At 45.0% G+C, this 144,179-nt stretch overlaps 1 protein-coding gene and 1 long non-coding RNA gene across 5 annotated transcripts; both read right to left on the bottom strand.

Annotated features, from left to right (window-relative positions):
* Positions 1-62,682: 62,682 nt before the first annotated feature.
* On the bottom strand, positions 62,683-123,847 carry LOC133414920 (all-trans-retinol 13,14-reductase-like). Of its 3 annotated transcripts, none has more exons than XM_061700636.1 (12): positions 123,672-123,847; positions 99,114-99,296; positions 95,416-95,554; positions 95,223-95,325; positions 80,510-80,705; positions 80,211-80,408; positions 75,471-75,590; positions 75,230-75,371; positions 70,529-70,638; positions 65,468-65,634; positions 63,272-63,431; positions 62,683-63,189 (listed from the first exon to the last, which is right to left on the bottom strand). In XM_061700636.1, the coding sequence occupies exons 1-12, from the start codon at positions 123,835-123,837 to the stop codon at positions 63,041-63,043; spliced, it is 1,833 nt and encodes a 610-aa protein (XP_061556620.1). In that variant the 5' UTR covers positions 123,838-123,847; the 3' UTR covers positions 62,683-63,040. The 3 variants fall into 3 exon arrangements, with proteins under 3 accessions (XP_061556620.1, XP_061556621.1, XP_061556622.1); XM_061700637.1 differs by having other exon boundaries at positions 75,230-75,368; XM_061700638.1 differs by lacking the exon at positions 123,672-123,847 and adding an exon at positions 119,857-119,956.
* Positions 105,352-106,168, bottom strand: LOC133415339 (uncharacterized). Of its 2 annotated transcripts, none has more exons than XR_009770114.1 (3): positions 105,988-106,168; positions 105,742-105,865; positions 105,352-105,597 (listed from the first exon to the last, which is right to left on the bottom strand). It is a non-coding gene; the product is annotated as an uncharacterized LOC133415339 (long non-coding RNA). The 2 variants fall into 2 exon arrangements; XR_009770113.1 differs by having other exon boundaries at positions 105,755-105,865.
* Positions 123,848-144,179: the final 20,332 nt, after the last annotated feature.

The following is a 144,179-nucleotide window of genomic DNA, read 5'->3' as shown; positions in this document are numbered from 1 at the left end:
AATCGAGCTAGAAACCAGCTTACTAAAGAAATTGACATTGCAAAGAGGATCTATGCAGCAAAGTTGGAAAAACAGTTTAGCGCGAACGACTCAAAATCAGTCTGGCATGCTTTCCAATCGCTGACTAATTACGAGCGACGATCCCCCCAAGCTGAGAACAATAGCACACTAGCCAACGACTTGAATACCTTCTATTGCAGATTTGAAAAGGACAGTTTCACTCCACACACCCACCCGGCCGCACCCGCGACCACAACCACACCTCTGACTTCTGCGTTAACCATCCATGAACAGGATGTGAGACGCATCTTCAAACAACAGAAGATTAACAAAGCGACAGGACCGGACCATGTGTCCCCATCCTGCCTCAAAGTCTGCGCGGACCAGCTCGCTCCAGTCTTCACTCAGATCTTTAACAGATCTTTGGAAATGTGCGAAGTTCCATCCTGTTTCAAACGCTCCACCATCATTCCAGTCCCCAAGAAACCTGCAATCTCTGGTCTGAATGACTACAGGCCTGTCGCTTTGACATCTGTGGTCATGAAGTCCTTTGAACGTCTCGTGCTGGACCACCTCAAGAGTGTCACAGGTCCCCTGCTGGACCCCCTGCAGTTTGCCTACCAAGCGAACAGGTCTGCGGATGATGCAGTCAACATGGGACTGCACTTCATCCTAGAACACCTCGACAGTGCAGGGACCTACGCGAGGATCCTGTTCGTGGACTTCAGCTCAGCGTTCAACACCATCATCCCTGAACTCCTTTCAACCAAGCTTCTCCAGCTCAGCGTCTCACCTGCCATCTGCCAGTGGATTTACAGCTTTCTGACGGGCAGGACACAGCAGGTCAGGCTGGGGGAGGCCACCTCATCCACACGCAGCATCAGCACTGGGGCGCCCCAAGGTTGTGTCCTCTCTCCGCTGCTCTTCTCTCTCTACACGAACGACTGCACCTCAGCGAACCCGACTGTCAAGCTCCTGAAGTTTGCAGATGACACCACTGTCATCGGCCTCATCAAGGATGGTGACGAGTCTGCATATCGACAGGAAGCGGAGCGGCTGGAGCTGTGGTGCGGCCGACACAACCTGGAGCTGAACACGCTCAAGACGGTAGAGATGATCGTGGACTTCAGGAGGCATCCTTCGCCACAGCTGCCCCTCACGTTGTCCAGCTGCCTTGTGTCAACCGTCGAGACCTTCAAGTTCCTGGGAATTACAATCTCTCAGGACCTGAAGTGGGCGAACAACATCAACTCCGTCCTCAAAAAGGCCCAGCAGAGGATGTACTTCCTGCGGCTTCTGAGAAAGCACGGCCTGCCATCGGAGCTGCTGAGACAGTTCTACACAGCGGTCATCGAATCAGTCCTGTGTTCTTCCATCACAGTCTGGTTTGGTGCTGCTACAAAAAAGGACAAACTCCGACTGCAACGGACAATCAAAACTGCTGAAAGGATTGTCGGTACCCCCCTACCCACCATTGAGGACTTGCACGCTGCCAGAACTAAGACAAGGGCGTGCAAAATCCTCTCGGACCGTCTGCACCCCGGTCACCAGCTCTTCCAGCTCCTTCCCTCAGGTAGGCGCTACCGATCAACGCAAACTAGAACTAGTAGACATTCCAACTGCTTCTTCCCTCTTGCGATCAACTTCTTAAACACCTAACCTATAATTCCATTACAACAAGCTGGCAATTTTTTGACTTGAGTTCAACAATAGCAAATAACTCATCACAACAACAAATAACTAATTACAACAACAAATGACTAAACACAATAGCAAATAAAAAAACAGCAACAAAAAACTAATCATGGTAACACATAACTAAACACAACAGCAAACCAAAAAGACAACAGCAAATAACTATTTACAACAACAAATAATTAAACACAGCAGCAAATGAAAAAACACAACAGCAAAAAACTCATCAAAACAACAAATAACTGAACACAACAGCAAATGAAAAAACAGCAAAAACTAATCACAACAAAACACAACAGCAAATCAAAAAACAGCAAAAAACTTATAACAAAAAAAGAACTAAACACAACAGCAAATGAAAAATCACAACAGCAAATGAAAAACCACAACAGCAAAAAAACTAATCTTCTTTTCCTTTCAGCTTGTCCCGTTAGGGGTCGCCACAGCGCAACATCCTTTTCCATGTAAGCCTATCTCCTGCATCCTCCTCTCGAACACCAACTGCCATCATGTCTTCCCTCACGACATCCATCGACCTTCTCTTTGGTCTTCCTCTAGCTCTCTTGCCTGGCAGCTCCATCCTCATCATCCTTCTACCAATATACTCACTATTTCTCCTCTGGACATGTCCAACCCCTCGAAGTCTGCTCTCTCTTAACTTTGTCTCCGAAACATCGGACCTCGGCTGTCCCTCTGATGAGCTCCTTTCTAATTTTATCCAACCTGGTCACTCCGAGAGCGAACCTCAACATCCTCATTTCTGCAAGCTCCAGCTCTGCTTCCTGTTGTCTCTTCAGTGCCACTGTCTCTAATACGTACATCGTGGCTGGCTTCACCACTGTTTTCTAAACTTTGCCCTTCATCCTAGCAGAGACTCTTCTGTCACATAACATACCTGACATCTTCCTCCACCCGTTCCAACCTGCTTGGACCCGTTTCTTCACTTCCTGACCTCACTCCCCATTGCTCTGGACGGTTGACCCCAAGTATTTAAAGTCCTCCACCCTTGCTATCTCTTCTCCCTGTAGCCTCACTCTTCCCCCACCACCCCTCTCAATCATGCACATATATTCTGTCTTACTTCAGCTAATCTTCATTCTTCTTCTTTCCAGTGCATGCCTCCATCTTTCTAACTGTTCCTCCAGCTGCTCCGTGCTTTCACTGCAGATCACAATGTCATCTGCAAACATCATGGTCCACGGGGATTCCAGTCTAACCTCATCTGTCAGCCTATCCATCACCACTGAAAAAAGGAAGGGGCTCAGGGCTGATCCCTGATGCAGTCCCACCTCCACCTTAAATTCGTCTGTCACACCTACAGCACACCTCACCGTTGTTCTGCTGCCCTCGTACATGTCCTGTATTATACTTCTCTGCCACGTCAGACTTCCGCATGCAGTACCACAGTTCCTCTCTGGGTACTCTGTCATAGGCTTTGTCTAGATCTACAAAGACACAATGTAGCTCCTTCTGACCTTCTCTGCACTTTTCCATCAACATCCTCAAGGCAAATAGTGCATCTGTGGTATTCTTTCTAGGCATGAAACCATACTGTTACTTGCAAATACTCACTTCTGTCCTGAGTCTAGCCTCCACTACTCTTTCCCATAACTTCATTGTGTGGCTCATCAACTTTATTCCTCTATAGTTCCCACAATTCTGCACATAACCTTTGTTCTTAAAAATGGGCACCAGTAAACTGTTCCTCCATTCCTCAGGCATCTTCTCATGCACTAGAATTCTATTGAACAAGCTGGTCAAAAACTCCACAGCCACCTCTCCTAGATGCTTCCACACCTCCACAGGAATGTCATCAGGACCAACTGCCTTTCCATTTTTCATCCTCTTTAATGCCTTTCTAACTTCCCCCTTACTAATCATTGCCACTTCCTGGTCCACCACACTTGCCTCTTCTACTCTCCCTTCTCTCTCATTTTCCTCTTCCATCAACTCCTCGAAGTATTCTTTCCATCTATCTAGCACACTGCTGGCACCAGTCAACATATTTCTATCTCTATCCTTAATCACCCTAACCTGCTGAACATCCTTCCCATCTCTATCCCTCTGTCTGGCCAGCCTGTATAGATCCTTTTCTCCTTCTTTAGTGTCCAACCTGCCATACATGTCATCATATGCCTCTTGTTTGGCCTTTTCCACCTCTACCTTTGCCCTGTGTCGCATCTCAATGTATTCCTTTCGCTTCTCCTCGTTCCTCTCAGTGTCCCACTTCTTCTTAGCTAACCTTTTTCCTTGTATGATTTCCTGTACTGTGTGGTTCCACCACCAAGTCTCCTTCTCTCCTTTCCTGCCAGAAGATACACCAAGTACTCTCTTGCATGCCTCTCTGATCACCTTGGCTGCAGTGGTCCAGTCTTCTGGAAGCTCCTCCCGTCCACCGAGAGTCTGTCTCACCTCTTCCCGAAAAGCTGCACAACACTCATCCTGTCTCAGCTTCCACCACATGGTTCTCTTCTCTGCCTTTGTCTTCCTCATCTTCCTCCCCACCACCAGAGTCATCTTACACACCACCATCCTATGCTGTCTAGCCACACTCTTCCCTACCACTACCTTACAGTTGGTAACCTCCTTCAGATTACATCGTCTGCACAAGATGTAATACACCTGCATGCTTCTTCCTCCGCTCTTGTAGGTCACCCTATGTTCGTGCCTCTTCTGGAAAAAAGTGTTCACTCCAGCCATTTGTCTACCGACATCTGTCCCTCCAAGTTCCTTTCCTGGTTGCCGTACTTACCCATCACTTCTTCATCACCCCTATTACCTTCACCAACATGTCCATTACAATCTGCACCAATTACGACTTTCTCTCTCTGTCTGGGATTCTCAGAACTACTTTGTCTAGCTCCTTTCAGAAATTCTCTTTCACCTCTAGGTCACATCCTACCTGTGGGGCATAGCCACTAATCACATTACACATGACACCCTCAATTTCAAGTTTCAGCCTCATCACTCGATTTGATACTCTTTTCACCTCCAACACATTCTTAGTCAACTCTTCTTTTAAATAACCCAGACTACATTTCTCTTTCCATCGACACCATGGTAAAATAATTTAAACCTTGCCCCTAAACTTCTAGCCTTACTGCCTTTCCACCTGGTCTCCTGGACACACAATATATCAACCTTTTTCCTCATCATCATATCAACCAACTCCCGAGATTTTCCTGTCATAGTCCCAACATTCAAAGTCCCCACATTCAGTTCTAGGCTCTGTGCTTTCCTCTTCTCTTTCTGCCGAAGAACCCGCTTTCCACCTCTTCTTCTTCTTTGACCCACAGTAGCTGAATTTTCAATGGCGCCCTGTTGCATGTTCTCCCTGAGCCTGGGTGGGTTTTCTCCGGGCACTCCGGTTTCCTTCCACATCCCAAAAAACATGCATGGTAGGTTAATTGAAGACTCTAACTTGCCCGTAGGTGTGAATGTGAGTGCAAATGGTTGTTTGTTTCTATGTGCCCTGCGTTTGGCTGGCGACCGGTTCAGGGTGCACCCCGCCTCCCGCCCGAAGATAGCTGGGATAGGCTCCAGTAGCCCACGACCCTAGTGAGGATAACCGGTAAAGAAAATGGATGGATGGATGGATGGATGTTCTGTTTAATTATTTGTTGTTGTGATTAGTTATTTGCTGTTGTGTTTTTTATTAGTTATTTGCTCTTGTGATTAGTTATTTGTTTTTGTTTTTTGATTTGCTTTGATTTCATTATTTGTCATTGTTCCTACAATCCTTTGTAAGCATTCCTACACATAAAAAAAAAAAAAAAAAATCATACCAAAAGCATCCACTCTAAGTTATTATGTACTGTATTCAGCATTTTCTGCTTTTTTTATTTTTTATTTTTTTACTTAAAGTTAAGGTGAACTTTTGCATTAACCTTTTGCGCACATTCACTTAAACGTAAGGTGAGGTATCCAATAAACACTATGCTTTAAATTATATATTAGTATTGCATTTCAAATATGATATCACGACAAAATAATGAAATAAAGCAAGACATAGCGTATTTCTGACAACATTATTGGCAGAACTTCAACTTTAAAACAATTACATTCTCTTATTGAACATTCACAGTGTAGTTATATTTGAGCTTTTAATGGAATGGGATAGAACATTTAAATTGAATGTAACTTAAGATAATTATTTAAAAAAATGACTTCACGCTCATTTATTTACTGTAACTCAGCTTGTTACGCATTACTCCATTACCAGTTTAACTAAATTGTATACTTTTAATTACCAAACTACTTTAGTTCCTAAAACCCTCCAAAATTATTATATTATTTTTTCTGAGTCTAGCCTCCACTACTCTTTCCCATAACTTCATTGTGTGGCTCATCAACTTTATTCCTCTATAGTTCCCACAATTCTGCACAAAACCTTTGTTCTTAAAAATGGGCACCAGTACACTTTTCCTCCATTCCTCAGGCATCTTCTCACGCACTAGAATTCTATTGAACAAGCTGGTCAAAAACTCCACAGCCACCTCTCCTAGATGCTTCCACACCTCCACAGGAATGTCATCAGGACCAACCCTAAGGAGAGAGGCGCCACTTGTGGTAGAAGCTTCCTTTCTAACACTTGAAATATCTGTCACTGAGACATTCACTTTTCCACTAATTCTCCCCATATTTATATGATGGAAGAAAATGTTGACAAACATTGTCAATTGGTAGAAAAACCGGAATTGGAATTGGGAGATTCAGATCACGAAGGGGGAAAAGGTGGCAATTCACAAAGTTACTGTTACACTATACGGGACTAAGGTATGTAGGGGAGAAGAAACAGAAAAAGGAAAGAGAGAAAATAAGTAAGTGGTTAGATGTGGAAAAACTGGACACGTTGCAAGTGTCTGTCGAGGCCATGCTGGAGCACAGAGTAACTACAGTTGTTACGCATGTGGACAAGAGGGACACACTGCCAACTGTTGTCCCAACCTGCTGCTCAGAGGACGTGGTGAAACAACTGGTCGAGGCAAGGGAAATGTGCCAAAGAGACATTTTACAAAAATGTAATGCTGCCACTGTCTGTGCAGTACACGGACTTGACATTGTGTTTCCAGATAGAACCATGCTGCGGCCAAAGGAGACCTGCGTACACGTGCTGGCATGTGTCCAACAAAAAACTGTGACTCCTGTTGCTGACATCTATTGGGGACTGCTCGACACGTGTCAAATAAATAACAGCGTGCTGCAGGCATTTGCGGAGTGGAAGCTGTGGATTGTGTCCTTGGGGCCATTCCTGCCACCCCCTGACCCTAGACATTGTACCTTGTTCTATGATAGAGAACACTATCTGATAGAATAGTGGTGGGACGAGAGGGTGTTGCGGCAGTGGTTCACCTGACATCGGATTTATTGCCTTGGTTCAAAATGACATTTTCTGCGCCTCACATTTACTTGGCACTTAAACAAGAAGGATTAAGAAATCTGTCGGATAAACTCAATTGGACACATGATGAGAAAGATATGCAGCAGCTGCGGCTCTTATCGAAAAATGCGCACATGAAGTGCTCTGCGCACACACCACGCACTCCACAACCGCTTTCATCAACTCAGGACTATTTACCTTTTCAAACAAGCAAAAAAATTAAATATTATCATTGTTAGAACAACCGCATATTCAGTTTACATCTGTCAATACTAACATGGCTGACGGTGTAACTGAAGGAATGCATTGGTGTGAGGAGAAGGCTAGAAAAGACAAAGCATGTGGTTCAGATTTATTGTCGGAACCGTTGAAGGGAGGGAGAAAGTTGTTTACGGATGGTTGTTGTTATAGGAAAAACAATGGGGAACTAGTGGCTGGATGCGTTGTAATTGAAGTAGTAGTGAACGAAAGGAGTCGTTGAAGGAATGAATGCAACTTTAAAACAAAAATTGGCTAAATGCTGTGCAAAGTCAAATATGTCATGGTTGAGTGCTCATGTCCATCAGAGCATCTGTAAATAGTAAACACAAACTCAACCCTTTCAAAATATACCATGCTTTTTGTTTTTCTTTTCCTGGTCCAGGTTCTGGCTCATCTTTTGAGTCACCTTCTTCCTCGCGCCTGTCTTACTTTAATCAATTAAGAGGTGTTCTGTCCAGCTTTGCAGGCATCCAGACGGACGGCGATAATCCACCTGCATCTGTTTGGCTTCGAGTGATAAAGAGGAAGTGGTCTGAACCCAAGGTGGACGGGACCATTCACCGTCACTGCGAGGACTTCACACGCCTACCAACTTGAAGGAAAAGGGACTACCTGGTTCCACAGGTCACAATGTCGTGTTGCCAAACCACTTTGATTGTTTCATTAGTGTTGCATTTATTGCCTCAAGTTGCATTCGGCAAACAGGGGGAATTTAGTCGACCAACAATTCATGTAGCAGGAGAAAGGGTACCAAGCAAATGTGGAATACCATTCCAAATTACAATTAATCACAAGAAAGGAACAAACAATGCTTATGTTTGTCAACTTATGCGAAGTGATTCACTATGAAGGCTATAACAGCTCATATAGAGGAACAGACATATACTTATGTTTCGACCAGACGGTACAGACCCGATGCGTGCAGAATTTGCCATATAGTCACACATGGTGTCAGACATGGGGACAAACCACCCATTTTACCGGCAGTTGGACCCCAGAAGAAATGGTGGACAAAGGCATTAAGGGCCAGAAAAACCATCCATCCATCCATTGTCAACACCGCTTATCCTGGTTAGGGTCGCGGGGCGCTGGAGCCTATCCCAGCTGACTTCGGGCGAAAGGCGGACTACACCCTGAACTGGTCGCCAGTCAGTCGCAGGGCACATATAGACACGGACAACCATTCGCACTCACATTCACACCGTCAATGAGTGGGAACTGATCCCACGCTGCCCGCACCAAAGTCAGACGAGTGCACCACTACACCATCAGTGACTTGGCAGAAAAAACATAATGCAATAATGGATAGAATAAAATTCCAAAGACATTATGATTCAACATAAAACCCTATTATGCTAAGCATCAATGGTCAGGTAATTGGACAAACACAACATTAATATTTAGTGATAGGAGCGGATGTTTCTGGAAGAGATCCACATGGTCTTATCCACATCAATGTATTTGAGGAAGAACAAACCGCTAACAACCAATCAAGTTCCAAGGCTGTCGCAAACCCTCCTGTAATACAAATACTTAACAACCCACCAAGCATTGTGGGAATTTTCAACACAGACAAAATTACATCAAGTCAAATTTTAGCTTTAGCCACAGGATACACACAACAAAACCTACTTGCAAGAAACGGCCTGACTTGGCAATTTTGGGGATTGTATAATGTGTGCAGCCACATGACCCACTGTATATTCAGCTCCAGGACCAATTATGGATATTGGTTCACTAAATTGCATGATTGAAATATACAAAATAAACCATAATGTTATCTCTCGATGCGCCAAGTATGAGAATATGTGGCCAAAATTACCTAAAAGTACAGTCCACTCATGGGCCATTATGCAGAAGGAAATTACACTTGTTTAAAGCATGACTGAATTAACCAGAACAAAACGGAATATCTGGGGGTATTTCCATTTTGTCATAATATAATAGATGTCACTACATGGGGAAATATTACGGTATTGAGCAAAAGGTCTTTAGGTGATTTGGCATTTCCGTGTGAAATTAATGTAGTAAGAGCTGTGTTACCTGACAAATGGAAAGGGACATGTACAATGATTTCATATGTGGCGTCAACCACTGTAATTTTTGCCAAGGATCGAATAACGAGACCAAAAACAGAAACTAATGTTAGGTCAAAGAGATCAATCAGCGATAATTGGTCAGAGGACAGAACCACATACATAGATGGCATTGGAGTGCCCAGAGGAGTTCCAAATGAATACAAACTGATTGATCAAATTGCAGCAGGATTTGAAAATATGCCCATCATCTCTGCCTTGTTCCCAGTAACTCCAAACAAGAATGTGGATAGGATCAACTTTGTTAATTACAATTTGCAAAGAGCAGTAAACTTAACCAGTGATGCCATTGAAGGCTTAGCTGAACAATTGGCCCCCACTTCCCTTATAGCAATTCAAAACCGCATGGCCCTTGACATGATCCTTGCCGAAAAGAATGGTGCTTGTGCAATGTTTAGTCCATAATGTTGTACTTTTATTCCCAACAACACAGCCCCGGATGGAAAAGTAACGAGAGCCCTACATGGGTTAAAAACTTTGGCTGCTGAAATGACAGATTCAACAAGCGTTTCCAACGCCCTGGAAGATTGGGCTACTGCATGGTTTGGAAAATGGAAACACCTTGTAATTACATTTATAATTGCTATGGTTACTGCTGTTACTTTGTTCTTGCTTTTCAGATGCTGTATTATTCCATGTACGAGGACACTGTGTGTCAAGATGGTCTCAGGAGTGGTGGAAAATAATATGAACCAGCCGGAATCACAGATGTTGATGACCTCCGAAAAAGGTCCTGCTCCTGAAGTTCTGCTCACACAAGACGACGTCGTATCCAAATGGATGAATTATTGATAAAGAATATATATAAGAATTTTGAATTTACATCTTGGCCAGGGGACTACAGATGAAAACTAGGCTTCTGGCTAATTCTGGTTTTTTTAACCATGTGTACTTCATGTGTTTTATGAAACTGCATTGTCCCCTTTCAAAAATAAACTGAAACTGAATATACAGTGTCTTTTCTCTTAGCATGTTACGGGACTTGTCTTTTTCCCTCCTCATATCAATATATGGGGAGGTTTTTGGCCTGTCTCAGGAGTAGTACTGCCTTATGAAGAATGCTTAGCTCATGACTACGTTGTTTATATATCCTCTGATAGCCTTTCACATAGAGTAGTACTGCTTAGGGTCTCTTACATAGTTCCACTATGTAAACAGGGGAATTGTTGGATTGTTCTATTTTGTACTCATGAAGCTATGTTCCATTATCTAACAATTAACTTCCGTTTCCAAAACACGAGGGTAATACATGATTAAATTTTGTTATCCATGAGAATATGTAGGAGTGGCGGCACGGTTGCCGACTGGTTAGAGCGTCAGCCTCACAGTTCTGAGGACCCGGGTTCAATCCCCGGCCCCGCCTGTGTGGAGTGTTTGCATGTTCTCCCCGTGCCTGCATGGGTTTTCTCCGGGCACTCCGGTTTCCTCCCACATCCCAAAAACATGCATTAATTGGAGACTCTAAATTGCCTCTAGGCATGACTGTGAGTGCGATTGGTTGTTTGTTTCTATGTGCCCTGCGATTGGCTGGCAACCAGTTCAGGGTGTACCCCGCCTCCTGCCCGATGACAGCTGGGATAGGCTCCAGCACGCCCGCGAGGAGAAGCGGTTCAGAAAATGGATGGATGAATATGTAGGAGTTTAGATTACTGAGGAATGATGGTTTTAGTATGACTCCCCCATTTCTGATAAACACCCAAGGCCAGAGATACCTTCTGCCAAAAATATATATCAAAACCTTCTGCTGAACAGTCACTAACGAAACCTTCTGATGTATATAAAAGGAGTTAGCTCAAATAAACGAGGTGTGTCATTCAGTCAACATGCACTCTGGTGTACAGTTGATTGTATGCACCCTGAGACTCAGCACTCTGGTGTCTTATTTTTTCCTCTCTTTTTGGACAAAGAAAACGAACACGCAAGGACGATTGAACGTTCCATGATCTATTGAACATTGACATTATATTACGTCCTTAACACACACCAGTGTTTACCAGACTGTACAATATTAGTGCCTAATAATTTCGTGGAAATTACTAGCTTCAGACAAAATCTCTCTCTGAGATGCATTAAACGCTCACGTTTTCAACTTTAGTTCAACACACAATGTTCTATTCCCTTTTTCGTGCACCTATTTTCTTTCTTTCACCATTATTAGTGTTATTTTCTTTCTTTAGTTAGACCCCTTTGTGTGTTTACCTCTACATCCCTTGTAGATGTCATTAAATATTCTATCAAATTCCACTCTTGGTTGTGTTTTGTGTGTGTTCTGAGTTTAAGTAAGCCTCTGTCATCTAGAACTCGTATTTCATAAAATGGAGCAACCTTTAGTTAAGAGACTGATGAAAAGGTTTCTCGTCACTTTCCCTAAATTTTATCCATATGAAAAGTGACGTGGTGCACTCTACGAGACAAATTAGTTTTACTTTAACGATTAAAGCGTAAATCGGACTAACCCGGAAGTGAACGCAGGCGTTTACCGTCCTTTGTATCTTTTTCCAAATTAATGACATTTTCATTTCAACCAATATACGCTCCATATTGGTGCCCCCGAGTGAGGAGATTACAAGTTCGTTAAACTCAAAACACACAAAAATACAAGATATTTTCAATAAACTCTAGCGAGCGTCCGCCATCTTAGGTGGGGCATGTTCCGACATGTTTAGGCACGTCCAGACGTAATCTATGTGTAAACCGCATTCCGTTACCGTAGACACAGCGTTGTGAGTGCTTGTAAACTTGAGAAAACTAAAATTAGCCTCTCAGTAAAACAAGAGTGAATTTGTGGCATTGTAAATGTTATTTGGAATATCCGTTGTTTGTGTATTGCATGCATTTGTCGTGTGGTAGAGGGGAAGTTACTACTCGCGACTAAATGCGAGAATTCTCCATTGTGGCAAAGTCAAGCTCCGGATTAGACACTAGAGTGTTAACTCTTTTGTGTGGGGAAAACAGGTGGCATCTGTGGTGGCCGCCATTTTCTCTTTCTGCTTTGTGTATTGGAGCCGCGAGGTCGCCCTTTGGTCGTTTGCTAAAGACCTAATGGTTTCCATACCTCGCCATTTTTGTTGGGAAAATTCCACGTGACATCATTGCGAGGTTGCATTCTGGCTCTTTTTCGGGTGGTGTGCCAAGGCTGCCCTTTGTCACCGATTCTGTTCATAACTTTTATGGACAGAATTTCTAGGCGCAGCCGAGGCGTAGAGGGGGTCGGTTTGGTGGCCTCAGTATTGCCTCTCTGCTTTTTGCTGATGATGTGGTTCTGTTGGCTTCATCAAGCCGTGACCTCCAACTCTCACTGGAGCAGTTCGCAGCCGAGTGTGAAGCGGCTGGGATGAGAATCAGTACCTCCAAATCTCAGACAATGGTCCTCAGTCAGAAAAGGGTGGCGTGCCCTCTCCAGGTCGGGGATGAGATCCTGCCCCAAGTGGAGGAGTTCAAGTATCTTGGGGTCTTGTTCCCGAGTGAGGGAATAATGGAACGGGAGATTGACAGGCGGATCGGTGCAGCGTCTGCAGTGATGCGGACTTTGTATCGATCCGTTGTGGTAAAGAAGGAGCTAAGCTGAAAGGTGAAGCTCTCGATTTATCGGTCGATCTCCGTTCCTATATGGGTCGTGACCGAAAGAACAAGATCCAGGATACAAGCGGCCGAAATGAGTTTCTTCCGCAGGGTGTCCGGGCTCTCCCTTAGAGATAGGGTGAGAAGCTCGGTCATCCGGGAGGATCTCAGAGTAGAGCCGCCTCTCCTTCACATCAAGACGAGCTAGATGAGGTGCCTGGGGCATCTGATTCGGTGGCATCTGATCCTCCCTGGTGAGGTGTTCCAGGCACGTCCCACCGGGAGGAGACCCCGGGGACGACCCAGGACACGCTGGAGAGACTACGTCCTTCGACTGGCCTGGGAACGCCTCGGGATCCCCCCGGAAGAACTGGATGAAGTGGCTGGGGAGAGGGAAGTCTGGGCGTCCCTGCTAAAGCTACTGCCCCCGCGACCCGGCCTCGGATACGAGGTAGAAAATGGATGGATGGATGGATGGAATTACTTCACGGGTTCTTTTACAAAGTGAAGTTTATTAATTCTTTTTCTCTTTGTAATCACTTTGGGCTTTTCTTTTAAGTTGATTTGATTTGTTTTCATTAACTTTTTCAAGGAATTTTTTTTTTTTTTTTTTAATATTTGGTTTTGCCCTTCTCTGCCAAAGCCAACATCATTGAAAACCATATAAGCATCCATCCATCCATTTTCTGAGCCGCTTCTCCTCACTCGGGTCGCGGGCGGGCTGGAGCCTATCCCAGCTATCATCGGGCAGGAGGCGGGCTACACCCTGAACTGGTTGGCCATACAAGCAATTAATTAATTCACAACCCTAATTATAAGTACATTTAACTTCTACCTAAGTTAAATAAGACTTATTTGAATTAGCTAAAGGCCTAAATTGCGTTCACAAATTGAATTGACTCGCAGCGATAGGCACACACAGTCAAGGCAATTTAACGAAATGTAATTTATTTTTCAAAGCTTAATAAATGTATTAAATTAGTTTCAAATTTAGTTGACAAGCTGATTTGTCTCACTCTACCTAAATGCCTTCGCAGTTATTTAAAATCAAAGATTAAAAAGACCGTGGTTCAAATCCTGTGTGGAGTTTGCATGTTTTCCCCGTGCATGGGTGGGTTTTCGCCGGGCACTCCGGTTTCCTCCCACATCCCAAAAACATGCGTGGTAGGTTGATTGAAGACTCTAAATTGCCCGTAGGTGAGAATGTGAGTGTGAATGTTGTTTGTTTCTAGGTGCCCTGCGATTGGCTGGCGACCGATTCAGGGTGTACCCCACCTCCCGGCCGAAGATAGCTGGGATAGGCTCCAGCAGCCCTCGACCCTGGTGAGGATAAGTGGTAAAGAAAATGGATGGATGGATTAAATTGCTAACAGTCATGCAGCAGTTTTAATATATTCGAATTAATTTGTACACAGAATTTGACAATTTTGTTCTATTCGATAACTGCTTCTACGCACGTTCTCACATACTTTTAACGTTACGTGATGAACCTTGACACCATAGTTTGCGAATGCTATTTAATTGTTTAACAATTAATTGCACCGCTTACATTGTGCATCTATTCCAAATTCGACGCACCACTCAAATGAGTTTAAAGTAGTAGCTATCTAGTTGCACAGTGTCCAGCTACTGCACAAGCAACGCACTTATGGCAGAACTTGTAAAAAGTCCCAGCCATTATGACAGTCTCGACACATTAACACAGCTTGTAAGTAACCTTACTAAAAACCTTGTTCCGGATTATGCAGAATCTGTCGAAGATGTTAGCCTTGAAACACCCAATATCAACATGGCACAATTTATGAGTGACGCTGACCATAAAACCTTAACAGATAAAAATCTCGCTCGAACACTCAGTTGCATAGTTGTAAACCTAGTGTCACAGCTAAAATGGAGCGATGTGGAATAAAACAATGAAACTCAAACTAGAAGCTGAACAGCAACAAAGAATCAACTTAACGGCACAGCTAGCAGAGTCCAATACTTGTTTAAACCTTGCACAAGCCCGCCTCGTTGATGTTGAAACTCAGTTTGAGGATGCAAAGGCACACTCTGTGGGGCTCACCCCCAGCCTGTGAAAATGAGCTCTTGCTTCGTGTACACAAACTAACCGTACACAGACAACACTGTTGCAAGCTGCCGCATCCGAAATTGTTGGAGTTGACTGATCACCCCTCAGTAACCGAATTACGCCAAGCCAAAGCGGCTAACAAGCATGCAGAGTGGCCCCTGCGTAATGCGACTGAGGACATCAGACAGCTTAAACAGACCGTTGAGATGTTCAAAGAGGAACGCGCTAAAAGCATTGAGTACTCATTTGAACTCATGTAAAAAGTCAGTATGAGAATCTAACATGTGCCATCTTCAAAAGCTAAGGCAAGAACAGGAAGCCAAAATAACACTTGTTTGACGGGAATTACAGGCAGCCCGTGAATCAATTATCAACCGGCAAAAAGTTTTCCTACAGCAAACACTGTCTGATGAAATCAATGAGCGCACAGCTGTCAGTAAGCCTCCTAGCAGAGCTTGGTTCCGACCTCCCTGTGATATGGTCAACGGCCCCTGCCACTTTGCAACGCCCCTCTGCGACTCTGGCACCGCCGAGTTTGGAGCACGCCGCGCGAACTGCAGCCCACCTCCATAACTTCCCTGTGTTTGTCTCGTATCCTGGCGTCACTATAGGTATGAGCTTAAAAGACTTAGACAGAATTGCGCGCAACATTTCAAGATTTGAACCTAAATCTGACGGCTCACACGACACAGCCACGTACCTTAAAGTAATTGAATTTTACCTTAAACGATTTCCTCACGCTACTACGGACGACAGATTGTACCTTATTAAAGTTACGTCAAGTAGAGAGGTGTGTAGTGTAATCGAATGACAACTGGCTCATTTACTGGCCAATTATCCGGGTCTCTGTCAGGCTTTGTCCTGTGAATTTGACGATCAAGGAGGCCGCAACCGGCTTTTCTGCAGCTCTTACTGTTAAACAGGAGAGCCTCGAAATGCTACAAGTTTACTACTTTTGGTTGCGTAAAGCGTACTTCGGAAATTCAAACGAACCGAACATGGAAGAAGACATACATTTTAAATTGCTTTTGTTGAAAACATGCACGCACAGGTAAAACACCATTTGGGCGTGGCAGCACGGCGTCACACACTGTCCAGCTCACAACTGCGCGATTTGGCTGCTAAAGGCTTCGGTAAGCATAAATAGACCAACACAAAGCTGTCGATTCACAGTATTTTTGGCTTGAGCTACCAAAATAATGCTGCGTGCCAAAATGTTGAACATTTGCCGGAAAAAACTGACTCCCGTCATTGGTCCACCTATTCAGCTGTCACACTAACCTTGATTATGTCTTTCTTGATTAGCTCGCCGTCACTTTCAGTGGCCACTAAGTCATTGTGCTTCTTTCGTGATTTTCACACATGCATTGCTTCAACAGCAAAAAACATGTGGGCGTCGTTTATTATCAGAGACCTCGGACTTCCCATGCACTTCTTTGCTAGACCTTGCAAAGTGCACCTCTGTGCCATTGTACCCACCCTGTCCACCCTTTGCTCCCTCAGGCAACACCTTGGACCCGGCTATCTATTGCATCTGCAGTAACCACTGGTGATGAACGCCTCCTTCTGTGCTGGTTCCCAGCCTTCCTCTTCTGTTCTACGTTGTTCGTGATGTCTAAGTTGCCTGCTTTTCATTTGATCTTTCTGTGGCTTGCCTTGGCGGACACTCTTTCAATTTGTCCTTCCTGCGCACTGCGCAAGTTTAACTCTGGTTTCTCGGCTTTGCACCTGCTCATTTTCATTGTGGACTTTTGTTATTGCGCCTCCATGGAGCTCACTTCTCAGCCACTCGTGGCCCCAGGTAGCGAAAAGGGGTCACACCAGACTCCGCCCATGATGCACCATGCACGAAACGAAGGATGGTCAACACTTTGAGACCGGACCAGGTAAGCATGTCCAAACTCTGTGACATCATCCTCGCTACACCAAGTCCACCAACGCAGATGCTAACCAAGACACGGGTGAAACCGAATGGGCTGCTCCGCCCCAAACCGCTAACATCCATCCATCCATTTTCTGAGCCACTTCCCCTCACTAGGGTCGCCTATCCCAGCTATCATCGGGCAGGAGGCGGGGTGCACCCTGAACTGGTTGCCAGCCAATCGCAAGGCACATACAAACAAACAACCATTCACACTCACATTCACACCTACGGGCAATTTAGGGTTGTCAATTAACCCACCATGCATGTTTTTGGGAGGAAATCGGAGTGCCCGGAGAAAACCCACGCAGGCACGGGGAGAACATGCAAATTCCACACAGGCGGGGCCGGGGATCGAAACCCGGTCCTCGGAACTGTGAGGCAGACGCTCTAACCAGTGGAACACCGTGCCGCTAACATAACGACCGAAATAAAAGACATCCACAGCGCCCCCACCTGTGACGTTTGTAGCCTTACTACTATCGAGACACAACTTTGGGAATTGCAGTCCAAAATCCCCACCACACGACAACGCATGGCTAACAAATTAACCAATTCCTGGTCACTAAGCAACATGCTAAATGTAGCCATTTTAGTTCTCGACATTTGCTGTGCAGCTTTAAACCAAAATAGGCAGACCATATTGCAGCCCTATGGGGGGCACAAGTCAGTGCAAACTGTAGGCCGGTCCCAAGCCCGGATAAATGCAGAGGGTTGCGTCAGGAAGGGCATCCGGCTTAAAACTTTGCCAAATAAATATGACCGTTCATCCAAAGAATTCCATACCGGATCGGTCGTGGCCCAGGTTAACAACATCCGCCACCGGTGCCATCAATCTGCAGGGCGCTGGTGGAAATTCAGCTGCTGTGGGTTGAAGAAGAAGAAGAGGTGGAAAGCGAGTTGTTCGGCAGAAAGAGAAGAGGAAAGCACAGATCCTAGAACTGAATTTGGGGACTTTGAATGTTGGGACTATGACAGGAAATTTTCGGGAGTTAGTTGACATGATAATTAGGAGAAAGGTTGATATATTGTGTGTCCAGGAGACAAGGTGGAAAGGCTGTAAGGCTTGAACTTTAGGGGCAGGGTTTAAATTATTTTACCAGGGTCTAGATGGGAAGAGAAATGGAGTCTGGGTTATTTTAAAAGAAGAGTTGGCTAAGAATGTCTTGGAGGTGAAAAGCGTATCAGATCGAGTGATGAGGCTGAAACTTGAAATTTAGGGTGTTATGTATAATGTGATTAGTGGCTATGCCCCACAGGTAGGATGTGACCGAGAGGTGAAAGAGAAATTCTGGAAGGAGCTAGACGAAGTGGTTCTGAGCATCCCAGACAGAGAGAGAGTCGTGATTGGTGCAGATTGTAATGGACATGTTGGTGAAGTTAATAGGGGTGATGAAGAAGTGATGGGTAAGTACGGTGGTAGGGGAGAGTGTGGCTAGACAGCATAGGATGGTGGTGTGTAAGATGACTCTGGTGGTGGGGAGGAAGATTAGGAAGACAAAGGCAGAGCAAAGAACCATGTGGTGGAAGCTGAGACAGGACGAGTGTAATTGTACTTAAAAAAATTATCTTTGTTTTAAATGTTTATAAGCAATTTTTTCTTTGTTTTTAAATGCTTTTAATCATGTAAAACACATTGAGTTAACTTATGTATGAAATGCGCTAAATAAATAAATTTGCTTTGCTTACCTTTCAAAAGACTATGAGGTCAGCTAACTCAAGAATCGGTTAAAGTCATGGATGAATGTAAGAAAAGTGCTATATGAATAAATCTGATGTTGATGTAATTTAGAATATTTTTTATCTTTTTTGTTGTTGTTGCAAATTTACCCTTCTCTGTAGGCACCTATTATGAGACATCACATTATAGTGATCCCCTCCTTGAGCCGTTACCTTGTCGTGGTGGAGGGGTTTGTGTGTCCCAGTGATCCTAGGAGCTAAGTTGTCTGGGGCTTTATGCCCCTGGCAGGGTCACCCATGACAAACAGGTCCTAGGTGAGGGACCAGACAAAGCACGGCTCAAAGACCCCTAATGATGACGACAAACAATGGACTTCGTTTTCCCTTGCCCGGACGCGGGTCACTGGGGTCCCCCACTGGAGCCAGGCCTGGTGGTGGGGCTCGAAGGCGAGCGCCTGGTGGCTGGCCCTGCACCCATGGGGCCCGGCCGGGCACAGCCAGAAAGGGTAACGTGGGTCCCCCTTCCCATGGGCTCACCACCTGTGGGAGGGCCATAGGGGTCGGGTGCAGTGTGAGATGGGCGATGGCCGAAGGCGGGGACCTTGGCGATCCGATCCCCGGCTACAGAAGCTGACTCTTGGGACGTGGAATGTCACCTCTCTGGCAGGGAAGGAGCCCGAGCTGGTGTGTGAGGTTGAGAAGTTCCGACAAGATATCGTCGGACTCGCCTCCACACACAGCTTGGGCTCTGGTACCAGTCCTCTCGAGAGGGTTGGACTCTCTTCCACTCTGGAGTTACCCACGGTGAGAGCAGGTGTGGGTATACTTATTGCCCCCCCGGGTCGGCGCTTGTACGTTGGGGTTCACCCCGGTGGACGAGAGGGTAGCCTCCCTCCGCCTTCAGGTGGGGGGACGGGTCCTGACTGTTGTTTGTGCCTATGCACTAAATCAAAGTTCATAGTACCCACCCTTTTTGGATGCCGTCAAGCTGAAGTAGGAGTCCTATCGGGCCTTTTTGGCCTGTGGGACTCCTGAGGCAGCTGATGGGTACTGGCTGGCCAAGTGGAATGCAGCTCTGGTGGTTGGTGAAGCAAAAACTCGGGTATGGGAGGAGTTCGGTGAGGCCATGGAGAAAGACTTCCGGACGGCTTCGAAGAAATTCTGGTCCACCATCCGGCGTCTCAGGAGAGGAAAGCAGGTCAGGGTTGGACTCCGCCAAGGCTTCCGATTCTGTTCATAACTTTTATGGATAGGAATTCTAGGCGCAGCCGAGCCATAGAGGTTCGATGGCCTCAGTATTGCATCTCTGCTTTTTGCTGGTGATGTGGTTCTGTTAGCTTCATCAAGCCGTGACCTCCAACTCTCACTGGAGCAGTTCGCAGCCGAGTGTGAAGTAGCTGGGATGAGAATCAGCACCTCCAAATCTGAGACCATGGTCGTCTGTCTGAAAAGGGTGGCATGCCCTCTCCAGGTCGGGGATGAAATCCTGCCCCAAGTGGAGGAGTTCAAGTATCTTGGGGTCTTGTTCACAAGTGAGGGAATAATGGAACGGGAGATCGACAGGCGGATCGGTGCAGCGTCTGCAGTGATGCGGACTTTGTATCGGTCCGTTGTGGTAAAGAAGGAGCTAAGCCGAAAGGCGAAGCTCTCAATTTACCGGTGGATCTACGTTCCTACCCTCACCTGGTCACGAGCTGTGGGTCGTGACCGAAAGAACAAGATCCCGGATGCAAGCGGCCGAAATGAGTTTCCTCCGCAGGGTGTCTGGGCTCTCCCTTAGCGATAGGGTGAGAAGCTTGGTCATCCGGGAGGATCTCAGAGTAGAGCCATTGCTCCTCCACATCGAGATGAGCCAGATGAGGTGGCTGGGGCATCTGATTCGAATCCCTCCCGGACGCCTCCCCGGTGAGGTGTTCCGGGCATGTCCCACCGGGAGGAGACCCCGGGGACGACCCAGGACACGCTGGAGAGACTGCGTCCTTCGGCTGGCCTGGGAGCGCCTCGGGGTCCCCCCGGAAGAGCTGGATGAAGTGGCTGGGGAGAGGGAAGTCTGGGTGTCCCTGCTGTGGCTGCTGCCCCCGCGACGCAACCCGGATAAGCGGTAGAAAATGGATGGATGGATGGATGGACATTATAGTAATAGTCACATTGGAAAATGTATCTACTGAAGATCACAATAAAATGGATAAGACAACTAGGCCTTTATTGAACACGTAAACAGTGAGATACATGATAGCCATGAAAGAAGCTTTCAGAGATCTATTGAAGATCTGTGTGAAGCCTGGAGCGAGTGGGTCCGCATAGACTTTTTGGCAGGATGGGGACACAGGGACTCGGCCTGCTGTTTTGTTCATCTTTTGTTGAGACATCCTGTTCGTGGATAGTCAACGCAGAAGTCAGAGGTGTGATGGTGTTTGGTGTTGTGGCTGGGTGGGTGGATGTATTGCATGCCAGACTGATTTAAAAGTCGTTAGCGGTAAACATTTTTTCTAACTTTACTGCATAGTTTCTCTTCCATCCATCCATCCATCCATCTTCGGAGCCGCTTCTCCTCACTAGGGTCACGGGCGTGCTGGAGCCCATCCCAGCTATCATTGGGCAGGAGGCGGGGTACACCCCGAACCCAACCAATCGCAGGGCACATAGAAACAAAATACCATTCGCACTCACATTCACACCTACGGGCAATTTAGAGTCTTCAACTAATCTGCATGCATGTTTTTGGGATGTGGGAGGAAACTGGAGTGCTCGGAGAAAACCCACGCAGGCACGGGGAGAACATACAAACTCCACACAGGCGGGGCCGGGGATTCAACGCCGGTCCTCGGAACTGTGAGGCAGACGCTCTAACCAGTCGACCACCGTGCCGCCTAGTTTCTCTTTGCAATGTTAATTTATTTCGTCAGCTGGTTTCTAGCGCAATTATACAGGGCCCTATCTCCGCTTTAATATGCGTATTCCTGAGCCTGGCGAAGTTGCTTAAGTTTGGGAGTGAACCACGGCTTGTTGTTTTGAGAGCATTTCCACTTTTCAATGATATTTCTTGCACTGCATTGCACACCTTCAATAACATCAAGCCATGGTTCACTGCCAAAGTGAACCACGGCTTGATGTTATTGAAGGTGCGAAATGACTTTGTTGATACACACACCTCTTCACAGAAACTCATATTGGATGTGACAGTGTCCGTATATTCATCCAGGCTGCCAGCTGAATTTCCAAAGACACCCCAGTCAGTGCAGTCGAGACAGCTTTAAAGTTCTATCTTTGCTTCATTGGTCCACTTTTTCACAGTTTTCACCGTAGTCTTCGCATATTTAAGTTCTTGCCTGTATGTTGGTATTAAGTGAATTAAGCAGTGATCAAACAAGCCCAGAACTGCACGAGTTATTTAGCGAAGCATAGCAGTGGTCTAAAATGTTATTGTCCCCGGTAGGACAGTTGATGTGCTGCTTGTAGTTAGGGAGTTCGTGGTTGAGTTTAGCTTTCTTAAACTCCCCAAGAATAATGAGAGGTGAGTCTGGGTGTTCTTTTTCAATTTCGTTTACTTATTCAGTGAGTGTTAGCAGTGCGGCATTCGTATTAGCTTCAGGAGGAATGTAAACACCGGCAAGAATGAAAGATGCGAACTCACAAGGCGAGTAGAATGGCTTACAGTTAAAAAACAGTTACTCTAAATCCGGGCTGCAGTGTGTGCTGAGCTCGTGACATCAGTACGCCATTTTTCTTTGATATTGAAGCATATCCCGCCGCCTTTTGTTTTCCCCGATAACTCCATGACGCGGTCTGCCCGGTGAAGATGGAAGCCTGGAAGCATTACGGTGCCATTAGGGATGCGTTCACAAAGCCAGGTCTCCGTAAAGCACAGGGTGGCGGAACGTCCGAAGTCTTTACTGATCTTTGTCAGAAGATGAAGCTTGTCCATTTTGTTGGCTAGGGAGCGGAGATTCGCGACAGGGATCGACGGGAACGCCAATCTTTATCCTCTCTTGCGGAGGTGAACTTGGATGATGCTTCCCCCCGGAACTGAATGCAGGCGCTCACCGCCAAATTTATTTCTTCAATATAATAAGTTTTATCCAACGCCAATATATGCTACAGTACAGGCATGGTACACACACAAATATTTTTCCACTCTTAAAAGATTTTTTTTTAATCTGTTACAGACCCCAAACATGAAGATAAAAAATCAGGCATTCAACAGTTTTGGTCGTCATGCGTGTGGTGTGCTTTGAGAATCTTAACACAGCACAGCACACACATAAAGATTCTGTTTCACCACCGAAGTCTGATGTGATCACACATGATCTCAAAAAAACAGTAGAAGAAGAAACACTTTCTGCTTTGCGCCGATGTTTTCCGAAAGTTCCCTAAGGTTGTCGGAGCCGAGAGCCTTGTAAAATGGCGATGTTCTCAAAAAAACTACTTGCTTTGGAAAATACTTCTTGCTGTCTGAGGAACCCACTTTTATACATAAAACGACATCGGGTAAGACATGTTTGTTTTTGTTTACGGGAGTTTCCGTATTCCCCAGTCTTGGGTGCTACTTTGTTTGTCTACATTTTGTCACCATTCTCAGCGTCATGTCTCGGGAGAAGTTGGCATTCTTTGAGCATCTATCGTCTTTCCTGAAAACCTTGCGCTCAACCTCGGAAACTCGAGACATATTTCGGCCTTTGCAATGTGCATTTAATTTACTGTATTCTGGGGAAGGTAAAGGTAAAATATAGAAGTGTTTTTCCTTTTAGATCAGATTTCTTAGGAGTCTGTGAAGTGCACCAATGCCACATATTTTCTACAAACACAAGGGATATTGGATTCAGAATTTAGTTCAATCTATTAGCCTTTTACAGCTCTGAAAAGTACTTTTTTTTTTTTACATTTGTCCATTTGCAGCTTTAAGCCTTGGTTTGGTCTCCTTTTGTGTTGTTATTAATGTTGCTATACTTTACACTTTTTCTTAACCAACTGGAAACTTGATTGGTTGTATATTGCCTCTTAAGGCAATAATGTGTGTTATCTGTTAATCTGTGCCAAATGTTTATTCCAGTGCAATTTTTGTGAACAGAGCCTAAGTGTTTTTACCTAAAATTTACCTAAAATATTTTATTTATTGCTCTACATTGCAATACCAATGTTCAATATATTCTTCCTTTATTAAAAAGGATGTACTTGAATTATTATTCTTTAATATCACTTTATCAGTAGCATAAAAAAAACAATACTATTGTTTGTTGTGATGCTTTTTGGGAAAATATACCATCCTAAAAGAATTTAAATAAAAAAACTAAAAACATCATATATTGAGAAAGCGAGAGCAATTGGTAATACAAAATATTGTATAAACAGCAATACAAAATAGAATAAAACTGTAATATATAGCTTAGCTTGACCGCAAAGCAAGAACCGTGATATAGCGTAGGATTACTGTATCTGTATTCCGTGATGATAAATTGCAGGGACTCATTGTTCCAGGGCTGATACTCATTGTTTCCAGACATGCATCCTGCGACTCACATCTTTTGAAGTGTAAAATGATCTATGTGAAATATAAAACGTTATTTTAAAGACCTCCAAACCTAACCGCCAGCTCCATCATTTCGGATAGCATTACCCTCCCCTGATCCCCCACCTCTCCTTTACTTCCAGAGACATGTGCGCATGGAATCTGAGCCTTCATTAATACAAATGAATACTGTTGAATGTTGAAAACCCTGGGGGAGAGGGGGTGAATCGGGGGTGGGGGGGGGGGGGGGGCAAAGCCATCAGTGCTGATGCGTACAATGAACAGTACCTTTCAGAGCTTTGTACAGTACTACTCCCAAGATGCCTCAAGCAGTCTCAGACACAATACACTCAGCTGTGATTTTGCATATTTGTGAATTTGCATATTTGCATGTACACCAGATTTTTTTTCTACTTTTTTATATTTCGATATTTCAATATATATAGTTTTCATTGTATTATACTGTTTGTTATAAACACTTTGGTTTTACTTCAAGCTATCCATGCTATTAATTTAAAAAGAAAATAAATTGTTGAATACTAACATCTCGAATTAAAGAACAGGTTGGCATGAGACATAATCATTATTATAATCAATCAGCTTTATTTAGACTTGAGGTCCAAGCATTGACAAAAAGATATAAATAACAAAAGTTGAGAAAGTTAATTTTCTACGTGAACTAGTTCAAAGTTCAGTTCACCATTCCAAGAATGAAGTAATTTTGTTCATAGTTCATATTTCAAAATTTTGAACAAAGTTCACCATTCTAAAAATGAACTAGTTTATAGTTGTTGTTTTTTGTCTCTCAGTATGTTGCTGACCAGCTAATCCCCTGAAAATACTGGCATTTCATTTTCCCATTGCTGCCACCCATTCAGTCCACACTAGTAGCCAGCTGCAGCTTTCACCCTATAATCTCAAAAACATGAGGAAAATCGTATGTATATCAAATGAGGAATTAAAACAAAAACAGGACTTTTGTTCTTAATGTGCAAACAAAAACACGCGACACAGTATGACAGGAACGATGGTGAAAGGACATTGATAACTTTGCATTCCTTGCAGCTCTGGCGGACTATATTAACAAAATATTTTATTGGATCTATTCTAATATTACAATACAAAATAAATTCCGTATCATGACAGGTGTGATCGTACAGAGTTTGAACTTAAAGAATTCTGATACAAACAATAATTTCCTATGGGTCTAATAAATTTTTACATGAATGGCAGCCAGGCCTAACTGAATCATTTGCCAAATACAGCGTTTATCTGCCCACATATGAAGGCAAGTACAGACCCTTTCCAAAAAATTTGAATATCATGGCGTTGGATATATTGGAGAAGTTATCATTTATTTGCTTAGCTTGCATGAGTATTATGGACATTTTTTAGAAAGAAAGATGTCTCGCCTTCAAGAAGATGACTTAGCAGGAATCATCAGAGAGAAGGACGTGGCCGGGACGTGGCAGGTGTTGGTGCCATGTTTTCACCTTGAAACCCTCCCCTTAGTGTGTTGTGTCTTGTAAACTTAGAAACCTCCCTATTTTCAAATAAATGCAGGAGCGACGGGAGAGATTGTTTAGAGCGTGTTGAGAGTGTGTAATCTGAACAATCTCCCATGCGCCCTCCTCATGAGAAAAAGAAACCAGCGTCTTCATTCCGTTTGTGTCTATTTATTATAATGTTGGGTAAGATAAATCCAACACATGGAAAAGTTTATTTATTTCCATAATTCCATTCAAAAAGTTAAAGTTTCATAGATTATAGATTCAGGGCCCACAAGTTAAACAATTTTTGTTTACAACAAAAATTGTTTAAATTGAATTTGTTTTCTGATGAAGTCTGGGAATTGTGTTAAACATAAATAAAAACAGAATACAATGATTTGCAAATCATGTTCAACCTATATTTAATTGAATACACTACCAGCCATCCATCCATCCATCCATCCATTTTCTACCGCTTATCCGAGGTCGGGTCGCGGGGGCAGCAGCTTTAGCGGGGACGCCTAGACTTCCCTCTCCCCAGCTACTTCATCCAGCTCTTCCGGGGGGATCCCGAGGCGTTCCCAGGCCAGCCAAAGGATGTAGTCTCTCCAGCGTGTCCTGGGTCGTCCCCGTGGCCTCCTCCCGGTGGGACGTGCCCGGAACACCCCACCAGGGAGGCGTCCGGGAGGCATCCGAATCAGATGCCCCAGCCACCTCATCTGGCTCCTCTCGATGTGAAGGAGCAGCGGCTCTATTCTGAGATCCTCTCGAATGACCGAGCTTCTCACCCTATCTCTAAGGGAGAGCCCGGACACCCTGCGGAGGAAACTCATTTCGGCCGCTTGTATCCTGGATCTTGTTCTTTCGGTCACGACCCACAGCTCGTGACCATAGGGTAGGAACGTAGATCGACCGGTAAATTGAGAGCTTCGCCTTAGCTCCTTCTTCACTACAACGGATCGATACAAAGTCCGCATCACTGCAGACGCTGCACCGATCCGCCTGTCGATCTCCCGTTCCATTATTCCCTCACTCTTGATCCAAGATACTTGAACTCCTCCACTTGGGGCAGGATCTCATCCCCGACCTGAAGAGGGCACGCCACCCTTTTCCGACTGAGGAACACGGTCTCAGATTTGTTGGTGCTGATTCTCATCCCAGCCGCTTCACACTCGGCAGCGAACTGCTCCAGTGAGAGTTGGAGGTCACGGCTTGATGAAGCCAACAGAACCACATCATCTGCAAAAAGCAGCGATACAATACTGAGGCCACCAAACCGGACCCCCACTACGCCTCGGCTGCGTCCAGATATTCTGTCCATAAAAGTTATGAACAGAATCGGTGACAAAGGGCAGCCTTGGCGGAGTCCAACCCTCACCGGAAACGAGTCCGACTTACTGCCGGATATGCGGACCAAACTCTGACTCCGATCGTACATCCCGTATCAGGGGGTTCGGTACCCCATACTTCCGAAGCACACCCACAGGACCCCCCGAGGGACATGGTCGAACGCCTTCTCCACATCCACAAAACTAGACTGGTTGGTCGAACTCCCATGCACCCTCGAGGACCCTACCAAGGGTGTAGAGCTGGTCCACTGTTCCATGGCCAGGACGAAAACCACACTGCTCCTCCTGAATCTGAGATTCGACTTCCCGACGGACCCTCCGCTCCAGCACCCCTGAATAGATCTTATCAGGTAGGCTGAGGAGTGTGATCCCCCTGTAGTTGGAACACACCCTCTGGTCCACTTTCTTAAAAAGGGGGACCACCACCCCAGTCTGCCAATCCAGAGGCACTGTCCCCGTTGTCCACGCGATGTTGCCCGAGTTTTTGCTTCAGTGACCACCAAAGCTGCATTCCGATTGGGCAGCCGGTACCCATCAGCTGCCTCAGGAGTCACACAGGCCAAAAAGGCCCGATAGGACTCCTTCTTCAGCTTGACGGAATCACTCACCGATGGTGTCCACCAATGGGTTCGGGGATTGCCGCCACGACAGGCACCAACCACCTTACGGCCACAGCTCCGGTCGGCCGCCTCAGCAATGGAGGCGCGGAACATGGTCCACTCGGACTCGATGTTCCCCGCCTCCCTTGGAACATGAGCAAAGTTCTGTCGGAGGTGGAAGTTGAAACTCCTTCTGACAGGGGATTCCGCTAGACGTTCCCAGCAGACCCTCACAATACGTTTGGGCCTGCCACGTCGGACCGGCATCTTACCCCACCATCTGTTTAAACAACGGAAGTCTATAAGGTCTTCCAAACAATGTTTCGTAAGGTGTTAAACCTGTGGTGCTTGTAATGTTGATGTACATTTTAACGAGGTCAAGACACTGTGTCCATCACCTTCCTGTTTCTTCCATACATTTTTCAGTCTATTTTTTATTGTTCCATTCATTCTTTCCACTAGACCTGCACTCTGAGGGTGGTAAGCACAATAATTTTTCAAATAGATGTGGAACATCGTTCCTATTTCATTGATTATTTGGTTTACGAAATGAGTCCCATTATCACTGTAAATGGTTTCAGGTATGCCATATCTCGGAATGATGTCTTTACATAGTGCTTTTGCACCGTCAGAGCATCAGGTGATTTTGTTGGGAATAATTCGATCCATTTAGAAAACGCATCTATGACAACCAAACAGTACTTCTTTCCCTCACTTTGACTTAATTCTATGTAATCCATGTGAATGTGTTGGAAGGGGTATGTAGGCACTGGGAATTTACCTCTAGTAGGTCACAATTGCCCTTGCGGATTATGGCGTGCACAGATCATGCATGTTCTTCAGAAATTCTTTGAATATAAATTGAAAACATCGGTTGTAAAGTGTCGATGTATCTGTGCCACCATCCCTCCGGTTGAGACATGGGACACACCATTGCTCAATATAGCAGCCCATTTGAATAGTTTTTTTGGAAGTATTTGTTTCCCTTCTGTGCTAATGTAAATTTCATTTTGTAGTTTTGCACCTTGTTTTTCCCAATAATTGCGTTCTTGTTGTGGACTTTGATGTTGCATGTCTTTTAGTGTTTGGTCATCTAAGGTTTGTTCTTCAATCTGTTCTTTTAAACCTAAAAATGGTTTATAGGCTGCTTCTTTCGCGGTTTTGTCAGCAAATGCGTTTTCTTTAGAAACCTTGTCAGTGCCAGATGTATGCGCAACACATTTGCAAATTGCCACTTTTCGTAGATGTTGCACTGCATGTAATAATTGTTTAAGTAATTCAGCATGTGTTACTCGCTTTCCTGTTGACGTAATCATTCCTCTGTTATCCCAATATTGAGCAAACACGTGAACTGTGGAATACGCATATTGGCTATCAGTATAGATTGTAACATCTTTATTTACCATTAGTTTGCATGCCTCGGTTAATGCTACTAATTCAGGACAGAGTAATGTGACGGTAGTGACTCAGCTTTTAGCACAGTGGTATCAGTTACCACCGCGTATCCTGTTCTTATCTTCCTGAGTTCATCTTTTTTCAAAGAACCATCTACATATAGAACCTGTCCGTCACTTAACAGTTGATCTTTCAAATCACCTCTACATTTAGCAGTTTGTTCAGCCAATTCCTGACAATCATGTTGTGTGCCTTCATCAGGTAAGGGTATTAGTGTGGCTGGATTTAAGGTTGTGCATCGCTCAACAGTCAAATGTGGTTGTGACAGCAAGATGGCCATGCAAGATATATGTCTTGCAGGTGATAAAAATGCCATATTCGTTTGCAATAGGAGAGCAGACACTGTATGTGGGAATGGATGAAATAACTCAATTGTGGAACTCCTCTCCACTCCCATTGAGGCTGCCACAACTGCTCTGACACAATGCGGTAATGCAAATGTCACGCTGTCCAATTTAGTCGAAAAATAAGCTATTGGTCTTAGCTTATCACCGTATTGTTGCGTATGTACGGAGGTCATGCAATACATTTTACAATCCACCATTTGAACAAATGGTTCACCACAATTTGGAAGGCGCAGCGCAGCACTGAACACCAAATGTTGTTTAATGTCACAGAAGGCCTTTTCTGCCTCTGTATTCCATTGAACAAGTGATGTCATTTTAAGGTTGTCTTCATACATTAAGTTTGACAATGGTGCAACAATTTCTGCATAGTTTGGAATCCATGCTCGACAATAATTTGTCAGACCTAAAAATGGCATCATATGTTTCTTTGTCTGTGGTTTAGGGGCTTTTAAGACTATAGCTTTTCTGTCTTCTAATATAGTCCTTCCTCCTACACTTAAATTATGGCCTAGATATTTGACTTGCTTTTTACACCATTGCAATTTATTTTTGTTAACTTTATGTCCCTCTTCTGCGAGATGATGCAGTAAGCCAATGAATCTTTGATGCATGTCTCTCCATCTGGAGATGCCAGGAGCACATCATCTACATATAGTAAAATTTGGCTCCCTCCTGGGGGAGTGAATTTTAACATGCATTGTTCTCATTACTTGTGAATAAATGGTTGGACTTTCACAGTAACCTTGTGGTAATCTAGTAAATATATATTTTTTCCCATGTTTCCCATGTTTAACGGTGGTTTGTCTGGGATATCGATTGTGTAATAGAATGTACTTTCTCTGCTTTCCAGTGTCATATAGAGATCCTCTCTTTTTAATTCATGTTTTCGTTTCACTACAATATTTCCATTTGATGATGGAATGAGTATAAATCCTAGTTGGAATAAGCCATCTCTTCCCAACAAATTCACAGGGCACTCCGGGACTTCGAAAATGGGCATTCTACAAGTTCTCCCCTGTGGGTCTCTAATCCACACAGGCTCAAGTTCCATGGCAAAAGTAATTTGCCCATTTGCAGATCTAACTATTGCCTTATGTCCCGATAGTTTGGAACCTGGAATCTTTTCCCCACATGCAGTCCTACATGCTCCTGTATTGCAAAGAAATTTCATTTCTTTCCCATTTACTGACAAGGTTATTTCAGGTTTTTCAGTGTCCAAACTCAGAATGTCCTGAAAATTGAAATCCACTTCCTCATTCTCTTTCATGTTTACACAAGAGGATTTGTTGAGTTGGGAAGCAGGCTGGCTTAGTCATGCGGTTGTTTGTCCGTATTCTCTTTTATTTTTTTTAGGGCAGTCACGTGCAATGTGGCCTTTGTCTCCACAGCACCAACAGACTGTGTATTATCATAACTGACTTCGTCCTCTGCCATAATCTTACTCTCCCACGGCCTCTGCCGCGTCCTCTAAAATTATCTCTCTCTCTGCCTTGATAGTATATTTCTGCTCCTTCGTTGAGGAAGACATCTACTTTTCTTTTTTTTGTCCTAACACTCTTTCTGCGTGGAGGGCATGATTAACATATTCCTCCAGAGGGCCAGTTGCTAGGTTTATCCAATTTTTATCTACCCATCTGTTAATGTGTTCTTTCGAATTCGCATGGAAAGCATTTTTTAACTGCTGTTGATAAGGGCCCTGAGGATTGGCATCCTCATTCAAGCCGCTGTTTGCTTAAAAACAAGCGGTCATTCTAACCCTATATTCTTCAAAAAGTTCGTCGTCTTTTTATTTCACCCTACTAATTTCCGTGTAATTTGCTCTTTTGCGGAACCTGGCTGTGGTTCTCTCTATCAAAGCCCTAACTCGATGTTGTAATTCTCTGTCATTATGTGGCATTACAACACCATGGTGTTTTGGGTCCCAATCTCCTCGGCAAAGATGCCAATCAGGCCCCATTGCAGTCATCCAAATTTGTTGAGTTTCTGCTCCATTTAAATGATAGGACTGTCTAAGATTTTCCATTTCCTCAACAAACTGGACAATGTCTACTTTGTAGGGTGTGCGGCCGGCTACGGCCTTTTTCACATCCTCATTAGTCCAGGTCCTAACGACCAAAATAGTTTCTTTGTGGTCCTTTTGTACATTTGGATTTGCCACCTCAATCATTGGATATAAATCCATGTCTCCCTCGTCTGAAGTTATATTTGTTATTTTGGGAATGGGAGAAAATGTTTCTCCCATAGTTATAGACCAATTCAATTGTACCCCTCCTGATCGTAAAACTCATTGAGTTTCTGACTCATGAGTTGGAGGAAGTTCATGAGGTGGCAAAACCGGGTACAAGGGTGCTGATGCTTTTGTTCCCTCATTTTATTCACACCTTTCTTCAACCATCTTTTTCTTGCTAATTCTTACCATTGGTCCTGTCTCGTCATCTTCCTGTCTTTGAAACAACATATTTTTATCCCTACCTGCCTGCTCTTTTTGTTCATTTGTTAAGTCCTTCTTTTTCTCCCTTCCTTTTTCTCTTTTAGACGCCATGTTTAGCCAGAAGAGTAAGTCGTCAAATCCATCTTTTTCTGTTTGTGATATATCATTTTTGTGTCGACACTTCATTTCGTTTCGAAGTTGAACTAATTTTTGCGAATTTAGCTGGCCAGCGAAACCGTATGTGGTTATCCACGTTTTTAAATGTTTTATTTTGGAAGGGTTTTGGAGTTGAACATATTTCCAATCTTTACACGTTAGGTCTTCTATTGGATCCGTTTTACTGTTATTTTTTCCCATTTTTGTGAATTTGGAAGTCAGTTTATTTGCACCTAGAGTGACCTAAATACTGACTTCATTAAAAAAAATGACAGGGTGACAATGAATGTCTGAGTTTTGGTAATCCTCAAGCTTCTACCCACACCGGGCGGAGGATTCTTGCCTCTGCTTCCAAACCCAGTTGTCACTTACAATCCAGTCTTATACATTCATACTTTTACACATTCACACGATATTAGTAACGTTTTTACAAATACACGAAAACACGGAAACACGGAATTTAAGTACGTACAGGACTCCGCCGTCCCCGCGGAATTTGTCGGACTCCGCCGTCCCTCTTTTACTTTATTAAACACGGACTTTAAGTACGTACAGGACTCCGCCGTCCTCGCTTACTTGCCAGTGACTAGTATTACACACGGTTTATTCTGCCGCAGACTTCTTCATCGCGCAATTCACTCACTCTTTAATCCTTTTTCCTTCAATTTAAAAAAAAATGCAACTCACCAAAGTCGTCTTCAATCCTGTGGATTGTCGTCAACCTTCAGATCCCACTTGAGAAGAACGTAGACCAGTCCCGGAAAGGGTCTCAATTGCCGTGGCCACGGTCTCTTAACTGGATGTCGGCTCCACAACTGGAATCCTCGGGTGTATTGACATTCGTCTCGAAGGACCAATTTTAATGTTGGCTTTATCTTACCCAACATTATAAAAAATAGACACAAAAGGAATGAAGACGCTGGTTTCTTTTTCTCATGAGGAGGGCATATGGCAGATTGTTCAGTTTACAGCCTCTCAACACGCTCTGAACAATCTCTTCCGTTGCTCCTGTATTTATTTAATTTAGGGAGGTATCTAAGTTACAAAACATGTCATACTAAGGGGAGGGAGTCAAGGTGAAGATATGAGATTAACACCTGGCTATGTGTCCTTGGTTAAGGTGTCCTTTCCTGTTGATTCCTGCTGAGTCATTTTCTTGAGGGCGAGACATCTTCCTCCCCCCCACGATCAGCAAGCAACCATCAAAATCGTCCACATTACCAATGCAAGCCAGCAAATAAAAAATAACTTTGTACAATTTATTTAACAGCATCAAACCAGGGTTTTGTGCTTCTGGCGGTATCGGACACATCAACATCAGAAGGAATCATGAAGTCCTCTAAAACATTCTGGTAGACTCTTGCGATGACCTTGGATTTAAGAAAGCAGAGTTTACCAACAGCTGCACTGGACATTGCACTCCAAATCATGACTGACTGTGGATATTTCACACTGGACCTCAAGCAGTTTGTGTTCTCTCTGTCTTCCTCCAAACCCTTGGACCTTGATTCCCGAATGAAAGGCACACTTTACTTTCATCGGAAAAGAGGACCTTGGACCAGTGGCCAACAGTCCAGTCCTTCTTCTCCTTGGCCCAGTTGAGACGCTCCCTACATTGGTTCAGGCTCAGAAGTGGCTTGACCCGAGGAACCCGACAGTTGTTGCCCATCTACCAGATGCATCTGAATGTGGTGTTTTTTTAACCTGTGACTCCCCCCTCATTCCACTCTTTCTGTATCTCTGCTAGACTCTTGAATCTTCTCTGTTCGATAATCCGCTGAAGCCCACGGTCATCACTTTTATTTTCCTTCTCCTGCTACATTTTATCCTTCCCCAGACTAAGCAGTCTGTTGTTTTAAACACTTTGGGTATGTAAAAAAAAAAAATATTTAAAACGTATCCCTTTTGTGCACTCCTTTTGTTTTTGGAAAAAAACAAAACAGGTGGCCTTTTCCCCTCCTGGAAGCCGTCACCTTATCATGGCAGAAGGGTTTGTTTGTCCCAATGATCCGAGGAGCTAACTTGTCTGGGGCTTCACGCCCCTGCTCAGGTCACCCATGACAAACAGGTCCTAGGTGAGGGACCAGACAAAGCACGTTTCTAAGACCCCAATGATGAAAAATACTAATGGATTGATGTTTCCCTTGCCCAGACGCGGGTCACTGGGGGCCCCCTCTGGAGCCAGGCCTGGAGGTGGGGACGAAAGGGTAGCCTCCCTCTGCCTTCCGGTGGGGGCACGGGTCCTGACTGTTGTTTATGCCTATGCACCAAACAGCAGTTCAGAGTACCCACCCTTTTTGGAGTCCTTAGAGGGGGTGCTGGAGAACGCTCCACTGAGGACTTCATCGTTCTGCTGGGGGACTTCAATGCTCACGTGGGCAATGACAGTGAGACCTGGAAGGGTAAGATTGGGAGGAACGCCACCCCCCCCCCCGATCAAAACCCGAGCGGTGTTGTTATTTTACTACTGTGCCCATCACGGAATGTTCATAACGAACACCATGTTCCAGCATAAGGGTGTCCACAAATGCACTTGGGAACGGGACACCCTAGGTCGCAATTCCATGATCAACTTTGTTGTCATGTCATCGGACATGCGGCCGCATGTCTTGGACACTGGGGTAAAGAGAGGGGCGGAGCTGTCAACTGATCACCACCTGGTGATTAGTTGGCTCCGATGGTGGGGGAAGATGCCGGTCCGACGTGGCAGGCCCAAACGTATTGTGAGGGTCTGCTGGGAACGTCTGGCAGAATCCCCTGTCAGAATGAGTTTCAACTCCCACCTCCGACAGAACTTTGCTCATGTTCCGGGGGAGGCAGGGGACATTGAGTCCGAGTGGACAATGTTCCGCGCCTCCATTGCTGAGGTGGCCGACCGGAGCTGTGACCGTAACGTGGTACCGCCTGTCGTGGCGGCAATCCCTGAACCCGTTGGTGGACACCAACGGTGAGGGATGCCGTCAAGCTGAAGAAGGAGTCCTATAATGCCTTTTTAGCATGTGGGACTCCTGAGGCAGCTGATGGGTACCGGCTGGCCAAGCGAAATGCAGCTTTGGTGGTCGCTGAAGCAAAAACCCGGGCATGCGAGGAGTTCGGTGAGGCCATGGAAAGACTTCCGGACGGCTTCGACGAAATTTTGGTCCACCATCCGACATCTCAGGAGGGGTAAGCAGCGCTGCTGACTTCGACTCGGGACGATGTGAGTCGGTGGGGAGAATACTTCAAAGACCTCCTCAATTCCACTGACACGCCTTCCCATGAGGAAGCAGAGTCTGGATTCCCTGAGGCGGGCTCTCCTATTTCTGGGGTTGAGGTCACCGAGGTGGTTAAAAAGCTCCTCGTGGCAAGGCCCTGGGGGTGGATGAGATTCGCCCAGAGTTCTTAAAGGCTCTGGATGTTGTGGGGCTGTCCTGGTTGACACACCTCTGCAACATCGCGTGGACATCGGGGACAGTGCCTCTGGATTGGCAGACTGGGGTGGTGGTCCCCCTTTTTAAGAAGGCCGGCCAGAGGGTATGTTCCAACTACAGGGGGATCACACTCCTCAGACTCCCTGGTAAGGTCTATTTAGGGGTGCTGGAGTGGAGGGTCTGTCGGGAAGTCGAATCTCAGACACCCTTGCAGGGTCCTTGAGGGTGCTTGGGCATTCGCCGGGTACCGAGTCCCATGATTCGGGCTGTTCGGTCCCTGTACGACCGGTGTCAGAGTTTGCTCCGCATTGCCGGCAGTAAGTCGGATTCCTTTTCGGTGAGGGTTGGACTCCGCCAAGGGTACCCTTTGTCACTGATTCTGTTCATAACCTTTATGGACAGAATTTCTAGGCGCAGCCAAGGCGTTGAGGGGGTCTGGTTTGGTGGCCTCAGTATTGCATCTGTGCTTTTTGCAGATGATGTGGTTCTGTTGGCTTCATCAAGCCGTGCTCTCCAACTCAGCACCTCCAAATCTGAGACCATGGTCCTCAGTCGGAAAAGGGTGGCGTGCCCTCTCCGGGTGGGGGATGAGATCCTGCCCTAAGTGGAGTCGTTCAAGTATCTTGGGGTCTTGTTCATGAGTGAGGGAAGAATGGAACGGGAGATCGACAGGCGGATCGGTGCAGCGTCTGCAGTGATGTGTCCTTGGTGAAGGTGTCCTCCCACCGGGAGGAGACCCCAGGGACGAACCAGGACACGCTGGAGAGACTATGTCTCCCAGATGGCCTCGGAGCGCCTCTGGATCCCCCTGGAAGAGCTGGACTAGGTGACTGGGGACAGGGAAGTCTAGGCGTCCCTGCTATAGCTACTGCCTCCACGACCCGACCTTGGATACGCGGTAGAAAATGGATGGATGGATGGATGGATGGATGGCGGTGGCCTTTTGCCGGAAAATAAGCAACCCTGTGCAGAAAAAATGTTTTGTTTACAAGTTTTTGTTTAAGAACAGTATTGTTTTGATTATTATTATTCTTTTTTTTTTTTAATGCAGCCCTATGGGGGGCACAAGTCAGTGCAAACTGTAGGCTGGTCCCAAGCCCGGATAAATGCAGAGGGTTTAGTCAGGAAGGGCATCCGGGAAGGGCATGTAGGATGTGACCGAGAGGTGAAAGAGAAATTCTGGAAGGAGCTAGACGTAGTAGTTCTGAGCATCCCAGACAGAGAGAGAGAGTTGTAATTGGTGCAGATTGTAATGGACATGTTGGTGAAGTTAATAGGGGTGATGAAGAAGTGATGGGTAAGTACAGCATCCAGGAAAGGAACTTGGAGGGACAGATGGTGGTAGACTTTGCAACAAGGATGCAAATGGCTGTAGTGAACACTTTTTTACAGAAGAGGCACGAGCATATGGTGACCTACAAGAGCGGAGGTAGAAGCATGCAGGTGGATTGTATCTTGTGCAGACGTGTAATCTGAAGGAGGTTACCAACTGTAAGGTAGTGGTAGGGGAGAGTGTGGCTAGACAGCATAGGATGGTGGTGTGTAAAATGACTGGTGGTGGGGAGGAAGATTAGGAAGACGAAGGCAGAGAAGAGAACCATGTGGTGGAAGCTGAAACAGGAAGAGTGTTGTGCGGCTTTTCCGGAAGAGGTGAGACAGGGTCTCGGTGGACGGGAGGAGCTTCCAGAAGACTGGACCACTGCAGCCAAGGTGATCAGAGAGGCAGGCAAGAGAGTACTTGGTGTATCTTCTGGCAGGAAAGGAGAGAAGGAGACTTGGTGGTGGAGCCTCACAGTACAGTAAATCATACAAGGAAAAAGGTTAACTAAGAAGAAGTGGGACACTGAGAGGAACGAGGAGAGGCGAAAGGAATACATTGAGATGCGACACAGGGCAAAGGTAGAGGTGGCAAAGGCCAAACAAGAGGCATATGATGACATGTATGGCGGGTCGGACACTAAAGAAGGAGAAAATAATCTATACAGGCTGGCCAGACAGAGGGATAGGGATGGGAAGGATGTGCAGCAGGTTAGGGAGATTAAAGATAGAGAAATAGGAAATATGTTAACTGGTGCCAGCAGTGTGCTAGCTAGATGGAAAGAATACTTCGAGGAGTTGATGAATGAGGAAAATGAGAGAGAAGGGAGAGTAGAAGAGGAAAGTGTGGTGGACCAGGAAGTGGCAATGATTCGTAAGGGGGAAGTTAGAACGGCATTAAAGAGGATGAAAAATGGAAAGGCAGTTTGTCCTGATGACATTCCTGTGGAGGTATGACTAGACTCAGGACAGAAGTGAGTATTTGGGAGAAACAGTATGGTTTCATGCCTAGAAAAAGTACCACAGATGCATTATTTGCCTTGAGGATGTTGATGGAAAGTACAGAGAAGGTCAGAAGGAGCTACATTGTGTCTTTGTAGATCTAGAGAAAGCCTATGACAGAGTACCCAGAGAGGAACTGTGGTACTGCATGCGGTAGTCTGGCGTGGCAGAGAAGTATGTTAGAATAATACAGGACATGAACGAGGGCAGCAGAACAGCGGTGAGGGGTGCTGTAGTCAGTCTGGCGTGCATTCCAATCGCTGACTAATTACAAGCGACGATCCCCCCAAGCTGAGAACAATAGCACACTAGCCAACGACTTGAATACCTTCTATTGCAGATTTGAAAAGGACAGTTTCACTCCACACACCCACCCGGCCGCACCCGCGACCACAACCACACCTCTGACTTCTGCGTTAACCATCCATGAACAGGATGTGAGACGCATCTTCAAACAACAGAAGATTAACAAAGCAACAGGACCGGACCATGTGCCCCCATCCTGCCTCAAAGTCTGCGCGGACCAGCTCGCTCCAGTCTTCACTCAGATCTTTAACAGATCTTTGGAAATGTGCGAAGTTCCATCCTGCTTCAAACGCTCCACCATCATTCCAGTCCCCAAGAAACCTGCAATCTCTAGTCTGAATGACTACAGGCCTGTCGCTTTGACATCTGTGGTCATGAAGTCCTTTGAACGTCTCGTGCTGGACCACCTCAAGAGTGTCACAGGTCCCCTGCTGGACCCCCTGCAGTTTGCCTACCAAGCGAACAGGTCTGCGGATGATGCAGTCAACATGGGACTGCACTTCATCCTAGAACACCTCGACAGTGCAGGGACCTACGCGAGGATCCTGTTCGTGGAGTTGAACGCTGTTCGCTCAGCGTTCAACACCATCATCCCTGAACTCCTTTCAAACAAGCTTCTCCAGCTCAGCGTCTCACCTGCCATCTGCCAGTGGATTTACAGCTTTCTGACGGGCAGGACACAGCAGGTCAGGCTGGGGAGGACAAAAAACAATTGTGCAAAAAGATGCAGAGTCCTCTAGCACTTAGAGCAGTTCGAATGACTAATATTGCAATAGTCCGCTGCAATGACCATTGTGCAAAGGGCGCTGAGACTTCAAGGAGTGTATGCGGTTTAAAGTGACGAGTAATGCGATAATCTGGGACAATATTGGTTGTGCAAATGTTACAGATACTCCTCAATCAGTGTGCAAATGGAGCAGATGCTACTCTGGCATGAGTGGCCAGTGTATGCAAATAGTGCAGCATGGCGAGACAACTACAGTGAGTGCACGAGTAATACATAATTGGCCCAACAGAAATGTGACAACGAACTCACGTCAAAAAATTGCCAGTTTATTGTAATGGAATTATAGGTTAGGTGTTTAAGAAGTTGATCGCAAGAGGGAAGAAGCTGTTGGAATGTCTACTAGTTCTAGTTTGCATTGATCGGTAGCGCCTACCTGAGGGAAGGAGCTGGAAGAGCTGGTGACCGAGGTGTGGAGGGTCCGAGAGGATTTTGCACGCCCTTGTCTTAGTTCTGGCAGCGTGCAAGTCCTCAATGGTGGGTAGGGGGGTACCGACAATCCTTTCAGCAGTTTTGATTGTCCGTTGCAGTCGGAGTTTGTCCTTTTTTGTAGCAGCACCAAACCAGACTGTGATGGAAGAACACAGGACTGATTCGATGACCGCTGTGTAGAACTGTCTCAGCAGCTCCGGTGGCAGGCCGTGCTTTCTCAGAAGCCGCAGGAAGTACATCCTCTGCTGGGCCTTTTTGAGGACGGAGTTGATGTTGGTCGCCCACTTCAGGTCCTGAGAGATTGTAATTCCCAGGAACTTGAAGGTCTCGACGGTTGACACAAGGCAGCTGGACAACGTGAGGGGCAGCTGTGGCGAAGGATGCCTTCTGAAGTCTATGATCATCTTTACAGTCTTGAGCGTGTTCAGCTCCAGGTAGTGTCGGCCGCACCACAGCTCCAGCCGCTCCGCTTCCTGTCGATATGCAGATTCGTCACCGTCCTTGATGAGGCCGATGACAGTGGTGTCATCTGCAAACTTCAGGAGTTTGACAGTCGGGTTCACTGAGGTGCAGTCGTTCGTGTAGAGATAGAAGAGCAGCGGAGAGAGGACACAACCTTGGGGAGTGAGTCGTGTAAGGTCTCCAAAGACGGACGAAAAACACAAAAACAAAGACAATACTAGAGTGCGCGCTACAGAGGCGACCACACTGGTAGGCGCCATCACTCGCTGCATGGATTAAACAGGGTGTGCATGACAATGCAAAGCTGGGAACTCGTTTCGTTATCTTAGACCCAATAATTAATATTTTACCCCACTGGTTTTAAACCACAAAATAATCCAAGGATGGAAAAGTAACATTAAGAAGCGGTCTATCTCCCCTTTTGGGCACCCGGGGAGGGGAGCCTGGGGGCGACCACTCCCCTTTGTGGCTGGCTCTCGCTCACTCGACCACCTTGCTGAAGACTGACTCATCCAGGAAGCCCCACCTCTCACCATGAGGTGTTGAGGACACATCAGACTAGTCCAAGATGGCGCCTACCAGTGTAGTCGCCTCGGTAACGCGCTCTCTAGTATTGTCTTTGTTTTTGTGTTTTTCGTCCGTCTTTGGAGACCTTACATGACTCACTTACACAAGGGGAGACCTGCTAACCATCAAGGAGGCTACTCCGGACTTTCTGTCACCAACTTTCGAATATCCGCTCAGTTTTTCCCCCCGAGTTACTCACCAGAGCGGCGTCCGCGGTTTTTGGTGCATGGAGACGGAAGCGGCGCCACAGAGGGAAACGAGACGACATTCAGGTGAAACTCCGCAAGAGAGGACACAGATTGGCATTCCCGTCGATCCACCTCGCGAATGTACGCTCCCTACCCAACAAAATGGACGAGCTTCATCTTCTGTTAAAGACCAGTAAAGACTTCCCACGTTCCGCGGACCATGTGCTTCACGGAGACCTGGCTTTGCAACGCTGTACCCGATGGCGCCGTCATGCTTCCCGGCTTCAACATTCATTGAGCGGACCGTGACATGGAATCATCGGGGAAAACAAAGGGCGGCGGGATATGCCTCCATATCAATGAAAAATGGTGTACGGACGTAATGGTGCTCAGCACACACATTTGGAGTCGCTATTCTTAAACTGTAAACCATTCTACTCGCCACGTGCGTTTGCATCGTTCTGGCTGGATCTGTTGGAGTCTATATTACGCCTCAAGCTAACACGAACGCCGCATTGCTAACGCTCGCCGAAAAAAGTCAACGAAATTGCAAAAAAACACCCGGACTCACCCCTCATTATTCTCGGGGACTTTAACAAAGCTAAACTCAACCACGAACTCCCTAAATACAAGCAGCACATCGACTGTCCTACCAGGGAAAATAATACTTTAGACCACTGCTACACTACGGTAAAAAAGCATACCGTGCTATACCTCGTGCAGCCCTGGGCTCGTCTGATCACTGCTTAATTCACTTAATACCGACATACAGGCAAGAACTTAAATGTGCGAAGCCTACAGTGAAAACAGGCAAAAAGTGGACCAATGAAGCCAAGATGGAACTTCAAAGCTGTTTAGACTGCACAGACTGGAGTGTCTTTGAAAATTCAGCTGGCAGCCTGGATGAATATACGGACACTGTCACATCCTATATCAGTTTCTGTGAAGAGGTTTGTGTACCAACAAAATAATTTTGCACATTCAACAACAACAAGCCGTGGTTCACTACTAAACTTAAGCAGCTTCGCCAAGCTAAGGAGGACGGATATCAGAGCGGGGACAGGGCCCTGTATAATCGAGCTAGAAACCAGCTTACTAAAGAAATTAACATTGCAAAGAGGATTTATGCAGCAAAGTTGGAAAAACAGTTTTGCGCAAACGACTCTAAATCAGTCTGGCATGCATTCCAATCGCTGACTAATTACAAGCGACGATCCCCCCACGCTGAGAACAATAGCACACTAGCCAACGACTTGAATACCTTCTACTGCAGATTTAAAAAGGACAGTTTCACACCACACACCCACCCGGCCGCACCCGCGACCACAACCACACCTCTGACTTCTGTGTCAACCATCCATGAACAGGATGTGAGACTCATCTTCAAACAACAGAAGATTAACAAAGCGGCAGGCCCGGACCATGTGTCCCCATCCTGCCTCAAAGTCTGCGCGGACCAGCTCGCTCCAGTCTTCACTCAGATCTTCAACACATCTTTGGAAATGTGCGAAGTTCCATCCTGTTTCAAACGCTCCACCATCATTCCAGTCCCCAAGAAACCTGCAATCTCTGGTCTGAATGACTACAGGCCTGTCGCTTTGACATCTGTGGTCATGAAGTCCTTTGAACGTCTCGTGCTGGACCACCTCAAGAGTGTCACAGGTCCCCTGCTGGACCCCCTACAGTTTGCCTACCAAGCGAACAGGTCTGCGGATGATGCAGTCAACATGGGACTGCACTTCATCCTAGAACACCTCGACAGTGCAGGGACCTACGCGAGGATCCTGTTCGTGGACTTCAGCTCAGCATTCAACACCATCATCCCTGAACTCCTTTCAACCAAGCTTCTCCAGCTCAGCGTCTCACCTGCCATCTGCCAGTGGATTTACAGCTTTCTGACAGGCAGGACACAGCAGGTCAGGCTGGGGGAGGCCACCTCATCCACACGCAGCATCAGCACTGTGGCGCTCCAAGGTTGTGTCCTCTCTCCGCTGCTCTTCTCTCTCTATACGAACGACTGCACCTCAGCGAACCCGACTGTCAAACTCCTGAAGTTTGCAGATGACACCACTGTCATCGGCCTCATCAAGGACGGTGACGAGTCTGCATATCGACAGGAAGCGGAGTGGCTGGAGCTGTGGTGCGGCCGACACAACCTGGAGCTGAACACGCTCAAGACTGTAGAGATGATCGTGGACTTCAGGAGGCATCCTTCGCCACAGCTGCCCCTCACGTAGTCCAGCTGCCTTGTGTCAACCGTCGAGACCTTCAAGTTCCTGGGAATTACAATCTCTCAGGACCTGAAGTGGGCGACCAACATCAACTCCGTCCTCAAAAAGGCCCAGCAGAGGATGTACTTCCTGCGGCTTCTGAGAAAGCACGGCCTGCCATCGGAGCTGCTGAGACAGTTCTACACAGCGGTCATCGAATCAGTCCTGTGTTCTTCCATCACAGTCTGGTTTGGTGCTGCTACAAAAAAGGACAAACTCCGACTGCAACGGACAATCAAAACTGCTGAAAGGATTGTCGGTACCCCCCTACCCACCATTGAGGACTTGCACGCTGCCAGAACTAAGACAAGGGCGTGCAAAATCCTCTCGGACCCTCCGCACCCCGGTCACCAGCTCTTCCAGCTCCTTCCCTCAGGTAGGCGCTACCGATCAATGCAAACTAGAACTAGTAGACATTCCAACAGCTTCTTACCTCTTGCGATCAACTTCTTAAACACCTAACCTATAATTCCATGACAATAAGCTGGCAGTTTTTTGACTTGAGTTCGTTGTCACATTTCTGTTGGGCCAATTATGTATTACTTGTGCACTCACTGTAGTTGTCTCGCCATGCTAGTGCAGCATGGCGAGACTGGAGGTCAATGCTTTTCCGAGCACTGGAAGTGAAGCCCACCTTTGCACCTCAGGTCATCGACTCCTGTGCATTTTTTTCACAATGTGCGCATTGACAATGGGGATGTACTGGAGCCTGATGAGGATATGAAGAGGACATGACCTGGACTCGCAGCCTCCATGTGAACTAGCGGCACACAATGCCGGAACCTTCCACCACCCGTTCCAACCTACTTGGACTAATTTCTTCACTTCCTGACCACACTCACCATTGCTCTGGACTGTTGACCCCAAGCATTTAAAGTCCTCCCCCCTCACTATCTCTTCTCCCTGTAGCCTCACTCTTCCCCCTCCACTCCTCTCATTTATGCACATATATTCTGTTTTTGGCTAATCTTCATTCCTCTCCTTTCCAGTGGATGCCTCCACCTTTCTAACTGTTCCTCCACCTCCTCCCTACTTTCACTGCAGATCACAATGTCATCTGCGAACATCATGGTCCACAGGGACTCCAGTCTAACCCCTATCCATCACCACTGCAAACAGGAAGGGGCTTAGGGCTGATCCCTGATGCAGTCCCACCTCCACCTTAAACTCCTGTGTCACACCTACAGCACATCTCACCACTGTTCTGCTGCCCTCATACATGTCCCTATTCTAACATACTTCTCTTCCCACTCCAGACTTCTGCATGCAGTACCACAGTTCCTCTCTGGGTACTCTGTCATAGGCTTTCTCTAGATCTACAAAGACACAATGTAGCTCCTTCGGAACCTTCTTTGTACTTCTCTATCAACACCCTCAAGGCAAATAATGTATCTGTGGTACTCTTTCTCGGCAGGAAACCATACTGTTGCTTAAAGATACTCACTTCTGTACTGAGTCTAGCCTCCACTACTCTATCCCATAACTTCATTGTGTGGCTCATCAACTTTATTCCTCTATAGTTCCCCAGCTCTGCACATCACCTTTGTTCTTAAAAATGGGCACCAACACACTTTTCCTCCATTCCTCAGGCATCTTCTCACTAGAATTCTGTTGAACAAGCTGGTAAAAAACTCCGCAGCCACCTCTCCTAGATGCTTCCATACCTCCACAAGTAGGTCATCAGGACCAACTGCCTTTCCATTTTTCATCCTCTTAGTGCCTTTCTAACTTCCCCTTAACTAATCATTGCTACTTTCTGGTCCAAGACACTTGCCTCTTCCATTCTTCTTTCTCTCTGATTTTCCTCATTCATCAACCCCTCAAAGTATTCTTTCCATCTATCCAGCACACTGCTGGCACCAGTCAACACATTTCCATCTCTATAGTTAATCACCCTAATCTGCTGCACATCCTTCCCATCTCTATCCCTCTGTCTGGCAAACCTGTATAGATCTATTTCTCCTTCTTAAGTGTCCAACCTGGCATACATGTCATCATATGCCTCTTGTTTGGCCTTTGCCACCTCTACCTTTGCCCTACGTCACATCTCCATGTATTCCTTTCTCCTCTCCTCAGTCCTCTCAGTGTCCCACATCTTTTTAGCTAACCTCTTTCCTTGTATGATTTCCTGTACTTTGAGGTTCTTCCACCAAGTCTCCTTCTCCATTTCCTACCAGAAGATACACCAAGTACTCTCCTGCCTGTTTCTCTGATCACCCTGGCTGAAGTGGTCCAGTCTTCTGGAAGCTCCTCCTGTCCACCAATAGTCTGTCTCACCTCTTCCCAAAAAGCCACACAACAGGGTTCCACCACATGGTTCGCTGCTCTGCTTTTGTCTTCTTATTCTCCCTCCCCAACACCAGTTATTTTACACACCATCATCCAATGCTGACGAGCCAGACTCTCCCCTACCACTACCTTAGAGTCAGTAACCCCCTTCAGATTACATCATCTGCACAAGATGTAATCCACCTGCGTGCTTCTACCTCCGCAGTGAGTGTTACTCCACCAGAGCTAGGCAATGGGGAGAGGTCTAGTGGGAGGTGACCATTTATGGGGACCGTGAGATTGAAGTTGTAGAAGATGGAGCAGATCAAGAGGCCAAGCCTAGTAGACCTGGGAATGTGGATGGTTCATGTGTGGTTGTGAATTAGCAGCGTGGTGAAGTGTCTAGGAGGGGTGTGGCATGCAACGACAAACCAAGGTCGTTAAACTCTGGCGAAGGCTGAAAGAACAAATAGGGACCGGTTACTGTTTGGTAACGCGACCAGTCTATTAGGGAAGTTAACAGTCGACACTTTTACTATAAAGTCGTCTTTGCTCAAAACTTTGTAAGCGTCGGGGATGGTTTGTCCCGATTTGAGGTTTATTGGTTGAAAAACACAGGTAGCGAAATTGGTATTAGCGCACGACCACAAAACATTGTTAATGGTGTCAAATTGAACAGCCAGGCGGACAAGTACATCCGAGCCTAAGTAAGTTTTATGCGGCAAATTGGGGACTATGAGGAAACAGTGAGTTAACGAGCGATGGTTCGATTGCAGGTTCAGGGCGCACACGCCCACTCCAATGACGGCAGACGGTGGCACGCTATTAACGGGAAAGCGAAAAGTTTTCAGCGTTAATTGAAGGTCAGAATACTTAAGTCGTGAGGTGTCAAACAGTGCCTGAGAAATTGCCTATTTGTCCGCCCACAAGGCCAGGATGACGTTGTCTGTTGGGCAGTCGTGCAGATTAAAACCACCAGCAACATTGGGGCAGTAGCGCTCTTCATGCGGTGGTTGGAAAAGATGGCAGAGAAACGTGTCGAGGTCTCTATGTCGGTTCAGTGGGGGTGAGGTGGCTACAGGGGACTCGGCGGTGTCGTCAATGGGGGTGTCGCCGCTTGAAGGAGTGCGGCCTGACAGGTCGCAGTCCTCATGGTGAGGACATTTGCCGAGTTGGTGGCGGTGACGCCTGTTCCACCTGCACCCACAGCTAAAGATTTTATAATCAATTTGTGGCTCGAAGCGGCAGAGCAGGTCTTGGCCTATAAGCAAGGGGACATATTCAATTGGAGACACATGGACTAACGTCCTGGGGCCAATTGTCCAGTGGAGCATAGTTAAGGTGTGTAGTTCGGTGTTAGTCACTGAAAATGCGCGGAAAAGTTAGTTTGCAGAGTTGCAGTTTTAGGTAACGGCCACTGGGTTGTAGCAATGTCTGAAGCTGATTGAACACAGCGTGGGACATAACAGTGATGTCTGCCACGGGGTCAATCAGAGCTTCGCGGACAAGTTCATGCTCGAGTGTAACGGTTAAATAGAACTTCCGAGAAGTACCTTTAGCGGTTAGTTCGCTCAAAAGCTGACGGAATGACAGAACGTTATTCAGTAGCATAATGTCACTCGACTCAGGGGCCTCGCCTGGGTCTTGTTGGACGGTTAGGACGGCACGAGAGGGGTCTGGGGATTGATTGTTGCAAAGTGATCCGCTAAGGTTATGGCGAGGTGAGGTCGTTGTGGAGTCGACTGGGGTCACAGAGGCACTTGGCAGGTCATTAGGGGAACAACGGAGGTTACCTGGTTGACCTATCGTGTCCTCTGTGGCTCTGTTCGACTCAGTCAGGCCTCGTCATCATGATGCTTTTTTTCTTTGGACAGGCTGCAGAGCACCTCAAGTAATTCTTCTGCCTTTGGAAACTGTTAGTTTGGGAGCCCTTTTACTGGTGGTCACTAGTCGTTTTAGGGTCTCAATTAGACGAGTCACGTGTACCCTGTTTCGACATATAAGTTTGGCGCGAATTTGAGTTACGGTTATTCCATGATTTTGATTTATCATTGGATTGGCGTTCTTGGCTATGAGGTTACGATTGAAACTTGTTTCAATCACCTAAACATCCCTTATGTCTCAGCGTAATAACCTAAAAACTATTGTCTTGTCAGTAGACGCAGAAATAGCTGTTGAGAAAGTTAACTGGTGTTTCCATTTTGATGTACTTCACAAATTTGGCTATTCACTGGATAGCAATGTTATACAACTCACCCAAAACAACTGTCACCACAAATGGGGTCACATCACAAAGTTTCACTTTACAAAAAGGAACTAGAAAGGACTAGGATGCCCTCTCTCACCCCTGCTATTCGCACTATTTATCGAACCACTGGCAATAGCTATACGGCAAAACACTAATATTAAAGGTATCTGTACTCCTATGTCAGAACACAAAATTAATCTTTACTCAGATGATATTTTTTATTTACAAGAACCCAAGGCATCACTTCAGTTTTTAAATATTTCAGTTAACCAAGTATTTCAGCTAACATTGTTTGCAATAAGTAGGTGCAGCTTCAAATGATTTAGGGCATTATTATGAACCGCAATGTGCTGGCAGTGTGGTTTTATCTTGTTTGTCACAGGAGGGTCAAAAGTACATGACGTCTCAGATGTTGCAAGAGATGGCCTCAGATGACAGCTGAGGAACTGAAATAAGTCCCGCGACTGACGTCATCAACAGAACCAGAACCAGAGAGGGCATGAACAGAGGAGCAACATCTACAAAACATCCTCATAACAAGCTATAAAATGTAAAGGGCAGGAGGCGGAGGCGCTCTTTTCTTACTCCATCTACCCAGTGGACGCGAGGTTTGGCAGGGAAAGAAAACAGCCCGGAATTCCGTGGTTGTGTATTCCTCTACTACTGAACTCTGGAGATAAATACGGATCAAATTGCAACCAGTGTGAGTTTCATTCTTTGATTATCTTTTATTGAAAAACAACGAGCACGCAGTGGTGAGTGTTGCGATAGTTTATCAATCAACGGTGAGGAAGTGACGCCAACTCACAACAAATTGGTGACCAGGATGTGATTTTCCAGTGAAAGGGTGTTTCCTGGGATCCGTGGCTACTCCTTTTCTTCCACCAATATTCAGGCCAGGCAGCAATAAGATAAGGGGGAAGCCTGTTTTTGTTCAAATTCTCCTGATTTGCTGCTCATCTAAATTTCGATTTTGTGGAGAGAGTAGTGGAGCAAAATATTTTGAGTATTCTGGAGTTCAGTAAGAGGGTGTATTTACTATGTGATAAAAATCACGATTGAATCGCATAAGGACCCTGGATGCGTCGAGTCAGGGACTCTGTGTCTGGGACACAATATTTATAACCGTTTAAGAATAGAGGTTTATGCTGTCACACTGATGAAATGGCTGAATATCAGATTCGATTTGACCAACTGGCGGCAAACTCCAAATTACAAAAAAAAGATGAAGGATTTAAAAACCTCTTACGAGGCTTGCTGCAAGCCCTCAGCCCCTCCACCTCACACATTTCCTCCGCAGCCTGAGCCTGTTGTTCAAGCGCCGATAGCAGAGATAACCATTGGGTCGGTAAGGTTTGATATTATAGGAGATCAAAACTTTGGGTGGCGGGCAAGCTCGGGGCCAGACCAATGTGCTTTCCAGTTTGAATCCTTTCTCAGACTCAGGTCTCGAGAGCCAGATTGACAAAGCAGGAAGCCAGTCTGGTGGCTTACTGGGACGAAAGAAGAACACGCATTTTGCCGAAGGGGTCAACCTCAGCATATGGTTCGGTGAGACAGGAAGTGGACAGAGTTAATGCCTGTACTGATATGTCAGATTTGGATGATTACGAATGCAATTGAGTGCAACCCATTTAGGAATTGATCAGGCGAAAAGAGTGAGGCTGAAGTGAAGCGGGAAGTGTATCGGTTGCTGGATAAGGCACTGCACTTAGGGGAAGCTGTGAGCAACCAAATGGGGTAACAGTTGTGTTAAATAAATTGTAGAAGATATCATTTATTTGCTTAGCTTGCATTAGTATGATAGCCGATTTTGATGGTTGCTTGCTGACCGTGAGAGAAAGGAAGATGTCTCGCCTTCAAGAAGATGACTCAGCAGGAATCATCAGAGAGAAGGACGCCTTGATCAAGGACGTGGCCGGTGTTGGTCTCATGTCTTCACCTTGAAACCCTCCCCTTAATGTGTTGTGTCTTTTAGCTTAGTATGTTATGTCTTGTAACTTAGAAACCTCCCTATTTCAAATAAATACAGGAGCAACGGGAGAGATTGTTAAGAGCATGATGGGAGGCTGTAATCTGAACAATCTCCCATACGTCCTCCTCATGAGCAAAAGAAACCAGCGTCTTCATTCCTTTTGTGTCTATTTTTATAGGTGTTGGGCGAGATAGATCCAACATTAAATTGGTCCTTCGAGCCGGATGTCAACACACCTGAGGATTCCAGTTGTGGAGCCGACTTCCAGTTAAGAGACCGTGGCCACGGCAAGTAAGACCCTTTACGGGACTGGTCTTCGTTCTCCTCAACTGGGATCTGAAGGTTGACGACAATCCACAGGATTGAAGACGACTTTGGTGAGTTAAAATAAAAAAATAAAAAAAGGGATTAAAGAGTGAGTGAATTGCGCGACAAAGAAGTCTGCGGCAGAATATATTGAGCCATGGTGTGTCACATGTCTCAACGGGAGGGATGGTGGCACAGATACATCGACACTTTACAGCCCTACAAAATAGCAGCAAGAAACACGTGGGTTAATTTAACACACTGTAAAAGAGTCATTTCAGCTGAGTACTCAAATAGGGAAGGTGAGCAAAAGTCTGATAACGGAGCGGGAGCAGATGTGTAGATTCTGAAAACGCTTGCTGGTCAGTGAAGAAAAAAGACACCAACCCGTTTAGTGAGAACTCAGCAGAAAGGCACACCCGTGTTGGTTATGAGATTCGATAGGTTGTTACGTAGCAACTTTAGCTACTATGGTGTTGGTTTTGTTTATGTGATATATGGGACGTCCCACCCTGAATGATACCAACTGAGAGGTGTAAATCATGGGATCCTATATATCCCGTAACAAAAGCAGACAAACACAAACCAATGTTTTCTACTTTAGTAGCACCAATAATTTTACTTGTATAAACATGATTAGTAAAGGCAACAAATTAGGACCACTGTATACCCTATGCCTGTTCAAGATTTAATGGAAAAAACACCAATGTTGTTGTCAAATCTAGAACATAGACAAAAAAGAGATTTATCCTGGCAGGGGCAAAATTATCCAACATAAAACATACATCGACGCCATAGGTGTTCCTCGTGGGGTTCCTAATTAATACAAATTAGCTGACCAAGTTGCAGGAGGATTTGAGTACCTCATTTGCTGGTGGTGTACGATTAATAGAAATGTTGATAGGATAAAGTATATCCACTTCAATGTACAGAGATTAGGAAATTGGACTCAGAGTGGGTTGGAAGCTGTGCATGAGCAGCTCAAGGCTACCTCTTTAATGACGTTCCAAAACCGCATAGCTGTCGACATGCTCCTCGCAAGAGAGGGAGGTGTTTGCGGTATGTTTGGAGAACAATGTTGTACATACATTCCAAACAATACTGCTTCAGATGGCAGCTTGACCAGAGCCATCGATGGTCTACGGACCCTCAATCACAAGATGAAGAACCACTCTGTTGTAGACACCTCCTTGTGGGACAGGTGGATGGACGTTTTTGGTAAATACAAAACCCTAATTTCACCAATATTTACATCAATTGCTGTTTTTGCAGCCATTCTGACATTGTGTGGATGTTGTTGTATCCCATGCATTTCGGGCTTTAATCAGTAGATTAATCACCACAGCAATTACCCCCATGGAGAACCGTATGGAGCAGATGTATCCTTTACTGGTTGTTGATAATGACGATGATGATGATGATGTTGCTTTACCTGATTCGTTTCCTGATCCAGGTGATTACGATGTTTAAACTACAACATTCATGTATGACAAGTTTACTCTGAGTGTAAATGTATTTGTTTCATAAAAATGATTCTACAGTTAAAAATCGAAATGAAGTGACTGTAAAATGATATGAGAATTTGTGCAAATACATGATAAACAGGAGGGAAATGTTAAATAAATTGTAGAAGTTAACATTTATTTGCTTAGCTTGCATTAGTATTATAGACGATTTTGATGGTTGCTTGCTGACCGTGAGAGGAAGGAAGATGTCTCGCCTTCAAGAAGATGACTCAGCAGGAATCATCAGAGAGAAGGACGCCTTGACCAAGGACGTGGCCGGTGTTGGTCTCATGTCTTCACCTTGAAACCCTCCCCTTAATGTGTTGTGTCTTGTAGCTTAGTATGTTATGTCTTGTAACTTAGAAACCTCCCTATTTCAAATAAATACAGGAGCGACAGGAGAGATTGTTTAGAGCGTGATGGGAGGCTGTAACCTGAACAATCTCCCATACGTCCTCCTCATGAGCAAAAGAAACCAGCGTCTTCATTCCTTTTGTGTCTATTTTAATAGGTGTTGGGCGAGATAGATCCAACAAGTTGATAAGGAGGAAGTGAGGTGCACAGAGGGGAACCGCGAGCAGTGGAAACAGGGGCTTGATGGCGAGAAAGAGGAAGATGACTGGGGGTCTGGTAAGGCTAAGAATAAGAGCAGAAACAGGAGGTTGCAAGGGCCTCTTCTGATGCTACGCAGGTAATAGCATTAGCCATGGGCGACTTGAGAGCAATCATGGGAACAAAACTCACCTATCTGGAGATGTAAATGCTGGAAGGAATCGCTCGCACTGCAGCCTATTCGGACGATCTTCCCTTGGATGGCGATATTCTGGGTGAGATTGGCATTGCCATGCGTGAAATGTTCCCGGCTCCATTAGGGCCCCTCGTTAAGTGTTTCTAAGCTGGGTGAAGGAGAGACAGGCCTTGCTTATTTGTCACGCACGCGCCACGACTGGTCCGAAGCCTCAAATGGGGATCAGTCAGTTAGTTCAGTTATACCTCAACTTTACCGAGAGGCGGTACTCAGGGGAGCACCACAGCTGTGGCCGAAGCCATGAGTGACATCCCAGCAATGACAACCACGACACCGGCTGAGTGGAAATCACACTTTTTACATTACTTAGGCAGACATATTGTAAAAGAAAAAGTTGACACAAATAAGGATGATAAATTTTATTGTTTTTATCAAATAATCATTAACTTATAATTTTATGGCTGCAACATGCTCCAAAAAAGCTGGGACAGGTGGCTAAAAAGACTGCGAAAGCGGCAAGGCCGAAAACCAACATTCGAATGTGTAAAGGATATCACCACATGGGCTCAGGAACACTTCAGAAAACCAATATCAGTAAATACAGTTCGGCGCTACATCCGTAATTGCAACTTGAAACGCCGCCGGCTTTTCTGGGCCAGAGCTCATCTAAGATGGACTGATGCAAAGTGGAAAAGTGTTCTGTGGTCCGACGAGTCTAGATTTCAAATTGTTTTGGGCAATTGTGGACTCGTGGCAAAAGAGGAAATGAACCCCCCAGACTGTTATGGACGCAAAGTTCAAAAGCCAGCATCTGTGATAGTATGGGGCTGTCTTAGTGCCAATGGCATGGGTAACTTACACATCTGTGAAGGCACCATTAATGCTGCAAGGTACATACAGGTTTTGGAGAAACATGCTGCCATCCAAGCAACGTCTTTTTCATGGATGCACCTGCTTATTTCAGCAAGACAATGTCAAACCACATTCTGCATGCGTTACAACAGCGTGGCTTTGTAGTAAAAGAGTGCAGGTACTAGACTGGCCTGCCTGCAGTCCAGGCCTGTCTCCCATTGAAAACGTGTGGTGCATTATGAAGCATAAAATGCGACAACGGAGACCCCTGACTGTTGAACAGCTGAAGCTGTACATCAAGCAAGAATGGGAACGAATTTCACCTACAAAGCTTCAACAATTAGTGTCCTCAGTTCCCAAACATTTATGGAATGTTGTTAAATGGTGATGTAACACAATTGTAAACATGACCCTCTCCCAGCTTTTTTGGAACGTGTTGCAGCCATAAAATTCTAAGTTAATGATTATTTGCTAAAAACAATAAAGTTAATCAGTGTGAACATTAAATAGCTTTTCTTTGGAGTGTATTCAATTAAATATAGGTTGAACATGATTTGCAAATCATTGTGCTCTGTTTTTATTTGTGTTTAACACAATGTCCCAACTTCATTGGAATTGGGGTTGTAAAAGTGTGAATTTCATTTTAAAGAACACCTTGGTTTTGTCATATGTGTCCAGAAAAGACCCCTCTGATAGCCACTTCTGTTTGACCCAGTTTTGTATCCGCTTTTTCCATATTTGGCTAAGACCGCCTCCTTTCCTCTGATTGATTGCCTCCGTGTAGAAGACTTACTTATGAGAGCATACTGGCCCAGGAGCGGAAAGGGAAGGCGGAGATCTTCGCAAGTGACGTAGATAAGCTGGAGAAATTCGAATGACCTGATTTCGGCCTCTCGGCAGAAAAACGTCTGTAACTCAGGAATGCATGGAAGATTTTAATTCATATTTCACATGTTTACTGAGGCACCATAGAGACTGTAGTATATTTCAATAGTACCACAATCAGAGTTCCTTTGCAAGGGCCGAATGTTTGGAGATCTGTATTCAAGCCAACCATCTTTTCTTTGAAGTTCTACATCAAAGGACTTCCTTCAACCATTTGTACGTTTATTAGGGTTGGTCATGAGGAACGGCCATCTGCCGGGTGCACCCAGGGAGGGGCTAATTCCACGCCCAGAGAATTAAACCTTGATAAAGTGAGATCCTTTTTCGTTGTTCTGGCATTATAAGCAGCTGTTATGACACTAAGGCTTTTTCAATAAATTGAATTAGCCCAAACGCCAAGTGTCTCGAAGTCTTCATTCCTCCCTGCCCAACGGAAAGCTGCAGGTCTCCCGGGTGACTTCCAACTCGGAGCTACAGGTGAAAAAAATCCACCACAAAGTGGCGTCACGAACAGGATTCTCTGCTGCACTTCCAGGTGATGGCGCCGCGGGGCCGCTTCAGATTTCATGCCGGCTAGAAGGTGAGCGTTTCCTCACTGTTTGAATCTGACGGCCCCGCGACGCTCGCTTGAGTGGCTTGTGTGTGGCATTGAAACGACTGATGTGGGTGTGCCTGTGTGTCTGTGTTGGCGGGGGTGTTTGAAGGCTTCGTCTAAATTTTTTGTTCTTTTCTGGTTTCAGAAAACGTGAGGGGATGGCCCTCGAGGATGAATGTGATGGTTCTTTTTTGTTTTAAGAAAACATGGAAGGATTGCCCTCTAGGATGAATGAGACACGCGATTATGTCAAATGAGAGGTTCAAAGTGTTAAAAGTAGAATGCTCGATTTGGGACGTGCGCTTGGCTTCTGAACGGACGCATTCACGCTAATGTCTGAGCTTGCATACCCGCGTGATGTCAGTCAGGCCGTATATTAGCAAGGCACGTCACCAGGTGAGTACGATAGCCCATAGTCTTTAGTTACCGATTGAACACAACCTGGCCAGGTTACCATTTAGCAGAATGAGTGTGAAAGCGTGGTCTAAGAGAAGTAACGTTGGCGGTCCATGTGAGGCCACCAAAGCTAGCAGACGCGGCTATTGGGTGAAGTAATCACACACGGTGCTCGGTGGGAGGATGAGGGAACATATCCATATTTAAGGCGGGGCCGACGTGGATTTATTCCTGTGTGGTGAATCCGAGGGTTCGACTCCTTGTCGGTATTCAGTTACACTAATCTGAGGCCGGACGTCATCAAGTGTGAGCAAATTAAGTAACAGACCAGGTGACCTCTAATCAGGAACAGATGAGACTCGCATGAGATCTGGAAAAAGACCCGTGGACTAAGTGTGTATGATACGAATATTCTGTGTGATACGACCTATTAATTGTGTACACAATATAAAGAAAACCCTAGAACTATAATAAATATAATTATATTAATATATATGTAAATATCGGCGGCATGGTGGACGACTGGTTAGAGCGTCAGCCTCACAGTTCTGAGGACCGGGGTTCAATCCCTGGCCCCGCCTGTGTGGAGTTTGCATGTTCTCCCCGTGCCCTTTCTCCGGGCACTCCGGTTTCCTCCTACATCCCAAAAACATGCATCAATTGGAGACTCTAAATTGCCCGTAGGCATGACTGTGAGTGCGAATGGTTGTTTGTTTCTATGTGCCCTGTGATTGGCTGGCAACCAGTTCAGGGTGTACCCCGCCTCCTGCCCAATGATAGCTGGGATAGGCTCCAGCAAGCCCGCGACCCTAGTGAGGAGAAGCGGCTCAGAAAATGGATGGATGGATGGAAATATCTATTAAGCGCTCTAGAGGGTACCCATTATCTTTATTACATATATAAATAAGGTTTACGTATTGTGTGTATACATAGGTAGGCACGCAATATTCCGGAAGATAAATTAAACTAATAGACAACGCGTGTGCCGGGCGGACGTGATCAAGTCAGGGTTGCGTCGTGACGTTCTACTTCCGGGTTAACGGAGCGGGCCAGTGTGCCCGGAGAAGCAGCCCAGAAACTGTACTGGATGTTTTTGTTGGCGTAAAACGCTTCACTGTATGAATAAAGGCGGCTGTTGAATTGGTGGAGTCCCGGGTGTGTTATGGCGTCGTTAAAACCGGAGCGAAGAGGACCGCTGCAAATCGAGGCGGTTCTGGCCCGCTTCGGGCTGCATGTGGAGTTTGAATGAATGGGGTAAAAAGTGTTGTCTGGGATGGGTATGCACATGATGTGACAAGTAAGAAGTGGATGAGAATGTATTTTAGTGTGTTACGAGTGAATCACGGGGTGTGTATATGCGGGATTTTATTGAGTATGTGCAGAGGGACGGCATTGGCAGCTATAGATGTGTTCAACTAGTGGGATGGATGTGACTAACAGTGCATGTAAAGGGAGGAAGATGCTTGGTGTAAAGGAGTTTTTGAAGGTCCGAAAGGGGAAATACATAAGACAATAGTCAAGGGTTACAGAATTACATTAATGTAGTACCGAAGGGATTGAGATTAAAATGCACAGTAGTTTAATATGTTTAATATATGATGACAATGACGTCAGGAAGTGGGTATAGGGCTTTGCAGTGAGCTCAGCTAGTAGTGAGAACTTGAGAAATGATTTGTTAATGCATGTTGGATAGGGGAGTTGAAATTTATTGCTTAGAGAGCACTTGAGATGATAGAGGATCGTGAGAAGTAAACTAACTTTTACGGTGGGGCTGTTCTTGCTTGTTCCTAGAAGAGGAGCTTTGACATATGTTGCAAAATAAAGAAAGATGTCTTAACTTGCCCGTCAGAGGGAGACATTTTTCGTGTTATGGAGTGACACACAAGTAAGCGGCTGGGAGACTGTAATGAAGGATAATAAAGCAGGTAATGAGGGAAAAGCATGTATGGAAATATAAAAGCTTCTTTGGGATTATAGTAGGCTGTCTACCAGTCTATGCTACATGAAAATTTGGGAATATAAAGAAAGTCGGTAATCATCGTCAGTAGATATAAATAGAAGTTCCTGTTTGTGGCAAACCGGATGAAGAAATTTACGCAAGGGACACCAGTCGGCTAAAGACCCCCTTACAATATTACATTGATACAGTGTAATGAATATTAATACAGTATAGGGAATGCAATCCTTTCCATTCACAGAAGTGGGCGGATGTGTCAAGTTGAGTTGCTATTTACTTAATAGAGGGAGTTAGGGTGTTTATAATGACCAGCTACATACGACATGAGACCGTGCCCAATTTGCATCCTGTACAAGGGAAATTATGTGGCGTACATGTCTTTGAGAATGACTATATTATTCGGTATGAGGGTTAATCTGTTTGATTGTCTCCCCAGATTCAGCATTAAAGCAGGGAGGACAATGAGGATTTTCCATCTGTCTGGGAAGTAAATTTTACGGAGGTTTATTTATTTGCATTCTATCTCCTAAGTCAGGCCGATACCATAATTTGGGGACAAGCGGAGAGCTATCCATCCATCCATCCATTTTCTGCCACTTATCCGGGTCAGGTTGCGGGGGCAGTAGCTTTTAGCAGGGACGCCCAGACTTCCCTCTCCCCAGCCACTTCATCCAGCTCTTCCGGGGGGATCCCGAGGCGTTCCCAGGCCAGCCAAGGACGTAGTCTCTCCAGTGTGTCCTTGGTCGTCCCCGGGTGGGACGTCTCCCGGTGGGACGTGCCCGGAACACCTCACCAGGGAGGCGTCCGGGAAGCATCTGAATCAGATGCCCCAGCCACCTTATCTGGCTCCTCTCGATGTGGAGGAGCAGCGACTCTACTCTGAGATCCTCCCAGATGACCGAGCTTCTCACCCTATCTCTAAGGGAGAGCCCGGACACCCTGCGGAGGAAATTCATTTCGGGCGCTTGCATCCGGGATCTTGTTCTTTCGACCCACGGCTCGTGACCATAGGTGAGGGTAGGAACGTAGATCGGCCGGTAAATTGAGAGCTTCGCCTTTCATCTTAGCTCCTTCTTTACCACAACGGACCGATACAAAGTCCGCATCACTGCAGACGCTGAACCGATCTGCCTGTCGATCTCCCGTTCCATTCTTCCCCCACTCATGAACAAGAGTTCATGAGCCACCCTTTCTTCCCCCACTCATGAACAAAAGAGTTCATGAGTGGCGGTAGAAAGGGTGGATTGCCCTCTCCCCGACCTGGAGAGGGCATGCCACCCATTTCCGACTGAGGACCATGGGCTCAGATTTGGAGGTGCTTATTCTCATCCCAGCCGCTTCACACTCGGCTGTGAACTGTTCCAGTGAGAGTTGGAGGTCACGGCTTGATGAAGCTAAGAGAACCACATCATCTGCAAAAAGCAGAGATGCAATACTGAGCCCACCAAACCGGAACCCCCTCTACGCCTTGGCTGCGCCTTGAAATTCTGTCCATAAAAGTTATGAACAGAATCAGTGACAAAGGGCATCCTTGGCGGAGTCCAACCCTCACCGGGAACGAGTCTGACTTACTGCCGGATATGCGGACCAAACTCTGACTCCGGTCGTACAGGGACCGAACAGCCCGTATCAGGGGGTTCAGTACCCCATACTCCCGAAGCACCCTCCACAGGACTCCCCGAGGGACACGGTCGAACGCCTTCTCCAATCTACAAAACACATGTAGACTGGTTGGGCGAACCCCCATGCACCCTCGAGGACCCTGCCGAGGGTGTAGAGCTGGTCCACTGTTCCACAGCCAGGACGAAAACCACACTGCTCCTCCTGAGTCTGAGATTCGACTCCCCGACGGAGCCTCCTCTTCACCACCCCTTAATAGACCTTACCAGGGAGGCTAAGGAGTGTGATCCCCCTGTAGTTGGAACACACCCTCCGGTCCCCCTTCTTAAAAAGGGGGACCACTACCCCCGTCTGCCAATCCATAGGCACTGTCCCCGATGTCCACGCGATGTTGCAGAGGAGTGTCAACCAGGACAGCCCCACAACATTCAGAGCCTTTAGGAACTCCGGGCGAATCTCATCCACCCCCGGGGCCCTGCCACCAAGGAGCTTTTTAACTACCTTGGTGACCTCAAACCCAGAGATAGGAGAGCCCGCCTCAGAGAACCCACACTCTGCTTCTTCATGGGAAGGCGTGTTGGTGGAATTGAGGAGGTCTTCGAAGTATTCTCCCCACCGACTCACAACATCCCGAGTCGAGGTCAGCAGCGTCCCATCCCCACTATACACATTGTTGGTGGTGCACTGCTTTCCTCTCCTGAGACGCCGGATGGTGGACCAGAATTTCCTCAAAGCAGTCTGGAAGTCTTTCTCCATGACCTCACCGAACTCCTCCCATACCTGGGTTTTTGCTTCAGCGACCACCAAAGCTGCATTCCGCTTGGCCAGCCGGTACCCATCAGCTGCTTCAGGAGTCCCACAGGCCAAAAAGGCCCGATAGGACTCCTTCTTCAGCTTGACGGCATCCCTCATTGTTGGTGTCCACCAACGGATTCAGGGATTGCAGACCTCCTTACGGCCACAGCTTTGGTCGGCCGCCTCAGCAATGGAGGCGCGGAACATGGTCCACTCGGACTCGATGTCCCCCGCCTCCCCCGGAACATGAGCAAAGTTCTGTCGGAGATGGGAGTTGAAACTCATTCTGACTGGGGATTTTCCCAGACGTTCCCAACAGACCCTCACAATACGTTTGGGCCTGCCACGACGGAGCGGCATCTTCCCTGACCATCGGAACCAACTCACCACCAGGTGGTGATCAGTTGACAGCTCCACCCCTCTCTTTACCCGAGTGTCCAAGACATGCGGCCGCAAGTCCGATGACACGACCACATAGTCGATCATCGAACTGCGACCTAGGGTGTCCTGGTGCCAAGTGCACGTATGGACACCCTTATGCTTGAACATGGTGTTCGTTATGGACAATGCGTGATGAGCACAGAAGTCCAATAACAGAACACCGCCCGGGTTCTGATCGGGGGGGTGCGTTCCTCCCAATCACGCCCTTCCAGGTCTCACTGTCATTGCCCACGTGAGCATTGAAGTCCCCCAGCAGAACGATGGAGTCCCCAGCGGGAGCGCTCTCCAGCACCCCTCCAAGGACTCCGAAAAGGCCCTATTATCACACCTCTACATACCTCGACAACTCCTGTATTTTAGTTCTCCTAGTCAGCCAGCAATAGAGGTACAGTAGATGTTCTTGGTCCATCGATATTTGCATGTGCGACGTAGGATGCTTAGTGAGACATTTTCTCACGACACTACTAGCAGAATCTTTGACAAATGGTAGGTGAAATCAAGTAGGAGGTTTGCTCCTTTCTGACCTCTCTCTTCCACCCCTACCGAAGTTTAATACCAATTTTGAAGTAGAAGCCCATCTGAGGACTGCATGACCGCATACTCCCATAATGGCAAAAATATTTCTTGCCATAATTTCTCCCACCATCCTACCTAGCGACTCTACCAACCCCGCTGACTAGGGAGACGGCTGAGTCTAAGTAAAACTTAACCATCCTTTTACTGAAAACTCCTAAATATATGTACTGTATAGTCTTTACCATTTATTTCTGTTCAAGGGCAGGTGACCTGCTTCATAGCAATTACCAAATAACCGTAAGTGTGCCCCCACCATTTTCCGATGAGCCAATGAGCACCGACCGACTCCGACCTCAGCCACACAGCTTCCTTGATGGCTTCTCGTCATGTCCACTGAAACAGACTTTTATCCCATTATTCCAATCCGCTTGGTAAACGTTGAGACACAGGACCATTCAGCTCCTCTTTTTTCTTTCCAGCATTCACCGTCTCGTCCCTTACGCGCAGCCATAAACTCCGCCTATCGTAAACCTCGCATACGCACCCAGTCGTAAAGCTGCCCAGCCCCCCCGCCCCCACACTAAGCCTCCCCAACCACTGGAGTGAACCAGTCCCAAATAACTGTAGCAATAATGTTATCTCAACCTCGAGCCAACACCTTAACTAAGGATTATGAAGTCAACTGGGCTAGGTTCACACACATTGCCCTTGAATTCCCCAGTTTGACAGTGACACTGGTTATAAAGAACCCAGAGTAAAATGTTCAGTCTAGCCTAAGCGGCGGACTGCTAGACAAATGGATGTTCAGAATTTGAAGCCTATCTAATCCCTACAAATATATTTTCCTCCACAACCTCCTAACCGAATCGGGTTTGCTCGAATACAGGCCATGCCCAACCCTACCGACTTAAGTTTTTCGAAAACTAAGAAGACGAACCCTGATCAATTTGTCCCTTTTGCTCAAAAAGTAGCTCTCCGCCCCTCCTTTAGCCGTCACCTTGTCGTGGTGGAGGGGTTTGTGTGTCCCAGTGATCCTAGGAGCTAAGTTGTCTGGGGCGTTATGCCCCTAGCAGCGTCACCCATGACAAACAGGTCCTAGGTGAGGGACCAGACAAAGCACGGCTTGTTTCTTGCCAAGTGTCAGTTGCTGCCTCTAGGTCTTGTAATGAGTTTGGGGATCTCATTAAGGGGGGGTTATGTAGTATATTTCAATAGTACTACAATTAGAGTTCCTTTGCAAGGGCCAAATGTTTGGCGATCTGTATTCAAGCCAACCATCTTTTCTTTGAAGTTCTACATCAAAGGACTTCCTTCAACCATTTGTACGTTTATTAGGGTTTTCATTCTCCGCCCAGACAGTAACATGTCTTGAGTTCACAACAGGCGTCCCGGTCTGCAAAGAGGATTGTTTTGCATCTTATAAGATAAGGGAATTAGGTGTGAGCGTAGCTAGAAGGTGAGGCGCCAGCAGGCGGGTGTGATTCCAAATATGGTCATGAGGAACGGCCATCTGCCGGGTGCACCCACGGAGGGGCTAATTCCACGCCCAGAGAATTAAACCTTGATAAAACTGAGATCCAGGGGTTTTTCGGGGGCTTTTTCGTTGTTCTGGCAATGTAAGCAGCTGTTATGACACTAAGGCTTGTTCAATAAATCGAATTAGCCCAAACGCCAAGTGTCTCGAAGTCTTTCATCCCAGCCCAACGGAAAGGTCTCCCGGGGGACCTCCGACTCCGACTCGGAACCACAGGCAAAAAAATCCACCTCAAGACAATATTAGATCTCAAATACTAGAAAAAGTTGGTTTGGCAAAATATGTCCCCTTTAAGTTATTTCTTGATTGGTCAGGTCTGGAGGTAATCAGGCTTGGTGTGGTTAGTGAAAATGAACCAAAAATGTGATTAGCCACAGTTCATTTATGATTTAACAAGGAGGGCTATTAATTTTCACACAGGGTCAGGTAGTTTGAATAGTTGATTCATTTTCCGTACCGCTTATCCTCATTAGGGCCTGCTGGAGCCTATCCCAGCTGACGGTGGGCGAAAGGCGGGATACACCCTGAACTGGTCGCCAGCCAATGGCAGGGCACACAGAAACAAACAACCATTCGCACTCACATTGACACCTACGGGCAATTTAGAGTTTTCAATTAACCGACCATGCATGTTTTTGGGATGTGGGAGGAAACTGGAGTACCCAGAGAAAACCTACGCAGGTACGTGGAGAACATGCAAATTCAAACAGGCCAGGCCAGATTTGAACCCGGGTCCTCAGAACTGTAAGGCAGATGTGGTAATCAGTTGGTCACCGTGCCGCCCTTTGAAAAGTTATTTTTCCTTAATAATAAAATCACTGTTTAAAAACATGATCTTAAACATTAAAGTGGGAAAACTACGAAAAAATATGAGAATTTGAGGACCAATACATTTTCACGGCACTGTACCTGTAAATGTCAACGTTATCTTTGTGCGATCTGTCCACTCCCTCGCCCCCCTTTAATGCAGACATTTACATAAACTCTCCGGTGTTTCCTCCGGTAAAAGCGATGGTTCAGACGTCACAATAATAATAATCTATCATCCATCCATTTTCCATACCGCATACCGCGTATCCTCAGAACTGTAAGGCAGATGTGCTAACCAGTTGGACCCCGTTCTGCCTCCATAAGAAGAATAATAATAAAGCATTTTCTTTTTAGGGTCTTTTGAAATCCTCAAGGACACTGTCCATAAAAAGCTACAACAAAAGCTGAATTATACAGACAGAATAAAACAATTATAAAAAAAAAAGAACATGGCGTGGAGTTACAGTGAGGAGGCGATCTTGAACAGGTAGGTTTTTATTTCAGTTATAAAGGTGGTGAAAGAAATTGAGTTGCGGAGGTCTGTTGGCAAAGAGTTACAGAGCTAGGGAGCACAGCGACTGAAGGCTCTGCTGCTCATGGTACTGAGACGGGAAGGTGGGACAGTCAGGTGGATGGAGAAGGAGGATCTGAGGGTGCGGATTGGAATGGCAATGTGGAGGAAGTCGGACAAGTATGGAGGGGCAAGTTTGTGGATGTCGCTCCATTACATCTTGATGGTTTTATTTCAATTCAGATGTTGTGAAACACAATGACACATTACATATATTGTATTTTGATACATGGATAGTCATTATTTGGGGAAGGGCTTTGTGACTAAATCAAATTTTTATTTTCAGGTGAGCTTATGATTTGCTTGCTTTTTTTTAAGGCGGGTCTTAAGAGCTAGAAGATCGATATAGAGGATCTGATTTAGGACAGCTGAGGCACAGAGTAGTCCACCATGCAAAGCTCCAGCCATGCCATTACAGAACACATCCTGACCTGCAAACATACGCACACAGTGAGATACTGTACATTACAAGTCTCTATCAAACACACCAAAGTAGGTTTTCGATTTGACCACCTGTTAAGTATAGACCACTAATTGGTGTTTGTGGTCTGGTCCTTGCAACCGTTTCCGGGTTGAAGCGCTCCAAATTGTGTTCAGCACCATACATCTCACCTCTTGGTGCACCCAAATAGTGGCCATTAGTCAGAGGGGTGGCAGCATCAATCATAACCACCTGAAGACAAAAATACACATACATTTAAAATGTTGCTTAAAATATTTAAGATATCAGTCAATACTGGTAGGTATGGCAGGAGAAACAGCGAATAATACATCTAAATGGAATAAGAATACATGCGCTCTAAAAGAAAAGCACTGAGTGCTAATACCCCCTGGTCCAGGCTTTAACCATTTGTCACCTTCAAAATTAATGACTAAACAGCTCTTTTCAATAGTTAAGAACAGGTCACGCTAAATCCAGATCAAGTGTTGTCCAGTTTTAGAACATTAAGAATGTTACAACCAAACCTTGGCAGCATATCAGCTACACTCTGAAACACCTACACTGGCTTCAAGTGAAATTCTGCATCACATACAAGCTGGTCCTCCACGCCTACAAAGCTCATCAAGACCTCACCCCACAATACCTGTCAGATCTCATCCAATCACTACACTTCCTCAGGGAACCGACCGATTTAAGTCTCCTCACTGTCCCCCACACCATCAGACAAACCTTTGTGGACAGAGCATTCAGCGTGACATTAGACAGTATCAAATCTGCATTCAAAAGACCCTTGTTCACCCAGGCATTTGGTACCTAGTCCGGTTATTGTTTTTTACTGTTTATTGATTGTGTCTTTGTTGTCTCCTTGTTGCGATTGTGTTTTGTTTCTGTAAAGTGTCTTTGGGTTTCATGAAAGGCGCTGTATAATTATTATTATTATTACAGTGATTCATAATTATTATTAAATTGAACCAGTACCCAGCTGTCTTGACATCTCGTCTTTTAAATAAGATACTATTAATAATCTCAACCTACTACCTACCAGACACTGGTTTCTGTCATTGAGAGGAATTGCGCCACAGGGATAAATACGTTTTTGTTTTGTTTTTTTTAGTCTGAATGTCATCAGCAAATTTGAAGGTATAGTATTTCATGCCACTTGTATGCAACCATCAGATATTTTTTTATTTTTTTTTTAACACTGATTGTACTGATAAGTTTTGTCCACTTAGCTCAGAATGTTGCTGTTAGGCTTTTGTCTAGATCCCATACTTTCGGCCACATCACTCCCGCTGTCGCTCTTGCAATTTCTCCGTGTTAATTTCAAGATTCAGTACATTATTATTATTGTTATTTTTATTTTTTGTCCCGTTCGGCTGTTAGATCAAGCAGAATGGAGGATCTGTATCCCTTTTATGCCGGAACAGTTTTTAAGATGCCGCTGTGGTTTCTTAGTATTATAATGGATATTTATATAGAACCATTGCGGCGCTGCGCGTCAAGTTGAAATGCTTCAAAATGCTATTTTTATTTAACAACATTTCAACGATACACTTGGGTTGATAGCATTGTTGTGGTGTCAGACAGCGCTTCCAATAATAAAAAATAGCCCAAAAATATTCTTTTACCTATGAACCCTTTTCGAGGATTGTAGGAATAACACCAAGAAAAGGAACAGATTTTGTTGTGAATTTTCACAACGAAGTCCATTTCTCTGATATGAGAGTGGCACTGGGAATGGCAACAGCAAAATGCACATTCACTTACAGTAAATTTTAATTGAATTTATTTTTTATTTTTTGTTGGTTTTGTTCTTTTAACAATGATTTTGTGTGCAACTGATGTGTGGTTCATTGGATGACTGAGAATCTGCACAGACAATAAAATATAACTGTTTTGAATTTGAAAACCCATTTTATTTTTCTAATTAGGAAGGGTTCCGTGAACTCCAGATATAACTTGCGGGGTTCCGTACCTCCAACAAGGTTAAGAACCACTGATCTAACCGAAAAGAAAATTAGCACTTCTGGATATGAAATATTGTAACTCTGACACTGTAGATCTTATATACTGTACTCAATACAAGGAATGTTTTTATTTCAGTCCCATTTTATTCACTATAACATATGTGTGTAAACATACAGATTGTATGCGTTACCGCTATCTGACAAATAGCTTCTGACAAAGAGCTTATACCTATTAAAACAAAATAACTGATCTAAGATACATACATAAACATACAGTACAGTCCAAAGATAAGCACACACCTTGTCTTTTAATTGGGGGAAGATGGTTATGGCCCACTCCAGCAGCTCCTGAGACATACCGTTTTTCAAATCCAGGTAATCCTGTCCCCTCTTGCCAATCTTCGTCCCCTCCCATTCCTCAAACCACTCATAGCGAGCCATCGTTAACAACGTCATGCAGGACTTTCCTGAATGGAGATAAAGTCATGACAAGTATTTTCACAGGGACACATTTTTATTGTGTTTGCATCTGCACAAGGGTTTGAAGACTTTTTTTAAAAAAGCTATCAAAACACATTTAAAGAGGTATGCAGGGTTATTCATTCCATAAAACAAAAAAAATAATAGCAATTTATTATTAGTGGTGTGCGATATTGCATATTTTGATATCGATCCGATACCTAATAAATACAGGGCCAGTATCAGCAAAAACCGATACTTTTCAATAATTAAGGCAGATGCTAAATGTCAATTCATTTTCATGACCTTTAAGTGCTTTTGTGATGTTTCCTTTTTTATTATTATATAGTTAAAACCCAGAACGGAATTAGGACAAAGTTTATTAGTAAATAGAAAATACTGTATTACCAAAATCTGTTTTTCATTTTATTATTATTATTTTTAATCGAAACAATAAAACAGTAACAAAACACTTTTCCCCATACATTGTCATGTCTGGATTTTTTCTTAAACTAAGTGCACAAAGTGATCACCGGAAAACAAATGCTTTTTTTCCAGGTACTGTTCACAAACTAATATACAAAAATAAAAAATTCTCCCTTCACTGTTCTTTTCTGGATTATTATGAACATTGGGTAGAAATACACACCAAAAAGCCTACACACCTAATTGTGTTGCTTTGGTCAGTAGTACTAGTAATGTGTGTACATCTAAAACATACAGTATGGATGGCGTTTTCTGTTTTGGGGATGTTCATAGAACAGTCATGTATGGACTATTATTGTGTGAATGCTGAAAGCACACATACATTATTTATTCAACTTTTTTACTTCGCCCCATAGTTTGACGGTCTTCTACAGCCACATTTTACATCTGATTCAAATCATTCCAACTGCCACAAGTCCCCAAAAATCACGCCACGCGTCAGATCTCTCATCTCATTAAAACAATTTTTACGTTTCCCACAATTCCGTATCTTGGACCAAAAAAATCCCGAATCATTGCTAATGACACATTCAACAAAACACATTCACATTGTTGCCATTCAAAATTTAAAATGTTCAACTCATTGCACCTTGGCAATGATTTTCATCCATCCATCCATTTTCTGAGCCGCTTCTCCTCACTAGGGTCGTGGGCGTGCTGGAGCCTATCTCAGCTGTCATCGGGCAGGAGGCGGGGTACACCCTGAACTGGTTGCCAGCTATTCGCAGGGCACATACACACAAATAACCATTCGCACTCACAGTCACACCTACGGGCAATTTAGAGTCTCCAATTAATGCATGTTTTTGGGATGTGGGAGGAAACCGGAGTGCCCGGAGGAAACCTACGCAGGCACGGGGAGAACATGCAAACTCCACACAGGCGGGGCCGGAGATTGAACCCGGGTCAACAGAACTGTGAGGCTGACGCTCTAACCAGTCGGTCACCGTGCCGCCGCAATGATTTTCAACATTCCAAAAATTCCCACACAACAAAAATTCCACGTTCCAACTAATTCTTTTCACTTTTTTCACCAACAAAATTCCCATATTAGGACATTCTATACATTGTTTCCTCCTCTAACATATCTTGACCGATTGAAACCAAACCAAATATTTTACACATTCCAAAAATTTCCAAATTTCTGCCTTTTTCAACAACAAAATTCCCGTATTAGGACACATTCTACATTATTCCCTCCTGCTTCAACATTTCTTTACCGATTCACAGCATTCCATCCATCCATCTATCTTCTGAGCCGCTTCTCCTCACTAGGGTCGCGGGCATGCTGGAGCCTATCCCAGCTGTCATCGGGCAGGAGGCGGGGTACACCCTGAACTGGTTGCCAGCCAATCGCAGGGCACATAGAAACAAACAACCATTCGCACTCACAGTCATGCCTACGGGCAATTTAGAGTCTCCAATTAATGAATGTTTTTGGGATGTGGGAGGAAACCGGAGTGCCCGGAGAAAACCCACACAGGCACGGGGAGAACATGCAAACTCCACACAAGCGGGGACGGGGATTGAACCCGGGTCCTCAGAATTGTGAGGCTGACGCTCTAACCAGTCGGCCACCGTGCCGCCTCACAGCATTCCAACTACAAAATATTTTCCACATTCCAAATATTGCCACACATCAAAAAATTCACTTCTTTCAACAAACGTTTCACCAACAAAATTCCCATATGAGGACATTCTACTGCGTCAGTATTTGCCGACCAGTTTGAACCATTCCAACTAAAAAATATTTTCACATTCCAACAATTCCCATACACAAAAAAATTCCACATTTCTCAACCAAATTTTACAGATTTTCACCGATTCAAAATTTTTACTAGTGCTACAAAAATACATGTATCTGTATCGATACAATGGTCATAGTACAGTATGCACTAAATGACAATACGTCATTTTATATCAACCTCTGACAACGAGGAGCTGTGCTCAGCTACTCTGCCTTATGCCTTATTGTTGAGCCCAGATGCACTACGCTGCTCCATTCACATTCATTCTGACCAAGGAAGGGTGCGTTCAGAAATTTACCTGATGCCCTAACGCGACTCTCAAAATGCATGGTCCTGAGTGTAGCAGAACAGCACCTGAGGATATTTCTGAATGCACTGCAAGCTGCTGAAACAGAAGTTAACGCGCCATTGCAACATGGCTATTTCCATAAAGCCTCCTGATATTGAAAATCCTCCACCATCATTCAAATCTGGCTTTTGGAGCAACTTTGGTTTTAGTTTTATGTCCCAGGGGGCAAGCATGTCGTAGTACAACGGTATGTCACTAGTGTCACACAATGCTTAACTACGTCAGTGGAAATACAACAAACATGACATCGCATTTACGCCGACATCACCCCAATGAGGAAACAAGTGCCAGACAAAAACAAGGAGCGTCCTACAAACTTTACCAGACATATTTGGAAAGCATGAGTCAAACAGGGAAAACACATTTTATTGCTGACGACACCTTTGACACTATTCTAATTTATTGAGTTTACCTGTGACTATACCTGTGACTACTGACAATGCCAGGAATATAGTTAAACGCTTGCTCGGCCAGTTATGGTATAACCTTTATTTTCTAAGGAGCTATTTACGGTATTTGTAAAATATACTATGTTGCTAAGAATGCAGCCTGTGGGGGGCACAAGCCAGTGTAAAATGTAGGCCAGTCCAAAGCCAGGATAAACACAGAGGGTTGTGTCAGTAAGGGCGTCCGGCTTAAAACCTTTCCAAACAAATATGACTGTTCATCCAAAGAATTCCATATCGGATCGGTCGTTGCCCGGAGTTAACGTCTGCCATTGGCGCCGGTGGAAATTCAGCTATTGTGGGTCGAAGACGAAGGGGAGGTGGAAAGTGGGTTCTTAGGCAGAAAGAGAAGAGGAAACCACAGAGCCTAGAATTGAATGTGGGGACTTTGAATGGTGGGACTATGACAGGAAAACCTCGAGAGTTGGTTGACATGATGATTAGGAGAAAGGTTGATATATTGTGTCTCCAGAAGAGCAGGTGGAAAGGCAATAAGGCTAGAAGCATAGGGGGAGGGTTCAAATTATTTTACCACGCTGGAAATGGGGAGAGAAATGGAGTAGTTGTATGTGATGCAATTTTAAAGGAAGAGTTATCTAAGAATGTCTTGGAGGTGAAAAGAGTGTCAGATTGAGTGATGAGGCTGAAACTTGAAATTGAAGGTGTTAATGTATTATGTAATTACTGGCTACCTTGAGATGCTCTCGTACAGTGCAGACGCTTTTCTGCTCGCTCTGCGTTCTTCGCCTCTTTGACATTTTTCTTGCTGATAAGCTTGTTTTTCTTCCAAAGAAATTAGAAGCAGCGACTCCTGGATATTTTTAAACCTGTGCAGCTGTGCTTTTTTTTATAGATACAGGCAGTTATTGCCATATTCCATTATTTTTTTTATACCCCCTTACCATTTCGTGAGCGTGGTCTGCTAATTAGCACAAGCCTGTGTATTAGCAACAGAGCAGCAACAAGATGCCTACCTTTTCCACTGACAAGAGCATTTTCCACTTTTAAATTATTTTTCTATCACTGCACGTTTTAATTGTACTTTTTATTTTTCTGTTTGTTATATACGGCACTGGTTAGAGCGTCTGCCTCACAGTTCTGAGGTCCGGGGTTCAATCCCCGGCCCCACCTGTGTGGAGTTTGCATGTTCTCCCCGTGCCTGCGTGGGTTTTCTCCAGGCACTCCGGTTTCCTCCCACATCCCAAAGACATGAGTGGTAAGTTAATTGACGACTCTAAATTACCCGTAGGTGTGAATGTGAGTCCGAATGGTTGTTTCTTTATATGTGCCCTGCGATTGGCTGGCAACCAGTTCAGGGTGTACCCCGCCTCCTGCCCGATGATAGCTAGGATAGGCTCCAGCACGCCCGCGACCCCAGTGAGGAGAAGCGGCTCAGAAAATGGATGAATGGATGTTTATATGTTTTATACGTTTATAAGCTGTTTTTTTTCTTTGTTTTTAAATGCTTTTAATCATGTAAAGCACATTGAGTTACCTTATGTATGAAATGCTGTATATAAATACATTTGCTTTGCTTTGCTAAACCATTCCAACTTCACACTCTTCAGCTCATTCCACGTCATTCCGTATCATTCCAAATTATTCCACTTCATTTAATATAATTAATTCCATATTCTTCAATATCATGTTAAATCATTCCATACAAGTCTGTATTATTCAACACCGTTCTATATCATTCCACATCATTTTGCATTGTTCCATATTATTTCATTCAGTATTTCAGCATTCACATGCGATCTCTCCAGAAATGGCATAGTCTTGTTGGACATGATTCACCAACAACAACAAGGATGCTCTGAATGATTTATGTTTTACATTCCTATATTTCTACATAACACGAACCATCAGTTACCTGGTTGTCGAATGTTGGCTGTGGGGTCTTTGGCAGATGGAAAGGTGATGAACATCATAGGAATATTCCCCAATACCTGCTCTCTGCTCAGTGAAGCATATTGTTCCATTCTTTCCACATAATTCAAACACAACCACATACATGTGTATTAATAAAATCCAAAATTATACAAATTGAGACTGAAACACAAATATAAAGTTGACACATAGCATAGACACTTAGCAAGTAGAAATAAATGGTTGTGGAAAACTACATTACAGGTTTTCTCAGTCGCTTTGGTACGTTTGTCAGATCAGAATTGAAATTCTCAAAACTACTTGTTTAATCTTCTCATCATTGGGTCAGTTGTGCACATAAAAAAAACAAGTTTCTCATTTCTTTGAACAAGTTGCAAATGCTTTGCTACATCCATGCAAATGATTGTGTACAATTCTCTGCCGTTTCCTACATTAACAATTGCTTACTTCATGTTGATCAAAATGTTTTATAGTGTACTCTGTTGAATAGTCTCAACCACCACAACATTTATGCAGTTGTTCATCGTCTTTACATGAAAAATGGTTGAACAGGTTGTCATAATATGTCAAGCCTACTGTATTGTTATAAATTTTCATTAGACTTTCTCTAACAAAAGGCTAGTGAGTGGGGCAACCAATAAATGTATAGGGGGGGGCCGTGGCCACCCCCTGATGGCGCCCCTGTCTCAATCATGGGCTTTGGTGTTTTTTTCCCCTACTTCTTTCTACTCTTTTGTTTTTTTCTTTGTGCTATGCAGTGCAGTCTTTTCGTTTCTGTACCACAATGAGCTGAGTTCTGTCAACAAATTACAGTACAAACAGGAAAAGCGTAATTATGAATATTGTCTGGTCTCTTGCAATCAATCCCCCACATACACAAGGTGTCACTTACAATATAAAATAATTGTCATCAAAACTGTAGCCACAGTTTTCATCCGAACATCCCTGCAGAGCATACTGTTACAACCCCAATTCCAATGAAGTTGGGACGGTGTGTTAAACATAAATAAAAACAGAATACAATGATTTGCAAATCATGTTCAACCTATATTTAATTGAATACACTACATAGGCAAGATATTTAATGTTCAAACTGATAAACTTTGTTTTTAGCAAATAATCATTAACTTAGAATTTTATGGCTGCAACACGTTCCAAAAAAGCTGGGACAGGTGGCAAAAAAGACTGAGAAAGTTGAGGAATGCTCATCAAACACCTGTTTGGAACATCCCACCGGTGAACAGGCTAATTGGGAACAGGTGGGTGCCATGATTGGGTATAAAAGGAGCTTCCCTGAATTGCTTAGTCATTCACAAGCAGAGATGGGGCGAGGTTTACCTCTTTGTGTGAAGTGCGTGAGAAAATAGCCGAAGAGTTTAAGGACAATGTTTCCTCAATGTACAATTGCAAGGAATTTAGGGATTTCATCATCTACGGTCCATAATATCATCAAAAGGTTCAGTGAAGAAATCACTGCATGTTAGCGGCAACGCCGAAAGCCAACATTGAATGCCAGTGACCTTCGATCCCTCAGGCGGCACCGCATCAAAAACCGATATCAATGTGTAAAGGATATCACCACATGGCCTCAGGAACACTTCAGAAAACCAATGTCAGTAAATACAGTTCGGCACGACATCCGTAAGTGCAACTTGAAACTCTACTATGCAAAGCAAAAGCCATTTATCAACAACACCCAGAAACATGGCCGGCTTCTCTGGGCCCGAGTTCATCTAAGATGGACTGATGCAAAGTGGAAAAGTGTTCTGTGGTCCGACAAGTCCACATTTCAAATTGTTTTTGAAAATTATGGACATCGTGCCATCCAGGCCAAAGAGGAAAATAACCAAAAGTTCAAAAGCCAGGATCTGTGATGCTATGGGGCTGTGTTAGTGCCAATGGCATGGGTAACTTACACATCTGTAATGGCACCATTAAGTGTGCGAATGGTTGTTTGTTTGTATGTGTCTTGCGATTGGCTGGCAACCAGTTCAGGGTGTACCCCGCCTCCTGCCCGATGATAGCTGGGATAGGCTCCAGCACGCCCGCGACCCTAGTGAGGAGAAGCGGCTCAGAAAATGGATGGATGGATTGATGATTTGATTGCGCAGGTAGTCCTAAAGTTGTGACCCTCAGTGTACTGTCCTGCACCCATGTGGCTTGGCACAGCCCAAAGAGGAAAAATAGGTCACCCTTCCCATGCGCTCATCACCGGTGGGACGGGCCAAGGGGATCGGGTGAAAAACGAGCTGGGTTGTGACCAAAGGCGAGGACCTTGGTTCTCCGATCCCCAGCTGCAGAAGTTGGCTCTCGGGATGTGGAATGTCAAGGAGCCCAAGCTGGTGTGCAAGGTTGAGACGATCTATAGTCGTACTCACCTCCACACAGAGCTTGGGCCTCTTGAGAGGGGTTCCACTCTGGAGTTGCCCACGATGAGAGGCGCTGAGCAGGTGTGGGCATACTTATTGCCCCCCGCTCGGTCCCTGTACCTTGGGGTGGACGAGAGGGTAGCCTTTGGTTGGGGGCATGGGTCCTGATTGTTGTTTTTGCCTTTACACCTAACAGCAGTTCAGGGGACCCACCCTTTTTGGAGTCCTTGGAGGTGGTGCTGGAGAACGCTCCTGCTGGGAACTCCCTCATTCTGCTGGGCGACTTGAATGAATGCTCAAGTGCGCAATGACAGTGAGACCTGGAAGGGCGTGATCGATTTGACTCTGTATTATTGGACTTCTGTGCTCGTCATGGATTGTCCACAATGAACACTATCTACAGACATAAGAGTGTCCACGTGTTCACTTGGCACCAGGAAACCCTGGGCCGCAGTTAAATGATCAACTTTGTGGTCAGGTGGTCGGACTTGGGCCACTTGTCTTGGACACTCTGGAGTGGTTAGAGCTGTCAACCAATCACCATCTGGTGGTGTGTTGGCTCCGATAGTGAGGGAAGATGCTGGTCTGACCTGGCAGACCCAAACATGTTGTGAGTGTCTCCTGGGAACAGACCTGTGGCCTGTCATTGCGGCAATTCCCAAACCTGTTGGTGGACAGCAGCGGTAAGGGATGCAGTCAAAGTGAAGAACGAGTCCTCTCAGGCCATTTTAGCCTGTGGGACTCCAGATACAACTGGTGGATACCGGCTGGCCAAGTGAAACACAGTTTTGGTATTCACTGAGGCACAAACTCAGGTGTTGGAGGAGTTCATTGAGGACATACAAACGACTTCCCAATGGCTTTGAAGAAATGTTAGTCCACCATCTGGCGTCTCAGGAGGGGGAAGCAGTGTACCATCAACACTGTGTATAGTGGGGACAGGGCGCTGCTGACTTTGACTCAGGACGTTGTGCAATGGTGGGGAGAATACTTCAAAGACCTCCTCAATTCAACAGACACGCCTTCCTATGAGGAAGCAGAGTCTGGGGACTCTGAGGCAGGCTATCCTATCTCTGGAGATCCGTCCGGCGTTCCTAAAGGATCTGGCTGTTGAGCCCCTGGTTGAAAAGCCACTGCAACATGGCGTGGACATCAAAGACAGTGCATCTGGATTGGTGCCCCTTTTTAAGAAGGGTAACAGAGGATTTTGATTTTGTTTATAACCTTCATGGACAGAATTTCTAGGTGCGGTTGAGGGGCTCGGGTTTGGTGACCTTAGTATTTCGTCTATGCTTTTTGCAGATGATGTGGTTCTGGTGGCTTCTTCCAGCCACTATCTTCAACTCTCACTGGAATGGTTCGCAGCCGAGTGTGAAACGGTTGTGATGAGAATCAGCACCTCTAAATCTGAGATCATGGTACTCAGTTGGAAAAGGATAAAGTGCCATTTCCAGGTCGGGGATGAGCTCCTGCCCCAAGTGGATGAATTCAAGTGTCTTGGGGGTTTTTCATGAGTGAAGGAAAAATGGAGCTGGAGCTCGAGAAGCGGTTTGTTGCAGTGTCTGCGTGGAACGTCTGCAGTCATGTGGACTCAGTATTGGACTGTCGTGGTGAAGAAGGAGCTGAGACAAAAGGCGAAGCTCTTGATTTACTGGTCAATCTATGTTCCTAGACCTCACCTATGGTCACAACCTGTGAGGTTGTGACCAAAAGAATAAGATTCCAAGTGACCGAAATGAATTTCCTCCACAGCGTGTCTAAGCTCTCCCTTAGAGATAGGGTTGGTCATCCTTGGCGGGGCTCAGAGTAGAGCCGCTGCTCCTCTGCATCGAGACGAGTCAGATGAAGAGGCTTGGACATCTTGTTATGATGCCTCCTGGTGAGGTGTTCTGGACATTTCCCACTGGGAGGAGGCCCCCAGGGACGAGCCAAGACACGCTGGAGAGACTAAATCTCAGAGTTGGCTTGGGAATGCCTTGAGATCTCCCCAGAAGATTTGTGGCCAGCAAGAGGGAAGTCTGGTCTTCCCTGCTTGTTCCCGCGACCTGGCCCCAGATAACCAAAAGAAGATGGATGTTTGATGTAATCCTTGAGACTGCAGTGGCAAGGTTGGCAGTTAACGGCAGAATATGAATCCTTGATCTGGTGGGAACCTTTTGCTTATTACTTATGAAAGATGGGTGGCATGGAGTGGTATTAATACACTTGATTATGTCATTATTCAGTGGCTTAGTGCAAAGGTCAGAATTTGAAATAGGAGTTAAAATAAAACTCTTGGAAGATAGGTGAAACCAGTACAAAAACAATTAACTTACAGCATATCCAAGTCATTGTCTTTATACATCCAGAAGTTCGTGGAAACGATTCCCAGCTCTTCTTTGGTTCCATCCAGACCAACAAAGACCAAGAAAGAACCCATGCCATGGCGCACCATACTCAACAATGACTGGATCTCTACTGACACAAGATCAATAGCAAAGTTAAAAAAAAATTTAAAAAACACAAATTGAATTCCACAGATGCATGTCAAATACTGCGTATGAGTGTATGCATCACCTGATTTTTGTTGTATGTGCTGTGGCAGAAACTTTTGGAAGGTGTTGAAGATTCCAGCATTGGAAATGACAGCAGGAGCGAGGATTTTCATCTCCTCTTGGCCTTTCAGCACTGTCACTCCTGTTACAAATAATGAATTCCAATTGAACTTAAAACATGAACAAGGAGAATACATAACAGTAAAACTATAACAAAAAATATATTATAATAGAAGGTAGTAAGTAGTTGGTATGGCAGAAGTAGTTTGATGTCATAGTAAAAATAAATAATCATAATTTTCAAGTTGCAATGGCTGCCTCGCATTTCCCTTCCCAACCAACCACTTGACCCAATCCTCTCTTACCCATTTAGGCTTTCCATCATTGTCCAAACTAGATGTTGTATGAAACGACTGAGGTTGGGGCAATTATATATTTTTTTCTTCACATTTTGTGTGTACACTATATAAATTGAGTAGTGCATGATGTACACAGACAGCTTTGACTCTGATCTTTTAGAAATACAGTAGCCAGTTAGGGTAAAAAAAAAAAAAATTAAAAAAATGCTCAACACTTAAATTATGGACCCAAGGAGTTTGCCAGGTCCACTGGTTGGTTGCAATTAACTCACACAGGCAATATATATGTATGTACTCTGTATATATATATATATATATATATATATATATATATATATATATATATATACATTTTTTTTTTTTTTTTTTTTTTTTTAAATATGACTGAACAACAACCATCATTTCTTTATGGTTATGTTTTGTTTCATGATAATGTTTTCCTGAAATGCCTGACAGTTTAATTTGAATCCCAGGAAAATAAAATTAAATGTGTTTTGCCTTGCCTTTCGTTTTCTTTAAGGAATTGTACCCATCTTACAAATTCTGCCTGGGAAATCAAACATATGAGCACAACTGTGTTTTCTCATTTACTAAATAAAAGTAAGGCTGTGAATTTCAAAATAGGAGCAAGTAAATAAAAAAAAGTATTACGTTTAAGTAAAGTGCTTAACTTTAGAATAATTATTTGAAAAAATGTTTTGATCATATGGGTGGAAGCAAAATCATGCATTGTAAAAATGCATTATACATAGGTAGAAGGGTTTTCCAGAATTTTGAGGTCAACTTTGGGGGTGCGCATTATACATTGGTGTGCATTGTAAACGAGAAATTACGGTACTACAGGACTCAGCAGCACGTCTCCTGACAAAGACCAGAAGGTGGGAACACCATCCATCCATTTTCTGAGCCACTTCTCCTCACTGGGGTCGCGGGCGTACTGGAGCCTATCCCAACTATCATCGGGCAGGAGGCGGGGTACACCCTAAACTGGTTGCCAGCCAATCGCAGGCCACATACAAACAAACAACCATTCACACTCACATTCACACCTACGGGAAATCTTGACTTTTCAATTAACCTACCATGCATGTTTTTGGGATGTGGGAGGAAACCGGAGTGCCCGGAGAAAACTCACGCAGGCACGGGGAGAACATGCAAACTCCACACAGGCGGGGCCGGGGATTGAATCCCGCTCCTCAGAACTGTGAGGCAGACGCTCTAAAGGTGGGAACACATTACACCAAATTTAAAGACACTGCATTGACTCCCCGTATGTTTCAAAATAAATTTTAAGGTTCTTTTGGTGGTTTTTAAGGGTCTTAATAGTCTTGGGCCTTCTTATCTCTCAGAGCTGCGTTTACCATGTGAACCCTTGTGAGCCCTGACGTCCTCCGGCTCCAGTTTTTTAGTTATTCCAAAAGTCAGGACACACATTCATGCTGAGGCATCATTATAGTTTGACGGCCCCCGTATGTGGAACAGCCTGCCGGAGCATCTCAGAGCTGCAGATAACATTCATGTTTTCATGAACAGGCTCAAGACCCACCTTTTTAACTTAGCTTTTAACTAATATTTAATTTTCCTTTTAACGTACTTTAGAATTATTTTAGTTTCTTTTAACTTTTTTTTCAATGTTTTATCACAATTTACCGCAATTTAGCTTTACTTATATTTTCTAGGGCGGTACGGTGGCCGACTGGTTAGGACATCTGCCTCACAGTGTCATGGGTGTGTGGTCTGGTTGTTGTTTTCCCCCCGTCTCATACACACCTGCTCCTGAGAGCATCTTCCCCACCTGTGCCTCGTTTACCCTAACAACCCCATGCATTTAACCTCCTGTCTCATTCTTTCTGGTCGCCAGTTCGTTGTACCTTGTTTCCACGTCACCGACTCATAGTAAGACGAGAGCCTGTTCTGATTTTTGACCTTGCCTCTTTGCCTCACGTTTTTTTGGATACTGTTGCCTTTTCGGATTGCCTGCCTGTGTACCGACCTCTGCTCGTATATTAAACCTCTCTTTTTTTAAACTGTCCATCTGTATTGGAGTCGTGCATTTTGGGTCCTGTCCTCTGTTCCGTTCATGACACACAGTTCTGAGGACCTGGGTTCAAATCCGGCCTCGCCTGTGTGGTGTTTGCATGTTCTCCCCGTGCCTGCGTTGGTTTTCTCTGGGTACTCCGCTTTCCTCCTACATCCCAAAAACATGCATCCCAAAAACATGCATGGTAGGTTAATTGAAGACTCTAAATTGCCTGTAGGTGTGAATGTGAGTGAAAATGGTTGTTTGTTTCTACTGTATGTGCCCTGCAATTAGCTGGCAACCAATTCATGGTGTATCCTGCCTCACGCCCAAAGATAGCTGGGAAGATAGCGGGCCCGTGACCCGAGTGAGGATAAGCGGTACGGAAAATGAATGAATTACATTTTTTACAGGTTTTTATTGAACACTGGGTTTTACGCTTGTTTTTTTATGTATGTTTTCTGATTATTTTTAGTGTCTTTCAGTGTTTCCTCAGAGGAATCCCTCTGCACTGGGAGCTGTAATTGACCGCAGCCATGGTCCTACCTCATGGGTTCCTCAGTCACCATTTGTGACTCTCCCTTCGCCACTACACTAGAGCTTCATGTCGGTACCCCGTGGCCATGGTCTGCTATTTGCTCTTGGTGCAGAAGGCTCCCTGAAATGACGTTTCCCACCTGGTTTCTCATGATTATTTCCTTACTTCTTTAACTGTGTGCGTGCATGTACACATGTATGTATCTGTGTGTATGAGTGGTGGTTGGGGATTGATTATAACTATGTAAAGCACTTTGAGATGCATATCAGTGAATGAAAATTGTTCTATAAATCAAGTTTTATTTGATTTTATGTATATATATGTGTTTAAACAAACACAGAATACCGCCAATCAACAAAATAAATTACATTTGCTAACTTATATAAATACAAATAAATGAATGTAAACTGTAATATCAAACAACAAATAACAAAGGAAATTTCTAGCGATGTCTTGATAAAAAAATTTTGCACCCGAGTTCGAGTCTTTGATTTTAAGTATCTGCCGATAACGAGTCCCGATCCGATACATACAATAAGTAAATCATAAATAAAAATAATATTAAAAATAATATTTAACATTGAGCAAATATAATTTTCGTAATCCTAATTGACCTAAAACAGGAAAATCTTTGTCAGATTTCATGTCAGACAGTCAGGGGTGTCTGCTGTCCCTGCTATGTGGGCCTTGGCCTCTTAGGGGTAGTGTGGTGCGATGCATGCATGTAGTTACACGTTTGCAGTATGTTCAAAAATAATATAAGAACGTTGTGATAAAACATTAATTTAAGTTGTTTTTCACAGATTATGAAGAATGTATGACTGTGAGTATTGTTATATTACCTGTCTGTATGTGTTCACAACACAGCACGCACAGCGAGGACGAACAGATACCGACAAAATCTATTAGTGGCGGCCCGCGACAAATAAATATATACAGTATGTGGGAAGTCCTGTATGTATTTATCTGTCCTTGGCTAGTTAGCCTTCTGGACAAAAATATATCCATTTAAATAGTTTTAAAGGGTTTTTAACTAGGGTCACGGGCGTGCTGGAGCCTATCCCAGCTATTTTCAGGCGAGAGGTGAGGTACACCCTTAACTGGTCGCCAGCCAATCGCAGGGCACATACAAACAAATAACCATTCGCGCTCACGTTCACACCTACGGGCAATGGAACATGCAAACTCCACACAGGTGGGGCCAGGATTTGAACCTCGGTCCTCAGAACTGTGAGGCAGATCTGCTAACCAGTTGATCACTGTGCAGCCTATTATTATTATAATTATTATGATGTAAATCATCAACATTTCAATTATATTGAAATTTTGGAGAAATTCATTGACTTTATAAAACTTTAGGGAGATATTTATTTGTTAAAGTTTTCATTTAACTTTGTAAGACAAGCTGCTGAGCCCGGGAACTCCCTGCACTTTTTGTTAGTGTTTTAAAACAAAGATGTCAATTTTCTAAGAAAAAACCTTACATGTTGTAAATCTGAAAAGCTGTAATAAACATGCTTAAAGGAATTTAAATGCAGTCAAGTGATGGAATTTATTATTAAAAATTTTGATGACACTATTTTCCTTTTTACCGCAAAACGAATGTCGGCTCCAATTATCGGTTATCGCTCTCCTTATCGGCCCGAAAGCCCTAGCAGCCCCTTAATGTAAGGGGCCGACTCCGGGGATCCAGGGAACCCAGGTTTCCAGGAGTACAGAGACTTGACATCAGCTCTGCCATAAAAACATACCTGCTAAAAAATATAAAAGGCAAAGAAAAAAATCTATTTCCTTAGAAGGACACAAAAAACATACATTCCAGGAAAAGTCTCAATGTTTCCTCACCACAAGCTTTCCCCTTCTGGTTTAGCAGTATACGCTGCACTGGTGCCCTGACCAAGACAGCACCCCCTGTCTGCTGAATGACAGGGATGATGTGAAAAGCAAACTCACTCGCGCCTCCTCGTGGATAGTATGCACCACGTTTGTAATGGTGAATCAGGAGTGCATTGATGAGAAAGCTAGACTGTTTAGGGGGCACACCTTCAAGAAAAGAACAAAGTAAAAACTGAATAAATTGGACAATGTGTGTGCTTGATCTATAAATGCAATACTGTATTTACAACATTGTGAATATCCAGTACCATAGAAAAGGTAGGCAGATAAGGCTCGAAGGTCCTTGTTTTCTGTGAGGTGGGATATTATTTCAGAGTGGTTTGTGGTTGCTAGACGGAACACTGTAGATATGCGATCTAATAGACCAGTCCAAACCAGGAAATTGACCAGCCAATAAGGAATAATCTTCAAACAGGCAATATATGGTGTCCGTTTTGATGCTGACTGCAAGAGAGCAAATACATATTTAATGCTCATGTTTAAATTACTATACTTATTGGTCCCATTTTGAAGAAAATATAAGGTCAATGACTTAAACATGATGCACCAGCAGCTTTGAAAAAAGTCTACTGCATTTTTTTATCTGGATTATTTTTATTCCATTTCCCTTAAGGAGGCTGATTTACCATTTTTAGGAAAAGACCAATTTGTAGCTGTAAAAAGTTACCATAGTTTCCATGCTCAAATAACTGAATATAAAATCCATGTGATTACCTAAATATGAATGAATTACCTGAATATTTCATGACCTGAAATTTAATATGACCATAATAAATATTACATCGACTACAAGCCCCAGTACCAATGAAATTGGGATGTTGTGTAAAATGTTACTAAAAAGAAAAACAATGATTCACAAATCCTTTTTAACCTATATTCAATTGAATACACGACAAAGATAAGATATTTAATGTACACATAACATTTGTTTTTTGCAAATATTCTCTCATTTTAAATTGGATGCCTGCAACATTTTCCCAGAAAACTGGGACAGAAGCAACAAAAGACTGGGAAAGTTGAGGAATGCTCAAAAAACACCTGTTTGGAACATTCAACGTCAATGTCAATGTTCATATGAGCAACAAAAGGAAGACGAATACCTGAATTGTATACATGATTTTATTGTTGATAATCATTCCACATGTATCTATTGTATGTAGTGCGTGACATGAATGCTGATTAATCAGACATTGTCATGGGTGTGTGTTCCGGTTTTTGTCTTCCCCCTGTTTCACACACACCTGCTCCTGAGAGCATCTTCACCACCTGTGCCTCGTTCACCCTAATTACCCTTTGTATTTAACCTCGTGTCTCATTCTCTCTCGTCGCCAGTTTGTTGTACCTTGTCGTTGCGTTCCAGCATTCCTTGTTTCCACGTCAAAGACTCACAGTAAGACTTGACTCTGTTCTGATTATTGACCTCACCTTTTTGCCTCATGTTTTTGGATACTGTAGCCTTTTTTGGATTGCCTGTCTGTGTACCGACTTATGCCCGTATATTAAACCTCTCTCTTTTTTTAAACTGTCCATTTGTTTTGGAGTCGTGCATTTTTGGGTCCTATCCTCTGTTCCGTTCATGACAGAACGAACTGGCCATAACATGGACCCAGCAGACTCAGACCTGGTGCGCAAAGCCCTTCAAGCGCAGGGTCAACGCCTCTCGAAGCAGGATGAGAAGCTTGCTGCCCTCCACCTTCATCTAGAGGGACTGTCAAGGCATCAGGACAATATGATGAGACAGCAGTTTGAACTTCTTATGAAAATGATTCAAGAGAAGGAACCAGTTGGCACAACACCCGATACCGCCACGGTACCAACATTTCCATGTGAAGCAGTCACCATGCAGCCACCTGCCACCTCCGCTGCTGTCTGCCCACAGCTCTCTCGAGAGGTTCTCTGGAGATTCTGGGAACATTAAGCCGTTCATCACTCAGTGCGAACTCCACTTTGAGCTGCAGGCAGCCGCCTTCCCCACCGAGCGGGCAAAGATCGCTTTCGTCATTTCCCACCTGACTGGTCGTGCGGAGGCGTGGGCTACTGCTGAATGGAGCCACAATTCCGCCGCGTGTCATTCGTGGGCTTTTTTCGTAAAGACTATGGAGCAAATTTTTCAATTTTCCACACCAGATCGTGAGGCAGCTCGCTCCCTTGTCACCTTACACCTGTCAGATTACACGATTGAGTTTCGCATTTTAGCAGCTGAGAGTCAGTGGAATAATCAGGCGCTACTCGATGCCTTTTTTCAACGACTATTCCCTGCCGTCAATGATCATTTAGTTCCGCTAGACCTGCCAACTGACTTGGACACTCTCATCGCTCCCGCCGTAAAAATCGACAAGGCTTTTGGATCGCGAGCTGGATGGAGATCACCGGAGTGCTGCATCACCGTGCACTTGGAGGACGAGCCTCAGTGACCAGCCAAACCAAGGCAGATCCCCTGTTTCCGGTCTCAACCCACTGGCTAGCATCCCCACGGATGAACCCATGCAACTGGGCAGGTTCCGTCTCTCCCCTGGGGAACGTCAAGTGAAGGGCGGTGCTTCTACTGCGGTCAGTTGGGTCATTCCATGAGCAACTGTCACGTCAAAGTTGTTGGTGCCAGTAGCAAGGGGACGGGAGAGGTGAGTCTAAATTTAATTAAGGAATACCCTACCCGGGTTCTTCCTAAAGTGACACTATGCTCTCCAGATCAAGAGATTCATACACCTATATTTATTGACTCTGAACCTGACTTGTCTCAAGTGCCCACCTGCTACCATGACATTAAAGATGTTTTGTCCAAGGCCAAATCCCTTACACGCCACAGACCTTATGACTGTGCTGTTGACTTGCTGCCTGGAACCACACCCCCACGAGGGAGGTTGTTCTCTCTTTCAGGCCCAGAACACAAGGCCATGAAGGAGTACGTGGAAGAATCACTGGCAGCAGGGATCATTCGCCCATCTTCATCCCCTTCGGGAGCAGGATTTTTCTTTGTGGACAAAAAGGACAAGACCCTGCGACCCTGTATCGATTACCGGGGTCTCAATGAGAACTGTAAAAAACGGGTACCCTCTTCCTCTCATCTCCACCGCCTTTGAGTTCCTGGAGGGAGCCAAGATTTTCACCAAACAAGACTTAAGAAATGCGTATCATCTAGTTAGGATAAGGGAGGGGGATGAATGGAAAACAGCATTCAACACACCAATGGGACATTATGAGTATTAGGTAATGCCTTTTGGACTTACTAACGCTCCAGCTGTTTTCCAAAACCTTGTCAATGATGTCCTGCGTGACATGTTGAATGTGTATGTTTTTGTTTATTTGGACGACATTTTGATATTCTCCCCGGATGAGGAGACTCACATTATTCATGTCCGCTCTGTATTGCAGCGGTTACTGCAGAATCAACTATATGTCAACGCTGAGAAATGTGAGTTCCACAAGACGTCCGTTTCTTTTCTGGGTTTCATCCTGGCTCAAAGTGAAGTCAAAATGGACCCTTGCAAAGTCGATGCCGTTATTAATTGGCCTACTCCAATGTCACGCAAGGATGTACAAAGGTTCTTAGGGTTCGCAAACTTCTACAGAAAATTTATCAGAAATTTCAGTTTTTTAGCCTCTCCTTTGCATGGTCTTACCTCGCCACACAGACCTTTTTGTATGGAACCCGCTTTGTCAGCCAGCTTTTCAGAAACTTAAATCGAGCGTTACCTCCGCTCCCATCCTTACTTTGCCAGATCTCAAACAGCAGTTTGTGGTAGAAGTCGATGCGTCTGATGCCGGAATAGGAGCAGTGCTCTCCAAGAAATCTCTCGGATGGTAAATTACATCCTTGTGCTGTTCTCTCCAAAAAACTGACCCCAGCTGAGAGAAATTATGACATTGGTGACCATGAACTGCTGGCAGTCAAGGTGGCTTTGATGGAGTGGAGGCACTGGCTCGAGGAGGCACAGACTCCGTTTTTAGTATGGACAGATCACAAGAATCTTGAGTATATTAAATCTGCTAAAAGATTAAATGCGAGGCAAGCTTGATGGGCTCTGTTCTTCACTAGATTTAATTTCATGTTATCCTACCGACCTGGTTCTAAAAATGGTAAGTCAGATGCTTTGTCGCGTATTTTCTGCGAAGAGAATTCTTTGTCCGACCCTAAGACTATTTTGCCCAAGTCATGTTTCATTTCCGCTTTTGTTTGGGACGTTGAAACTGCAGTTAAAGAGGCTCTGAAAAAGACTCTTAGCCCTGAACATTGCCCTGAAAACAGGCTTTATGTGGTTCCGACCTTAAGGGGAAGAGTCATCCACTGGGCTCAGACGAACCGTACTGTATGTCACCCAGGCATTGCCAAAGCGCAATCAGTGGTCGAACAGCGCTTTTGGTGGCCTAATGTTAGGAGGGATGTTATCGATTAAGTCAATGCTTGCCAGGTATGTGCTGCTAACAAGCCCTCTCGTCAACGTCCTTCTGGGGTGTTGCGACCCCTGCCAATACCACAACATCCTTGGTCAGACATTTCCGTAGACTTTGTGACAGGATTACCGGCCTCGAAAGGAAATACCACAATTCTCACAGTTGTTGACAGGTTCTCTAAAATGGCTCACTTCATTGCACTCCCGAAACTAGTTAATGATCAATCAGGTATTCAAGTTCCATGGTTTCCCCAAGAATGTGGTGTCTGATAGGGGTCCCCAATTCATTTCGCAATTTTGGAAGGAGTTTTGCAATCTCATAGGTGCTACCGTCAGTTTGTCATCTGGGTGTCACCCTGAAACCAACGGCCAAACCAAGAGGCTGAACCAGGACTTGGAGACTTGGCTCCGATGTCTCTCTTCACAGGAGCCCTGATCCTGGTCTCAGAAACTGGTTTGGGTCGAATTCTCCCACAATTCCCTCCCCTCTGCATCCACTGGTCTATCGCCTTTTCACGTTGTGCATGGTTACCAACCATCTCTGTTTCCTGCCATAGCCCCAGAGTCCACAGTTCCAGCGGCATTGACCTTGGTGAGACGCTGCAGGAGGACCTGGGAGCGAGCCCTCCAGATGCTGCTCCGCCAAGGACGGTCCTACAAAGCCGCTGCTGACCATCGGAGGACACCGGCCCCGAACTACAAAGTGGGTCAGCGAGTTTGGCTCTCGACCAAACAGATTCCACTCTGGGTGGAGTCCAAGAAGCTCTCTCCCAGTTTCGTTGGGCCCTTCTCCATCACAAAGATAATCAACCCTGTCACCGTGAAGCTGAGGCTCCCACGGTCAATGCGGGTCCACCCTGCTTTTCACGTCAGCCTACTCAAGCCAGCCCGGGAGTCCCTTCTGGTCCCGCCTTCCAGGCCCCCTCCTCCGCCCCCGGTTTGTGGATGGGGGCCCTGTCTTCTCTGTGAAGCGGCTGTTGTCTCGGGGGAGGGGTTTCAATATCTGGTGGACTGGGAGGGCTACGGGCCTGAGGAACGTTCATGGGTGCCGTCTGCGTTTATCATGGATGACTCACTCATTCGGGACTTCCACGTTGCGCATCTAGGGGCCCCGGGCCCGTCTGGGGGGGGGTACTGTCATGGGTGTGTGTTCCGGTTTTTGTCTTCCCCCTGTTTCACACACACCTGCTCCTGAGAGCATCTTCACCACCTGTGCCTCGTTCACCCTAATTAACCCTTGTATTTAACCTCGTGTCTCATTCTCTCTCATCGCCAGTTCGTTGTACCTTGTCGTAGCGTTCCAGCATTCCTTGTTTCCACGTCAAAGACTCACAGTAAGACTTGACTCTGTTCTGATTATTGACCTCACCTTTTTCCCTCATGTTTTTTTTTACTGTAGCCTTTTTTGGATTGCCTGCCTGCGTACCAACCCATGCCCGTATATTAAACCTTTCTTTTTTTTGAAACTGTCAATTTGTTTTGGAGTCGTGCATTTTTGGGTCCTGTCCTCTGTTCCGTTCATGACAGACATAAGTTCCTTGTTTGCAAAACAAAATATATTCTGCAGTTTTGTGATGATAACAATCTTATACTATCCAGCCAAAAGCTCCTGCCTGCAGATACAGTAGTTATTCTTACATAACTGAGGCCTGGCACTCTACATCATAGCTGCCTTGACCACCACATTAGCACTGCTGATGCTCATGCTATCCTGAGATCTATGGAGCTTGTGAATGAAGCTTCTGTGTCTGATCATGGTCGTTTTGTTATGTCTCCCGACATAACATGAAATGACATGACATGTGACAGACTCCCGGAGATGTATTAAGAGGTTAATAGTGCCAGTAAGGCTAAACTGGATTGGTCTAAACTCACAGGTGAGGATGTGATGTTATACTACAGGAGATTTTCCCTTCCCTTCTAAGTAATGTATATCTACCCAGAGATGCAATGATGTGTACTGTTGTGAATTGTAATAGCAGCTCTCACTGTAAGGACCTCTGTGCTATACATATTTGTATTGTGGGAGCTGTTTATGAAGCTAGCAGGACATACTTTACTCACTCTGGAAAAAACACACAGCATTGAACCAGGGTGGAATAGAAATGCGGATGCACATAATAATGATAATAATAATAATCATCATCTTGGGTTGAAGGGCGTACTCTTATCCTCCGCCCACATCATGCTGACGCTAAGCATGCCTTTAAGGCTTTCACCCTGGCAGGTCGCTCTAGAGAGGGGCCTGTCCAGGGACACAAAAAGCTTTTACCAACGCTCCGTATATGTATGCAGTTCACGATATCAGCAAATACGAACAAGCAATGAAATTGGACTCTGTGGCTTAAAATCTCTTTGGTAATGATGTTACTTGCGCCTAGAAGGAGGTGAGAGCTCTGAATACTGGCAGTACATTGTTACCTTGTACCGTAGAAGGAGTCTCAGGCGCCGACAACATAGCTGATCTGTGGAAGCAACATTATTTTGAGCCATTCAATTGTGTTAAAAGTGACCCCTAGAAAGTGAGAAACATTGCCAACAGTGACAGAGTGGGAATCACAGCCAATGAGGTCTATCAATCAATTATACAGCTACCTGACAACAAAGCTAGCGGCTTAGATGAGATCACTGCAGCACACCTCAAACATAGAAGTCTGAGGGTTGCTGCCCCCCGAGGGAAGCCTACGGGGGGCAGCTGATGGGTCCACTTAACTTATTGGGGTGGCCAATCAGCGTACACCATAAACTCTCTACACTCACGATTGGCTGTCCTCAGTAAGGGTGCCTCCCACCCTCCGCCGCCGTTCGTAATATAGACACCATTGCCGTTCAAGGTAAGCTTCCTTTGATTCATTTCTTCACTTTACATAGTTTTTATTGGGTCCGTCCAATGACTTATTTGCGTCATCGAATTAATTTGTTTGTGTGCACACGTTGCTTCCGAGTCATTAGTGGAACAGTTCAACAGGTGTCTGTGAAAATTCGAACTGAATGAAGATATAATAGTATTCAGCCTATTACATCGTTTTTATTGGGTTAAAATGACTTTTTTGCGGCGAATTAATTTGTTTGTGTCCACACACGTTGTTCCCGAGTCATGAGTACAGCAACAGTTCAACAACATTCTAACTGAATGATGATATAATAGTATAATAGTATTGAGCCTATTACGTCGTTGTTATTGGGTCACATTAATTGTTTGTGTTGACACACGTGGCTTTCCAGTCAGTCAGAAAGTTGTTAATGGTAGATAGAAATTATAATATGATTTTATTTTCAGCACGATGGATTTCCATCCTCAATTCCGCTACCTGGCTTTCTCGAAACAGCTGACACTGGAGTCTTCCAAGGAAGCCTCCAAGATAGCCCGAGCCTCTAGGTACACTGTAGGATGAGCGTGATGATGATGATGATGACAATGCCACCCCCATAAATGTAAATTGCTACCTTGTGTGACATTATTTGATTATAATGACAAATTGGTCATGGTCGTAGGTCTGCAGCCACGGTCACGACCTGCAAAATGGCGGATCAGGTGACGGCGGACGCCAAGGCTCGTGTGGTCCAGGGTGGAGGAGACCCCAGGTGCTGGCAGCTGGTGCTCAGCGAGTGTGAGCTCCAGTTTGGTCAGTACCGGGGCCGGACCTTCAAGTGGTTGCTGAGCAATGACGTGGGCTACGCCTGCTCCATCCTGGCCTCTCACCAGAAGGAGCGGGACGGCGGAGACACGTCACAGTCGCCCCTGGCTCGGAACAAAGACGCCCTGGCATCCTGTGCGCAGCTGTTCCCGTACATGTCCCTGGCCGTCCGCAACCGCATGATGCTCATGGGCGCGCCGGTGGTCAGGGAGATGGATGACAAGCTGCTGGAGTTCGGGGAGTACCGCCATGAGACCTATCGCTTCCTGTACGACTCCCCCGGTGAGGAGCATTGATCGTAAGTTGTCTTATTGCCTGTGAAAAATGTCATTAACCAAAATGAGGGAGGTTAGGTTAAATGAAATGATCCTATCCTAGATACGTGGCATGGATGAGGAAGATCAAGGCCTTCCAGGGCTCGCGGTTGCACTCCTTCCAACAGTAGATCCTGGGCCGAGACAGACAGGCCAAGTACAACGCAGGTAAACATGGTCATCATTGAGACCAGAGGGTGGGCCGTCTGACCAGCAGCTAATGGAAGCCGCCGCAGAAGTCGAGTCTCAGCGTGAGTGAATTTAATGTCTCTACTGCGTAGTATGAGTGAGAATGAAATTAGACTGACAGCGATGTCTCGACTCGACAGTGTCTGAGGAACCGTTAGCATCCGCCTCAACCTCCGCATAGGCATTGCAACGCGGGCAGGCGCACGGGGGCCTGTGTGGGCGCCCCGCACTTATTACCAGAGTGTCGTCATCGTCCGTCTGTCGCAGGTGCTGCCGAAGGGCTGGCGCCAAACTTTGCCGGAGACCGAGCACGAATGGCTGGCCAAAGCGCTCTACGTCAAAGGCTCCCGTGGGAAAATGGTCCTGACGTCGGAGCTCCAGCTATGGTGGGACCCCCCCCAAAACGCCACTTTATTACACCCAGCCCCCCACCTCCTCCAAGACCTTCTTCCACCACCGCTTCTTCCTCCGGGCGCCGTACAAGATGTGGGGGTTGAAGCTGGCCTCCCCCCACTGCCGGCACCGGCTGACCGGAGGCGGGCTGTACCGGACCGTGCGGCGGGTGCTGGACCTCCAAGATTGGTACTTCATGGGCACCAAGTACCTGGAGTGCAACGGCTGCCGCCGGAAGTACTCGGCCTGGGAAGAAGCCACCATCATCCAGCAGATGAGGATGTACCAGCAGCTGAAGTTCCCGGCCATCCTCACGTACAAGTAAGAAAGGAACCGATCGAGCGGTGGTTGTCGGCTCAGCCTCGCACATCGCCGCATCACTTTGCTTCCCGCTAGGTTGCCTGCGACGTGAAGGTGGTGCACATGCTGAAGGACCGCTCGTTGGGCAACCCCGTCACCAGCCTGCGACGGAAAATCCAGGAGGGGCACACCTTGGAGTGGCTGAGGCACAGTTTGGAGTACCTCTCCGTGCTGGAGCAGCTAGGTGTTCCCACCGGCGTTCTAGGGTGCATGCGCCCTGTGCCCCGCACAGTCTGGTTTCTGGCCGCCTTCGTGAGGGCGGTGATTCCACACCTTCCCGAGAACAAGGCCCGCATCACGTCGGTCTTTGGGAGCGTGCTGAAGATGGACTCCACCAAGAAGGTACGTAGTCGTCCGAGGGTGCGTGTCATTTCCATTGCCGCCACGCCACGCCGCCCGCTGCTGACACTCACCCCGTGCCTTTGCGCTTACAGATGGCCAAGAAGCTTCCGGGGGCGGCCGCCGGAACCGCCGCCTGGGTCACCAACGTGGGCAACGAGCACGGGTAGGTGCTCATGTCCGTGCTCACTGTCGCCGAGGGCGAAGGGCTGTCGAGCATGGCGAGCGGACTGATGCGGCGGTACAGGGAGGCCCCGCCTCAGCTTCTGTACGTGGACCGTGACTGCTGCTGCGCCACCGGGAAGGGCAAGGTAGGTGAAATTGATTTTTCGGCACGCAGGCTCTATTGCGTCCCACTCTAACGCTCTCTCTTTTCCCGCGTGCCTTAGGTCGCGCCCATGTTCGGCAATTGGAAGGATCTGATGGTGCAGCTGGACGTGTGGCACCTCATGCGGTGCTTCGCCAGGGGGGTGACCACAGACGCCCACATCCTCTACGGTCCCTTCATGGCCAGGCTGTCCCTGGCCATCTTCGAGTGGGACGCCGAGGACAGGAACCTGCTGAGACGGGGCAAGCAGGCCGAGCAGGGCGGGGACGGCGGCCGACCGGTCACTCTTTCGGCCAGGGAGATGGCCCGACACTGCCGTCGCCGCACCAGAGGGGCCGAGGAGACGGAGCGGCTCATCCAGGAGGTGCTGGACCACTTCTGGGAGGCCAAGGATACCATGGGCATGGCTCTCCTCGACCAGGCCAGGACTCGGCACATCTGGGAAATGCAGGGCCAGCACATGGCCTGCATCCCATATACACCAAGGTGGGGGAGATGACGAGAGGTGGCATCAAGCTTCCGATATTTAAGTGCGCGCGAGGCTCCACTTACCTGGAGTGCTTCCACCTCCACCAGTGCCGCTTCATTCCAGGTGAGGAGCGCGAGCGTTTTGTGGCGGGGGTCGTTGGCGGGTGCGCAAGCATAACTCTCCTTCTGTCCTCTTTGGCAGGCACCGTGGCCAACGCCCTCCACTTCCAGGTCTCCCTACTGGAGGGCTTGACCCGGTGGAACGAGGACCGAGCCAGGGCAGCCGTGGTGGGGGGCCTGTCGACAACCTTGACACGCTGCTACAACTCCCGCCTGCTCAGCGCTTTCCAAAAGCTGACGCAGAAGCTGCTGAAACGCACGGTGGTGGAAAACTACACCCCGCCGGGGGAGTACACCGGTAAGTCGTAGGGGCGTGCCAGGCCAACACCCTCCCTCTCCCTCCCACCGGTGTGACGCGTTCTGACTTGAAATTGCTCGCGTTCAGGGGAGCTCATCGGTTTGGACTACCTGGACGCCCAGACCGGCACCGCGCTCCATCCGGACCCCGGTCGTGACAAGAAGGGGGAGGATGAGGACCCGACTGCTTGGATGGACAAGGTGGCGGAGGAAGAGGAGGAGGAGGAGCAGGAGGAGGACGACGGGGCGGTCGACGTGGACGATCCAGACGAATGAGACCCGGAGTTCATGGCCTTGTCTGAGTCCATGATGGAGTGCCAGGACAGGGACAGGACGGCTGCGCCCCCACCACCTCCAGACGCCCACGTAGAGGATGTAGGCCTCTCCGTCCATTTGTCTTTTTTGCTGAATTGCCGATTGACGCAGGACGTCCTCGGACCGGACGGACACACAGGCTACCAGCACGTCTGCCGCGTGTGTCCCTTTGTCACTTAGTCGCAGGTGGCCAACATCAGGGATCTGTGGCTGAAGCTGGACTCCAGGGACAAGGCCCCCCTTGCCCTTCCCACGCGGCACAAGGACAGGTTGTCCAAGGGCCGCTTCAAGACCTCGGCCAGAAATCGCCACTCGACGGGCCTGGACAGTGCCAAACGGTACGTGCGGTTTGTCCTGTAAGGTATGTGAGATGTTTCCAGGCTGGCAACTCACGTGGCAGCGTTTTCTGCGGATAGTCTCACCATCGGAAAGGGCACAGAGGTGGCGCACTTCCCGAATGTGAGCAGGTTGATGGAGGCCATTTTCATCGAGCTGTGCCACATCCACGCTCAGGGGCACAGCCTGGCCGGAATCCGGATGAGCCGATGGGGGCTAGTGATGTGTGACTTCGGGCGCATCAAACAGATCTGCAGGTCTGTGCAGCTGCTGGCCGCCGCTTCCATCCAGCTGGTGGAGGTCAATCACCGGACCCTTTCACAGTGGTGAGACTCGCTCACTTGCACGCATCCGGGCCTGTATATTTTGTGCATTTTTATTTTGCCCTTTATTTATTTATTTTAATAGGTACAACCGGAAAAGCAAGGAGGAACTGGCCAGGGGCCAGTGCGTAGTGCTTCCGGCGCCCACCGCAGACCAGGTCGCAGCAGAGGCACTCCCACCGTCCAAGCCTTTACTGAAGAAGGTAGTGCAGCCCAGTAAAGGCCTGGAATACCACCACCCGAACGACACCTCTGGTCTGGCAGTCACTCACAGAGGGCCTGTCCTGCCAGAGCTTTTTGCAGCGCATGTGTCCGCTTCATCCTCCTCCTCCTCCGTCGCCGCCGCTGCTGCTGCATCCGCTTCGCCCTACTCCGCCACTGTGTCCGCTTCGTCCTCCTCCGCTGCTGCTGCTGTGTCCGCTTCGTCCTCCTCCGCTGCTGCTGTGTCCGCTTCCTCCTCCTCCGCTGCTGCTGTGTCCGCTTCGTCTTCCTCCGCTGCTGCTGTGTCCGCTTCGTCCTCGTCCGCTGCTGCTCGCATACGGGAGCATGAGATACGGCCGCATATGGGCTTCGCCACTCCAAGTGTCAGCACCCCCCCTGGCAGCAGTGGTGGTCCCAAAAGGAGAAATGCAACTCAACATACATGCAAGCTCTGTGGAAACCCCAAGTCAAAAGCATTTGGCCACAGCCGTTACAGGAACGAGCACTTTTGTTCTCAGTCGGCAGGGCGTTAGCATCCGGCGTGGTGCTGTTGTCGTCGTTGCTTGACCACTTACGTGCCTCTTGTTTCCCGGGATACAATCAGGACTCTCTTGGGATCCTATCTGGTGTTGCCACCTCCTGAGGAGGAAGCCCCCAAACTTTTTACTTCCCTCCAAATGTTCAGTGGCATCTGACCTATGCACAGATAAATAGTGTTTCTTTGTTTTTATTTATTTATTTATCTATTTATCTATTTAGTCTTTTTAAAACGATTGCCAAAGATATATAGTGTTTCTTTATTTTTATCTATTTATTCATGTATTTATTTATCAATTTGTTCTTTTTAAAACGATTGCCAAAGATATATAGTGTTTCTTTATTTTTATTGATTGATTGACGACAACAATGAAAATTGTTGGCTGTGTGTTCCTTTTTCACAAATACAAGTTGGGGTGTTTTACTATACTATACTACTTTTGTGTCTCTCTCTTCAATATAAAACCAATACATATATAAAAAAAATATATTGTAAGGAATTGATTGGATCTTATTTACACAGACTCGTTCGATTTTTTTAATCTTATATCTTATAGTGATTCATTTTGATCGCTTCTCATTTATATATACATTATAGACTCATTTTGATCGATCGATTGAGACACCACACCGGGGACGGGGACCGCATCCGTGTTTCGCGTGTCGCGAAACACGCTGGCGGCGGCGTTCCGCACGGCCTGCGGCGGAGGCGGGGCGCCTCAGCCCGGACAGGCCGGTGGGCGGGGCGAGGCCATTCTAATGTAGGCGCGCTCGGGCGGCAGCGGTTTGGGTGCGCTCCCCGGAGCCGCGCTTTCGGGAGATCGCCGCGCGCCCCCATCCCGCACGGGGGCCGGCGGCTCGGGCACCTTCCTCCGTACCTTCCGTACCCCGTACAACTTGTCGCGCGCAAAAGCATACATACGCATCAGTGCAAGTGAACTATTCTGTGACGCAGGGGTTAATACATTTTATGCCCTGTTGAGGAATGAGTGAAGGAACATGAGGAAATATTTACAGGTATGTAGCATACTAGTTATAGGCTAGCGATAACTGCAAGCACTCACATGCATTAAAATGCGGAAGAAGTGTCATCCTTCTGTGTGTCTTTTGATGCCTAGCAGGTTAAATGATGATGACAAAGTCAGCTTTAGTTTCATATCATTTATTATGCCAGAGCAGTGTTATGAAGTAAACTGTAGCCCTCAAACATGACATCGTTTTCCCTTAAATATGACCTCGAAAACTAGTATTAGTGTTCTGTGGATGCACCATTAATGCTCAAAAGTAATACAGGTTTTGAGCAACATATGCTGCCATCTACGCAATATCTTTTTCAGGAACATCCCTAGTTATTTCAGTAAAACTATGCCAAGCCACATTCTGCATGTTTTATAACAACGTGGCTTTGTAAAAGAGTGCAAGTACTAGACTGGCCTGCCAGCAGTCCAGACTTGTCTCCCATTGAAAATGTGTGGCACATTATGAAGCACAAAATATGACAACGGAGCCCACGGGCTGTTGAGCAACTGAAGCTGTACTTCAATCAGGAATGGGAAAGAATTCCACTTACAAAGCTTCAACAATTAGTGTCCTCAGTTCCCAACGAGTAATTGTACGTTGTTAAAAGGAAATGTGATGTAAATCAGTGGTAATCATTACCCTGTCTCAGCTTTTTTGGAATATGCTGTAGGCATCAACTTCAAAATGTGGAAATATTTGCAAAATAAAAACAACAATAAGGTTTATCACTTTTAACATTAAATATCCATGGGCATTCAATGTTGGGTTTCAGCCTTGCCGCTTACATGCAGTGATTTCTCCAGATTCTCTGAACCTTTTGATGATAATATGGACCGTAGATGATGAAATCCCTAAATTCCTTGTAATTGTACATTGAGGAACATTTTCCTTAAACTGGTCGACTATTTTCTCACAAACTTGTTCACAAAGAGGTGAACCTCACCCCATCTTTGCTTGTGAATCACTGAGTAATTCAGGGAAGCTCCTTTTATACCCAATCATGGTATCCATCTGTTCCCAATTAGCCTGTTCACCTGTGGGATGTTCCAAACAGGTGTTTGATGAGTGTTCCTCAACTTTCTCAGTCTTTTTTGCCACCTGTCCCAGCTTTTTTGGAGTGTGTTGCAGCCATAAAATTATAAGTTGATGATTGTTTGTTAAAAACAATTAAGTTTATCAGTCTTTGTAGTGTATTCAGTTGATTATTGGTTGAAAATGATTTGCAAATCATTCTATTCTTTTTTTATGTACGATTTACATAATGTCCCAACTTCATTGGAATTGGGGTTTGTATTTAATATTTATGTAATGTCCTCCTTCAATAATTGCAATACAATTGCCTGTTGACTGAAACTATTCAAATCCAGCCACAGTTACCTCCTGCTACTCTACCTTCATTAATCTGAAGAACTCATCAATTGCATCCTCCTCGCCTGGAAACTGCTTCTTCAGGCTAGCTGCCATTTCAGTCTTCCCTGCATGTATGTGATATGCCCTAGAAAGTAAAGGTGGAATGAAGTGTAATGGGTACAGATGGTATTAAAACCTATACACCAAAATTAAAAAGAAAATATGTATAAAATACCTGTGTTTTCCAGGCTGGCCCAAGACTAATGTATCAAAGTGTTGCTCAAGCAGGGTAAACTGCAGCTGGCCCTCTGTGATCTGATCCAGGGCAACCCGAAGCAGGCTGTTCTCATGAAGCTGTCCAAGATAATGAATGCCTTGTGGAAACAATTAATAATTAGATTCAGAAGCCAGTCTGACACAGTGTCACAACATTGTACATCTAATATCAAATTAGTAATAGTTAAGCTTTTAAAATTACTTTTTGTAAACACCATCAAACATTTTATCCTGGAAAAAAAAATCAATCTTGCAACATAGGCCATAGCAGTTTGATAAACATCCACGTGTGATTTAACAACAACAAACCCATAGGCCTCACATTATCTCAGTGAAGTATTTGGTTAGTCTGATGAGGTTGACAAGATTTCCAGATGGATGTGGAAATGTATGTAAATAATTAAAGGTCTAAAAGGTACATACAGTTTATAGATCCACTGTGTGTGTAAATTGCACTCAATTTAGTTAAGAAATTTCAGATTGCTCATGATTTTAAACAAGATTTAGAACAAGATAATAATCAATGAATGTGAATATTTTCCAAATTTAATTATTTTCAGCCAAAAAACTGAATTGCCGTTACTTATAACTTATGGGAAATTACTGTACTGGTCCGGTGCACTTGAGATCAAACTGGGGTGAATGTGGCCCCACGTAAGGAAGATGGATGAAAAAAGTTGAGCTTAATCGGTGAGGATATGAACAGTATAGATTGCGTAAGTGGTTGATGAAAAGGGACAAGTTTAAGAATTGGAAGGTTTTGTGTTTGTTATGTGACTAGGTCTATGGGTTGTTGAAGGGCTTAGAGGTAGATGTTACAGATAAGGAGATGAGGCTTGATTGCACTGAATGGTTGGGAAGCCGAATGGAAAGAAAAAGGAAAAGGGGGCATTTGTCAATTCTAAAGAGTTGTTGACAAGTGTAATATGTTTTGGGTAATTCAAAGCTGTCTTGCCCGAAACCACAAGTATGTTCCAGCTCTGCTTGTACTGGAATCAGGGTACAGGAATCAGGGATGATCCCACGAGAGCAGGAAGAGAGTCAAAGCGCGCTGTATGCTTCCACCCGACCATAGCCTTGTGAATTTGTATTCTTAATTTCGTTGTAATAAATACTCAAAAGACAAGTTTAGTGTATCAGGATTCTTATTTGGACACAAGACCACCACCAAACATTAGAACAACTGGGAAGAGGGAATTCCATCAAGTGTTCCATCCTGAGTGTGACCACTCAGGCCTCGCTGAATTCCTTATAACATCCATCCAGCCGTCCATTTTCTACCGCTTATCCGAGTCGGGTCGTGGGAGCAGTAGCTTTAGCAGGGACACTCAGACATCCCTCTCCCCAACCACTTCATCCAGCTCTTCCCGGGGGGGGGGTCACGAGGCGTTCCCAGGCCAGCCGAAGGACATAGTCTCTCCAGCGTGTCCTGGGTCGTGTCCTGGGTTTCCTCCCGGTGGGACATGTCTGTAACACCTTACCAGGGAGGTGTCCAGGAGGCATCCGAATCAGATGCCCCAGCCACCTCATCTGGCTCCTCTCAATGTGGAGGAGCAGCGACTCTACTCTGAGATCCTCCCGGATGACCGAGCTTCTCACCCTATCTCTAAGGGAGAGCCAGGACTCCCTGCGGAGGAAACTCATTTTGGCCGCTTGTATCCGGGATCTTGTTCTTTCGGTCACGACCCAAAGCTTGTGACCATAGGTGAGGGTAGGAACGTAGATCGACCGGACCACAACGGACCAATATAAAGTCCTGCATCACTGCAGACGCTGCACCGATCCACCTGTCGATCTCCCGTTCCATTCTTCAGTCACTCGTGAACAAGACCCCAATATACTTGAACTCCTCCACTTGGGGCAGGATCTCATCCCCGACCTGGAGAGGGCAGGCCACCCTTTTCCGACTGAGGACCATGGTCTCAGATTTGGAGGTGCTGATTCTCGCCGAGCCGCTTCACACTCGGCTGTGAACTGCTCCAGTGAGAGTTGGAGGTCACGGCTTGCTGAATACTAAGCCCACCAAACCGTACCCCCTCTACACCTCGGCTGCGCCTAGAAATTCTGTCCATAAAAGTTATGAACAGAATCGGTGACAAAGGTTCAATCCCCAACCCCGCCTGTGTGGAGTTTGCCTGTTCTCCCCGTGCCTGCGTGGGTTTTCTCCAGGCATTCCGGTGTCCTCCCACATACCTTCTGACAGGTGATTCCGCCAGACATTCCCAGCAGACCCTCACGATACGTTTGGGCCTGCCACGTTGCACCGGCATCTTCCCCCACCATCGGAGCCAACTCACCACCAGGTGGTGATCAGTTGACAGCTCCGCCCCTCTCTTCACCCGAGTGTCCAAGACATGCGGCCGCAAGTCCGATGACACGACCACAAAGTCGATCATCGAACTGCGACCTAGGGTGTCCTGGTGCCAAGTGCACGTGTGGACACCCTTATGCTTGAGCATGGTGTTCGTTATGGACAATCCGTGACGAGCACAGAAGTCCAATAACAGAACACGGCTCGGGTTCTGATCGAGGGGGCCGTTCCTCCCAATCACGCCCTTCCAGGTCTCACTGTCATTGCCCACGTGAGCATTGAAGTCCCCCAGCAGAACGATGGAGTCCCCAGCGGGAGCGCTCTCCAGCACCCCCTCCAAGGACTCCAAAAAGGGTGGGTACTCTGAACTGCTGTTTGGTGCATAGGCACAAACAACAGTCAGGACCCGTTCCCTGACCCGAAGGCGGAGGGAAGCTACCTTCTCGTCCACCGGGGTGAACCCCAACGTACAGGCGCCAAACCGGGGGGCAATAAGTATACTCACACCTTCTCGGCGCCTCTCACCGTGGGCAACTCCAGAGCGGAAGAGAGTCCAACCCCTCTCGAGAGGACTGGTACCAGAGCCCAAGCTGTGTGTGGAGGCGAGTCCGACTATATGTAGTCGGAACTTCTCGACCTCACACACCAGCTCGGGCGCCTTCCCTGCAAGAGAGGTGATATTCCACGTCCCTAGAGCCAGCTTCTGTAGCCGGGGATCAGATCGCCAAGGTCCCCGCCTTCGGCCACCTCCCAGGTCACACTGCACCCGACCCCTATGGCCCCTCCCACAGGTGGTGAGCCCATGGGAAGGGGGACCCACGTTACGCTTTCGGGCTGTGCCCGGCCGGGGCCCATGGGTGCAGGCCCGGCCACCAGGCGCTCGCCTTCGAGCCCCACCACCAGGCATGGCCCCAGTGGGGGGTTCCGGTGACCCGCGTCCGGGCAAGGGAAAACCAAGTCCATTGCTTGTCGTCATCATAAGGGGTCTTTGAGCCGTGCTTTGTCTGGTCCCTCACCTAGGACTTGTTTGTCATGGGTGACCTTGCCAGGGGCATAAAGCCCCAGACAACTTCGCTCCTAGGATAATTGGGACACACAAACCCCTCCACCACGATAAGGTGATGGCTCAAGGAGGGGTCCTTATAACATCCTGTTTATTATTCTCACTTTTACTTTTGTATGTACCGTGCTCCAAATCGGCTGAGATTTTGAGATTTTGTTTTCTCATTTTCCTCTCACCCCCCCAAAGCTTACATGGAGTACTTACATAGAGTGTGTCTCTGAATCTATTACCAGACCATGAATATTTAAACTTTGAGGAAAAGATATTTGAGGAATTAACTTACCCACATCAAATTCAAATCCCTTATTTTGGAAGGTGTGAGTGCAGCCACCAGCCTGATCGTGTTGCTCTAAAACAAGAACCCTCTTTCCAGCCTTGGACAACAGAGCTGCAGCTGTCAAACCGCCCATACCGCTGCCAATAACCACAGCATCCAGAGCATGGGGAACCCGATCCATCCGGAAACCTGTAGGGTTCACAGGTTACAGTATGATAAATGCTGTGAAGCTGGCTGCAGGAATACATTTTTGGAGTCGATTTATCTATGACTACAATCAGGCTTGCCAATATGAATGTGGTTTGTGTAGAATAATGTCCACATTCTTGCACATACTCTCACACAATTTTTCTTTTTGTTAGCATAAACAGTAAATCCATTTATTAAAGAGAAATTGAACGATCAACCCACATTAAATATGGTCACAAACACACACATACACACACACACTAGGGGTGTCACTATTGAATATCTTTAGAATTGATAATCCTACGGATATTTTGTCCACTGAGTAGTCGGCCCCGAAATTTAATTTTTATTTTTATACTTATAATTGGGTGATCAATGTATACTCCCCATAATCAGACCCCGCCGCCCCCCCCCCTCCCACACACACACCAAGCGAGATGCTAAAACTAAAAAATAAAAACAATTAAAATGATCCATGAGGCCGCAGTTGAAGCCTCAGCATCACATGCCTGCTAAGTGCACCTCAGGCGAGTATGAGTGAGCCACTGTGAAAACAATACATCTATCACTCACCAGCAAAGTAAAACAATTTGTCGCGTTACACAATGCTAAACTATATCGGTGGAAATACAACAAACATGGCAACAAAATTTCATCACCCTGATGTAAAAACAAGTGGAACCACATGAAAACAAGAAGCATGTGTGCTTATTTTTACAAGGTACTGCTTTTATTTAATATGGTTCTAACCTCTAAGTATGCACAACAGAAAGTGAGGCAGGTATATCTGCACCAGATACATTTAATTAAAAAACTGTACTTTTGGGCTGAAATAAATGTTGGTAATTTCAACAAACTTCCAAGTTAAAAAAGACACAAAAATGTCTCCTTTTCGCATTGAAAAAATATCAAACCATGGCACTAAATATCCATCCTTTTTCTGTACCGCTTTTCCCCACTAGGGTCTCGGGCGTTCTATCCCAGATATCTTCGGGTGAGAGGCAGGGTACACCCTGCACTGGTCGCCAGCCAATCACAAGGCACCTATAAACAAACAAGCATTCACGCTGGGCAATTTAGAGCCTTCAATCAACCTACCATGCATGTTTTTGGGATGTGGGAGGAAAATGGAGTACCCGGAGAAAACCCACACAGACACGGGGAGAACATGCAAACTCCACACAGGCTCGGCCGGGATTTTGAACCGCGGTCCTCAGAACTGTGAGGCAGATGTGCTAATAAGTCAGTCACCGTGCCACCATATATATATATATATATATATATATATATATATAATAATATATCAGAATAAGAATCAGAATCATCTTTATTTGCCAAGTATGTCCAAAACACACAAGGAATTTGTCTCCGGTAGTTCGAGCCGCTCTAGTACAACAGACAGTCAATTTACAGAACACTTTGGAGACATAAAGACATTGACAAAAAACAATTGTGCATAAAGATGCAGAGTCCTCTAGCACTTAGAGCAGTTCGAATGACTAATATTGCAATAGTCCGGTGCAATGACCATTGTGCAAAGGGCGCTGAGACTTCAAGGAGTGTATGCGGTTTAAAGTGACAAGTTTATAATATATATACAGTGTATGTATGTATGTGTATATATACATACAACCCCAATTCCAATGAAGTTGGGACGTTGTGTTAAACATAAATAAAAACAGAATACAATGATTTGCAAATCATGTTCAGCCTATATTTAATTGAATACACTACAAAGATATTTGATGTTCAAACTGATAAACTAGATTTTCTTTGAGCAAATAATCATTAAGTTAGAATTTTATGGCTGCAACATAATTTTATGGCTGCAACATAAAAAAGCTGGGAAAGGGTCATGTTTACCACTGTGTTACATTTCTTTTAACAACATTCAATAAACGTTTGGGAACTGAGGACACTAATTGTTGAAGCTTTGTAGTTGGAATTCTTTCCCATTTTTGCTTGATCTTCTTTACCTCTCTCACCAAGGCTCTTCTCCCCCGATTGCTCAGTTTGGCCAGACGGCCAGCTCTTGGAAGGGTTCTGGTCATCCCAAATGTCTTTCATTTAAAGATTATGGAGGCCACTGTGCTCTTAGGAACCTTAAGTGCAGCAGAATTTTTGTGTAATCTTGGCAAGATCTGTGCCATCCCACAATTCTGTCTCTGAGCTCTTCAGGCAGTTCCTTTGACCGCATGATTCTCATATACTCTGACATGCACTGTGAGCTGTAAGGTCTTCTGTAGACATGTGTGTGGCTTTCCTAATCAAGTCCAATCAGAATAATCAAACACAGCGGGACTCCAATGAAGCTGCAGAACCATTTCAAGGATGATCAGAAAAAATGGACAGCACCCGAGTTAAATATATGAGTGTCACAGCAAAGGGTCTGAATACTTATGGCTGTGTGATATTTAAGTTTTCCTTTTGAATAAATCAGCAAAAATGTCAACAATTCTGTTTTTTTCTTTCAATATGAGGTGCTCTGTGTACATAAATGAGGAAAAAATTAACTTAAATAATTTTAGCAAATGGCTGCAATATAACAAATTTATATCATAATAACTATTTAAGGTGTCTGAAGCGGCACAGTGGCGACTGGTTAGAGCATCAGCCTCACAGTTCTGAGGACCCGGGTTCAATCCCCGTCCCTTCCTGTGTGGAGTTTGCATGTTCTCCCTGTGCCTGTGTGGGTTTTCTCCGGGCACTCCGGTTTCCTCCCACATCCCAAAAACATGCATTAATTGGAGACTCTAAATTGCCCGTAGGCAGGACTGTGAGTGCGAATGGTTGTTTGCTTCTATGTGCCCTGCGATTGGCTGGCAACCCCGCCTCCTGCCCGATGACAGCTGGGATAGGCTCCAGCACGCAAGCGACCCGAGCGAGGAGAAGCGGCTCAGAAAATCGATGGATGGATGGAAGGTGTCTGAATACTTTCCATACCCACTGTATATATCCACCCATCCATATTCTGTTCCGCTTATCCTCACAAGGGTCACGGGCGTGCAGGAGCTTATCCCAGTTTATCCGGCTCAAATCTTTGCCAAACAAATATGAGCGTTCATCTAAAGAATTCCATACCAGATCTGTCGTGGCCCGGGGTAACAACGTCCACCCCCCGGCACCGTTAACCTGCAGGGCGCCGGTGGAAAATCAGCTACTGTGGGTCGAAGACGAAGGAGAGGTGGAAAGCGGGTTCTTCGTCAGAAAGAGGAGGAAAGCACAGAGCCAAGAATTGAATGTTGGGACTTTGAATGTTGGGACTATGACAGGAAAATCTCTGGCGTTGGTTGACATGATGATTAGAAGAAAGGTGTGGGACGTGTCCCGTCCACCAGGCTGCTCTAGGGTGGATCATTGGGCCCGATCCCGCCCCTCGATTGTTTGGGTGGGGTCCTCAGCCGCGCACAGCAATTACAGGACACTTCTGTCAGTCTTTGTCCATGTAAAATTCACTTGCATGTGTCCGCAGGCACACATCCCTGGGACTCTTTTACTGGGTGTGGGGCCACTCACTTATTGCGATAAATAACTCATGAATATACGAATTGCTTGTGTATCTGCTCACTCATACTCTCGTCCTATAGACTTTCATCATTTACATAGTCAATTCCACCACACTTCAGTTGTACAGCCGGGTTCACGACCCTTGTCATGCATGCTTCTTTTCCTGTCCTTGTCCTATTCTAGCTTGTCCTGTCCTTCCCTCACAGGGTGTGGTAGTTATGGGATGATGACACAACAAGGAGTGTACTGACACACAACACAAACTGTGTCGGCACTGTATTGACACCGTGTTGGTCACTCAAAAGATACCCTTGCAGTAGTTCTAAAATCATTGCAGGTAAACAAAATGAAAATAAGATGGGAAAGCTTACATGCTGCAAACCCAACATCAGCCTCTGAAATAAGATTTAATCGCTCGTCCTTTACTTAAAATATGATCTCATCATTGTATAATTTAATTTACTTAATTTGTTTGCTAAGTTGTTTATGAGAAGAGTTGAAAAATTTGCTTAAAACCTTGTTTGTGTTAATGCTAAAATGAGTTAGTATGTAAAATATAGCAAATTTCTCTGTTATAAAATTCAGAGTTACATTTTTTAACTTAAGTATGGAATTTTGTTAACTTAAGTGTTCATCCATCCATCCATCCATTTTCCAAGCTGTTTATCCTTACAAGGGTCGCGGGAATGCTGGAGCCTATCCCAACTATCTTCGGGCAGGAGGCAGGGTACACCCTGAACTGGTTGCCAGCCAATTGCAGGGCACACATAAACAAACAACCATTCGCACTCACATTCACACCTAGGGGCAATTTAGAGACTTCAATTAACCCAGGGGTGCCCAAACTTTTTGGCTCAGGGGCCACATTGCTGTAAATAAATTGTCATGCGGGCCATCATTAATTTTACATACTACCGACGAGGGAAATGCTTTTTTGTATTTTTATTTTACTGTTTTACTATGCTGTCTGCTGCTAGGTAGATCTTATAACTGCCTGACCTGGATAAATGAAGGTTAAAATAAAAATGAATGAAATGCAAAATAAAGTATTTTTATGAAATTTGACTCAAACTCAAACTTTATTCATCACAATCAACAAACAACATGTTTGCATTAATGTGAAAGGTGATACTGAGATCTCGACTGCAGTAAATGGGACAGGTCTGGCTCAAAAGCGGTGGTTTTAATGCGCAAGATGTCACGCAGGTGGGTGTCACTTAGTCTTGTCCTCACGCGGTTCTTATTCATGTTCATGACTGAGAATGTCTTCTCACAAGTATGTCGAGCCAAACAAGCTCAACATTGTCTTAGGAAATGTACGAATCTCTTGGAACCTGTCTTTAACCAGCTGCTGGTAAAAGTTGACAAGAGGGAGTTGTTGGTACCGGCTGCGACACTCTGTGTCACACTGCAGCTCAATGAGCTCCAACTGCAGGTGGGCTGGAACGTCACTGAGATCCACGGAAACGGTTTGGCACATAGAACTTGTTGGTGAATAATACAATGGAGTTTTATAGGGCTGGAACGTCACTGAGATCCACGGAAACGGTTTGGCACATAGAACTTGTTGGTGAATAATACAATGGAGTTTTATAGCTTTACCTCCTTCTTCGCTTTCTTTGTTACACACTCGGGTTGATAATCCACTGTGCTCGCCAACCATGGCAGGTGCGCCATCCGTAATAATCCCCGTGATTTTATTCCACTTTAATTTTATGTCATGTACGGCGGAACAAACAGAAGCAAATAAATATTTCCCTCTTGTTTGGTCCTGAAGGCTCTGGAGGTCAAGTAGCTCTTCACGCATGTTCATTTCACTGTCCACTCCTCTAAAAAAAATCAGTAACTGAGCGCTGTCGGATGCATCCGTGCTTTCGTCACAGGCTCACGAAAAAAATTCAAACTCCACTCCTTTTGCGTCCAACTGTCTCTTAATATCAGAAGAAACTTCTTCGATCCTTCGTGACACAGTGCTACGAGCCAGGAAAACATTGGCGAACTGTTGCTTTTTCTCAGGACAAATGTTCTCCACCATTTTCATCACACAGTCTTGAATAAATTCACCCTCAGTAAAAGGTTTGCAATGCTTGGCAATCAGCGTTGCCACCTCATAGCTTGCCTTTGTTGTATTTTCATTCGACTCACTGGCTCTTGTGAAAAAGTGTTGCTGTGCCGTTAAACCAGCTTCTAGTTGCTTCAATTTTTCACTGCGTTCGTTCCCAGTTAGCATGTCGTAATTAGCATGTTCCGTCTGGTCGTGCCTCTTTATATTGAACTCCTTGAACACAGCCACACTCTTGGCAAATTAGGCAGACGCAGTTGTTTCGAAACTCAGTGAAAAAATATTCAGACTTCCATTTGTCCCGGAAACGTCGGCCCTCGCTATCAACTTTCCTTTTCTTACTTCCAGTTGCCATTTTAGAAATGGGCAAAAAACAGATCCCGGTCCTCAACTGTGAGGCAGACGCTCTAACCAGTTGCACACCGTGCCACCTAAAATGTTCAATCATATGAAATAAAAGACCAAAAATGTATTCAATTATGCATTTTTATTGAGGAACAACAGTTTTTGAAGTGTCTTTGCTCCAAGGCGATTTCTCCTCTTAGACATCAGTTCCCCTGCCTTAGAAAAAACTCATTACAGTGTACAGATGAAGATGGTGAGCATAAAAATTGAAGTGCCAGTTGATAAGCTTCAGGAGCTCCCTGAATCCCTCATTTTCAACACTGTTGAGTGGCTGACAGTCTTTGATGATCATGTTGACCACAGCCTCATCCACTGCTTGCTTAGGAACTGCAAGCCAAAAGGAAATATTTTGTTTAAAAGCTTATTACAGACTGTAATCTTTACAAACAATATTACAGAGTCACACAAAGCCTTGTGTGTAATAAACTACTTCTGAAAATATTTTTTTTTTTTGTGAGAATTTCAACATACCTGAGGTACTTACACGAGTATCTGTCAATTCTTCATTGCCATGCCGAGCTCAAAAATGCCTCAGCATTGATGAAGGGCTCTTATTGATGTAAGATAGCTCTGTGGAGCAGAGCGGACACTTCACCTACAATAAAATAAAAAGTGTATTTGTCTGAAAACAATTCAAACCTCTTACCAGAAAAGAGTACAAACATATTTAATTTAAAAACTAACAATAAACAATGCCCAAAGGAGAAAAATATTTACCTTATTTAGCATCAAAATCAAAAGATCAAAATGATTCCAGATTGGGGAAAACTTCTTGGAACGATTCATGAAGTCAGTGGAACAAGGTGAGGGCAAGCAAAAATCCAACAGCAAAACCTCATCCAACAAATCCGCAACATGTCGACACAGTTTGTTTCCTTATAAACACAATATGGCGCGGCACATCCAAACGACACACTTCCTTTATCGGTCACATGATTTTTTTCTTAAAGCGATACACGCAGCAATACGGGGTTTCACTCTTGTGTGCTCTGCACTGTGCTGACGCACCAGTGTTGTTCGTCCCATCACTAGGGTGTAGCAGTACAGCCCCATGTAGCACTCATATTTAATGTTTCATTGTTGTAGATAATGTAATGACTTATTTTTATCATCCTGTTTACAATTAGTGTTTTGTCTTATGTCTTCGTTTCTCTCTCCCCTCTAGAAACGTTGTTCTGTTCGATGGATCGACTGTCCATCCATCCATTTTCTGAGCCACTTCTCCTCACTAGGGTCAGCGGGCGTGCTGGAGCCTATCCCAGCTGTCATCGGGCAGGAGGCGGGGTACACCCTGAACTGGTTGCCAGCCAATCGCAGGGCACATACAAACAAACAACCATCCGCACCTAGAGCCTCCAACAATTAATGCATGTTTTTGGGATGTGGGAGGAAACCGGAGTGCCCGGAGTAAACCCACGTAGGCACGAGGAGAACATGCAAACTCCACATAGGCGGGGCCGGGGATTGAACCCGGATCCTCAGAACTGTGAGGCTGATGCTCTAACTAGTTGGCCACCGTGCCACCCAGATCAACTGTGAAACCACAGCAGAAGCTTAAAAACTCCCCTGTGTCACAGTAAAACTGTTCCGGCATAAAAGGGATCCTCCATTCTGTTTGACCTAACAGCCGAACAGGTCAAAAAATTAAAATAAAAAAAAAAGGACAAAGGTTGATGTATTGTGTGTCCAGGAGACCAGGTGGAAAGGCAGCAAGGCTAGAAGTTTAGGGGCAGGGTTTAAATTATTTTACCATGGTGTAGCTAGGAAAATAAATGTAGTAGGGGTTATTTTAAAGGAAGAGTTAGCTAAGAATCTTTTGGAGCTGAAAAGAGTATCAGATCGAGTGATGAAGCTGAAACTTGAAATTGAGGGTGTTATGTATAATGTGATTAGCACCTATGCCCTACAGGTAGGATGTGACCTAGAGGTGAAAGAGACATTCTGGAAGGAGCTAGATGAAATAGTTCTGAGCATGATGAAGAAGTGATGGGTAAGTACAGCATCCAGGAAAGGAACTTGGAGATACAGATGGTGGTAGACTTTGTTAAAAGGATGGAAATGGCTGTAGTGAACACTTTCTTCCAGAAGAGGCAGGAACATAGGGTGACCTACAAGAGCGGCGGTAGAAGCATGGAGGTGGATTACATCTTGTGCAGACGATGTAATCTGAAGGAGTTTACCGACTGTAAGGTAGTGGGAGGGGAGAGTGTGGCTAGACAACATATGATGGTGGTGTGTAAGATGACTCTGGTGGTGGGGAGGAAGATTAAGAAGACAAAGGCAGAGCAGAGAACCATGTGGTGGAAGCTGAGACAGGAAGAGTGTTGTGCGGCTTTTCGGGAAGAGCTGAGACAGGGTGTTGGTGGACAGGAGGAGCTCCCAGAAGACTGGACCACTACAGCCAAGCTGATTAGAAAGACAGGCAGGAGAGTACTTGGTGTATCTTCTGGCAGGAAAGGAGTGAAAGAGACTTGGTGGTGGAACCTCACAGTACAGGAAATCATACAAGGAAAGAGGTTAGCTAAGAAGTGGGACACTGAGAGGGTCGAGGAGAGGCGAAAGGACTACATTGAGATGCAAAGTAAGGCAAAGGTAGAGGTGGTAAAAGCCAAACAAGCGCATATGATGACATGCATGCCAGGTTGGACACTAAAGAAGGAGAAAAGGATCTATACAGGTTAGCCAGACAGAGGGATATAGATGGGAAGGATGTGCAGCAGGTTCGGGTTATTAAGGATAGAGATGGAAATGTGTTGACTGGTGCCAGTAGTGTGGTGGCAGATGGAAAGAATACTTTGAGGAGTTGATGAATGAGGAAAATGAGAGAGAAGGAAGAGTAGAAGAGGCAAGTGTGGTGGACCAGGAAGTGGCAATGATTAGTCAGTGGGAAGTTAGAAAGGCATTAAAGAGGATGAAAAATAGAAAGGCAGTTGGTCCTGATTACATTCCTGGAGAGCAGGCATGCCCAAAGTCCGGCCCGTGTCCAAATTTTCTCCGGCCCGAAGCATCATGTCATAAAATCAATGATATGTGGCCCGCCAACACAGTTTACCACAGTAAACAATATACACATACAAAAAAAAATGAAATTTTATATTTCACCAGAGGGTGGCAGTAGACCTGTGGCTGCACTCTCGTCACGTGACCCCTGTGCGAACTTTTACCCCTGTGGTATGTTTTTAGCCCATTTCTAAAATGGCAACTGAAACTAAAAAGAGGAAAGTTGACAACAAGGGCCGCCGTGCCCAGGAGGAGTGGATGTTTTCACTGACATAAGAAACAACTGTGTCTGCCTAATCTGCCAAGAGACTGTGGCTGTTTTCAAATAATTTAATATTAAGAGGCACTACCAGACGAAACATGCTAACTACGACAAGCTAACGGCGAACGAATGCGCCAAAAAACTGAAGCCACTGGAAGCTGTTTTGATAGCACAGCAACGCTTTTTCACAAGAGCGCGTGACTCAAATGAAAATCCTACAAAGGCGAGCTACGAGTCTCAGTGAATTGATTTTTTGTGATGATCAAACCGCGGCACGGTGGACGACTGGTTAGAGCGTCAGCTTCACAGTTCTGAGGACCCGGGTTCAATCCCCGGCCCCGCCTGTGTGGAGTTTGCATGTTCTCCCCGTGCCCGCGTGGGCATTCCGGTTTCCTCCCACATCCCAAAAACATGCATTAATTGGAGACTCTAAATTGCCCATAGGCATGACTGTGACTGTGAGTGCGAATGGTTGTTTGTTTCTATGTGCCCTGCGATTGGCTGGCAACCAGTTCAGGGTGTACCCCGCCTCCTGCCTGATGACAGCTGATTTGACAAATCAGTAGTATAGTTTGACTATAGTATAGTCAAATCAGAATAGTATAGTCACTATACTATTCTTTGTCAAAATGCACTGGGATGTGATTTGTTAAAACAAAATCAATAAATATGTGTTTCTAAAACATTTCAGTCAACTTTCATAAAATAGTTCATTTGTATTTAATTTATTATTATTTTAACCTTTAACTATCCTGGTAATGCAATCGAAAACAGATTCTCATTTGCAATATCGACCTAGCTGCAGACAGCAAAGTGATACAGTTACATATTTACATGTTAATTTACAATGGTAATGGTTCGACAAATCTCAGGCCTCCATACATTTTCTCCTGACCAAATCTGGCCCTCTTTGCAAAAAGTTTGGACACCCCTGCTGTTGAGGAATGGAAGCATCTCGGAGATGTGGCTGTGGAATTTTTGTCCAGCTTGTTCAACAGAATTCTAGTGGGTGAGAAAATGCCTGAGGAATGGAGGAAAGGTGTGCTGGTGCCCATTTTTAAGAACAAGGGTGATGTGCGGAGCTGGGGGAACTATAAAGGAATAAAGTTGATGAGCCACACAATGAAGTTATGGGAAAGAGTAGTGGAGGCTAGACTCAAGACAGAAGTTAGTATTTGGGAGCAACAGTATGTTTTCATGCCTAGAAAGAGTACGACAATTATGTATTACTTGTGCACTCACTGTAGTTGTCTCGCCATGCTGCACTATTTGCATATACTGGCCACTCATGCCAGAGTAGCATCTGCTCCATTTGCACACTGATTGAGGAGTATCTGTAACATTTGCAGAACCGACATTGTCCCAGATGATCGCACTACTCGTCACTTTAAACCGCATACACTCCTTGAAGTCTCAGCGCCCTTTGCACAATGGTCATTGCACCGGACTATTGCAATATTAGTCGTTCGAACTGCTCTAAGTGCTAGAGGACTCTGCATCTTTTTGCACAATTGTTTTTTGTCAATGTCTTTATGTCCCCAAAGTGTTCTGTAAATTGACTGTTTGTTGTACTAGAGCGGCTCCAACTACCGGAGACAAATTCCTTGTGTGTTTTGGACATACTTGGCAAATAAAGATGATTCTGATTCTGATTCTGATTCTGACAGATGCAATATTTGCCTTGAGGATGTTGATGGTAAAGTACAGAGGTCAGAAGGAGCTACACTGTGTCTGTGGATGACAGAGTACCCAGAGAGGAACTGTGTTACTGCATGCGGATGTCTGGAGTGGCAGAGAAGTATGTTAGAAGAATACAGTACATTTATGAGGGCAGCAGAACAATGGTGAGGTGTGACAGAGGAGTTTAAGGTGAATGTGGGACTGCAAGGAAATGAAGAAGAAGAATATAAAAAGCTAAATAAAACTATGGTATAAACAGTATAAAAAGTATTAATTGCAGGTGCAAATATCAACGAACAGGTGACGTGTGCAACATAGTCAAGGTCAGAGAACCAAGGCAAATATGACATAAATTAGATGACGAAACCCCAATGCTGTTAAAGTGGCTGATGCAACCCTGAGTCTGTTGTGTGTGTGCGTGTCTTTGTGTCTTGATGTGTGTGTGTGTGTGTGTGTGTGAGTGTGTGTGCTTGTGCATGTTTGTGTGGCGTCAGAGATCAAGTGGGCAGAGGACAGAAGAGTTCGAGGGGGCAGAGCGGCCAAGAGAGTTCAGAGAGTTCAGATTCCTGACAGCCTGATGAATAAAACTGTCTTTGAGTCGGCTCGTTGTGGCCCTCAGACTCCGCAGTCTCCTCCCTGATGGCAGCAGACTGAAGAGGCTGTGTGATGGATGGCTGGCAACCCCTGCTATGCGGAGGGCTTTGCGGGTGAAGCGGGTGCTGGAAATGCCCTGCAGTGAGGGATGAGAGGTCCCAATATTCTTCTCAGGTGCCCTCACTATGCGGTAGAGAGTCTTGCGGCAGGATGCGGTGCAGGCTCCATACCACACAGTGATGCAGTTGGTCGGGATGCTCTCTATGGTCCCTCTGTAGAATAAGCACATTATGGGGGTTGGGGCTCTTGCTCTTCTCAGCTTGCGCAGGAAGTAGAGACGCTGGTGAGGTTTCTTGGCCAGTGATGAGGTGTTGCTGGTCCAGGAGAGGTCCTCGGTTATGTCCACTCCCAGGAACTTGGTGCTGTGCACTCTCTCCACCGCAGCACCGTTGATGTTCAGGGGAGCATGCTGGGAGCTCTCCTGAAGTCCACAACATTCTCCTTGTTTTTTTCCACATTTAGGGAGAGATTGCTGTCCGTGCACCACCAGGCCAGGCGGCTCACCTCACTCCTGTAGTCTGTCTCGTCCCTGTTGCTGATGAGACCCACCACAGTTGTGTACTCCGCAAACTTGATGAAGAGGTTGAAGCTATATGTTGGTGTGCAGTCATAGCTCAGCAGGGTGAAGAGGAGGGGACTCAATACACAACCTTGAGGGGCCCCTGTCTTCAGAGTGATGGTGCTGGATGTGTTCCTGCCGACCCGTACTACCTGCGGTCTCCCTGTCAGAAAGTCCAGGAGCCAGTTGCACATCGAAGTGTTGATCCCCAGCTGATCCAATTTGTAGATCAGTTGTTGAGTTATGATGGTATTAATTGCTGAGCTGAAGTCTGTGAACAGCAGTCTGACATATGAGGCCTTAGAGTCCAGGGGCCTCAGGTACAAAGACTTCCTACTGAAAAATGGTGTACTCTCAAATCCAGAAAACATTGTGAATGATTCCAAGCACATTTCCTTCGTACATCCCAATCAACGTAGAATTGAGTGCACATGTTGGAGTAGCTGACCCCTCCTTGTCCACACCAACATTTAAATATGCAAATCATATTTAAATGAACCCTGCATCTGAGATCTCGATCTCTGCATGATCAGAAAAAAAGGAAAATGAGCAAGGTCATGAAGAAAAAGAATTTTTCAGAATGTGAAGTTGCTCAATGAAGTGGAGGTACGCAAGAAAATCCTCTTTTGGCACGCTGTCCTCCAGCGTTAACAACAAGTGAAAGAGGAGTGAATGGGACAGCGTGTGTGCGGCTGTCAATGCTGTAGAGTCAGAATAGCACACACACGCTGAACTAAAAAAGAAGGGGTCAGACATTAATGTGGATGTGAAGTGGAGGACAGCTGCCCATGCCAAAGTATGGCCAAAACAGACTCAATTTATTATTTTAATACACAGGAGAGGGCACGCACACAGAAAACAAAGTAATTTGAATTTACTTAATTTGAACATGTACATTGGTTGCACATGATTAAAATGTGTTAAAATTACGTTTTTTTGTTTAGGAGAAGAGGGGTAAATTATGTCATGAAAATGTCACGAAATGACATTATTGACCCCTCTTCTAAAAAAAAAACGTAATTTTAACACATTTTAATCATGTGTTCAAATTAAGTAAATTCAAATTCCTTTTTTTCAGTGCATATGCTGGAGTCACAAGAAGCGATTGTGAGGACAATAGGTGTCCTCACAAATATCATTGATTAATTAAATACACTGGTTAACAAATGAATTCTGAATCCTTGCCTCTGTTACATTGTTGAAGTCAAATGTTGCCGGGCATTAATTAATTGTTCATGTGTCTCTGATGTGCAGATTTATGATAACAATTTCCCAGCATCACCTCTAAGTGTCGCCAAAGCACCAACAGCTTCAGAAACGTGGGTACGCCATCCAGGAAGTTGCCGTGAGGCACCACACATTTCCACGGTCATTTCACTCTTGATACATCTGAACTTTGTCATGAAAAAAAACGTACGCCACGTTTTTATGCGTACGCACCTTTTGTCCATAAGGCCCCAAGTGTGTGAGGGCGGTGGAGATGGCATCATCGGTTGACCGGTTGGACCGATATGCAAATTGGAAGGGATCCAAGAGGGGGGAGAGGGAGGACTTGATGACTAGCCGCTCGAAGCACCTCATCGGGCACTACCGGATGGTAGTCATTGAGGCAGGAGGGAGACGACTTCTTCGTGACCGGGATGATGGTGGTGGCTTTGACGCACGTGGGTACAACACCGTGACTCAAGGAGGTGTTAAAGATGTCCGTGAAGACATCTGTGAGTTCAGCTGCACAGTCCCTCAGAACACGACCAAGTATGTTATCTGGGCTTTTTGTGTGTTGATCCTGTCAAGCAATCTTTTCACGCTGTCAGCACTCTTGTGTGCAGGGGTGGTGTTGTGTGCCTCAAAGCGAGCAAAGAAGTCATTTATATCATTTAGCAGGGAGGTGCAGCTGTCGCAGGTCTGTGGTGAGGGTTTATAGTCCGTAATGGTCTGAATACCACTCCACAGACTCCTGGTGTCACTGAAGCAATGGGCGATCTTCCTGGAGTACTTCATCGTGGCCTCCCTGATTCCACAGGACAAATTGGCCCTGGCTGTCCTCAGGCCCGCCTCATCCACAGATGTTTTTTTATTTGTTTTTCCCTCCGCAACTGACTGGATTGCACCATCAGAGCATCCTTACCAGCCAGCCTCACGCAGGTGTTCATCTCCTCTGGCCCGGCCAAGGAAGACACACATGCCCGCTTGGACTTGGACCAACAGTGAACCTTGCCGCTGGGGAGGCAGCGGATCTTGCCCGTGGTGGTGGCGGACCTCGCCACCAAGTTCGCTGCCGAGGCTTGTCACTGAGCCCGGCTTTGGCCCAACGATCTAAACTTGGCGAGCATAGCGTGTGTCAAGCCTGCTCCTTGTCCACCAAGTGTGGCTCAGTGGGAAAACGTAAAGATTGGTGTTTGGAAGCCTCATGCCCCTCAGCCCCGGCCGACAAAGACGCACACGGCCACTTGGCCAGGGCGTTAGCATATCTCGCTGCGAGCCCATGAGGCAAGGTCTGCCATCATCACGCTCGATCAGTGATTAGAAGTTTTGCTTTTCAATGTATTTTAATCCTCTTATTTGGAGCCTTGCATAATACTGCATAATTGTAGCGCTGTGAATGAAAAAGTAAACGCCTACAGAGGTCTGTAAATCAATCAATGTTCATCAGTACAGCCCGCCCCCTCAAAGAGTTCCTGGTAACAGAAAATAATAAAAAGAAGGTAGAAATAATCCTGTCACACTGTGGTGAGGTTTGTCCTGTCTGGGGTCTTTTGTCTGGTCAGTTCCTGCTTTATTTTGAAAGACTAACTTTTCTCTCCTTTCAGAGCACTTGCCCTTCTTCATGTGTCGGGCCTGATTGTCTCAACCTGTGCCCCATTACCCTCGTGTGCTTAAATAGTCTGTCTCCCTTGTCTGGTGCCAGAGTGTCTTTGTCCGTTTGGTCGATTCACGCGAGCCGGCCTTCAGCCCATGATCCTTGTCACAGCCATTTTTGCAATTATATCTTTGAACCTCGAAACGAGTGATTTTTTTGTTTGTAGTTTAGCGTGTGTCCCAATGATCCTAGGAGCTACGTTGTCTGGGGCTTTATGCCCCTGGCAGGGTCACCCAAGGCAAACAGGTCCTAGGTGAGGGACCAGACAAAGCACGGCTCAAAGACCCCTTATGATGACGACAAAAAATGGACTCATGTTTCCCTTGCCCGGACGCGGATCACCGGGGTCCCCCTCTGGAGCCAGGCCTGGAGGTGGGGCTCGAAGGCGAGCGCCTGGTGGTCGGGCCTGCACCCATGGGGCCCGGCCGGGAAAGGGTAACGTGGGTCCCCTTTCCCATGGGCTCACCACCTGTGGGAGGGGCCATAGGGGTCGGGTGCAGTGCGAGCTGGGCGGTGGGCGAAAGCGGGGACCTTGGAGATCCGATCCCCTGGCTACAGAAGCTGGCTCTCGGGACGTGGAATGTCAGGGAAGGAGCCCGAGCTGGTGTGTGAGGTCGAGTTCTGACTAGATATAGTCGGACTCGCCTCCACGCACAGCTTGGGCTCTGGTACCAGTCCTCTCGAGAGGGGTTGGACTCTCTTCCACTCTGGAGTTGCCCACGGTGAAAGGCGCCGAGCAGGTGTGGGTATACTTATTGCTCCTCGGCTCGGTGCCTGTGCGTTGGGGTTCACCCCAGTGGACGAGAGGGTAGCCTCCCTCTGGGTTCGGGTGGGGGGACGGGTCCTGACTGTTGTTTGTGCCTTTGCACCAAACAGCAGTTGAGATTACCCACCCTTTTTGGAGTCCTTGGAGGTGGTGCAGGAGAGCGCTCCCGCTGGGGACTCCATCGTTCTGCTGGGGGACGTCAATGCTCACGTGGGCAATGACAGTGAGACCTGGAAGGGCGTGATTGGGAGGAAAGCCCCCCCACCCTGATCAGAACCCGAGCCGTGTTCTGTTATTGGACTTCTGTGCTCATCATGGATTGTCCATAATGAACACCATGTTCAAGCATAAGGGTGTCCACACGTGCACTTGGCACCAGGACACTATAGGTCGCAGTTCGATGATCGACTTTGTGGTCGTGTCATCGGACTTGCGGCCGCATGTCTTGGACACTCGGGTGAAGAGCGGGGCAGAGCTATCAACTGATCACCACCTGGTGGTGAGTTGGCTCCGATGGTGGAGGAAGATGCCGGTGCAACGTGGCAGGCCCAAACGTATCGTGAGGGTCTGCTGGGAATGTCTGGCGGAATCACCTGGCAGAAGGGATGTGGGAGGACACCGGAATGCCCGGAGAAAACCCACGCAGGCACGGGGAGAACAGGCAAACTCCACACAGGCCACTCCTCAGAACTGTGAGGCCGACGCTCTAACCAGTCAGCCACCGTGCGGCACGGTGTGGAGTTTGCATGTTCTCCCCGTGCCTGCGTGGGTTTTCTCCGGGCACTCCGGTTTCCTCCCACATACCCAAAACATGCATTAATTGGACACTTGAAATTGCCCGTAGATGTGAATGTGAGTGCGAATGGTTGTTTGTTTGTATGTGCCCTGCAATTGGCTGGCAACCAGTTCAGGGTCTACCCCGCCTCCTGCCCGATGATAGCTGGGATAGGCTCCAGCAGGCCCGCGACCCCTGTGAGGAAAAGCGGCTCAGAAAATGGATGGATGGAATTATTAGAATTAATAGTTACTCAATATCTTGCGATAAAAAGCTGAAAACACAAACAATGGTTCTGTATAATTAGCATTAGTCAGCACAAATAATTAGCAGCCCCTCTCTCACTATTAGCATGCATGAAATTAGCTTGTAGCGTACAACTCACTAAAGAAGTGATTGTCAGCTTTTTCCTGTCAGGGGTCGCTGCCACAGTGAGTCACTCGCATGATTTGTTGGTGTGGTGTAACCCAACCATTTTTATCTGGGCTTCAATATCATGTCCCAAGGAACTTCACAAACTTGTTTTTAACTGCACCTGTGCACATTTGCACATGAAATTACGTAAGAAACGATACATGATATGATACATATATCGGCATTGCTTCACGCAAAGTTTCACTCTTACTGCATATGGATTGGAGGCGTGCTCCGCTGCGTCACACGTTTCTCTCTCAGCTACATGCACGTCACGTGAGTCACATCACTTCCGGTTCTATGGTGCTTATGTCAAAATAAAAGGTGTATGTTTGTATAAATGAACTAAAACATGCCTGATGAGCAGAACAATGAGCAGAACAATGCCTGTGAGTTGGATCGGACCACCTGATAGGCCGATTCTGGGCCGCGGGCCGTACTTTTTTGCAAATAATCTCTCATTTTGAATTTGATGCCTGCATCAAGTTCCCCAAAAACTGGGACAGGCGCAACCAGAAACTGGCAAAGTTGAGAAATGCTCAAAAACACCTGTTTCAAACATTTTACTTGTGAAAAGGTTAATTGGAAATAGGTGACTGTCAAGATACGGCACGGTGGTCGTCTGGTTAGAGCGTCAGCCTCACAGTTCTGAGGACCCGGGTTCAATCCCTGGCCCCGCCTGTGTGGAGTTTGCATGTTCTCCCCATGCCTGCGTGGGTTTTCTCCGGGCACTCCGGTTTCCTCCCACATCCCAAAAACATGCATTCATTGGAGACTCTAAATTGCCTGTAGGTGTGACTGTGAGTGCGAATGATTGTTTGTTTGTATGTGCCCCGCGATTGGCTGGCAACCAGTTCAGGGTGTACCCTGCCTCCTGCCTGTTGACAGCTGGGATAGGCTCCAGCATGCCCGCGACCCTAGTGAGGAGAAGCGGCTCAGAAAATGGATGGATGGATGACTGAGAAAACCATTGTCACTTAACACAATTTGCCGCTACGTCCAAAAATGCAAGTAAAAACTCAACCATGCAAAGTGAAAGCCATATACTGTATCAACGACACCCAGAAACACTACCGGCTTCTCTGGGCCGAAGTTCATCTGACTGACGCAAAGTGGGAAAATGTGCTGTGGTCTGACGGTCGAGTCAGACCACAGCAAACTCTTGACTCGACTTGCTTGAAATTTAGCGGCGACTCGACTTGGGACTTGCTTGAGACTTGAAGGTTATGTATGACTTGACACATGTCACTTTCTCCCACCTCTGCAAATAATCAACAGGTTCAAATATTCATGTTTTTCATTTTAAACAATATAAGAATGGACGTTCATTCATGTGAATGTTTATTTGAAGACAATTTAATTTGTGGCTGGTCGAAGAGTGCAGCGGTTGCGGGGAATGTTGGTGCTGAGCGAATCCTGGAGGGGGGATTGTGGAGACTGAATCCCCACTAAAATAGGCCTAGCGACGCCACTGATGTGAACTCTTTGGAATTAGCTGTTTTTATTTATGTATTTATTTATGTTATTAGTCATTTAATGTGAGTCGGCAACACTTCAGCATCAGCAACAAAAACATCCTGTAGTTTGTAAAGTCAGGCCTTCAAAACAAAAGCACATCAGTATAACCACAGTGTGGGTCGAAAAATTGTTAGAAATCCTACTCACCACCTGGCTTTTTTCCCCCTTTTACAAGTTCTCATTTACCAAAGCTCAGAAATAGAGCTTGACGCCCCTTGATGCCAATTGTCGACTTCATCACAAATCCGTTTCCATTTATTTTGCATTGAAAAGAGCACATGTATTCCTCCAGTGCCTGCTCATACATATTCGCGACATACCTAGAACACTTTTTCAGGCATGGTTCAAAGTTGTAACTAGTTCCGGGTGAAGGATGCTAATGCCACTCCATACACAAGGTCCAAGTGAAGGATTTGCCCTATTTGAGGTAAGTTGTTCAAAAGCTAAAAATACACCGCTGCTTATTGACTGCTTCTCCAGTTAAACTATCGGTATCGGCTAACTTTGACTGATATTTTTGCAGTTAAGGCTGCTGAAAGTAGCCATAGTGGCTCATGCTGTAGTATTTAGATGACTTTTAGCGTTTGTTTACATTTTCTGCACGTGATCATTATAAAAAAAATTACATTTGGGTATATCAATGCAATGTTTGCCATATTTTTTTTTTCTTCCAGAATTGAAACTATGAATGCATCCAAGTTTGATGGAAACTTAAAACACAGGATCCCACCAGTGGAGAGGGATGACAGTGTCCTGTCTGACAGTGATGAGGAATACATTCTAAACCCTGGTAATGGAAACAACAGGATTATAATAGCTGTAATATAATAATGAATATAATGCAAATAAAACATTTCTATGGTGCATACTTTTCAGTAGTGATTCCATTGTTGTTGTTTTTATTCATACTAGCTGATGAAAGCAGCAGCAAAGTTGAAGCTGACAGCAGCAGCAGCGCTGATGAGAGAGACATCGTCGACATGCCTTCATCGGCTGCTACTCACACAAAAAAAGTTTCATGTGAATTTGTGAGTGAAATATGTAAGAGACACTGTTGTATTGTTGCATTGCATGTTTGTAAATTAGACTGTACTGCAAAGACAGCTGTTTGTGGAAGAAAAGAAAAAAACGTACCAGCATGACCACATTACTGGCAAGCTTTTATTGCTCAGTGACTTTAAAAAAATTGTTTTATGTCTTTATGTCTCAAAACTATTCTCTGTCAATTGACTGTCTGTTGTCGTACAAGAGCGGCTCCAACTAACGGAGACAAATTGTTAGTGTTTTTGACATACTTGGCAAATAAAGATGATTCTGGTTCTGGTTGTGATTGTTGAGTTCTTCGTTTGTTGTTATGCAAACATTATTTTGTTCAAATTAATGCACCGAATCATGTACCTGAGATAGGATAATGTGATTTTTAAAATGTTTATTACTACCTTTATTTCCTGTTGTCGCAAATCAGTACCATACCTAATTTTCCATCTATTCTATGTGCTAGAATAAAATTAGCATTCTCCACTTAATTTAGCATCTGCAAGAAGGCAAAAAGTGACATTTATTTTTTTATGTATTTTTTTATTATAAATTGAGGCATCAAGGGGACTAATTTCATTCAGCGAACTCATGTGTTGCTGGAGGCAGCTCTCTGCCTTCTCCTCAAGCCAAAGCATCTGATTAGCAACAAAATGCTCAAAAGAAAGAAAGTACAACGTAAATGGAAAAAAAGCTAATAAAAACCTGAAAATTGTGGTGTGCATTTGTATTCAGCCCCCTGTACTTTGATACCCCAAAATACAATCTAGTGCAATCAATTGCCTTCAGAAATCACCTTATTAGTAAATAGAGTTTACTTATGTAAAATGTACTCTTAGTACAAATATACGTGTTTTGAGGTCTCAGTAGTTTGATAGAGAAAACTAGTGAAAAACAGCATCATGAAGACTAAGGAACTCCCCAGACAGATCAGGTATAAAATTGTGGAGAGGTTTAAAACAGGGTTATGTTATAAAAGAAAGATCCCAAGCTTTAAACATCTCAAGGAGCCCTGTTCAATCCATCCAAAAAGGGAAAAAGTATGGCATAACTGCAAACTTACCAAGACATGGCCATCCACCTAAAGTGACAGAGCGAACGAGGAGAGCACTGGTCAGAAAAGCAGCCAAGAGGCACATTGTCACTCTGGAGGAGCTGCATAAATCCACTGCCCAGGTGTGAGAATCTGTCTATAACTATAAGTCTTACACACCACAAATCTGGCCTTTATGTAAGAGTGGCAGGAGGAGGAGGAAGCAAGCCATTGTTGAAACAATGGCCTCAGAAGGCCCCTTTGTAGTTTGCCACAAACCATGAAGGGAACACCCCAAACATTTGCAAGAAGTGCTTTGGTCAGATGAGCCTGAAGTTGAATTTTTTTGGTCAAAATGCAAAGCGCTATGTGTGGTGGAAAACTGACTGATCACCGTGAAAGTTATGGCGAGGACAATGCTTAACGTCCATAAAATCCAACATATTGGCGCAATCCTTCTAATATTTTCACAGGTTGAAGTGAGCACTAGTGCAGATGTCAGAATCAGAATCATCTTTATTTGCCAAGTATGTCCAAAAAACATACAAGGTACACTTTTGAGACATAAAGACATTGAGAAAAACAGTCACTGAGCAATAAAGGGTTGCTAGTTATCTGGTAATGCCGGTACAATTATTATTATTATTTTTTTTTTTGACAATTGTGCAAAAAGATGCAGTTCTCTAGCAATGACAGCAGCTTGAATGACTAATATAGCAATAGTCTGGTGCAATGACCATTGTGCAAAGGGCGTCGAGACTTCAAGGAGTGTATGCAGTTTAAAGTTACGAGTAGCGCGATAATCTGGGACAATGTTGATTGTGCAAATGTTGCAGATACTACTCAGTCAGTGTGCAAGTTGGGCAGATGCTACTCTGGCATGAGTGGCCAGTATTGGTCAACAACAGATATGCAAATAGTGCAGCGTGGCGAGACTACTACAGTGAGTGCACAAGTATGTATAATTGGCCTGACAGAAATGTGACAACAAACTCAAGACAAAAAAAATTGGCGGCATGTTGCAATGGAATCGTAGGTTAGCTGTTTAAGAAGTTGATTGCAAGAGGGAAGAAGCTGTTGGAATGTCTGCTAGTTCGAGTTTGCATTGATCGGTAGTCCCAAGTCGAGTCGCCGCTAAATTTCAAGCAAGTCGAGTCAAGAGTTTGCTGTGGTCTGACTCGACCGTCAGACCACAGCACATTTTCCCACTTTGCGTCAGTCAGATGAACTTAGGCCCAGAGAAGCCGGTAGTGTTTCTGGGTGTCGTTGATACAGTATATGGCTTTCACTTTGCATGGTTGAGTTTTTACTTGCATTTGTGGACGTAGCGGCAAATTGTGTTAACTGACAATGGTTTTCTCAGTCATCCATCCATCCATTTTCTGAGCCGCTTCTCCTCACTAGGGTCGCGGGCGTGCTGGAGCCTATCCCAGCTGTCAACAGGCAGGAGGCAGGGTACACCCTGAACTGGTTGCCAGCCAATCGCGGGGCACATACAAACAAACAATCATTCGCACTCACAGTCACACCTACAGGCAATTTAGAGTCTCCAATGAATGCATGTTTTTGGGATGTGGGAGGAAACCGGAGTGCCCGGAGAAAACCCACGCAGGCACGGGGAGAACATGCAAACTCCACACAGGCGGGGCCAGGGATTGAACCCGGGTCCTCAGAACTGTGAGCCTGACGCTCTAACCAGACGACCACCGTGCCGTATCTTGATCTTGACAGTCACCTATTTCCAATTAACCTTTTCACAAGTACAATGTTTGAAACAGGTGTTTTTGAGCATTTCTCAACTTTGCCAGTTTCTGGTTGCGCCTGTCCCAGTTTTTGGGGAACTTGATGCAGGCATCAAATTCAAAATGAGAGATTCTTTGCAAAAAAAACAATAATGTTCATCAGTTTGAACACTAAATATGATTTACAAATCATTGTATCCTGTTTTTAGTAACGTTTTCCACAACATCCCAACTTCATTGGAATAAGTGTAAAAGAACCCAAAAAAGGAACTCTGAAGACAGAAGATGCATTTGTGTTAGTTTTCATGGAAAAGGCGTATTACGCAATAAGAAAAGATAAAAAAATATCATGAGCATCTTCAAAAAACATGTTGCAAATCATGAAACTTCATTTCAGACATCTAACGGTAAAGACATTTTGGCATTAAAAGATACAAAAATATAACTTTAGATTTGTTTGTTTGTTTGTTTGTTTTCTTAGAAACAGTTATGAGCTTTTGATGGCCAATACTTCAAATACTCATATCAGTAAATTTAGTTGATTTTCAAAAGGAAATTCTGTGGTACATGTCTTTACTGTTATTGATCAAATTATATGAAACTGACACATACAGCGGCGGCACGGTGATCGTCTGGTTAGAGCGTCTGCCTCACAGTTCTGAGGACCGGGGTTCAATCCCCGGCCGCGCCTGTGTGGAGTTTGCATGTTCTCTCCATACCTGCGTGGGTTTTCTCCAGGCACTCCGGTTTAAAAAAATTCAGCGAGGGAATTTAGATGGAGAGGCCCCCAGTGCGCACTACCGAAGAACAAATTTTTTTTTGTTCCTCCTACCTTGCAACGAAGCAATGAGCGGTGCCCGTGATTTGAGGTCTCATAATTTTTGCTTTATACACTGTATACATAATACAATTGCCTACCCAATATGGCAGCCTTACACAAGCCATCTCTACCTGTCTGGTTATTATTGCTTCCTGTTCCATTCTCTTGCTTCTCCCCCAATAACACCACCACATCTTCCTCCTCCTCCTCGTTCTCCAAAACCAACACCAGCTCCTCACTGCCACCATGGGGTCACCCATTCCCACAATAACCCTTCTCCTGGTGACCTTCAACCCTGATCCTGCTGCTAATAATTATAATCAACATCATCATCATCATAACACGTGTTATGTTCTTAAAATACAAAAGCAATCCACGCAAGAAAATGCCATAAATCACACACACACACACACACGCACGCACGCACGCACGCCCACCCGCGCACGCACGCACACACGCACGCACACACACACACACACATCCACGCAAGAAAATGCCATAAATCACACACACACACACACACACGCACGCACGCACGCCCACCCGCGCACGCACGCACACACGCACGCACACACACACGCACGCACACACACACACACACACACACACACACACACGCACACACACACACACGCACACCCTGTTGGAGGGTTTACGCTTTCTTAGAGTAATCCCGCTCATTTGTTCACATAATCAAATCAAATAATATGCAAGTCTCCCTCAATTGCTTAGAGTTTAAATCACCAAGTCAGGTCACAGAGATGATCATTATCTGATGGTGAGCGACAACAAGAATCAATGATGCTTTCAATACATAAGGACTAAAGTATTTAACAATTTTGTATACCAAACCATTTGCATAACAAATGCATAGTCTGCTCGGGCTAATATTTTGCCTTTTTCCCACTGTGCCTCCCTGTAGTCGTGCTGCTGGATCCTTCCTCCACTGAAAAGATTTGTCAGCTTTGCACGTAGGTTCACGTCTGGTGTGGGGGTATGAGGATATGGGTAAATAAATAAAAACTTGATCGGGTCCAGTCTTATTTATACAGGAGCAACATTTCAATTTAAATAAATTAATGTCTTAATTTATCTGAAATGTATTTGATATCCCAAGGCTGCTTATTTGAACACTGAAATTTGTTAAAGGCCTGCCTTTAATAATTTGGCAATGTTAATATTATGACTCTTATACACTAAATGTATATTGAAAGAGCAGACAATAAAGAGGACGATTGATTATTTACTGTACATCAGAAAATGTCAGAAAATATGGCTCTTACCTCTCTTGAGCCTGTCATCCCTCTTTTTGTCATCGTTAACCAAGGGTCCTGGCGGCCTAAGGCACGTCTCACTAAAAACCTTGTAGCGCTGCCCAATGGTCAGGAATATCACGATAACTAAGACAAACAACATACTGCTCAATATGGAAAACAGCCACCACCACATTGTAGTGGAGAGCTATGCACACTACAGCCTACTGAAATCACAAATAATGAAATGATGGAATGTTGAGGATGAAGAGGGACCAGTGATGAGGCGGAGTTTAAATATAGTATGAAGTAAAACATTTCAGAAAGCAAATGACATAGCCAAGAATAAGGCATTCATTCATAAGGAATGTAATGGGTGAAGCATACGGAAAGAGAGATGCCATTTAAGAATAAGAGAGGATATTAAATAAAGTAACCCCTGACATTTTTAAAATTATAGTATGACAAAGAAAAGGAAAGACATCATATTATATGCACCATGGACACGAGACTCCCAGAAAACAGAAACCAAGTTGTTAATCCCTTCATCAGTGTGAAGTCACACAAATAAGTAAAACCATTACTAATTTAGTGGTCATTATTGAAGTCCCTTAGGGCATTTTCTTACTGAAAATCAAACTGTGACTTCAAACTTAATTCTAGCGAACAAAGACACTTTATAAACTGTAATACACTCCTGGTCATTTGGTGCTGAGTTAGTCCGCATGATTTTTTTTTTCATTCCAAATGCCACGAGGCTCCAAATTGCAAATACAAGTTGGTACAATATCTTAGGAGTTACACATTTAATCACAACTGTTTACAAGAAATGCAACAAGTTAGTACCATACTAGGGTAAAATATTCCTGTTGCCATGAAGGAATACTATGAGAAATTAAATGTTAAGAAAGGCATTTAGGTCTCATAAGTAAGTCTATTGTTGCACAACACTAGAAAGAAGTGCGTTGAACAGTGTGTGCTATTATTTTTGCTATTATTTTATTATTATTTTTTAGCAAAACGGTGAGACATAGCTGTGTAACAGAAGCTACCTTGGTCATGTGCTTTAACTGCTCAAATACTGAAAATACTCTGTACTGCAAAAATTAAAGCAAACAATTAACAAGTTGCAAGATGCAAGTTTCGTGTTATGAATTGCAAACATTTGCTGAGAAAGAACTTGAGATTTAAGTGTATTGTTAAGATTCATCACTGAAATCCTGACATGCCATGGAGAAGCTCTTGGGCAGCCGTGGCCCAATGGTTAAGATCATCCCCTACTGCCATGGGGGACCTAGGTTCAAAACCTCGACTGGACCGTCCGCCAACATCCCCCGGCCTCACGGCTGTGGTGTCCTTCAGTCAGACACTATCAGTGTCTGAGCTGGTCCTGCTTTAGTGTGTTCCACTAATGTGTGTGTTCACTGTCATGGGTAAAATGCAGAGAACAAATTTCGTGTACATACATACATGTTCATGACAACAAAGGTGATTCTTCTTCTTGAATATCCATCCATCCATCCATTTGCTTCCACTTATCGGAGGTCGGATCGTGGGGGCAGGGATGCCCAGACTTCCTTCTCCCCCAGCCACTTCATCCAGGACTTCCGGGGGGATCCCGAGGACAGCTGGGAGCTGGGTCGTCCACGGGGTCTCCTCCCGGTGGGACGTGCCCGGAACACATCCGAATCAGATGCCCCAGCCACCTCATCTGGCTCCTCTCAATGTGGAGGAGCAGCAGCCCTGACACCCTGCCGAGCAAACTCATTTCGGTCGCTTGTATCCAGGATCTTGTTCTTTCGGTCACGTCCCACAGCTCGTGACCTTAGGTGAGGGAAGGAACGTAGATCGACCAGTAAATTGAGAGCTTCGCCTTTCAGCTTAGCTCCTTCTTCACCACAACGGACCGATACAAAGTCCGCATCACTGCTTCCCTCACTCGTGATTACTGGCAGGGCATAGGTGTTAAAGGCCTGGATCTTATTCTTGCCATTCAGTTGACTATTCAGGATCTGCCTCACCCTCTTTAGTATTTGTCTGTGCCTGACCTCCAAGCTGCCTCCTCCCAATTGCCATTTGCCTGTGAAATTCCAAAGATATTTGTAACTGTAGCGAGTATGCCCTGACGGAACAAATAAATGGCAACCAGGAACCCCCAATCTCTGCCACCCTGCTGACCCCGTCTGTGTACACAAGACATCTAAGGGAGGCTGAGCCACTTATCAAAGGAGGAGCACAGAAAACCTGGCTTCTCACACGGATGCTAAATTAATTACCAGCCAGTCTGAAGCATCTCATCAAAGCTGAGGCACAGAACAGCTAGTTTCTCACTCGGATGCTAAGTTAATTTACTTTCACCCGCAGCCGGTCTAAAGACTCTCACCGACAAAGACTTGTCTCTGCTCACCAACAGAAGACCATTTGACCGTTCGGGTCTGGGACAATTGATGGATCCCAACCAACACCTACAGGCGGCGGAGAGTTACTGGACTCTACGATTGAGAGTCACTGCAAACATAGCTTCACCGAATGTGAATGTTGTGTGACATTTTAAGAACTTTGCATGATTGCTCCCAGTGTATCACCACACCAATGTCACTAATGATTGTATTTCTTCGAATTTGAATGTCTAATGTCAAATCTGTTTGTCAACTGAAGACTGTGTAGCGGACATGCTCCCGCAACCTGAAGTGACACAGTGACTCCCCACAGCTTGATGAACTGCATTCTTCGAAGCCTCCCTGCTGTGAGACAGTCGCTAAGAGGACGCCTGGAGTACTTCAAGTGGACCCTAAAGTAATTAGTAGGTCCCCTCGAAATCTTGGTTTTCAGTCATTAAAGAGTCCTTGTCTTCCTTTGAACTGACAGCAGCCTAAAAGGGGCCGATCAACGATGGAATGCAAATACAGCAACAAACTACTTGCTTAATATTCAAACGTGTACGGAAGGCGCCACCCATTGGCGTTTGAGAGTACTGCAACCCATGAACTTCCATTCTGTTTGATGTTTAACCAAAGGAAAATTGGTTCTTCGCTGTTGTGGCCACCCCTCTCTTTTCTTTGATTGGGCACGCGGCTCGGTAACTGTGGGCCTCGGGGATGGAGACCCGACTCCCTACCCTCCGGGGATCACCGCTGCTAAGCCTCCCGAACAGTTGCTGCTGAGCTACCAGATACGCTCCCAGCCAAAACGTGAGTTTCCTGAACTTGCTAGCGGATCCCAGAAAGCAGACGGGGAGAGACATTCTCCCAACGAGGCGTGACGTACAACAATTTTTCTTCTTCCGCCTCTTTTGTTTTTGTTTCACTTTTCTGCATCCTTTTTCTTATTCGACCACACCTGACTTCGTGGTTCCCGAGACGACTGAGACAGACCCCCACCACCCGCCAACTGATCTACCTTCGTAAGTAACACACCAGTGTTTACCAGACTGTACAATATTATTGCCTAATAATTTCGGGGAAATTACTAGCTTCAGACAAAATCTCAACTTCGTCCTCTCTCTTCTCTCTCTCTCTCGCTTCCTCTCTCTCTCTCTCTCTCTTTTCTTTCTCTCTCTCTGTCTCTTGTCTGGAATGAACACATAAACGCTCAAATTTTCAACTCTAGTCCAACACACGATGTTCTGTTTCCCTTTTTGTATGCCTATTTTTCTCCTTTTTGCCATTATTAGTGTTATTTTCTTTCTTTAGTTAGACCCCTTTTGTGTGATTCCTGCCAGATCCCTTGTAGGTGTCATTAAATATACCAAAAATTCCACTCTTGGTTGGGTTTTGTATGTGTTCTGAGTTTAAGTAAGCCTCTGTCATCTGGAACTCGTATTTCATAAAATGTAGCAACTTTCAGATTACGAGATTGATAAAAAGGTTTCTCTCATCACTTTCCCTAAATTTAATACATATAAAAAGTGACTCACTCTCTCTCGTTTGTGTATAAAAGGCCAGAGCTCCTTTAGAGGCTCTCTTGCTCTCGCTCGCTCGTTCACCTTGCTGAAGAACTGGCGTATTTCCAGTGAACCCCCCCACCGCGAGGCCTTGACTCAACGAAATGCAGAGGGCGGAAGCGCTCTGCCGCGCCCCACAACCACACTTTGGTGCGTGTGGGGTAATTTTCACAGATCCATTCGGGAGGCGGTGCGACACAAGTTCGCTCCGAACGCCTGGCAACCAGCACCATCCAAATGCTTCAGCCGCCCTCCATTTGAAACTCTTTTTCTTTTTTTCCTTCCTCCTTTTTCCATCAAATCCACCTGTTCCTTGCCGAGCATCCGGGAGATCAACCAGCCTACCTAAATTGTGTTCCACGCAACGTAAATCCAATTTGCGGTCCACTAAAGTACAGATTTGTGCATATTTGGGTTTAAATTAACGGGAACAGGAACTCCCAGGTCTATGCATTGTTCACCATACATCCTCACGCCAGCTTGCACATGACACCAGCCCCCTTTACCAATGTTTGTCTGTCCTTTGTTCTGTAGTTAGACTCCTCTGTATTGGTTCATGTAGGTTGCCGTTAGATTTCATAAAATTTTCTCTAAAAATCCACTACCTGTATCATTTGTGTGTGTGGATGCGACAAGAGACCTCTGGGATCGAGGACTAGTATTTCATTACTGTAGCAACCTTCAGATTATGTAAATTACATTTTATCCAATGCCAATTCACACTACATATTGGTGCAGGCCTGAGTGAGGGAAATAACGAGTTCTATCGAACCCAAACACACAAAATTCACGATACTTTGCAATAAATCGAGGCAGCGTAGTAGCCAACCTTGATGTGGCAGGAAGCAGCCGCAGTCTGTGTATGTGTGTGTGTGTGTCACTTCGTTACCATGGCAACACAGAATCCCGAGCACTTGTGAGTTTGAGAAAACTAAGATTAGCCCTGTAATGAAATAGGAGCGAATTTGTGGCATTTTAAATGATATTATGATATGCGTGTTTTGTGCGCTGATGCTTTGAACTGTGGGAAGATTTCATTCGTAAATTCGTGTTAAAAAGGTCTTCAAGGATCACAAAATGGGTCACGAATTCTGGGCGTTTGTGCGATACTGTGGTTAATTATCTTGCTCCTGTGCTTCCGAGGCGTTTGATCTCCCGGGAGAACTTCGACTTCCGTCTGGCATGGGTTGAATGAAGACTTCGAGACACTTGGGGTTTGGGCTAATTCGATTTATTGAACAGGCCTTAGTGTCATAGCAGCTGCTTCATGGTCAGAACGACGAAAGAGCCCCTGAAAAACCCCTGGATCTCAGTTGATCAAGGTTCAATTCTCTGGGTGTGTAATTAGCCCCTCCTTGGGGCACCTGTGAGAGGGCCGTTCCCCATGACCATATTTGGACTTGCACTCCCCTGCGGGGGTCTCTTTTACTCTGTCAATTTCCCCCCTCCCTGGGGCCCTTGGTTGCGATAATGAAAACCAGTCCTCTCTGATGACCTGACCCCGGTTGTAACTACCGGTCAGGCTTCGGTCAAGGATTAGCTGGAAACCCCACTATCCATATAACTTAAGGATGTCCTGGGATTTAGACGTGCAAACAAAAGATTGTTGGAGTGAATACCGGTCTCCCACCCTTTGACCCTCTCAAAGGAGGTCTGGTTTCAGTACTATTGAAATATACTACATATTCCCCCCTTTAATGAGATCCCTGAACTCATTACAAACCTAGAGTTAGCAAATGACACCTGGCAATAAACAACAAACCAGGTTTATACACACGGGACCCCGAACAGCTCCAGACCACCCCTGGAAGAACAAAAACATCTGCCAGTATTTTGCAACAAAATCAACCTTAATCCAACCCATTTTCAAATGGATATCTAACAGTACAACATATGGAGGGCAGTCAGTTTTACACATCTGAGGCAGACACGGTAGTGGCAGTTGCTTAATCCGTAAGTGATAATACCCCCCTTGCATCGCTGTATGCCTCCAAACCCCTGCGGACATGACTCCTACGCGTACCACCGCTGGATATTATTTTGTTTTGTAACACCCTTGCATGAAGGAATCTGAGCCAAGAAAATGACCTAACTTCCATCACCACGTCCATCCATCCATTCATCTTCTGAGCCACATCTCCTCACTAGGGTCCCGGGCGTGCTGGAGCCTATCCCAGCTGTCATCGAGCAGGAGGCGGGGTACACCCTGAACTGGTTGCCAGCCAATCGCAGGGCACATACAAACAAACAACCAGTCGCACTCACAGTCACACCTAAGGGCAATTTAGAATCTCCAATTAATGCATGCTTTTGAGCTGTGGGAGGAAACCGGAGTGCCCGGTGAAAACCCACGCAGGCACGGGGAGAACATGCAAACTCCACACAGGCGGGTCCCCAGAACCGCGAGGCAAACACTCCAACCAGCCGCCCACTGTGCCGGCCATTATCACGTCACGCTGTCTAATTTAGTCGACAAATAAGCTCTTGGTCTTAGTTTATCACCGCATTGTTGCGTAAGTACGGAGGTCATTTAATAGCTTTTACATTGCCATTTGAATGAATGTTTTATCATAATTTGGAAGTTACTGGACACCAAATTTGGTTACTGGACACCATATTGGTTACTGGACTAACCAAATTTGGTTACTAGACACCATATTTTGGAAGTTACTGGACACCAAATGTTGTTTAATGTCACTGAAGGCCTTTTCCGTCAATTTTCTAAGTCCTTCTTTTTCTTATTTCCTTTTTCTATTTTAGACACCATGTTTAGCCAGACAACTACGTCGTCATATCCCTCTTTTTTCTATTTTTCTGTTATTTTCATTTCGACTCTTATTTCGTCTCGGCGTTGAACCAATTTTTCGAATTTAGCTGGCCCGCGACATCGTATTTGGTTATCCATGTGTTTAAATGTTTTATTTTGTAAGGGGTTTGGAGTTGAACATATTTCCAGTCTTTATACGTTAATCGTTCTTTTGAATCCGTTTTACTGTTATTTTTCCTTATTTTGTGAATTTGGAAGTCAGTTTATTTGCACCTACAGTGTCCTAAATACTGACTATTCAAAATGTCAGGGTGACAATGAATGTCTGGGGCTTGGTAATACTCAAACTTTTACCCACACGGGACGGAGGATTCTCGCACCTGCTTCCAAACCCAGTTGTAATTTGCAATCCTGTCTTATACATTCATACTTCTACACATTCACACTATACTAGTAACGTTTTTACAAACCCACGGAAACACGGAATTTAAGTACGTACAGGACTCCGCCGTCCTCACAGAATTTCTCGGACTCCGTTGTCCTTTCTACTTGCCAGTGACTAGTATTACCCTAGGTTTATTCTTCCGCAGACTTCTTTGTTGCGCAATTCTTTCCATCAAAATTGTCCCCAATATCAATGCAAGCTAAGCCAAACTATGATAATTTCTACAATTTATTTAACAGGTGCCCCAACCCCTCTTCTTTCCTAATTTCTCGCTTCTCACCCCCCTTGCGGCATGGGCTAGTCCCTGCCCTCCTGATTTACCTGACCCAATTCGGTGGATTCTTGGCACGCTCCACTAATCATTCGCAGCGGCTTGCAATATCTTACCCCCCCCCCCCCCCCCCCCCCGTTGTCCTGTAACTTAAATTTGCGTTAATTTTCACGTCATTCCATTTTAGTTCCGTACCTCGTAGAGACCCTAGTTCGGACCCGACTGCGTCATCAAATCCATATTAGCCTCCAGACTCTAATAGCTCATTATACCATAGTTACGCTATATTTATTGTTCATGCCAACTTCCATATATCTGTCACTTTTTGAATCATAACCTCTACAGGGGTGTCAATAGCTGTTTCGTATTATTCATTACCACTCACTCATATCATACTTACCGTCAGTGTCACGCTACGGTACTTACTACCATATCAGGTGAACTCCTTCGATAGTATTGTATTAGACAATCCGATATTGGTCCTACTCTGTCTCCCACCAGTCATGCATGCACAGTGTCTTCCTAAGCTCTCCTCCATCCAACATCCTGTGATGAACCTGCATAAACTCCCGTTCGGATACATTACGCATCAATGTGTCCACTTTATCCGGGTCACGGCACCCTTCTTCGACAGCTGTCTCCGGTCCGCCGGCCGTAGATGGTACGGGTGGGATGCATTACAGCAAAGTTTCTAGAGGCTACTCGCCCAGCAAATACACAACAACAGGAATACAAACCACCATCCACATTTAAACAGGTCATCTCCCCGTTGCAGAGGCCCAGCTGACGAGTCCTGTAAACAAGTCCTTTAATAAATTAATCATACCTCTGCAAAAGATGTTCCTGCCAGGACTCCAGAATTCCTGCCTTCATATTCCAGAGAAGGGCCAAGTCGACAATGGTCACCAAACATTGATATTATTTCCATAAATAACGAATCACATGTTAACACTGATAATTCATTGTTAACACGTTTCCCAACAGCGGCAATGTCAATAGCCCAAGAATCACATAAGAATCGGCGTTAAGTCAGCACTCCCATAACCTGCAATAAATCAACACTGTCACCCTGCATCCTCCTGGGCGTCCTGAAAAATAAAGTTATGTCTACAAATCAGTCAAAAAGCAGTCTTCCCCTTGTCCTTATGTGCACCGTCACAAAGGTCAGTCAGTCAACAGTCTGTGTAGACCTTACCCACTTGTCTGTCACAATGTCCTGGTCGTCATAAACATGTTAGTCTCAGATGACCCCACAAAGTGCATAAAAGCCTTCTCCACATGAGTGAATTTGACCCAGTGGTGCTTCATTTCTGCTTTTACTCAACACAACACAAACATTTAACACAAAACGTAAACATTTAACACAAACCATAAACATTGACCACAAACCATAAACATTGAACACAAACCATAAATTAGTTGACTCGTAATTCCAACCAACCCCTTTGGCCGCATTTGTGTGCTTACCCAATCCGCGGATCTAAATTTGTAATCAGAATCAGAATCAGAATCATCTTTATTTGCCAAGTATGTCCAAAACACACAAGGAATTTGTCTTCGGTAGTTGGAGCCGCTCTAGTACAACAAACAGTCAATTTACAGAACACTTTGGGGACATAAAGACATTGACAAAAAACAATTGTGCAAAAAGATGCAGAGTCCTCTAGCACTTAGAGCAGTTCGAACGACTAATATTGCAATAGTCCGGTGCAATGACCATTGTGCAAAGGGCGCTGAGACTTCAAGGAGTGTATGCGGTTTAAAGTGACGAGTAGTGCGATCATCTGGGACAATGTCGGTTGTGCAAATGTTACAGATACTCCTCAATCAGTGTGCAAATGGAGCAGATGCTACTCTGGCATGAGTGGCCAGTATATGCAAATAGTGCAGCATGGCGAGACAACTACAGTGAGTGCACAAGTAATACATATTGGCCCCACAGAAATGTGACAACGAACTCAAGTCAAAAAATTGCCAGCTTGTTGTAATGGAATTATAGGTTAGGTGTTTAAGAAGTTGATCGCAAGAGGGAAGAAGCTGTTGGAATGTCTACTAGTTCTAGTTTGCGTTGATCGGTAGCGCCTACCTGAGGGAAGGAGCTGGAAGAGCTGGTGACCGGGGTGCAGACGGTCCGAGAGGATTTTGCACGCCCTTGTCTTAGTTCTGGCAGCGTGCAAGTCCTCAATGGTGGGTAGGGGGGTACCGACAATCGCGAGTATCGCGAGCTATGAAACTTGTGCAGCCTCCTGAGGCTTTTGTTTTTAACGCAATTAATACCCCTCTTCCCTCATTCCTGTTTGGGCAAAAACCGCCTCCTCCCCTGCCATCACGTAACTAGTATTTGAAAGTTGATCGGTTTGAACTAACTATTACAATCACTACACGTGGTTTTCCTCTTCAGTACCGCGATATTCCTGCTAGATTGACGATTTAAAAATAGCTCTGGTACCGACTGATTTCTGATTATTACTCCCCAAGTGTACAAGAAACGGCTTGCTCGTATGTCGGTCTTTACACCCCCGTCCCTGCGCATAATCTTCCCAAGATTCCTCTACCCGTCGACAGGGATCCTTCATTGCTTTTTGCCTAATTTCCAAAATTACATCTGACAAATCCGCAAATCAAGTCACCCTCTTCCCCGTCAGACCAGATTAATTAATCGATCAATGCCCCCCTTTGTATATTACCCCCTAGGGCCCAAATACAGTAGATGGTCTTGGTCCATCGATATTTACATGTGCAGCGTAGGAGGCTTAGTGAGGCATTTGCTAACAAACTACTAACAGACTCATTAACCAATGGTAGGTGAAATCAAGTAGGAGGGCTGCTCCTTTCTGACCTCTCTCTTTCAACCCCTACCGACGTTTAATATAAATTTTGAAGTAGAATTCTATCTGAGGACTGCATGACCTCATACTCGCATAACGGCAAAAATATTTCAAGCCCTAATTTCTCCCACAATCCTATCTAGTGCCTCTGCCCACCCCACTGACGAGGGAGATTTTTGACTCCAAGTAAAATTTAACCCTCCTTATACTGAAAACTTATAAATATATGCCCTGCCTAGCCTTTACCATTTATTGCTGTTCAAAGGCAGGTGACCTGCTTAATACTAATTACCAAATTACCTCAAGTGTGTCCCCACCATCTTCCGACGAACCACTGATCACCGACCGACTCCGACCTCCGCATCATTGATGGCTTTGAAATGTGTCCACTTTGTCCCCCACTGAAACAGACTTTTCATCATATTGTTCCAATCCGCTTGGTAAACGTGGAGACACAGGACCATTCAGCTGCTCTTTGTCTTTCCATCTTTTGGCCGTCTCCACCACAAAGTCCTTTCCTTGGCTCTCTTTCTGTCATGAGAAACATCCTTCATATAGATGCAATCGTCAGGTTGAAGAGTCTCTCCCAGTCTCTCGTGACAAATAATAACCGTTGCGCCCCCCTTCCTTGTTTCACGGCATTGCTTATGTCTTTGTTATTGTTGTGGGTAAACTGAAAAGCCGAAGCCGGCGACCGACCCGCAGCTGTAACAGCATATGAGAGGGGACACGCTGGGTTTTCACTTGTCAATAAGGTCACGCTAGCACGACCGAGCCTCCCATAGTCACCTGTTCAGTAAACGCCGTTTCTGTTGTAGCTTCTAAATTTGGTTTATATCCGCTTACTTTCTAGCTTGTTCAATTAAGTCAGTGGAAGATTTTTAAGTCTAACTAACTGTTGGATTTATCTTGCCCAACATTATAAAAAATAGACACAAAAGGAATGAAGACGCTTGTTTCTTTTTCTCATGAGGAGGGCGCATGGGAGATTGTTCAGATTACAGCCTCTCAACACGCTCTAAACAATCTCTCCCGTCGCTCCTGCATTTATTTGAAAATAGGGAGGTTTCTAAGTTTACAAGACATAACGTACTAAGCTACAAGACACAACACACTAAGGGTAGGGTTTCAAGGTGAAAACATGGCACCTGCCACGTCCCGGCCACGTCCTTCTCTCAGATGATTCCTGCTGAGTCATCTTCTTGAAGGCGAGACATCTTTCTTTCTAAACATTGTCCATAATACTAATGCAAGCTAAGCAAATAAATGATAACTTCTACAATATATCTAACATTTCCCTCCTGTTTATCATGTATTTGCACAAATTCTCATATCATCTTACAGTCACTTCATTTCGATTTTTTAACTGTAGAATCATTTTTATGAAACAAATACATTTATACTCAGAGTAAATTTGTCATACATGAATTTTGTAGTTTAAACATCGTAATCATCTGAATCAGGAAACAAATCAGTTAAAGCAAAATCATCATCATCATTATCTTTATCATCAAACAGTAATGGATACATCATCTCCATACGGTTCTCCATGGGGGTTATGGCTGTGGTGATTAATCTACTGATTAAAGCTCGAATGCATGGGATACAACAACATCCACAAAATGTCAGAATGGCTGCAAAAACAGCAATTGATATCAATATTGGTGAAATTAGGGTTTTATATTTACCAAAAACGTCCATCCAGCTGTCCCACAAGGAGTGTTGATTGAGGGTCCGTAGACCATCGATGGCTCTGGTCAAGCTGCCATCTGAAGCAGTATTGTTTGTTCTCCAAACATACCGCAAACACCTCCCTCTCTTGCGAGGAGTGTGTCGACAGCTATGCGGTTTTGGAACGTCCTTGAAGAGGTAGCTTTGAGCTGCTCATGCACAGCTTCCAACCCACTCTGAGTCCAATTTCCTAATCTCTGTACATTGAAGTGGATGTAGTTTATCCTATCAACATTTTTATTAATCGTACACCACCAGCATATGAAAGACTCAAATCCTCCTGCAACTTGGTCAGCCAATTTGTATTGATTTGGAACCCCACGAGGAACACCTATGGCGTCGATGTACGTCGGATTATTTTGCCCCTGCCAGGACAAATCTCTTTTTTGTCTATGTTCTAGATTAGACAAAAACATTGGTGCCCTTTTCATTAAATCTTGAACAGGGATAGGGTATACTGACACATGCAATATCAAAGTGACAATAGCACACAATCCAGATATATCTTTAGGTAATCTATCAAACAGTCTATCATCTCCGCACCACCACCAGATGTCGCTCCGTGATACTGGCATAAATTTTGGTCCGACTTTTAAGGTTACTTTACACCGTGTGTCGTTAAGTGGTCCTATTTTTTTTTTTTTTTCCTTTACTAATCATGTTTATACAAGTGAAATTATTCGGTGCTACTAGAATAGAATTTTGTCCCGAAACTCCTGTGACTACAAGGAACCAATCATAAGTAGTTATGTTATTAACCATTAAAATGTGTTCACTTTTCTTTGAAGTTTTTTAATGGCATTTCTGGTTCAACACGGTTGCCATAACACAATGCTACTCGGAAGTGGGGATCTTTTCCGCCAGAATATGCCCACAAACTCATCATCAAACACACTGGGTGACTTGATTTGTATTTCAATATTAAACTATGGGCCATTTTGCTTATGTTAAACTTCTTTCTATATTCTTTTGCTATTTTTTGTGACCAACTGGACCATTCATAACCTGTTTCACCTATCCTCAATTCTGCCCATTCTCTTGAGCATCATTGGTGAGAGCCGCATATGGAATTATGATTAAAGTATCTTGATTTTGGGGGGCACAAAATATTAAACTGTTTTGCCGCATTTGGAGGTCATGCCCACAGTTCTGATCATCAACTGTACTCCTTTTGGTACGAGTTAATGCTTCCAAATTTTTTATTATTGGGTTGGTCATATTGGTCCAGTTGGTAGGTGATTTCCTATCTAAAAAATGCGTTGTATCATTTAGGGTGGGACGTCCCATGTACCACAAAACAAAATCAACACTATAGTAACCAAAGTTGCTATGTAACAACTCATCGAATCTCGTAACCAACGCGGGTGTGCCATTCTGCTGAGTTCTCACTAAACGGGTTGGTGTCTTTTTTCTTCACTGACCAGCAAGCGTTTTCAGAATCTACACATCTGCTCCCGCTCCGTTATCAGACTTTTGCTCACCTTCCCTATTTGAGTACTCAGCTGAAATGACTCTTTTACAGTGTGTTAAATGAACCCACGTGTTTCTTTCTGCTATTTTTTATTGTCCCATTCATTCTTTCCACGAGACCTGCACTCTGAGGGTGGTGGTAAGCACAATGGTTTTTCAAATTGATGTGGAACATGGTTCCTATTTTATTGATTATTTGATTTACAAAATGAGTCCCATTATCACTGTAAATGGTTTCAGGTATGCCATATTTTGGAATGATGTCTTTACATAGTGCTTTTGCCACCGTCAGAGCATCAGGTGATTTTGTTGAGAATAATTCGATCCATTTAGAAAATGCATCTATGATAACCAAACAATACTTTTTTCCTTCACTTTGGTTTAATTCAATATTCCTCTCCTGGGCCTCAAATTGCCTTGTGGATTATACCTAGCACAAATCATACATGCTCTACAAATTATTATTATTATTATTATTATTATTTTAATAGGAATTAAAACCATAAGTTGTATAATATTGATTTATCTGTCTTACCATCCCTCCTGTTGAGACATGTGAGACAGCATGGCTCAATATAGCAGCCCATTTGAATAGTTTTTTTTTTTTTTTTTCTCTCTTTGCTAATGTAAATTTCATTTTGTAGTTTTGCACTTTGAATTGCGTTCTTGTTGTGGAACCCTCTTACTGGCTATCAGTATAGATTGTACCATCTTTATTTATTTTTAGTTTGCATGCCTCGGTTAATGCTACTAATTCAGCAGTTTGTTCGGCCAATTCCTGACAATCATGCTGCGTGCCTTCATCAGGTAAGGGTGTTAGCGTGGCTGGATTTAAGGTTGTGCATCGCTCAACAGTCAAATGTGGTTGTGACAGCAAGATGGCCATGCAAGATAAATATCTTGCAGGTGTTAAAAACGCCATATTGGTTTGCAATAGGAGAGCAGACACTGTATGTGGCACTTTAAGAGTTAATGGATGAAATAACACAATTGTGGAGCTGCTCTCTATTGCCATTGAAGCTGCCACAACTGCTCTGACACAATGCGGTAATGCACACGTCACGTTGTCTAGTCTAGTTGAAAAATAAGCTATTGGTCTCAGTTTATCACCATATTGTTGTGTAAGTACGGAGGTCATGTCATAGTGTTTACAATCTACAATTTGAATGAATGTTTTATCATTAAATTTGGAAGGCCGAGCGCAGCCCTGGACACCAAATGTTGTTTAATGTCACAGAAGGTCTTTTCCGCCTCTGTATTCCATAGAACAGGTGATGTCATTTTAAGGTTTGCTTCATACATAAATTTTGACAATGGTGCAATAATTTCTGCATAGTTTGGAATCCATGCTCTACAATAATTTGTCAGGCCTAAAAATGACATCATATGTTTCTTTGTTTGCGGTTTAGGGGCTTTTAAAACTATAGTTTTTCTGTCTTCTAATATAGTCCTTCCTCCTACACTCAGATTATGTCCTAGATATTTGACTTGCTTTTTACACCATTGCAATTTATTTTTGTTTACTTTATGTCCCTCCTCTGCTAGATGATGCAGTAAGGCTAATGAATCTTTGATGCATGTCTCTCCATCTGGAGATGCCAAAAGCACATCATCGACATATAATAAGATTTGGCTCCCTCCTGGGGGAGTGAATGTAGACATGCTTGTTGTCATTATTTGTGAATAAATTGTTGGACTTTCACAGTAACCTTGTGGTAATCTAGTAAATGTATATTTCTTTCCCTCAAATGTGAATGCAAACCAAAATTGACTGTTCTCTTCTATTGGTATAGAAAAGAAAGCATTGCTTATGTCCACTACTGTAAACACAGTAGCGTCTGCTCTTAATGAATTTAACAATGTGTGTGGATCTGGTACACATGCTGCTCTCTGTATCACTGCAGAATTTACAGCTTGCAAATCTTGTACCATCCTCCAACCGACTGAAGGTGGGGCCTTTTTCACGGGAAAAATTGGTGTGTTACATGGTGAATCTGGACACGCCACTATAACTCCTGCTTTAATTAGTGCTTCAATTACCGGTTTGATTCCTTCATGTGCATCCGGTTTTAATGGATATTGACGAATCCCTGGCCTATATTCCGTTTTTGGTCTAATTTGTACTGGTAAAGCCCCTTTAATAAGGCCTACATCGAATGGTCCTGCGGACCATAACTTTTGTGGAACTGTTTTCAGCATCTCTTCATCAATTTCAGTGAGAATCATCTGGTCTAATCATACAGGATGCATGTGTCTCCCTTCATCACCCTGCATTGTCCAAAATATTGCCTTCCTGATTAGACCAGTTGATGCACTGTATTCGAGTTTGTTTTCTATTTGTCGCCAATCATTTGTCTCCTATCCTTGTTTCAGTAATGTTCCCACATGTTTCCATTGTGACCCATAATCTTTGCACATTGAAATATGTGGGACACTTGTATTTTTATACAGTTCCTTTAATTTGTCTGATAAAATAATTCCTGCCGCGACTTTTGCTTTATTGTCTGAGTACAGATAATCCACAGTAATGTTATCATGTGTCGCATGTCGTAACTTGTTTTCATATACTGAGTCTGGACCCGATGTGTTTTTGTACCACAGTGTTATATGCAGCTCATCACTGTTTTTTTTATCTTCTATTTGTGTGATAAGCTGCAAGGCTGCAGACATCAGAGTCTCTCCGATGTTTAACGGTGGTTTGTCAGGGATATCGATTGTGTAATAGAATGTATTCTGTCTGCTTTCCAGTGTCATATAGAGATCTTCTCTTTTTAATTCATGTTTTCGTTTCACTAAAATATTTCCATTTGATGATGGAATGAGTACAAGTCCTAGTTGGAATAAGCCATCTCTTCCCAACAAATTCACAGGGCACTCCGGGACTTCGAAAATTGGCATTCTACATGTTTTCCCCTGTGGGTCTCTAATCCACACAGGCTCAAGTTCCATGGCAAAAGTAATTTGTCCATTTGCTGATCTAACTATTGCTTTATGTCCCGATAGTTTGGAACCTGGAATCTTTTCCCGACATGCAGTTCTACATGCTCCTGTGTCGCAAAGAAAGTTCATTTCTTTCCCATTTACTGATAAGGTTATTTCAGGTTTCTCAGTGTCCAAACTTAGAATGTCCTGTAAATTGAAATCCACTTCGTCATTTTCCGTAATGTTTACAGAAGCGGATTTGTTGTGTTGGGAAGCAGGCTGGCTTAGTCATGCGGTTGTTTGACCGTCTTCTTTGTTATCTTTCTTCGTGCAGTTACGTGCGATGTGGCCTTTATTTCCACAGCACCAACAGATGTTATTATCATAATATTTTCGACCATATCTTACCATCCCACGGCCTCTGCCGCGTCCTCTAAAATTATCTCTCTTTTTGCCTTGATAGTAAATTTCTGCTCCTCCGTTGAGGAAGACATCTACATTATTATTATTTTTTTTCTTCTGTCTTAACACTCTTTCTGCATGGAGGGCATGATTAACATATTCCTCCAGAGAGCCAGTTGCTAGGTTTATCCAATGTTTATCGACCCATTTGTTAATGTGCTCTCTCGAGTTCGCATGTAAAGCATTTTTCAACTGTTGTTGATAAGGGCCCTGAGGATTTGCATCCTCAGTCAATCCGCTGTTTGCTTTAAAACAAGCGGTCATTCTAACCCTGTATTCTTCAAATAGTTCATCGTCTTTTTGTTTTATCCTTGCAATTTCCGTGTAATTCGCCCTTTTGCGGAACCTGGTTGTGGTTCTTTCTATCAAGGCTCTAACTCGATGGTGTAATTCTCTGTCATCATGTGGCATTATAACACCATGATGTTTTGGATCCCAATCTCCACGGCAAAGATGCCAATCAGGCCCCATTGCAGTCATCCAAATTTGTTGTGTTTCTGCACCGTTTAAATGGTAGGAATGTCTAAGATTTTCCATGTCCTCAACAAACTGGACAATGTCTACTTTGTAGGATATGAGGCCGGCTACGGCCTTTTTCACATCCTCATTAGTCCAAGTTCTATAGACCAAAATAGTTTCTTTGCGATCCTCTTGTACATTTGGATTTGCCACCTCAATCATCGGATATAAATCCATGTCCCCCTCGTTTGAGGTTGTATTTGCCATTTTGGGAACGGGAGAAAATGTTTCCCCCATATTTTTAGACCAATGCATTTGTACTCCTCCTGATCGTAAAACTCGATGAGTTTCTGATTCACAAGTTGGAGGATGCTCATGAGGTGGCAAAACCGGGTACAAGGGCGCTGATGCTTGTGTCTCATCATTTTTTTCACTTCGTTTTTCAACTATCTTTGTTTTAACATTTCTTATCTTTAGTCCTGTCTCGTCATCTTCCTGTCTTTGGAACAATATATTTTTATCCTTTTCTGTTTGCTCTTTTAGTTCATCTGTTAAGTTTTTCTTTTTCTCTTCTTCCTTTTCTCTTTTAGACGCCATATTTAGCCAAAAAAGTAAGTCGTCAAATCCATCTTTTCCCATTTGTGATATATTATTATTGTGCCGTTCCTTTATTTTGTTTCGAAGTTGAACTAATTTTCTCGAATTCAGCTGGCCAGCGAAACTGTATTTGGTTATCCACGTGTTTAAATGTTTTATTTTGGAAGGGTTTTGTAGTTGTACATATTTCCAATCTTTACACGTCAGGCTTTCTGTTGGATTCGTTTTACTGTTATTGTTTCCCATTTTTGTGAATTTGGAAGTCAGTTTATTTGCACCTAGAGTGACCTAATACTGACTTTATTCAAAATATGACTGGGTGACAATGAATGTCTGAGTTCTGGTAAACCTCAACCTTCTACCCCGAATGGGGCGGAGGTTTCTTGCCTCTGCTTCCAAACTCAGTTGTCACTTACAATCCAGTCTCTTACATCCAAACTTTTACACACACACACACACGATATTAGTAACGTTTTAACAAACACACGAAAACATGGAAACACGGAAACACGAAGGCACGGAATTTTAAGTACGTCTAGGACTCCGCCGTCCTTTATTTTTTGAAATTTTTTTTTTTTATTTTAACACGGAATTTTAGCACGTATAGGACTCCGCCGTCCATGCGGAATTTGTAGGACTCCGCCGTCCATGCGGAATTTGTAGGACTCCGCCGTCCATGCGGAATTTGTAGGACTCCGCCGTCCATTTACTTGCCAGTGACTAGTATTACACAAGGTTTATTTCGCCGCAGACTTCTTTGTCGCGCGATACATTCAAAAAAATTTTAAAAATTTAACTCACCAGTCGTCTTCAATCCTGTGGATTGTCGTCAACCTTCAGATCCCAGTTGAGGAGTACGAAGACCAGTCCCGGAAAGGGTCTCAATTGCCGTGGCCACGGTCTCTTAACTGGGTGTCGGCTCCACAACTGGAATCCTCGGGTGTGTTGACATCCGGCTCGAAGGACCAATTTAATGTTGGATTTATCTTGCCCAACATTATAAAAAATAGACACAAAAGGAATGAAGACGCTTGTTTCTTTTTCTCATGAGGAGGGCGCATGGGAGATTGTTCAGATTACAGCCTCTCAACACGCTCTAAACAATCTCTCCCGTCGCTCCTGCATTTATTTGAAAATAGGGAGGTTTCTAAGTTTACAAGACATAACGTACTAAGCTACAAGACACAACACACTAAGGGTAGGGTTTCAAGGTGAAAACATGGCACCTGCCACGTCCCGGCCACGTCCTTCTCTCAGATGATTCCTGCTGAGTCATCTTCTTGAAGGCGAGACATCTTTCTTTCTAAACATTGTCCATAATACTAATGCAAGCTAAGCAAATAAATGATAACTTCTACAATATATCTAACACTAACCTTTGTTCTTTTCTTCCTATTTACAGTTGTCTCTGAGTTGCAACCCTCTTTACCTCTGTCTCTTATCCTCAGACGTAAGCCCTGCCTATCGTAAACTTCGCACACGCACCAGTTGTAAAACGGGCCCCCTAGCTGGGATGCCGATGTCCGGTCATTTAACATTTTAGTGCAAGTTCCCGACTATTTCAGGGCTCAGGGCATCGCAGGACTTCCCAGATTATTCTGTCTGCTATTTCCTCAATCAACCTTAACTTGTATTTATTAATCTATATATGGTGCTTCCTGATTACCCCTTTTGTGTATCATTACTTTGTCTCACATGATCAATGCCTTGACCAAGCCTCCCCAACCGCTGTAAGGAACCAGTCCCCAATAACTGGGGCAACAATGTTATCTTGTTTTTAGAAATCTAAGAATACTATCCCTGATAAATTTGTCCCTTTAGCTCAAAAAGTAGCTCTCCGCTTGTCCACAAAGTGTTGTAATCAACCTGATTTAGGAGACCAAATGCAACCAAATACCCCTCCTTAAAATTGGCTTGCTAGACAGATGGAAAAATCCTCTTTGTCTTCCCTGCTCTAGTGCTGAATCTGGGGAGACAATCAAACCGATTAATCCTCATACCAAATAACGTAGTCATTCTCAAAGACATGTACTCCTCATAATTTCCCTGGCACACGATGCAAATGAGGCACCGTCTCACCGTCTGTATCATAAGTAGCAACTCAACCTTACACCTCTGGCCCATCCTTCACTTCTGTGAATGAAAAGAGTTGCATTTGCTATGCTGTATTAATAGTCACTATACTGTATCAACTAAATATTGCAAGGATGTATTTAGTAGACTGGTGTACCTCACATAATTTTCTTAATTTAGTTTTCCGCAAACAGGAACTTCTCTGTATCTCCCCTTACAAAAATCACAGCCTCCCTGTATATTCACAATTACAACCATCCTGCCACTTCCTTGTGTGCCATTCCGTAAACAACCCAAAATGATTCCCTTTAACACATGTTTCATTACTCCTCTTCTAGGCATAAACAAGTTTAACACCATCGTATGCGTTAATGTGCTTCTCACAATCTTCTATCACTTCAAGTGCTCTCTAAGCATCTATCCATTTATTAGCCTGCTACTTTTTCTGCTGCAGCATCAGCACCATTAATAAATAGTAACACTCTGACTTTTAGATATCTCCAGTCCCCTGCAAATGGCCAGCGGTTCTGCAGCTTGAGCGGAGGGTTTCATAACATAATTTATGGACAA

The sequence above is a fragment of the Phycodurus eques genome, chromosome 16 (genome assembly GCF_024500275.1).
Source record: "Phycodurus eques isolate BA_2022a chromosome 16, UOR_Pequ_1.1, whole genome shotgun sequence".
Lineage (NCBI taxonomy): Eukaryota > Metazoa > Chordata > Actinopteri > Syngnathiformes > Syngnathidae > Phycodurus > Phycodurus eques.
This window is presented reverse-complemented; position numbering and strand designations above follow the sequence as displayed.

What these genes read in the sequence shown, in the direction of transcription:
- LOC133414920 (XM_061700636.1), bottom strand. Translation starts at nt 123,837, where the DNA reads ATGTGGTGGTGGCTGTTTTCCATATTGAGCAGTATGTTGTTTGTCTTA. An exon ending in GGATGACAGGCTCAAGAGAG is followed by an intron (nt 99,297 to 123,671) that starts GTAAGAGCCATA and finishes TGAACCCTACAG; the next exon opens with GTTTCCGGATGGATCGGGTT. An exon ending in AGCCAACATTCGACAACCAG is followed by an intron (nt 65,635 to 70,528) that starts GTAACTGATGGT and finishes ATCTCCATTCAG; the next exon opens with GAAAGTCCTGCATGACGTTG.